This window comes from Nuphar pumila, chromosome 16 (genome assembly GCF_984573655.1).
Source record: "Nuphar pumila chromosome 16, dmNupPumi1.hap1.1, whole genome shotgun sequence".
NCBI lineage: Eukaryota > Viridiplantae > Streptophyta > Magnoliopsida > Nymphaeales > Nymphaeaceae > Nuphar > Nuphar pumila.
In genome coordinates, this window is record NC_143264.1 from 67,996,396 (window position 1) to 68,140,574 (window position 144,179).

General features: G+C 37.2%; 2 protein-coding genes across 5 annotated transcripts; one reads left to right on the forward strand and one right to left on the reverse strand.

The window, feature by feature from the left end:
• Positions 1–50,206: 50,206 nt before the first annotated feature.
• On the forward strand, positions 50,207–67,917 carry LOC149813421 (amino acid transporter AVT1C-like). Of its 3 annotated transcripts, XM_089991903.1 has the most exons (14): positions 50,405–50,592; positions 51,927–52,018; positions 52,320–52,530; positions 52,967–53,286; positions 53,729–53,943; positions 55,086–55,109; positions 59,104–59,284; positions 60,391–60,610; positions 60,744–60,879; positions 60,987–61,006; positions 65,103–65,248; positions 66,003–66,046; positions 66,140–66,202; positions 67,673–67,917. In XM_089991903.1, the coding sequence occupies exons 3-14, from the start codon at positions 52,349–52,351 to the stop codon at positions 67,766–67,768; spliced, it is 1,647 nt and encodes a 548-aa protein (XP_089848029.1). In that variant the 5' UTR covers positions 50,405–50,592; positions 51,927–52,018; positions 52,320–52,348; the 3' UTR covers positions 67,769–67,917. The 3 variants fall into 3 exon arrangements, with proteins under 3 accessions (XP_089848027.1, XP_089848029.1, XP_089848028.1); XM_089991901.1 differs by lacking the exons at positions 50,405–50,592; positions 65,103–65,248; positions 66,003–66,046; positions 66,140–66,202; positions 67,673–67,917 and adding an exon at positions 50,207–50,253 and having other exon boundaries at positions 60,987–63,599; XM_089991902.1 differs by lacking the exons at positions 65,103–65,248; positions 66,003–66,046; positions 66,140–66,202; positions 67,673–67,917 and having other exon boundaries at positions 51,957–52,018; positions 60,987–63,599.
• A 2,358-nt stretch (positions 67,918–70,275) lies between these two features.
• Positions 70,276–114,703, reverse strand: LOC149813422 (thioredoxin-like 3-2, chloroplastic). Of its 2 annotated transcripts, none has more exons than XM_089992087.1 (5): positions 114,051–114,703; positions 113,759–113,833; positions 113,486–113,552; positions 70,637–70,654; positions 70,276–70,559 (listed from the first exon to the last, which is right to left on the reverse strand). In XM_089992087.1, exons 1-5 carry the CDS (start codon positions 114,410–114,412, stop codon positions 70,461–70,463), a joined length of 621 nt encoding a protein of 206 aa, XP_089848213.1. In that variant the 5' UTR covers positions 114,413–114,703; the 3' UTR covers positions 70,276–70,460. The 2 variants fall into 2 exon arrangements, with proteins under 2 accessions (XP_089848213.1, XP_089848212.1); XM_089992086.1 differs by having other exon boundaries at positions 70,637–70,657.
• Positions 114,704–144,179: the final 29,476 nt, after the last annotated feature.

The window sequence follows — 144,179 nt, forward strand, 5'->3', positions numbered from 1 at the left end:
AAAATGTTCTTGAAACATGTATCTTCTATGGGATTAAGATATGTTTGATAAGATATATGGCTGGATGAGTAACTAAAGTATATAACTCATTCCAAGAATATAGATGCAAAAAAAATACTTCAATAGTGGGATGTAAAATCCTGTATCATGATTAGTTTTATATAGTAAAGTGGGAGATATTGGTCATACATAACCATAGTGGCCTTGTTTCACGAAGAGTTTCTTGGGTTGAGGAGAGTGGTGGGCCCACTCTCTCTCCAACTTATGAAACTGCCCGTTAATAGGAATCATCCAGATGAAGCATGTTTGAACGTGCTTAATCTAAATAAGCTCAAAGCAGTGAAATTGTTACTGATTTTCTCTCTTTAGAGAGAAAATTGGAAAGTCCCACGTACACTGGGTAACGGCTACCCAGGAGGGTGAAACCACCAACGCCTATCTTTCCCTTAAATAAGGGAGACAACTTACTCAGGCATTACGACTAACCTGTGGAAGCATATCCCCTCCTGAAGAAGGTTGTTTACAACTTCATCTTCACCTTCGTTCTTCTCACTTTCATCTGCACCTATTCGGAACATCGATCCTTCAACATCAAACATGAAGAAGCAAAACCTCAGAAGAAAACAAAGAAATCAGAGTCAGCGACATGAAATCTCCCTTACCTTGAGAGTGCTCACAAGCCTTGCCCAATCCTCTGCACTAAGAGCTACGTCTACACAACACTAGAAAGAAAATTAGGGTTTTGCAAAGAGAGACACGACCAGCGGTACCGAGCTCGGCCATATAAAAAAGAGAGGCATTGTCTTTAGATCCACCATTCTTGTTAGTCTTCCCTATGTGGAAGAAAACCCGAGAGAGACGACGTTACTGGTGTCGACGATGTCTCGACCACATGATGGGCAACAACATTGACGAGATCAAGCGAAATGGGGGTGTGGGTGGAAAACCCTAGTTCGACTATTCTAGAAGGGTCCTAATACCCAGTCCAGCTCGATTCGAGCCTTATCAAGCTCGACAGGTCATTCAGGCTAGGCTCGTTAGCTCGTCCAAGCTTTAGACTCCTATACAGGCTTGGCTCATTTTGCGGAATAGACGAGCCCGAGCCGGGCCTTAACTGAGTCGAGCCTGAGCCGGCTCAGTTCGTTGTGCATCCCTATAAGTGAGTCAGGTAAGCTCAATCCAAACCGAGAGAAGCCTAACCAATTAGACCCGACCCAACCAAGTTTTAATGCAAAGCCTACTAAAATCAAGTTGGTGGATGCCCAGAGTTGATCCCATTTAAAATGCGGGCAGGTTTTGAATATGAAGAATTGATACTCAAATGAGTTTGTACTTGACCTATTGTTATACCTGACCCAAATGGTTCTTTATAATAAACACCCATACTAACTCATACCAGACCCCGACTTGCACTAATAGCTTATCTTTTTGTCTTTTTGTGTGAACTTATGTATACACCAACATAGGATAGTCTGGACTTATTTAAAAGTAAAGAAAACAACTAAATTTATAACCTAACCTATAAAGTATAAGCATAAATGTGCTCATGATTTTTTATGGTTGCTTAATGAAAATAATCTCATATTTTTTTCTTTTTGGATAGTCGGGGAAACCCACCTCACTCACTCACGAGTGCATTGTTGAAAGACCCAGCCCCCCACCACCCTAACCAAGGACTATACCCAGCTTTGGCCTTGCAACAAGGGACATGCCTTCATGAGTTTCGAACTCGTGATATCCCTTGAGCTTGAGCATTGTAGTGGCATTTGAAAAAATAATCTCAATATTTATGTTCAGCACAACTTGCTCTTAAATTCATGAAGCCAACTTGTACTCTATCCTTTTCTCTACTCAAATTGTTTATACCCTTATCCAAATTACTTGAACTGAATGAACAGATAAGAAACCCTGAACTTACACTAATCTTATACATTCCAACTTTTATGATGTTGCTTACTAAATCCCATTACCCTTAACACAAGTTACTCTTTTTTTTAATAAGTTTGCTAGACAAGTTCAACCATTTTAATCCAATTAATACCCTGGTTGACCACCTTCCTAGTTTGTGCTTGAATTACACCAAACATGAATGATCTTAACTTGGTTAAATCAGAAAGAATGTCAACCCAAACTGCTATATAGTTGACTCAATGTAGATCAAAACCAAACCCAACCTACCAGAAGTTTGACTTGATATCTAGCTGACCAGATACATACCGAAACTTGATGACTCATATGGTATAAAACAATTAGCATCTCAAAGCTTAATCCAATTCATATTGATTCTAATTCATATCTAAATTTTAAGCAGAATGCAAAATTAAGTCTGATAAAGCCTGAGTTGGACCAACACCAATGCACTTACCCCTTGAATTTGGTTTCAGTCATCCCCCATCTTCACTCTTTTGAGATATTGATACAACCAGTTTTGATCAAAGATGACCTCATAGGCGGATTCAACATTTGATCTTATGAAAAATATAATTTTTTAAATCTCAAAATTTTATATTTTCTCAACCATTGATAATTGAATTACCAAAAAATCTTGCAAACAAATGAGATTCCGGTGATTCAAATGTTGGGCTAGCTATAAGGATGCAGGTGAACATGAAATACATCAAGCAAAAGAAATGCTTGGACGTAATAGAATAAGAAAGGAAAGAAAGGCTAATTCATAAATAGAGCAACATTTTCTAGTGTTAGAAATTATGAGGTTACTAATATGATGAAGTTGATGAAATACAAAATGCACCCCAAGATAAGGAAAGGCTTCTATGAATTCGGTGAGTAGTAATAGTAAAGTTAGATGAACTAGTTAAAAAAAAGGTATTGCATATTTTTTTGCTCGAAGAACAACTTCTGGCTCTCAACTTGACATTCGTTATACTATGACTTCAAAGAAACAAGTAGAAGAAGCATATTTATGTGTTACTCGTTTTATCTATGACAATGCAATTGCTTTTTATGTTGCAAATTCAATTTCCTTTCAAGCTACAGTAGATGTTATATCTAATATTGGACCATGTTATAAAATATCATTTTTTCATGACTTACGTTGTCGTTTATTGCAATTAAGTGTGACAAAGGTTTAAAGCTTTTGTGATCAGTTCAAGCAAGATTGGAAGCAATTTGGGTGCACACTTATGGCTAATGTGTGGACCTTCATGGTACTTGAAGGTCACTTATTAATTTTTTAGTTTATTGTCCTAAATGAACTACATTTCTTGAATATGTGCATGCAACATAGATAGTTAAGACCGTTGAAAATTTATTTGTGATATTTAAAAAATTAATTAGTTCGAAAAAGTTGAGCTTAAAAATATTGTACATTGTATCACAGACAGTTGGAAAGATGTTGGAACATTATTACAAAATATTTTTTTGTCTCCTTGTGTTGCTCATTGTATTGAACTAATGTTGCATGATATTGAAAATATAGAGGAGGTTGATTTGCTATTGAAAGATGCAAATCAATTGACAAAATTTATTTACGATCACACATAAGTTTTAACCAAGATGAGGAAGCATATAAAGAACAAAAATTCAATCCCGCTGGTTAAGGCGTGGTTTGCTACTTATTTTCTCACATTACATAGTATTCTTGAATAAAGGGAAGGGTTGATGCAAATGTTTAATTCTCTTGAATGGCTAAAGTCAAAATACTCTACTACACCAATTGGAGAAGAATTGTCAGCTATGTTTTTGACTAATTCATTTTGAGATAAGTGCAAAGAGATCATAAATATTTGTGAGCCTCTTGTATGTGTGTTGCACTTGGCTGATAGTGAACAATGGCCATCCATGGGTTGTATTTATGATGCTATTTTGAGGGCTACGACAAAAATTGTGTGTATTGCATTGAGAAAAAAATTGCAAGTATTGTAAAGAGAATAGTTGAAAGGTAGAAGTTACAACTTCATTCTCCCCTTTATGGGGCAGGATTCCATTTGAATCTTAGTAAGTTTTATGATAAAAGATATGAATTGCCTATAGAAGTGAGATATGGACTTCTTGATTGCATTGAGGATTGGCACCGTATTGTCAATTACATGATAAGATCAGTAGAAAGCTATACATGTATGAGGGGGCGAAGTCAGATTTTGGAAGAGAAATAACAAAGTGCAACCGATATAAAATGTCTTAATATATTTTATTTTAACAATCATTCATCACAATATTTTAATTTTTTTGACATAAATGTATTTTTGTGTACAGTTGAATGATGGACACAGTTTAGTAAGGGGATAGATTCTTTAATACCTCTTCAACAATTTGCAATTTGAATATTGAGCCGAACACGTAGCTCTTCTGGTTGTGAAAGAAATTAGAATGTATTTGAGCGTATACATATAAAGAAAAAGAATAGACTTGAACATTGGTGACTCAATGATCGTGTGCTCGTCTACTAAAATTTAAAGCTCAAAGAAAGGTATTTTTTTTAATGATTTTTCGATAATCAATTATAATTATTGAAGTATTATGTTAAGATATTATTTTTTTTGTAAAAAGCAATGACAATGAAAGGTAGAAGGGATAGATTTCACTTGGATCCCATAAGTATGAAAGTTATGGATTTGACTTAAGAATGGGTTGTTAATGAGTGTTTACCAAGGAAGATGTCACTTGACATGAGTTGGTCGATGGTGATGGTGTTGATGAAGTTCATGTTATATAATATGTTATATGTTATATAATATATAATGATCATTGATTGTTTTTTTTTTTATCTTTAAATTGTGTATGTTTATTTTGTAGAATTGTGTGTTGATGATGAAACTTTTCTAGAGCCAAGTACTATTGAGGAGGCGAATAGTTATGAAGACCCATCTAATGTTTATGTACCAAGTTCTGATGATGTCCAAGACAATGATAATATGTAGTGAAATGTAGGGGTGGTGGATCTAGACACAAATTGGTTTGACATGAATGCAATATATGAGTTTTAAATTTGTATTGAAGAACTTTTAGGTTATGCAATTTGATATTCTATGTTTTGGATCACATGGACATTTAGTGGATGCAAAAGTGAAAAACATGCTTTATTTGTAATCTTTTAATTATGTTGAACTTTGTGATTATTGAAAGAATATCAGGGATGCAAACTAGTTTGTTTGAAGTGATGAATGACTGATGCTTGACATAATTGTCAACTTGTAAAAATCTGTATTTTATAGTTGATTTTTGTGAGACCTTTTTTTTAGCGTGTGGAGTGTCTTCTAAACTTGTTATTGTGATGTGCTCTAACTTTATGTTATTGTGTTTTGCTGCTCTAGACTTTGTTTATTTTATGTTATTGTCATGTGCTCCAGACTTATTCTGATGTGCTATGAACTTGTGCTATTGTTTACTTTACATGCTATAATTAAATTGTTTTTTTTTGTATTTTTTTTTGAGTTATATTGATTTTTGTATTTTTTATTTTAAATTTATTTTCATACTTTTTCTTATTATTAATAAAATTTTTAATATTTTTATGAGATTTTTTATTAAGAAATTAAATTTTAAATAGACCGATACCAAACGATATAGGTCTGATACGATACGACACGACCTGATACAGGCATTTTATGAAAAAATGATGCAAGTCCGATTCCAATACTGACAACATTGATCTTCACTAAATGGACAATGTAGATCACATACATGTCTGATTTGATCTAAACACCTTGCATCAATGAAATCCTAAAAAGGGGTATGAAGATATGAATGACAATTGGGGAACAAATGAAAGTGGACTTCTAATCCCTCTACCATATGAAATATATCCAATTCTAATTTGAAACCAAACTACCCAAGTTTTGCAATATCTTCTTGATGGATGGAATCCAAAGACACTCTTGACCAATGTTGTCAGTATCGGTATTGGCCATCGGTGGGCCACAGATTTTGGTGTATCGACTGATACTCAACTGGATCATTCTGTATCAGCCCAAAAAATAATAATAAATTATAATGTATCAATCAAAACCTGCCATATGTTAAAACCATTAAAATAAAATTTTAAAAATATTAAATTTTTTTTGTATTTTTTTATAATTATTAAAAAATAGCTGATTCAGGCCTGCAGCGTATGGAATTATTCTGTTGATACTATATATAGGGGTGGCAATTGGGTCGGGTTGGCGGGTTGGCGTGTCAGCATACCTCAACCCGAACCCGAACCGTTTAATAAACGGGTAACCCGACACGACCCGCCAACCCATTTAATAAATGGGTTCGGTCGGGTAAACGGGTTTTCAGGTTGGCAGGTCGGGTTGGCGGGTTGACGGGTCGGGCAGATGGGTTGGCGGGTTGACCCACCCGCCTAACCCGTTTATTAAACGGGTCAGCCGGGTTGGCGGGTTGGCATACCCCCAACCCGAACCCGACCTGTTTAATAAACGGGTTACGCGGGTCGACCCATTTATTAAACGGGTTGGCATAAGCCCAACCCGAACCTGCCTATGAGGCGGGCGGGTCGGGTTGGCGGATCGTGTCATAAATTGCCACCCCTAACTATATATGCATTTCAGCCGATACACAGACATACTGATAACATTCCTCTTGACAGTAATAACATCATTTGGGTCACCTATAATATATGGCCCAATGCACCCAATCCAGAAAGGCACTGAAGTTGCTCCCTTGCTACATTGCTTGCGTTCTATTCAAGTGGATATGCATGAATGAAGAAGGGGTTGGGTACGGGTGATATTGAATGGTGATTTTCAATATCCACCACACATCTTTTACGGAGGAGGCATATCCGTTTAACCAAAATGCCCTTGAGGGGAGCATAAAAGACACCCCATGGTGGTGTTCTTATACCACAGTGTGACAAATATTGCGAGATTTATGAAAAATCTTGCGATAATATCGCGAGAAATTGCCTGAAAGTTTAAAACGGCAATTTCTCCCAAGATTTTCAAAATATCGTGAGATTTATGAAAAAACATAAATACCATGATTTAAACGCGATATTTATGTTTTAAATGCTATTTATCACGAAAAAAATCTTATGTTTTTATTTTTAAATAATTTTTATTAATATTTTCTTATAAAAATTACTTTTTTTATTGCAGAGATTTTGCCAAAAAAAATGCGAGATTTATGGAAATTTTTCAATTTCTCACGAGTTTTTGAAAAACGAAAAATTGCCGATAAAAACTTTTGTTTGTCACTATGGTATACAATAATGAGGGTGGAAATCACCATTGTTGGTGATTTTCAATATCACCTGATCTCAACCCTGAAATCCCCCCCCCCCCACCCCCCACCCCAAAAAAACAAACAAACTGAGAGCTTTGCATGCAAAGGGCTCATTACAAAATTTCTGTGGGACCCACAAAAGCATTATTGATGGGCCCACTTTCACAGATATACATTGGAAGACGTGGGTGCAATAGCCCAAGGGTGAGGAGACATGAGATTGGGTGTGGGCCCACCCAAAAAGTTGTGGGAATGGGCTGTGGTGCGGCCTCGACCTTCCGTACTTGGTTGTTTGGCAATTCAATCCCCCATTTTCCACTTCACAACCAGTGGTCTGAGTCTGCATCGCACGTGGTATCATCATCATATAGACATGGGTCCGTGCTAAAATGAAATGTTCTAACTGAGTTTTTCTGTCATTCCGGTATTTTTTTGCTGTTCTGGCCCCATAAATGTTATAAACATGGTCTGTGTTTTTCATGAAAAAAATGATATTTAGAAAACTTGAAAATTTACATAGATTTTGCACAGTTGATTTTTTCGAACGTTATAAAAACTCAACCCTGTGTTGGAATCAAACACTTCAGTAGATGATCCCTATAAAATCAAGTACATAGATCAGTCTGTATTTAAAAATAAAATGAAAAAACACTGAAAACTCATTTAGCATATTTCAATAAATATATATATATATATATATATATATATATATATATATATATAGAGAGAGAGAGAACATTCACCATTCAACATTACCAAAATACATCCAACAGAATATTGGATGGGGGAGACAAAAAAGAAACATAATAGCAAAACAACCACAATCTAGATGGTGATTGTGCATAGATCAGAGTACAAGCCAATCAGCCCCTCCCCCCTACTATGTAACTTAAGAGCCAGATACACATCAGACATGACCCGTTGCCGAAGCCTTCCGAAATCGAATTTGATGCCCCTGAAAAAGATGTCGTTTCTTTCGGTCCATATGACCCACCATGCTGAAAGCAACCAAACCCGCCACACTAATCTCCATTTTTTTTTGTGTCGTACAATCCTGGGACCAAGCAAGAGGTCCCGAATAACGGAGCACGGACGAGTTTGAACAGGTGGCGCACCCCAAATTTGAAAAAATAAGTCTAGAACGACCGGGCAGAGCCAAAATAGGTGAGTCATGTCCTCTACAGCCTTCTCGCAAAGAACGCACATGCTTGAAAATTGAATCCCCCGTTTCCTGACATTAATTTGGGTTTGAACACGATCTAGAGCCACAAGCCACGCCAAAGCTTTTGCCCTTGGAGCTGACCCCTTACCCCACATACAATCACTGGGAAACCAGTCCATCCCGGAGAGAGAGAGAAAGAGAGAGAGAGAGGTTTTTTTGACCAAATATGATCTCATGGATGTGTTCAACATGGTCAAAATAGTTGGAAATGACCCTTGGGTCATAGTTTGGAGGTTTGAAATTTAGTACATTGTAGGCCGGTAATTTTTCCTCGCAAATTCTGATATAAACATTAAAAAAACAAGATCCAAAGGGAGGCTTCTATTAAACTTAATATCTAGATCACATCTAGAGGGTTAGATATGCAAAAAACAAGAACAAAAAAAAAACATTAACATTTTTAACTAGGGGTTCCTTACCCACGAGGGATATATATATGTGTGTGTGTGCGTGTGTGTGAAATGTGTTCATCAAGACTAGTTTCATTAAGATGATGTGTTTATCATTGTTTATTTATTTGAAAACATATAATAAGCTAGGCGTTTTTTATTCTCAGATATGTATTTTAGTGTGTTAAAAAAAATCTCTCATATTTCTCTAAAACTCAATGATAAAAATACTGTACTTTTTTCTTTAAATCAATTGGATCTAAAGCATGTTTTTAAAAAATAAATAATGATAAACACACATGTTAAAGTAAAAATATTTGCAAATATGATCCTTTAAGGTGACCTGTTGGAGCTATTTTTTTTTCTTTTGAGTTTTCTGTGAATCGAGCTTTACAAAATATGACATAGTTTGTTCAGTTGAAAACATGTTATGGAGCACTTGATTGTGAGGTGTAAATATGTTTCATAAGAGCTTCTCACAATTAAAAAAAAGTGATGCTTTATGTTTAGAACACTGGCTAAAGTAGGATCCCTATCAGACCCAAGGGGTTTGGCGTAGTGGGTTGAGGCCTAGACTAAATTCAAATTTCATGGGAGTCACCCCTGTGTAACCGAAGCTTGGCGACTCCTCGGGGTCGAGGGGTAAGCCCTCAAAGTTTTATGCTGACTGGACAACGACCATAAGTACAGCAGGCTGAGTCAGCACGGCTAGGTCTTTGTGCCGGGGGCGGTTTCTCTAAGTAAAAATAAAAAATAAAGTAGGATCCTTATCAAACTATATATGGGGCTAGACACCCATGTAAAAAAGAACCTACTTCAAAAGATATGTCTAAGGATGTAAACGGGTTGGATTCAGGTCAGGTATGACCAATACCAGATCTGACTGATCGGATATTGATTAAATGAATTAGGTTTCAAATTCAGACGGTGAAAAGTTCATACCAAATATGATATTTTACATGTCATCAGATTTGAATATCCATCAAATCCAGACAACGTTTGGATTCGGTAGCAAAAAAACGAAACCATATCCGCATGCAATTATAATAAAATATGGTTAGGTTATGAATTACCAAATCCGAGTAAACGGGTTGGAGCAGATATTGGATAAAATCCTACCTGTTAACATCCGTATATGTCCCGGACAGAACATAGAAATATCAACTTGGAATTAAAATATAGGAGGCAAAAGATGTGGACCCCGTTCATGAGATGTATGTGGGGTCCACACCGGCAACAATTATTCTCCGTACTGACCCATGGTCCATTTTCCACATCACAAAGGCAAAGAAATTAGGCAAGAATCCTATGCATCATGTGATTGCATGCATGCATGAAGTCTGTATAAGAAATATGCGCCATGGTTTTGGTCGTTAACTTAATCTCAATTATTGATTAGGGGGGACCAACCGGGTGCTCTGCTTGATTGGTAGGAGCTGTCAGTGCACGTCTCCTTGTGGTGGGACATTGCAGGTTCGAACTGCAGTGGTATCCTTGAATAACTGGTGTGGTCTACCTAACCCAGCTTGCCTTTAAAAAAAAAAATTATTGATTAAGGGAAGCACCTGCTTTATGAGTTATGTTAAAGAAAAGGTGAAACCAGCGAGTGGGTGGTTAGCCATATGAGTAAGGGGTGTAAACGGGTTGGGTTTATCCGGACTCAACTCAGACCAAATCCTATAGGGTCCGGGTATGGTGATAAATGAAAAGATCCGATTAAGACCTGGGTTCGAACCTGAAAGCCCAATTAATACATGGATCCGAGTTCCGATTAAGACCCACAAATTTTCAATGTAAAAATGATAAAAAATATTATTTTGCAGGGTATGGTCTGGGTCTGGTTCATATAGTTTTTATTGGGTCCGGGTATGGTTTCTCTTATAGTAGATCTGATTAGACCTGGGCCTGAACTTGATACCATACCCAAAAATTAGGTCCAAGTCTGGTTTCACCTGGGTCCGAACCAAACCAGACCCGTTGACAGCCGATTACCGATACTTAAGTGAATTATTCTGAATTGGTAAAAAAAGTAATTAAAAAAATATTATCTGTCAATCAAAATGTAACTTGTTAAAGCTATTAAAATAATATTTAAAAATAATTTTAAGTATTTTTTATATTTATTAATAAATAGCCGATTCAGGAGTGAAGCATATAGAATTTCTGCCACTACGATACTGACAACATTGGCCAGTGCACACTCTAACCTGATCCCATCTCAAGATGTGGCCCTTGCAGGGAATGGGGGAAAATTATAAACATGTCGCTTCATGACTTACTGAGTCAGTATTTATCTGATGTGCTTGGTTCCTCTATCTATATAGGGATGTAAACGGGTCTGATTCTGATTCGGATGTAGCATGTACCAAATTCAATCAATCGGATTTGGATTCAGATTCAAATTTGGATGGTAAATCTCTCAAACCGGATCAGAATCCAATTGCTACAATAAAAAGCAAAATCCGACCCAAATTCTGATTTACTTATCAAAGTCTAAGCTAACGTCCCAATGTATAAATAACAATGCATTGGTTTACAACATTTCTAAGGTGAGGTGAAGATACGTGATGCAAGTTTTTTGAAAACCGATCTTGTGCTTCTAATGGAGTTACATAGACCCCTGCCAGTTATACAACCATACCATTTGGGGGTTCGAACTTGCAACTTTCCAACACAAGGTGACCTGCACTAACTGCTCCTGCCAGACAAGCGGAGCCCCCAATGGTATTTTTTTATTGCATTATAACGATACGAACACGCTTTATACCTTGTGAAATGTTCGGATTTGCATGTGAAACCCAATCCGATCAATTTAATACTGAATCTGACCCGATTATATATAATCGGATCTGCAATATTTTACCAAACCTGAGTAAACCGATTTGGATAGGTAGGATATCAAACCCAAACCCGAACTGTTGACACCACTAGATCTCTATATTGGAAAGCACAATAGACAAATGTATACCATTTGTATAATTGTACAGCTCTATGACTATGATGGCTAATCACATCCATCTCCCTCAAAAGCTTTTCTAACCTAAGATGAGGTGTTTGATGCCAGGGTAAATTTTTCTTTGAGGAGAAAATATAAAAAGTTGCAGCGGTATTTTTTATCTTCATTTTTTTTAGGATAAACACCCCCAAAACGGTGGGAAAAGTAAAGGAACTTTTGACGTGTTTGATGTCACACATGGGCCCATAAAAAAGCCAAAGGTTTCTTATTGATTAAGAAATTTTTGGCGCTATTAAATGGCCTCTATAAATTTATATTGGTAGTATAAGGTTTGGAAAATGAAATGAGCAGCTCGCCTATCAGCTCGATTAGATAACTCAGTTCACTTTCATGAAATAGGCTCAGGAAAATGAGCCACACGCAGCTTGCGAAGACTAAATGAACCCAACATGTGATGACTTGTGGAGTCCGATTCATTGTTTTTGCCCTTGCAGGAAGGAGGGTTCGGGGGCTCCTCCCGGCGCGGGTCAGTTGGATGTCAAGACTTCATAAATGTGTTGCCCTCTCAACCACAGAAGCTGAATATATTGCTATTTCTGAGGCCGAAAAGAAGATGGTGTGGTTGAAGAATTTTTTGAAGGAAATTGGAAAAGAACAGGACAAAAGTGTTCTCTTCAGTGACAGTTAGAGTATTTTGTGCCTTGCAAAGAATCTAGTATTTCATTCAAGGACAAAGCACATTCAATTAAAGTATCATTACATTCGAGAGAAGATAAATGATGAGACATTGTCATTAGAGAAGATCATTGGTGCCAAGAATCCAACGAATATGTTGATAAAGGGTGTGATTACTGAGAAACTGAAGTTGTGCATTGCCTTAGTTTGACTCCTTCATTGAGCATGAGGGAGGGATGTCGTTCCAAAGATTCAGAAAAGAGTTTGGGAAGAAAGACAGTTGGAGAATTTTTGTATCAGTCTCCAAGTGGGAGATTGATGAGTTGTGGAGCCTGATTCATTGATTTTGCCCTTGCTAGAAGGGAGGTCCGGGGGCTCCCCCTGACACGGGTCCCGCTGCACGATCAACGGGCGGGGGTCAAGGGGGGCCGTCTTTGGCGGGGGGTTATAGCACCCCCCTCTCCAAAAGATTTTTTTTTTTGGACTTATGTTTGGGACCCGGTTTCCAGTGAATCAAACCCAATTTGGTTAGGGTTAGGGCTGTCACCCTTGCCTTGTTTATATTCTAGTTTTTCTTTCCCCATTTTGTAACTGTTGGAAAAGAGTAATGAGATTTCTCTCTAGGCGGCCATGGTTTTTTACTTTCTCTCGGATTTGAGGAGAGGTTTTTCCACGTAAATTTGTGTTCTTCTTGTGTTTTGTTTTGATCATTCTTGTTCTTTATTTTCTCTTGGTTGTTTCATGCTCGTGGTTTTCCTAACAACATGAACAACGGGTGCTCTGCTTAGCTTGATTCGTATAAGCTCATTAATTAGGTGTAACAATATATTGTATGTACCAACTGGGCTTCGCTTGTCTGGTAGGAGCAGCTACAATATATCGTATGTACCAACTGGGCTTCGCTTGTCCGGTAGGAGCAGTCGGTGCACTTCACCTTGTGTTGGGATGTTGCAAGTTCAAAACTTAATGGTATAGTTGTATAACCGGTAAGGGTCTACTTAATGCCAGCTTGCCTTTCAAAAATATATATATATATATATATATATATATATATATATATATATATATATATATATATATATAATCACTAGAATATGAGAACAAGAAATGTGTGAACTAATGTGTAAACCACTATTTTAATAGATTTTTTTCTCTTGAATCTAACTGTACGGATGTGATTTACATGCTTGAATTTATAAGAACTCACTCTTGAATCATCCAATTTTGATGCATAAACATGATTTTTTTTAGAGTTTTAAAATTAATGGTTCATAATCTTCATCAAAATTCATTTTTTTTTATTGAAAATACATGATCCAATGGTTTATTCCTAGCAAATTCACCATGCCAAGCACATCCACACAATTGGATTTGCAAAAAAAGTGTTTAAAATGCCCATACTTCTAGTTCTCATATTCTAGTTATTATATATATCCTATGTGTTGTATTTGTTGTGCACTTGTCCAGAGAATTTCATTAGGGGCGTTCAGCTCTTAGGGCACGTTTGGAAGCAAGAAAAACTCTTATAAGGAAAGAAAATTTTACTTATAGGTTTTGATATTATATTTTTTCTAAAATATTTTTTTTTACTTAAAATAGAATAGAAAATCTTAAAAACATGAGAGAGAGAGAGAGGAAGAGGAGGTGGTAGTAGAGCTTCTCTGGGTGATGGTGATGGTGAAAAATCATGGGTGGTGGTAGTGGTAGTAGTGGAGCTATTCGGCATTGTTTTTCGGGATGTAGGTGATGGATGATGGTGATTGATGGTGGGGAGGGCAGTTTTTCGATGGATAGCCGATGATGGGTGGTGGTGGTGAAAAATCATTGTGAGGGTGATCGTGGGTGGTAGTGGTGAGATGGATGGTGGTGATGGACCATGAAAAATCATGGTGGGGAGGGTGATTTTTTGAGAAGTCGGTGATGGTGAGATGCTAGGCGGTCGATGGTGAAATGCTAAGCGGTGGAGAGTGAACCTTATCATTTTCTCTTGATAAGAAACATTCTTCTACCTCTCTTCTGCAGGAATGTTTTCTATCAAAAAGTGTACATTAACAAAAAAAATTGGTTTGGAAGGGTGGGAAAAAATCATACCAATATTTTATTTTGTATCACTTTTCCTACAAATTTTTTACTTCCAAACGTGCCCTTAAGACGCATTTGAATGCCTCGGAGTTCAGATACGAGGATTTGAGTTGGCGTTGGGCTTCCTGATGCAGCGCAGGCTTCACGCCAAGATCCAAGCACATTCAAATGTGGGATTTTAAATCCCTCAAATAAAGGGACAGAAGCGGGGTTGGACGAGTTTGGCTTGCCAAAACTCAGGCAACCATATCTGGGAAATGTTCAAATATTTGGAAACTTGGCAATTTCAAAGTTGATGTCTAGTGATAACGACCAGCTATATAACTACTTGTTCCAACTTGAAAAGGTGGATTAGTAGCGTGGCCAACCATGATTGACTCATCCCTTAAGCCATTCCCCGATGTCTGCCACGTCAATCACATGCCAACATTTTGAGTGGAGCCTGCATTTTGTTGCCCAGATTGCAATCCATGAACAAAACAACAATTTTTTAACATCACTAATATGTCAAAAAATTTGAGAGACAATTACTGTGATGGAGAATCAGATGAAATGTAATTGCACACTTTGTGTGCTGCTGCGTCTGATCACCCTTCATCATTCATTGGGAAGATGAATGATGAGCAGGTGCAGCAGCATACTAAAAGTGTGCAATAACATTGCACCTTATATCTTCCCTCTTAATGATGTGAGTTACTGGTAAAAAAAAAACGTTGTCATGTGGGGGGGTAGAGTGAGAGGAAATGTGTTGGATTTTTGTGAGACCGAGTGCTTTGTTAGATGCTCAGTCCCATCATCACTGGATCATGCTGCGATTTTGAACATCAAAAAGACAAAGGTCACATGCTGAGTAGGCGTTTTACACTACTCATCGTAAAACATGCTTTGTCTGATCCAATTTCTTTCTTTAATCATTGTACATGAATATGTTTGGAAGTGGAAAAATTATGTCTGAGAGATGCGCCAAACGCAAACCTCTCATCATCTACTTCCAAACGAGAGAAATAATTTGATACCATTTTTCCAATGGTGCAGATAAAAAAATTTCTTACATCATCGCATGCATTTCATATGATAACCCTACACTTACAAATGGGACCTTAGTAAATGTATTCACAATTTCCCTTCCTAATATATCCACACCTACTCACTTGCCCACCCTGACCTGAAATTCCTCACTAAGTGGGCCTGACCCGAATGTTGTGCCCTTCTTCCGTGCCCCCTCTCACCCACTCACCCATCCTCTCTCTAACAATATCAAGAGGATGGGTTTTCAGTTTCCCAGTTGGTGTGTGCTTTGTCGACAGGCTGAAGAAACTACACAACATCTTTTCTGGTCGTGTGAAGTGTTTCAAGAATTGTTTTCTAAAACTTGGAGGGCTCCATCTGTTGTTGTGCGAGAAGGTTGTTTTGCGTTAGATCTTATCCTCGGCCCTGTTATAAGTAGACGCGAAAAGAAGTGGAGGACTATTTGGAGAGTTTGGTTGTTTACAGTGTGGTGGTTCATATGGATGGCCAGAAATGATGCTACTTTTCGGGATGTCCTGTTCAACCTTAACCGTTTGACCCATAGGGTCTTGGCTGATGTGTATGTTATCTTACGCATATATCTCAAAGACCTGCCTCTGCCACAAACCGATCCTCATATAGATGTTTGTGGTCCTCTATGAGTGTTCTGTTTTGTGTTATTGGTGTTCTCATGTTATGCTGTTGTGTTTGTGCTTGTGGGTTTCAACGCTTTGTTGAGTTTCACTTTTAAGTAACGTTCGGCTCTCTCTCTCTCTCTCTATATATATATATATATATATATATATATATATATGTGTGTGTGTGTGTGTGCACACGTGCTCACCCTAACTTGGATTTTCAGCTTCTGCCCCAGTTTAGGTGGTCTATCTTGCGTTCGTTCCTAGAGAATATAGAAAAATAGGTTTAAGGATCAATAAAAAAATATGGAATACTATTCCATTGATTGAAACAATGGTTATTCATGATTTGATTCCATATTGCGTCAATAATGGGAAGCATACAAACTTGAGTCTTTAGACTGAATTGGAATTGGATGAGCATATTTGGTCAGATCCGGATCGTGATCAGCTCAAACCTGACATATTTTACCTTTATCACTTAAAAACAAATGGTCTTTGCGTGCTTTCACCATATCCAGTACTATATAGTATGTCTTTGAAAACCTGATCCCAAAAATTGATATAAGATCTGGTTTGGATCTAGAACCAGAAAAGATCCATTCTTCAAAGTTAGATCCAATATCAGGTCTAGACTAACCCAACCTGTTTGCAACCCTGGTTTTCAGTGACTTATCCATGACCGACCCACTTCTGCATATCTGCATTGAGAGAAGGCTCGAAATGACCAAAACGGTTATCGGCTGGTTAGGATTTTTGGTCCATTTCCTACTGATCCGAAGTCTTACAAATGACTCAAAGATATATATATGGTTCGGACCCAGATCCCTCAATATCGCCCAACAATGCTGGAGTTCATATCTCACAATAGATCATATGATTGCGTTGGAATAAAATAACTGCTGGCCGAGGACTGATTGGATATGGATAAGTTTGGGGTTAGCTCTAGCCTGTACCAACATATATGATTCATTCCATTTAAAATTTATCCATCTTGCAATGAACGGCAACCCAAATACCTTGTAAAAATTCAGAGTGATGTGAGTTTTAAAAGTTTTTGCGCTAGTAAAGATGTTATTTTTTTTAATTAAAAATATGAGAAAATCTCTTTACTGGCATCATATTAACGCCACTAAAAAGATTTTTATTAGAACAAATTTAGTGCCAATAAATATAATGTTTACTGACACTGTCATTTTGCACCAGTAAAGGCTATACCTAACTACTATGGTTCACTGACTTATGGACAATGCCAGTAAATGTAAAAAAATTTGTGGTGCTTTTGCAAATCGTAAACGCTGCTCATCTAGTGCATCAACGGCTCTGAAAAAAAGCATTAGAAGACACAGATTCCATCTATGGTATTTGAGATGAACGGCATCAGAGCATGCTTTTGTCTGCCATTCATCCATGTGATGAACGACAACACCAATCTGTTTGGTTTTGTTTCAGCCGTTGATTTTGAGGCTATAGATGCCGTTCATCTAAAATACGAATGGCACTAAAAAATCTGACCCATCCAAATAATGGCCTATCCATCTATGATGTTTTGGCTGCCGTTCATGACATGGATGAACGGCATCCGAAACATCTCTGACGGTTTACCTGATGCGCTCTCAAATTTGTACATGAGAGAGCACACGGCACGATTTGGCACAAAAAGGACGATATTGAGGATACTTTTGCCAGTAACTCACGGAAGAGCTGCAGGTGGCAGTAAGACAACCTTTAAACTTGTTTTTCAAATTCCATTAGGATGATATGCCAAAACATAAATTTTTTGTCTTCTGTGTGAGTGGCGATTGGTGCAAGCAGTGTCCCATCCAAAGAACGTTAGCGATAAAGTCACGGAGTACAGTAGTGATGTTGAAACGTAAAAAAAAAAACATGACACTACAAACGCAAGACGTACATCTCATAATGTACAAGTCCTATAAAAATTATCCTATACTTTCTACTTTCACAAGTCCAGTAGAAACTAATGCCATACTTTCACATAATTGCCTTGCCTTGCCTGCTTTTTGAACCCTGACGAGTTAACCGTTCTCCCTCGTGAGGCCTGGCCTGCTAGCTGGAAACGGTCTTCGTTATTCTTTCAATGGTTGACTCGGTCACTCGGTTTGAGTTAAGGCTCTGTTTGGGAGAGGGTAGCTGCGGGTAGGAAGTGTGAAATATTTCATGAATTAGTAAAGTCCCCACTTTGATTCTTTGGAATTTGGAATTTCACTTGCTTCTTTGGGAGGGCTCCTAAATTGCAATTTCCTGCATTAGGTTGTTTGGATGACACATTTGAAAAGTCAAAACAGCTTTGAGTAGCTGTTGCCATCTATGATTACGGGTGGGCAACAGGCCCGGCAGCCCAACCGGCCATGTGCCATGATTTTAGACTTGGGCTCATTAGGTATTGGGCCAAAAATCGATGGGCCTAAGTTATTTAATAAGTTTTTTTAATAATATAAATTTAAAAAAAATTAATTATTACAACTCGGATAACTATTATTATTTACCAAATTATTTGCACGAGAATTTGTTATTTGTTAATTATTACTATTTACCTATTTAGTTGAATAAAAACTTGGTATTCTTTGTTTAACCCATAATTTCAGTCATGCATTTATGCATTTTAAGATTAGGCCGGGCCAGGTTCACATTGGCACGAGCTAACGAGACAGGCCATGGGCTTTTCTTCAAATACGAGCCCATTAAGAACAAGGACAAAACCCGAACGGTTAGTAAACGTGCTGGGCCATTATTGTCCAAGCTGGCCCGATCAACGACCCGGTCCATTAGCAGGCGAGGGCCGGGCCGGCTCGATGCCCACCCCTATCTATGACAGAAGATTTGAATGGGCATGCAGCCGGAGTAGTTGTCTTTTAACTTTGGTAATGACCACCTCCTCATGAAAGCATTTGAGGAAACGGTAACGCCAATTACCATGTGTCCTATGATACCTTCCTCCCTTTGGCAGCTTTAGATTCCCCAGCCTTCTCTCCGGCAGCCTATGACGGCCGGAAGACTCCCAAATAGAGCCTAAGACTCAAACGTTTTCATAATTTTGAATTAAAACCGGAATAGGCAAATACTGGGTTTAGACTCTATATAAACCTGTACACTTTGAGTGTTGGAACCGGCTCACATAAAATTTTTGCCCGTGACACTGAGTGTTCATCTTTCCATAAGAGCTGGTGCCCATTGTGTGAGTGAATGTTGTCATATATCATATTGGGACTTAGAATAGATTTTCAAAACCATTTATAGAATCGGTCGATTTAGTCTTTGAATCTAATCAAGCTGGATGGACCAATTTTTAACCAACAGATGACACATGCCAATAAAAATATTAAAAAATATTTTTGAACACTTCCCTTAAAAATATTAAAAAACGAAGCACAATGATTTTACAAATAGATGTTTTGATGATACAATATGAATTAGCCCATGCACAATGATTCTAACAAGTTGAGTTGCCCACTATTTCTTAGTCTCTTAGACCTAAATTTTCATTAGGTAATGTGAATATTTTCTTTTCCTATGTCTTAATTCATATGCCATGCAATGTGATGAGATGAGGGTACGGATCAAACCCCGCTGGTGCACGAGGGTGGGGCCTTGTATGACAAAGTGAGCGTGGGTCCCACTTGGGGCTTTGCTTGCTTCAGCGAAAGTGTCCTTTTCACTATGTCCTAATTTTGATGCCATGGAATCTTTGAGTTTGAGAATGGGAGGGGGGGGTAAACAACTAAGCAAGTGTGACATAAATAATAGATATTCTTTCTATCTAATTTACAGTAAAAAGGGAGACGTGGCTGGTTCATATACAGAGTTGTCCTTCTTATTCTCATCTGATTACTAAACTCGAAATTTCTTTTCACTTTAGGCTTTTTGGACAAAACTCTTGCAAGTTTCACCTTCCATCTTACCTGATCACATGTGCATATATCCGGTTAGCTAATTGGATCCAGATTTGGTGTTATCATTTTCCCAACCATTTCTGAATCAGTCTTTTTTTTTAATGAATTGTGATTCCGATTAAGTTAAATTCCGCAATGCCTAGATCTAAACCAGTCTGACCCATTTGCATCACAACCAGCCCGACCCATTTGCATAACAAATGGTGAATCGGTTATGAGGTTCAGAGTGTAGAGCAGGATCGGTATGATGTAAAAAGTTTTGTAAATTCTCTCTCTCTCTCTCTCTCTCTCATAATTTACGTTTCATTAAACTCTATCTCCGTTTCTCTTGTTCCACATTCTACCACTGTCTTTAATGTCTTTGTTCACGTCGTCGAGACATAGTAGAGCGCCAATGCAAGATTTTGTGAGCTTGAGTGAAACATGTAGGTTCATGGTCAAGATGCAAGTCAGCAACATAAACAAGAGGAAGAGGGTTGGGTAGCAAGATAGGTCTTGAGTTTCAAAGACCAATTTGAGATCGGGTGACCATAGGGTGAGAGCGAAGTAACGGGTTGGCCTTAGGTACGAGAGAATATGAGATGGGAGTAGAGGTGCAGGTAATAAGGATGGATCCATGGGATCTGAATTCAAAGGGCCCAAATCTGCAGAAGGGATTGGATATGAGTCTAGAGTGAAGTCAATTGAAGGGGTGTAGTGTTGGGTTTCCCTTCTTATTCACTTACGCAACCAAATTTCAAGCATGTCGCTTAATCTTGTCGAGGATGTCTTTCGTATTCGCTGAACAACAATTTGTAGTAGTCCTCATCAGCTGAATGATGATTCAGTTGTTCAAAAGTTTGTGGATCAACGATTTTTAGTTATCGCTTGGAGCTGCGTAAGTCGACTTCGTATTCACTGCATAGCGATTTGTGGTTATCGCTGAAGAGCGATTTGTGCTGTCAGCAGGACAACGATTTGTGAGCATCGCTAAATAGCGATTTGTGGCTTCTGCAGGAAGTCGATTTGTGAGCATCGTTGGATAGCGATTTGTGGCTTCTGCAAGAAGTCAATTTGTGAGCATCGCTAGATAGCGTTTTGTGGCTTCTGCAGAAAGTCAATTTATGAGCATCATTGAATAGCGATTTATGACTTCTGCAGGAAGTCGATTTGTGAGCATCGCTGAATAGCGATTTGTGGCGTCTGCAGAAAGTTAGTTCATGACATCACCGCTTGGCGATTTGTGGTTATCGCATCATGGTGATTTACGGGTATTGCTGGAATGGCAATCGGCGCTTCTAGTGCTTCGTAAGTCGTGAAAGACGTTTAGTCTTTTCGCATTTATTGCGGATCTCGTCATTTAAGCGAGAATATGTGTGACTTTTCAGTGAGAGCTTTGCATAGCACAAAAGGCAGAAAGTATGAGAAACACTTTTAGGGCACCAAAGAGGTGCAGTGAGAGCAAGAGCAAGAAGTGCTACTACACTTCTTTCAGGACAACTTCGTCAAGCTGGTTCTTTAGATCCTTTGTTTCTTGTTCTTCAGTGAGGAATATCCTCTTGTTCATTTGTTACACCTCGTGTGTTTGTAAGGTTTATGCCTTTTATAATATTTGTTTGAAAGATAGTGGAAGGTACTGACCTATCGGTCGCCGTGGACGTACCTTAGTTAAGAGGGAACCACGTAAATCATTGTGTGTTGTTTCTGTTTCTGTTGTTGGTCTGATCTATCTTTCTTCCACCATCATTGTCGTATTGTTTCCTTCGTTTCACACTTGTGGGGAAGACTCGATCCATCCGTTTGTTTTTGCATAGTTTTTTTTCTATCCCCAACATCTAGTATCAGAGCTTTGGTTCATGTATTTGTGTGTGAAGTCATGGAGAACAATGTCGTTGGGTGCATGATCAGTTTGAACGGTACAAACTGAATGACATAAAAAACTAAGATGGAAGACCTCTTAGTTTGCAAAGATTTGGATGGACACATTGAGGGTATCAGCGGCAAACCAGAAGAGATGAAAGATGACGAACTGAGAAAACTAGATCAAAAGGCGGTCGGTTTCATTCGACAATAGATTGATGACAATGTTTTTCATCACGTATCCATAGAAACTTCGGTGCATGGTCTTTGGACCAAACTAGAAAGCCTTTACGACATAAAGACGACAGTGAACAAGGCTTTTCTATTTCTAAAGCTTGTAAACCTAGAGTATAAAGAGGGTAGATCTATCACAGAACATTTGAACGACATCAAAAACATTGTGAATCAGTTGACCACAATGAAGATCGGTTTTGATGATGAGCTACAAGCTTTGTTGCTCCTTAGTTTCCTTCATGAGAGTTGGAAAACATTGATGGCTACTATTAGTAACTCTGCACCTGATGGAACGGTAACTATGAGCCAAGTTACCAGCAGCCTGCTGAATGAAGAAACCAGGAGAAGGCTATTAGGTACAACTTCTACCTCTGAGGCGCTAGTGATCGAAAACAGGGGGAGAGGCAGGAGTAAGAGCAAGACTCTGCACTTTCATGGCAAATCTAGAAGCCACGCACACTCGAGCTCTAAGAGAGACGTCAAGTGTGATTATTGCCACAAGAAGGGGCATATGAAGAGGGAATATAGGCAGCTCAAGTTCAAGGAGCAGAGCAAAGAAAAGAGCTCAGAGGAAAAACAGGGTGCCACAGCTGCTGTCACAGAAGAAGAGCTTTTGGTTATCTATGATGGCACCAACATAAATTTGATCGGTCAGGAGACTGACTGGGTGATTGACTCTGGAGCTTTGTTTCATGTTACCTCACAGGCTGATTTCAGGAATGTCCGAATGGGAAATAAAAATGTGTCAAAGATTGCTGGTATAGGCAACATTTGCTTGGAAACAAGCATTGACTGCAAGTTGTTGCTGAAAGACGTGAGGCATGTACCAGACATCCGACTGAATCTAATCTCTGCCGAAAAGTTGGATGATGAGGGATACAACAACACCTTCAGTGATGAAAGGTGAAAGTTAACCAAGGGTTCATTGGTGGAAGCAAGAGGGACAATGGCATGTTCTCTTTATACTTTGCAAGTGAAGGTCTGCAAGAATGTTGTGAATGTTGTGGAGACTAGCTCGTTCATAGAGTTATGACATAAAAGGCTCGGGCATATGAGCGAGAAGGGGCTGCAAGTTTTGGCAAAGAAAGAGCTCCTGGCAGGTGCCATAGGTACATCTTTGAAACCATGTGTTCATTGTTTCCATGATAAACAAAATAGAGTCTCTTTCCAAAGAAGCATTGCATCTAGAAAACCTCACATTCTAGATCTTGTACATTCTGATGTATGTGGACCTTTGAAGGTCAAGACACTTGGTGGTGCATTGTACTTTATGACTTTCATTGATGATCATTCAAGGAAAGTCTGGGCTTATACTCTGAGAACTAAAGTCCAAGTTCTACAGGTATTCAAGCATTTTCAGGTCATGGCTGAAAGACAAACTGGCAGGTTGTTGAAGTGTATTCGCTCGGATAATGGCAGCGAATACCTTGGGCCATTTGATCAATAATGCATAAATCATAGCATCAAGCATGAAAAAACTGTGAGGATTACACCTCAACAGAATGGGGTTGCTGAGAGGATGAATCACACCATTCTTGAGAGAGTCAGATGTTTATTGTCTCACTCTAAATTGCCGAGATCTTTTTGGGGTGAGGCAATAAGGACAACAATTGATTTGATCAACTTGTCTCCTTCTATTCTCTTGAAGGGAGATGTCCTAGAGAAAGTTTAGACTGAAAAAGAACCTTCCTATGAACACTTAAGAGTGTTCAATTGCAGAGCATTTGTTCACATTCTGAAGGAAAAGAGGTCCAAACTTGATCCAAAGGCTAAGCAATGCATATTTCTTAGCTATGGACATGAAGAATTTGGCCAGAGGCTATATAACCCAGTCGATAAGAAGGTAGTCAGAAGTCGAGATGTTGTCTTCTTGAAAGATCAGACCATTAAAGACATTGGTGAGTCTGAGCCATCAGATTCCAGTAAAGGTGATCTTGTTGACATAGATCCCCTTGATGCGCCAATTGTTCAGGATCCTGTGGAGGAGATGCTACCTCCTCAGGATGATGCAAAGGGAGGAAGTGTTGAGACAAAAATTGAGGAGGAGTCAGCGCCCCAAGAGCCACTTTCTTAGACTCCGATAAGAAGGTCTACCAGAAAGAAACATTCATCCAGGAAATACTCATCAAATGAGTATGCGATGATTACAGATCAAGGTGAGCCAGAGACTTTTTAAGAAGTTTTTGAGGATGAAAACAAGTCTGAGTGGCTTAAGGCAATGAATAAGGAAATGGACTCATTGCATGAGAATCATACCTTCGATCTGGTAAAGACACCTAAAGGGAAGAATGTGTTAAAGAACAAGTGCGTCTTCAAGTAGAAGACTGATGGCAACAACTCTCAACCTAGATACAAGGTACGGCTTGTAGTGAAAGGTTTTGCTCAAAAGAAGGGAGTTGATTTTGATGAAATCTTCTCACCTGTTGTGAAGATGCCCTCCATCGAAACTGTGTTTGGTATAGCTGCAAGCATGAATTTGAAAGTTGAACAGCTCGATCTGAAAACCACATTTCTGCATGGTGACTTGGAAGAAGAAATTTATATGGAGCAACCTGAAGGCTTCATTGACAAGGGTAAAGGGCATCTTGTTTGCAAGATGAAGAAGAGCTTGTATAGATTGAAGCAAGTACCAAGGCAGTGGTACAAGAAGTTTGATTCCTTCATGACTGAGCATGGATATTCAAGAACCTCTGCAGACCATTGTGTATTTGTGAAGAAATTTTCAGATGATAATTTTACCATTCTCTTGCTTTATGTGGATGATATGTTGATTGTGGGCCAAGACATCAACAGGATAAACAAGTTGAAGCTAAAGCTGAGTGAGACCTTTGTCATGAAGGATTTAGGTCCAGCAAAGCAGATTCTTGGGATGAGAATCGTTCGAGACAGATCACATGGGCTGATCTGGTTATCGCAAGAGAAGTACATCAGAAAGGTTCTTGAGATGTTTAATATGAACAAAGCAAAGCCTGCCAATTGTCCACTTGCAAGCCATTTCAAACTTAACTCAAGTCAATGTCCTGCAAATAATGAAGAAGGAATCGAGATACAGAAAATTCCCTATGCTTCGACAGTAGGTTCGTTGATGTATGCTATGGTCTGTACCCGACCAGACATAGCTCATGTTGTTGGAGTTGTTAGTCGATTTCTGTCAAATTCAGGGAAGGAACACAAGGCAGTAGTGAAATGGATTCTGAGGTACCTCCAGAGCACTTTGAAGTTGAGTCTGTGCTTCGAAAAGGGTGGACCTATTGTTAAAGGGTTCACAGATTCTGATATGGCTGGTGATGTAGACAATAGAAAGTCTACTTTTGGGTATCTGATTACTTTTGCAGGGGGAGCAGTTGCATGGCAGTTGAAATTATAGAAATGTGTAGCTCTCTCTTCTATAAAAACTGAGTTCATCGTCATTACTGAAGCCAGTAAGGAATTATTGTGGATGAAGAAATTCTTGCAAGAGTTGGGCCTGGAGCAAGGTGAGTATGTTCTTCAATATGATAGCCAGAGTGCAATTCACTTGAGTAAGAATTCCTCCTTTTATTCAAGATCAGAACATATTGATGTTCAATATCACTGGATTCGGGATGTCGTGAATGAAAAATCACTGCAACTGGAGAAAGTGCATACTAATGACAATACATCAGATATGCTCACCAAGTCATTGCCCAAGGACAAGCACGAGAAGTGTCGATTCCTAGCAGGAATGGAAGAAGCCTCCTCATAAGTCAGGAAGGGGGAGAATTGTTGGGTTTCCCTCCTTATTCATTTCCATAGCAGAACTCCAAACACGCCCCTGGTTTGTCGAGGATGTCTTTCATATTCGCTGAACAACGATTTATAGTGATCCTCATCAGCTGAATAATGATTCAACTGTTCAGAAGTTTGTGGATCAGCGATTTGTGGTTATCGCTTAGAGCTGCGTAAGTCAATGTCATATTTGCTGCATAGCAATTTATGGTTATTGTTGGAGAGCAATTTGTGTTGTCAATAGGACAACGATTTGTGAGCATCGCTGAATAGCGATTTCTGAGCATCGCTGGATAGCGATTTGTGAGCATCGCTGAATAGCGATTTGTGGCTTTTGCAGGAAGTCAATTCGTGACATCACCGCCTAACGATTTGTGGTTATTGCTGGATAGCGATTTGTGACATCGCAACATGGTAATTTGCGGGTATTGCTGGAATGGCAATCGACGCTTTTGACGCTTCGTAAGTCATGAAAGACGTTTAGTCTTTTCGTATTTATTGCAGGTCTCATCATCTATTTGAGGGATGGATGAACGAGAATATGTGTGACTTTTCAGTGAGAGCTTTGCAGAGCGCAAAAAGGCAAAAAGTGTGAGAAACACTTTTAAGGCACCAAAGGGGTGCGGTGAGAGCAAGAGCAAGAAGTGCTGCTACACTTCTTTCAAGACAGGTTCGTCAAGCAGGTTCTTTAGATTTTTTGTTCCTTGTTCTTCAGTGAGGTATATCCTCTTGTTCATTTGTTACACCTCGTGTGTTTGTAAGGCATATGCCTTTTGTAATCTTTGTTTGAAAGATAGTGGAAGGTGTTGACCTATCGATCATCGTGGACGTACCTCAGTTGAGAGGGTACCACGTAAATCATTGTGTGTTGTTTCCGTTTTCGCTGTTGGTCTGATATATCTTTCTTCTGTCATTGTCGTAGTGTTTCCTTCGATTCACACTTGTGGGGAAGACTCGATCCGTTTGTTTGTTTCTACATAGTCTTTTTTCTATCCCCAACAGTGTAGGGCAAGAAAATAGGGATAGATATCGTGTTAACTAGAGGTGTGGATGAAGGTTCTAACTCATGAAGGTGTAGGGAATGTTTAAACGAAAAATCACTTTCTTGATTAATAACAATTTTCTCTAATGAATCTAGGCAAAAATGTCCTTTGTGTTGTCCACACAAAGGTAACCCACAATAAAAAATCTTAAGAAGCTTATGATTGAAAATAATGCAGTAAAGGATGTGATAAGGGGATTTGTGGTGAGTAACTTCTCTTAAAGAGTTCTAGTGAATATAAAAGTCATGGGTCTCCGCTTTCTTTGTATCATTTTTTGCAAAGAGAGAGAGACAGCAAAAAGCATGCCACCGCCGAGAGAGAATCAAGTTGGTTTCTCTCCCTTTTAGAAAAAAAAATGGTAACCATACGATTGTCAATGACTATAGTGTCAAGGAGGGGCAAGGACAAGGAGTCGTTCTTGTCCCTGCCACCCTTGTTGAGGAGGCACAGAGGGGGGTTCCCTTTGTTCTCATAACTGGCAACCAGCAGGTTGTCGATGGCAATGAAAAAAAAATGGCAACTGCGAGGATTGTTGGCTCAGCACAAAAAATAAATAAAGGAGAGGAGGGACATAGATCAATCCTCTTGACGCCTTCAATAAGGGGGGACGTAGAGGAGATCGTTCCCTCTGCCCTCATCTCTAGCAATTGCGTTGCCCACAGCTAGCTGTTGTAAAAAAAAAATAAATAAAATGTCAAGGGTAGACAACTGTCGGCAATTATCGTTTGTCGATGGTGCCGCCGCGTTCCTAATGGGAGTGTTATCATTGCAAAATTTTATTTTTGCAAGTTAAACCGACCTTTGAAAATAACTTATCTCCGTTTTAAAATGCAGGATAATTTTGAAAAATGAGACTTGCATGTCGGTACAAGGTTCAACCGTTCCTAGCACCATAACCAGGGTAATTGAATCAAGGATCAATTTGGTGCTTCGCTTTGCTTAACTTGTCTAAATTGATGTTCTAGTCCTAAATGCACAAAGAATCAGGCATGTGCTATGAATTTCAGAAAATGCAGATTGAAAATATGATGTTTGCTTCAAATATTGGAAAATACTTGAAAAAGGGATGATTGAAAATCGTGAATCATATTTGAGAAGTCTTTTTTAAGAAAAGAAAATCGATTTCTGAAGAAAAAGAGATCTTTTTGAGAAAATTAATTTTTTTGAAGTGGATTTGTGAAATAACTCAGCATGGATGGGTGTGTGGCCCTATAAAATCCGTTTCATGATGCAATCTAACCTAGATGATGCATGAATGCAATTTGCAAAAATATTTTTTGAAGCATTTGAGAAAAATATTTGAAAAAAAGTTTTTTGTGCCTTATAGAATTTAGATGAAATACATTCTCTACATATCCCTGACTATGACCACGAATATGTATTGAATACATCTGATTTAGTTCTAAAAGGAAAAGATACTTGAAAAACTTTTGAAAATATGTTATGATTTCTGAAAATGCCTAAGAGTGTAGGTTATTTTGTTCGTATTCTGATTATGGCCACAAATACGAAACCCATCGAGTTTATCAACTCCTTAGAAGCTAGTGCACATGCCATTCGTGTGGACCATGGTGGATTTGAATATGCATAAATCATCATCCATCACACATTAACATTATTACAAAATAAACTATATGTAATGCAACTTTATTCTAAGCAGGAAATTACTTTTTTACAAATTACATCAATAATAAATTGAAACAAAAAAAAAGAAAATAAATAAAATACAGTCTTGAATATCTCTGTAAAACTAGCAAACTCGTTAGTGAAGATATATCAGCTTTTCTGAATTTATCCAATAATATCTAAAAATTACTAGATTTATCCAGATATAAGCCTTTTCTATATTTTCCTAAAATAAACATAATAAAAATGATAAAAAATTAAATAAATAATAAAAATAAACAACTTTGAAATTTAAAATTTTGAGAAAAATAATCAAAATGCTCCTAAAAACAAGACTATGGTCTTGAAATCAGGGTTTTCAGAAAAGATTGTTTTAAAACTTTTAATTCAGAGATCAAACAAATTCAAATCAATACCAAATAGGTTGTGAAACACCATAGCATAATTATGAACATGATCAAACCCTAAAAATACAAAACTTTTTATGAAAAATTTAGAATATTATAAAAATATCAATTTTTACCCGTGTTTCAGTCGAATCGGAACTCTGCGGGCATCCTGTTTTTATGATTTAACTAAATAACCTACCAAATAAATTCAAAAATGAAAAAAAATTGATAATTCTTATGATAACCCTAACATTAAATTGGAATTGAAAAACAAAAAATTTAAGATTATTTTAATACAAAAATTAAATAAAACCAACAAACATGTGATTTTACCCACGGGCACGTACCTGTTACAGTGTTAGACTCAAATTGGGTATCAAACCACCATAAAAATTTATATAAAGGTACTAGATTGATAAACAAAAATATTTCTTTTAACAGATCAGAAAAAAAATCTCTGGTTAGAGAGATAGCAGACAACGTTCTGGCAATATACGCTTGATTCCAGCGAATGTATAATGGCTCCAGAAAATACAGTTTTGATTTTGGATTAATTAAAAATAGCAGACGACATTCAAAAATTACAGAATTCATAATGATAAAACTAGACATGCTGATGAGTCCATGACTTTTTACGAATCATCGATCAGATCTTCAGTTAAAGAAATATGATCTACACAAGTTGAACTAGGGCTTAAACGATACATAATGGTTACTGTGAAATAGATTCTGATTTTTGATAGACAAAAAATATCAAACCACCATAGAAAAATCTAAAAATTTCACAAGATATACTAGACATCCTAACAAACCCACTGTTTTTTACAGATTTTTGATTGAATCTTCGATGAGAGAGATATCACCTCGACAAGCCATACCTGATTCTATATAACGTTCTCACGGTATAGGAACCAGGTTTCGATTTCTGATTTTCTTAACGGGGTTATAGAACTCAAAATAATCCAAATTTTTTATTAAAATTCACTGACACACGCATGGTTCAATCCTAAAAAAAATAGAATTTATTGACAGAAAAATAAACATGAAATAAAATCGTTCTCGCATGCTCGGAATCAAGAACACATATATCAATAAAGCACATGAATAAACCTAATTTAAGCATGTAAAAACTATTAAAAAATATAAAATAATGTAACGAATCATGATTTGATGATTGAACACATAAAATAAACATTAATATGATAAAATATAAAAAAAATCAAAGAAAACATGGTTGGAATTTGATTTAGCCATTAAAAGAGGGATTCAATCCATTGAACGATCGAATCTCGATCTTTTGTGAGTGTTTAACATAATAAACGAAAAATAAATATTATTAATAGATAACAAACGTGTAAGAAACCATCAAACATCAAATGATCATCATCTTGAGGCCCTCACATGATTTTTTTGAAATAAAAATAAGGGAGAAGCATGCTAAAAGAGGCGACAATAACAACAATATATAAAATAAATAAATAAATAAATAAATAAAGAGAAGAAGATGACTCACCTTGGGGGACACAACAATGGAGGAAGGAGGAAGGCTTGAGGGAGAGAGGGCCACAAATTTTAGAGAGAGAGAGAGAGGGTGAGAGAACATGTGGAGGTTGACCCCCTATGGCTTCTATTTATAGAGTTTCATTAGGTTAGATTTTTAAGAGTTTTATTTTCCCAAAACTCTTCCTAATAAACTCAATTAAGGGGGGGGGGGGGGGTTGGTAAAGTGTTCTAACCTAATACGACACTAATTAACTAACTTAACTGAGTCCTAACTAGCATAAAAACAAATCCAAATGTGGCGCCACCTATTATGGGCCCACTTTTTATTTTAAAAACTCTAATTTCAAGGTTTTAAAAATGATGTTTTAAAAAGCGAAAACAAAGGTTAGTTTTTAAAATCGATTTTGATCTTTTTGAAATTCTAATTTAATTAGGACACTAATCGAACTTGAACTAACCTAAAAACATTTTCAAATGTGGCGCCACTTGCTGTGGGTTTCACTTGTTTTTCATAAAACGATTTTGAAAATAAAGGGGTTAAAAACACATTTTTCAAAAAGGGTTTAAAGCAAATGGTGAAAATCAAAATTCTAAATTCTCTAGAGTCCTAAACGAATTAGAAATCTCTCGAATGTGGCGTCAGGTATGTGGGCCCCGCATATGAGTTTTTGAACAGGTTGAAATAAAGGTTAAAAAAAGTTTTTAAAACAGATAGGAATAAAAGCAAAGGATAAAATTTGAGAAAATTAGTCTTAAACCAACTGAAACTCTTGACTAGAGTTCTAAAATTTTGAAACTCTTAAATTTTGGTTTTTGAAAGACAAACGCAGAGATTTTGAAAGATCTTATCAGAGGTTAGTAAAAATGAATAAAAGACGAAACCAGGGTTAGAGCCCTAATCAAGTGGACTCTAGATAGAGTTCTAGAATTTTGAAACTCTTAAAATTGAATCTATTTTCAAAAAATAAGTGAAATAAAAGTAAAAGGATGAGATCAGAGTAAAGTTTTGAACCGAATGAAACTCTTGGACAAAGTCCTAAAATTTTAAAACTCTACAATAAAGTCCTAAAATTTTAAATTTTGATTTTTTAAAAGATAAATAAAGAAGTTTTTGAAAGATTTTCTTAAAAATAAAGTTAGGGTTAGAGTCATGATCCAACTGAAACTCTGGAACAGAGTCCTAATTCGACTAAAACTCTAGTATTTTGACTTTTTTTAGAAGATTTTGAAAGATTTTTTTGAAAATAGGTAAAAACAGAAGTGAAATGTAGAGTCCTGATCCGACTGAAACTCTGTGATAGAGTTCTAGTTCGAATGAAACTCTAAAATTTTAGTTTCTTTTGAAAGTTTTTATAGGATCTTATTGAAAATAGGTAAAAATAGAAATGAAAGATAGAATCTTAATCCGACTGAAACTCTATGATAGAGTCCTAGTCTGACTAAAACTCTAAGATTTTTGCCAAAATGAAGGGAATGGACAATGGACAAGGCTACTTCTGGTTTAAAATCAAAATAAAATTTTGAAAAGGGTTTAAAAGGTAAAAAGACAGAGTCCTAGTTCAAGTAAAACTCTGAAATTTTAGAATTTTGAATGAAGGAAGTGATCCAAAAGCGACACCACCTAGATGAGTCTCATATGAGAGTTGAGATCAATTAAAAATTGAGTTTGAAATGAATCCAAGTCACTTTTCTAAGAAAAATATTTTAAAATAGAGAAATATAAGATCTTGGGGATTTGCAAATGGTAAATATTGATCTAAAACCCAGCTTTTTGAAATTGATTTCAAAAGAAAAGCTTTAAAATTGAATCTGGAGTTGAGATTTTGGAAAACTAGATTACTGGATCTCAAGAATGTTATGCAATGCAATGAAATGACATGAAATGATATGAAATGATATGAAATGATGCAAAATGGTATGAAATGAGATGCAAAATTCAAACCCTGGATGAGAGCTTTGAAGTCCTGGACCCCTGGCAGAGATAAAGAGTTGAATATTTCAATTCGAAGGAAAAAATTGATGATTGAAATTGAGCCCAAAATGAAGATTAAATTTTGAAATATTTAAATTTGGGGCAAAATTCGGGTTCTGAATAGCCTTGGCTCAGATGTCGACCAACTGGTTCCTTGAAGGATTTAAAGAGCGGGCCTCAGTTCCAGAAGAAAAGGGTTTGTGAATGAAGGTAGAAAATTTAGGGTGTTTACAGATGTCCCTCTTTGCTACTAAGTCAGTTGAAAGTCAAACTTAGTGGCAAAAAAAATACACCAAGTTTGAGCTATAAAAATGCCTAGTTAGAGGAATCTGACTGGGTATGAAAGAATTTGCTTTGGTAATGATGATAAATATGACATGGAGAATAGAGAAGAAAATTCACCTCTTCGAAATGAGGCTCAGGCTTAGCCCTTAACCTGAATGAGATGAAAGATACCTCACAGAGGAGGATTAAGTGTTACCCTTAACCTGAACGGGCAGGGATAAAATACCTCACGAAGTGAGACTCAAGTGTAACCCTTAACCTGAATGGGTATGGATAACAGAATCATCGAATGAAGAAACTATGATAGAACCTTCGGATTTTGCATAATAAATCTGAGAGGGGTTTGTAAAAGGAAGAAAATGGGATTTCGTAAAGCTTGAAAAGGGGTTGATCTTCAGTGTCTCATTGTTGAGACTGAATGACTTTTAAAACAATAACCTTTCGCAAAAACAATTTAGGTTTAACCCTCACTCTGAATGAGAAAACAAAATTCTTGAAAGGAGAAACTACGATGGAACCTTCGGATTTTGCATAATAAATCCGAGAGGGGTTTGCAAAAGGAAGAAAATGGGGTCCTTAAAGCTTGAAAAGAGGTTGATCTTGGGCATCTCATTGCTGAGATTGAATGACTTTTAAAACTGATGACCTTTTGTAGAAAAATATAAATGGTGGCTCGACCTTGAACCAAGAATAAACTGTCTATGATGGGACAACCGGACTGCCTATGGTGGGACAACGAGGAACACAGGAAAGTGTGTGAATCTAAGAGCCCAGGCACTCAGATCAAAATAAGAAGGGAAGGATCTTGAAAACTCATGTTATCAAGTCCTAAAGAGAGATAACAACGCTTGGGTATATCAAAATGGACATCAAGCTCTCACTTCATGTTGAGATAACTTAAAAATATTTTCAATAAGATAAAAATTATAGTTGATTCAAGATAATTGAAATGTAAGCACATTTGTTTGAAAGATATTTCATCTTCTACCTACAGGATTACCTCCAACTAAGCTAACTCCGTAGAATCTAGAATCAAAATCAAATTTATTGTTGTTGAGTTTCTTCAAGGAAGCTATCCATTTTCTTGATATGAAAAGAAAAGAAATATGCTCTCAGTACCATAAAAGTGATTAATGAAAGGATGTTGATAAAAGAATTGCACATGAATAAAGATGATTCTTGGTAATTTTAGCAGTTTGATATATGGGGTTTATCCATGATGATCTTTTTGCACTCTTTTGAGATATAGAGGTTGAGCTTTCTTGGGGTTTGGCAGAAGTTTCATCACATCAGCTTTCAACTCGACAATGTTCTAATTTTTCTTAGAAGGATACATCACATACTTCTTCAACTCGGAGATGATTTGAGTCTTCTTTAGTCCAAAAAATTATGATATTGTCTCTTTGATTGAAATCTCTTGATGATCTTTTACACTCTTTTGAGACACGAAAAGTGGGCTTTTTTGAGACACGAAAAGTGGACTCTCTTAGGATTTGACGAGAATTTCATCGCATCAACCTTCAACTTGGCGATGTTTTGATTTTCCCTGGAAGGGCACATCACATACTCCTTCAACTTGGAGATGGTTCGAGTCTTATTTAGTCCCAAGAATTATATTGATAAAATTGTCTCATTAGATTGAAAATCTCTTTATGATAACAGTGATCAAATATCTTTTAGGGATTGGCGTGAGGTTTATTGCATCAGCATTCAACTTGATGATGATTTAAACTTTTCCTGAAAGGCACATCATGAACTCCTTCAACTTGGAGATGATCCGAGTCTCCTTTGGCCCCGGGGGTCTAACTCATCTATGAGTCTTCATCTTGACGATGATTGAGAGATCACTTTTGCAGATAGTTGATTATAGCTTGATTGATTGGAGAGATATTGAAATTGAGTGGATTCTTTTTCGTTCAAGATATTTCCACTGTTTTATTACCAGAAGAATAGTCTTTAAAAATGTGTCATAGCTATGATCAATATCAATTCACTTATGGCTTCTCCACATCATTGAATTTTTCCTTTGCCGGTCATATCGAGGATTTTTCTTCATCCTTTTGGTTGACCAACAGAAAAGAACTAATTTTTTTTTTGCAAGAGTTTTGTCATTTTAGAAAGAATACTGAAGGTAATTTGAGATAATTCTTTTGTGCAATAAAATTTTTGAGATCAACAACTATTTTTAATAGCAAATTGGCAAAATATTCTTGAAATCCTTGGTGAAAGAAATTACTTAACATCTGATTGATACATCCGTGACTAAATTCTCCTCTCCTTTCCCCAAAAGAGAGACTCAAGCTTGACCCCTACCTGAACGGGTAATATGAAATACTCCTCTCCTCTCCGAAGAGGAGGTGTTTGCAAAATAAACTTTCGAAGAGAAATGAAGTTTTCATCAAAACTCCTTAACTCTAGGCTTCTCTTATGGAAAGGTGACCGATTGGGTAGGGTTGATGAATTGTCATAGAGGAGCGATTCCAAAAAAACATATTGGGGGGGCACAAGGAGAACGAGCTTCTGTCGAAGCTCTCCCCAGAAATAGGGTTCTTTGTGTGATAATAAAAAATTATCTTAGAAATTGTTAACGAAACACGAGTCCCTTCAAACTCTTCCTAAAAAGGGGTTCATCGAACCAACAACAATTGCATGCAAAAAGAATGAGCTTCGTCAAACTCTCCCTATAAGAAATGGTTTCTCGCAAGAAAAATGATTGATAATTGATTTGGGCCAATTAGGAACGAGTTTGACACAAAGGTCGAATCTTGGATGACCATGATTGGCAGATGTGACCCGAAGGTCGGAAAAGTGATTGACTTCGATAGAATTGATAACCTGAAGGTTTGCTTGATAAAAATTGGTGACCCAAAGATCAATTTAACAAAATAGCGACCCAGAGATCTGATTGCTAAAAATTGGTGACCCAAAGGTCAGTTTGGTAAACTTGAATGACTTGTGGTTCTAATAAAGATTAACTAGCTCGCAGGTCTAAAAATTGGCATTGAGCTTGAATCCTGATGCGAGACTAGTGTTTGGATTGAATTTTGGAAGGGCGACCAGTACAGACACCGACTTTTAAAGAAGCACCAGCACGAACACTGGGTTTTGAAAAAGTACCAACACGAACACTGGATTTTGAAAAATTACCAGCATGAACACTAGATTTTAAAAAAGTACCAGCACAAACACTGAATTTTGAAAAAGCACCAGCACGAACACTGGATTTTGAAAAAGTACCAGCATGAACAGTAGATTTTGAAAAAGTACCAGCACAAACACTGAATTTTGAAAAAGTACCAGCACGAACACTGAATTTTGAAAAAGTACAAGCACGAACACTGGATTTTAAAAAAGTACCAACACGAGCACTGGACTTTGAAAAAGTATCAGCACGTGCATTGGATATAGAAAAAGTACCAGCACGAACACTGGATTTTGAAAAAGTACCAGCACGAACACTGGATTTTAAAAAAGTACCTGCATGAGCACTAGATTTTAAAAAAGTACCAGCACTGAATTTTGAAAAAGTACCAGCATAAATATTGAATTTTGAAAAAGTACCAGCATGAGCACTGGATTTAGTGAAAGGACCAACACAAAGATAGATTTTGTAAAAGGACCAATGCAAAGCTGGATTTTATAAAAGGACCAACACAAAGCTGGGTTTGGAAGAAAAGTTCAAGTTGAAACTCTAGTCTTCAAAAGGAACTAGACAAATTAGATTTGAAAAAAGATTCGAGTCAGAGCTCGGATCTTCTAGACCAATTCTTGAATTTGAATAAAGAAAATTAGAGTCAGAACTCGAATCTTTAGAGGAAAACTAGACGAATTGGATTTGAAAGAAAATTTGAGTCAGAACTCGGATTTTCTAGACCAATTCTGGAATTTAAAAAAAGAAAATTTGAGTCAGAACTCGAATCTTTAAAGAAAAACTAGACGAATTGGATTTAGAAGAAAATTTGAGTCAGAACCCAATTTTTCTAGACCAATTCTGGAATTTAAAAGAAGGAAATTTGAGTCAGAACTTGAATCTTTAAAGGAAAACTAGACAAATTAGATTTGGAAGAAAATTCGAGTCGGAACCCAAATTTTCTAGACCAATTCTGAAATTTGAAAGAAGGAAATTTGAGTTAGAACTCGAATTTTTAAAGAAAAACTAGACGAATTGGATTGAAAAAAAAATTTGAGTCGAAACCCGGATTTTCTAGACCAATTCTTGAATTTGAAGGAAGAAAATTCGAGTTAGAACTCAAATCTTTAAAGAAAAACTAGACAAATTGGATTTGGAAGAAAATTTGAGTCGGAACTCAGATTTTCTAGACCAATTCTTAAATTTGAAAGAAGAAAAGAAAATTTGAGTCGAAACTCAAATCCCGAAGAAAAATTAGACCAATAAGGATTTAAGAAAAAAAAATTTGAGTCGGAACTCGAATCCCGAAGGCAAAAAAAAAAATCAAGTCGAAATTCAAAACTTCGAAGGAAAACTAAAGCAATGTGGACTGAGTTCAGAAACATTGACCAGTAAAACCAGATTTAAAGAGTTCGACCAGTAAAAACTAGATTTAGGAAAAGGCTCAACCTGAAGGTTGATTTCGGCAAGATTGGCGAAAATAGTTTTGATAAAAGACTTGACTTGAAGGTCGAATTTGAAAAAGACTGATGTTTTGAAAGTGCTTGTTGATTGTGATGGGAGATTTTTAATCTTCACCCTCACGATGACTTGGACAACTGCCGAGGTCTCAGGATTTATCCCTTATCCTGAATGGATATAAATTTGATGCAAATGAATGCAAACAAATGCAAAATGTAAATGAATGCAAATAGATGCAAACGAATGCAAATGAACGATGAAAGATTTTGTTTTATCCTGTCTGCATACAAGATGTTTTGAAGTAGAGACAAATTTTCAAAAAAATGCCCCAGTGTAACTGGGGTGTAAAATATTGGACGAAAGGATAAATAATTGATATTTGAAGAACGCTCTCTGAAGATAACAAGAGAAAGATTGGCAATGCACTTCTTGATTGATTTGAGAGGCACTCTGAATAAGGTCACTCCTCGCAAGCAAACATTTTGCAAAAAAGGAGAAGTACAAAGGATGGTGCCAAGTTATGAAGAAAATTGACAATTTTATTGATGCATTAGAGAAGAGGAATAACAAATCGCTAAAAAAACTGGGACTACATTTTCCCTTTAGAATGACAAAAGCAAAATGAAAGAAGTGATATGGCATTGGCATCATCCTTCCTCTTCGCGTTCAGAAAGGATGTCGGTAGGATAACTGATTGATTCTCTAATTTGCCTCAAGAAGTCCTTTGTTGATGCAATCTTGCACGATGTTCTTGAAATCCAAGCAATGTGCTATGTCATGCCCCAATACTCAGTGATACTCGCAGAATTGATCTTTCCATTTTCTCATAGTGACAAAAGGATCAATGACCTTTGAAAGTCTAACCATGTCTTTTGCGATCATGTATGCGAGAATACTCTTGAGTGTTTGATCTAATAGGGTAAACTTGCGATCATGGCTCCAACCTTTATGCTTTACCTTTTGTTGAGTGCTTGATTTCTGTTGAGGCTTGGCTAGGATAGTTGACTCATCTTCTTTTCTGTTCTCAATGAAGAGATTCTTGTCAATGCAGTCTTGAATGATATTCTTCAGGATGAAACATTGTTGGGTATCATGTCCTACTGCCTGATGGAATTTATAAAACTGATTCAGAAATCTTTCCATGATCGTAGGAGGATATGTGTCTTTAGGCAAACAAATCATATCTCTCACGAGTATGTGTTCTAGAACACTCTCGAGTGTCTAGTCCAGAGAGGTGAACTTTCGATCAGTAATCCAGTCCTTGCACTTTGTTTTTTCCTAATCTTTTTCTTTATGCTGGGGGGTAGATTGAAGAGGTTTATCATTGTTGAAGAACTTTTCTTTTTGGCCTTCAAATCCCTATAAATTGTTATCACTATTACTCTTGTTGCCTTTGTTATTATTGGTCAAAAGAGTGAAGTGAGTCTTCTTCTTGGTGGGAGCCTTTCTAGGACTGTCTTGAGCTTGCTGAGACATCATTTTAATCATCATTTTCTTATACAACTGATATGTGGCATGATCAATGTCATCCATATCAGTCTGACTCTGTCCTCTAGCAGATATTGGAGAATTCATCCTTTCTTGCCCACTGCTGATATCATTGATGCACTGATATGAAGTCTTCTTGATGGATCTGGTCGAAACTATTCAACAATGTCGATACTCTTTGCAGAATGAGGTGGATGATTAGAGTTGAAGAATGATTTGAGATAAAATGAGGGAAGATGATTGGAAAAGATCAGGTCAACAATTTGAAGGATATCCCATTACCAGGGTTTGGGTCATCGCTGAAATTATGACAATTATGTTGTCATTCTTAATGATAGAAGTGAGCAACTAAGATATGCCTTGTTACCTAGGTGAGGTCGTCAAACCATAATAGAGTGAAAAATTATTGAAAAAAAATAATTTTATTGATAATAAACTTGACAAAGAGAAGGTGGACAAATAATCTACCACCACTCAAGATAATCGGAGGACACTCGAGGACCAGAAAAAATAGTGAGGGAGACAAAAGAATCTCAGTTATGCTTGGTAGAATAGTATATTCTAGACCATTGAGCAGACTTTAGATCGAACTTTGGCACAATGCCTGACAATAATCGAGCCTTAATGCGCTTCTGCCTCTGCAAGAACCGCCTGATGCATCGTTTTGGCTAGTAATAGACAGAAAAGAATGGTTCAAGTAACTTGAATTGCTTGACATGTGCATAAGTATATCAAGGAGGTGACTCCTAGCGGTTGAAGTGGTCCCACATGATTTCTTCTTCATGGAAGTTCCCAATCAAGAATCTATATCGAGAAGTAGGTAGTGGCTTCTTACTAATATATCTGAATGAATTAGCTCGAGTTGGCATATGTCAGAAGAACCAAGACTGTAATGCATAGATGCATACTTCCACTAAGATCAAATCTTTCAGTGTAAAACAGGTCAATCCACGCTATAAAAAGGCGAGTGCGACCATGGCGATTGAGAGATGATTGGTTTGCCAACTTTTTCATCTTCAAAAAAGTTGTACTATTTTGTTATCGATGTAGTTCTGCCCATCCTGGAAGAAGGCTAGTCCTACTGTGCACAAGACTATTGCATGTTGTATCTTTTCTCGCGTTGCTTGGGATAAAGAGTCAACTTCTTCAAAAGTTTTATATTGTTGGCATAGCTCAAACAAGTCAACACACTAAGTCTCATAGACTTCTATCAACAGCCAAGATCTGTGTCCAGTCATCCAGGCTAGAGCATCTTGAGGGTTGAGCCCTTTGACATTAATAAAAAATTGTTGCTCTAACAGGTCCTCCGACTAACCAGATGACTCGGGTAAACCCATAATCTCTGAGAATTCATCCAGTAGTAGAGTCATCTCTTTCCACGGAAACCAGTAGGTGCATGTGTGCGGATTCCACCGCTCTGCTAATACTTGAATCAAATTGTTGTTGATGATCTACTCTCCCACTGATGATGTCAGTTCCAATCCGCAGTCGCTCAGATGGTCCGGAAACATACAGAAGAAGTTCTTGAGCCAATAATAATACCATTGGGGAATGAAAGGTTCACTGTTCAGAATCTGATGATCAGAAAGACCTTGTCGTTCCTCATAAGAGATATAACCCTCAGGAAAGATCAAATCAAGTTGGTTGGATGCCATCATGATAGACTAGAAAATAGAGAAGAAGTAAGGACAAGACTCGAGGGGTGTACACGATTTCTTTTAAAAAAACTTGCAGGCAAGATCAAAACGAGGTTGAAAATTTGAGATCTAGATGAACGGAAGGATGAAAATCGCCTGGAGTTTTGAGGAAAATAGAGAATTTAGAGAAATCGTCCAGGGTTTTATGAAATCCTGGTAAAGGGAACGTAAGAAAATCCATGGAAAGTAAAACGATTTTGAAAATCATCGAGGATTTTCAAAAAATGTTATTGGAGAAATAAAATATATAAATTGAATAAAAGAAAATAACTAAGATACATTCAATCACATCATGCACAAACAAGTATACGCATACAACATTTTCTAAAAAGCTGACTCTAAATGCATTAAGTTTGAAATAGTTGTAGGACTCTAACCCTAACTCTAAGGCTCATATCATCTGTGTCCAATCATGCTATGCTAATATACTCGAGTCAAGGCTCAATGTACGTAGCATAAAAAGAATTTCTCTGCTTCTAAGCTCATGTTTTCCAACATCCTTGAGCGTCTGCTGATATACTTTGGACTATGACCCTCGGTATGTGGGAGGGGGAGATCAACCCAAATAGGTGGCCTAGTTGTGAGGCTTCATCCTGAACTATGGTTCTAGAAGAAAGCCCAACAACGTGGTGGCCAGGTAAAAGTAGGTGGGGTTGTTCATGCTAGAAAACAGAAGGCTCTAATGACCTAAAGAAGTATAATTTTGAAAAAATTATAAGAAGCAAACATTGTTTTCAATCAAATCTTAGATTGAAGAGGATTGTATTTGACCTAAGTCTAAGTGAGCATGAACAATGTATCCTCAATCGGTCCTACCAAACCATGCCTAAGTCTACATACTTCCATGTCAGTTGGGTTTGATTCTAGACTCCTAAGTTCACATGAAATAAAGCTGACATTGTAGAACACAATTTTGATAAGTTGAATAGAATAAAACTCAAGATTGATCAGGCGAAGATAGGTCCCATCATGGTCGCCAAACCTGTTATCATTGCAAAATTTTACTTTTACAAGTCAAACTGACCTTTGAAAAATATTTTGAAAATAATTCACCTCCACTTTAAAATGCAGGATAATTTTAAAGAATGAGACTCGCCTATCAGTACGGGATTCAACCGTTCTTGGCGCCATAACTAGGGGTAATTGAACCAAGGATCAATCCAGTGCTTTGCTTTGCTCAACTTGTCTAAATCGATGTTGCAGTCCTAAATGCACAAAGAATCGGGCATGTGCTATGAATTTTAGAAAATGCAGATTGAAAATATGATGTTTGCTTCAAACATTTGTGAAGTCTTTTTTAAGAAAGGAAAATCGATTTCTGAAGAAAAAGAGATCTTTTTGAGAAAATTGATTTTTTTGAAGTGAATTTATGAAATAACTCAGCATGGATGGGCACGTGGCCCTATAAAATCCTTTTCATGATGTAATCTAACCTAGATGATGCATGAATACAATTTGCAAAAATATTTTCTAAAGAATTTGAGGAAAATCTTTGAAAAAAAGATTTTTTTGCCTTATAGAATTTAGATGAAATACATTCTCTACATATCCTTGACTATGGCCACAAATATGTATTAAATACATCTCATTTAATTCTAAAAAGAGAAGATACTTAGAAAACTTTTGAAAATATGCTATAATTTTTTAAAATGCCAAAGACTGTAGGCTATTTGTCGCTTAGAAAAAAAATGATAAATTTGGGTTTTGTTCGTATTCTGACTATAGTCACAAATATGAAACTCGCCGAGTTTATCAACTCCTTAGAAGCTAGTGCACATGCCATTCATGTGGATCATGGTGGATTTGAATATGCATGAATCATCATTCATCTCACATTAACATTATTACAAAATAAACTATATGTAATGCAACCCTATTCTAAGCAGAAAATTAAATTCTTATTTCAATATTTTTTTATAATTTATATCAATAATAAATTAAAAAGAAAATACAGTCTTGAATGTCCCTGTAAAACTAGAAAACTCGTTAGTGAAAATATGTCAACTTTTTTGGATTTATCTAATAATATATGGAAATTACTGGATTTATTTGGATATAAGTCTTTTCCGTGCTTCTCTGAGCTAAATATAATAAAATATGATGCAAAATTAAATAAATAATAAAAATAAATAACTTTAAAATTTAAATTTTTTGGAAAAATGACTAAAGTGCCCCTGAAAACAAGACTATATCCTTGAAATCAGGGTTTTCAGAAAAGATTTTTGTAAAACTTTTAATTCAGGGATCAAACGAATTTAAATCAACATCAAATGGGGTGTGGAGCACCCTAGCATGATTATAAACATGATTAAACCCTAAAAATATAAAAGTTTTCATGAAAATTTTAGAATATCATAAAAATATTAATTTTTACCCGTGTTTTAGTCGAATCGGGACTCCACGGGCACCCTATTTTTATGATTTAACTAAATAACCTACCAAATAAATTCAAAAATTAATAAAAATCAACATTTATGCTTCTGATAACCCTAAAATTAAACTAAAATTGAAAAACAAAATTTTTTAGATTATTTTAATATGAAAATTAAATAAAACCTAAAAACATGTGATTTTGCTCGCGAGCACGTACCTATTACAATGTCAGCCTTGAATCGGGTATCAAACCACCGTAGAAATTTATAAATATTTACAAAGAGGTACTAGACATATAACCAAAAATATTTTATTTTATAGATCAGAAAAAGCATCTCTGGTTAGAGAGATCGTTCCAGCAATATACGCTTGATTTTGGCGAATATGTAACGGCTCCAGAAAATATAGCTCTGGTTTTAGCTCAATTAAAAATAGCAGATAGTGTTTAAAAATTATAGAAATCATACTAATAAAATTAGACATACTATTGAGTCTGTAACTTTTTATGGATCATTGATCGAATCTCCGGTTAGGGAAATACAATCTACGCAAGTTGAACTAGGGCTTAAACGATACATAACGGTTACTGTGAAATAGATTCTGATTTTTGATAGAGTAAAAATAAAAAATTACCATATAAAAATTTAAAAATTTCACAAGATATACGAGACATCGTAACAAATCCTTTGCTTTTTACGGTTCATCGATCAGATCTTCGATGAGAGAGATATCACCTCAACAAGCCATACCTGATTTTGTATAACGTTTTCACGGTATAGAAACTAGGTTTCGATTTCTGATTTTCTCAGCAAAGTTACAGAACTCAAAATAATCCAATTTTTTTATTGAAAGTTACTGACACATGCATGGTTCAACCCTTCAAAATTTAGAATTTATTGATAGGAAAATGAATATGAAATAACATTGTTCTCGCATGCCCGGAATCAAGAACGCATATTATCAATAAAGCACATGAATAAACCTAATTTAAGCATATAAAAACCATTAAAAATGTAAAATAATGTAAGGAATCACGATTTGTTGCTTGAACACATAAAATAAATATTAACATGATAAAAAAAATCAGAGAAAACATTGTTGAAAATTGATTTAGTCATTAAAAGAGGGATTCGATCCATTGAACAGTTGAATCTCGATCTTTTTCAGGCATTTAACATAATATATGAAAAAAAGATATTATTAATAGTTAAAAAACATGTAAGGAACCATCAAACATTACTTGATCATCATCTTGAGGCCCTCATATGATTTTTTTAAAATAAAAATAAGGGAGAAGCATGCTAAAAGAGGCGACAATAACAAAAATATATAAAATAAATAAAAAAAGAGAGAAGAAGATGACTCACCTTAGGGGCCGCAACAATGAAGGAAGGAGGAAGGCTTGCGGGAGAGAGGGCCACAAATTTGAGAGAGGGTGAGAGAACATGTGGAGGTTGATCCGCTATGGCCTCTATTTATAGAGTTTCATTAGGTTAGATTTTTGAGAGTTTTATTTTCTCAAAACTCTTCCTAATTAACTCAATTAAGGGGAGGGGGGGATTTTGGTAGAGTGTTCTAACCTAATATGACACTAATTAACTAACTTAATGGAGTTTTAACTAGCATAAAAACAAATCTAAATGTGGCGCCACCTATTGTGGGCCCACTTTTGATTTTAAAAGCTCTAATTTCAAGGTTTTAAAAATGATGTTTTAAAAAGCGAAAACAAAGGTTAGTTTTAAAAATCGATTTTGATCTTTTTGAAATTCTAATTCAATTAGGACACTAATCAAACTTGAACTAACCTAAAAATATTTTCAAATGTGGCGCTACTTGCTGTGGGCTTCACTTGTTTTTCAGAAAATGATTTTGAAAATAAAGGGTTTAAAAACAAGATTTTCAAAAAGGGTTTAAAACAAATGGTGAAAATCAAAATTCTAAATCCTCTAGAGTCTTAAATAAATTAGAAATCTCTCGAATGTGGCACCAGGTATGTGGGTCCCACATATGAGTTTTTGAACAGGTTGAAATAAAGGTTAAAAAAAGTTTTTAAAACAGATAGGAATAAAAGCAAAGGATAAAATTTGAGAAAATTAGTGTCCTAAACCAAGTGAAACTCTTGACTAGAGTCCTAAAACTTTGAAGCTCTTAAATTTTGGTTTTTAAAAGACAAACATAGAGATTTTGAAAGATCTTATCAGAGGTTAGTAAAAATAAACAAAAGACGAAACCAACGTTAGAATCCTAATCAACTGGAACTCTATATAGAGTCCTAGAATTTTGAAACTCTTAGTATTGAATTTGTTTTAAAAAAATAAGTGAAATAAAAGTAAAAAGATGAGATTAGAGTAGAGTTCTGAACCGACTGGAACTCTGGGACAGAGTCCTAAAATTTTGAAACTTTACAATAAAGTCCTAAAATTTTAAAATTTAATTTTTTAAAGGATAAATGAAGAAGTTTTTGAAAGATTTTCTTAAAAATAAAGTCAGGGTTAGAGTCCTAGTCCAACTTAAACTCTGGAACAATCATGATTCGACTAAAACTCTAGCATTTTGACTTCTTTCGAAAGATTTTCTTGAAAATAGGTAAAAACAAAAGTGAAATGTTGAGTCCTGATCCGACTGAAACTCTGTGATAGAGTCCTAGTCCAACTGAAACTCTAAAATTTTGGTTTCTTTTGAAAGACTTTAAAGGACCTTATTAAAAACAGGTGAAAATACAAACGAAAGATAGAGTCTTAATCTAACTGAAACTCTATGATTGAGTCCTAGTCTGACTGAAACTCTGAGATTTTGGCCAAAATGAAGGGAATGAACAGTGGACAAGGGTACTTCTGGTTTAAAATCAAAATAAAATTTTGAAAAGGGTTTAAAAGGTAAAAAGATAGAGTATTAGTTCAACTAAAACTCCGAAATTTTAGAATTTTGAATGAAGTGATCCAGAAGCGACACCACCTAGATGAGTCTCATATGAGAGTTGATATCAGTTAAAAATTGAGTTTAAAATGAATCCAGCTCACTTTTCTAAGAAAAATATTTTGAATTAGAGAAATATAAGATCCTGGGGATTGACAAATGGTAAATATTGATCTAAAACTTAGGTTTTTGAAATTGATTTCAAAAGAAAAGCTTTAAAATCGAATCTGGATTTGAGATTTTGGAAAACTAGAGTGCTAGATCTCGAGAATGTCATGCAATGCAATGAAATGAAAAGAAATGATATAAAATGGTATGAAATGAGATGCAAAATGCAAACCCTGGATGAGAGATTTGAAGTCCCGAACCCCTGGCAAAAACAAAGAATTGAACATTTCTATTCGAAGGCAAAAGTTGATGATTGAAATTGAGCCCAAAATGAAAATTTAATTTTGAAATATTTGAATTTGGGGCAAAATTCGGGTTCTGAATAGCCCTGACTCAGATGTTGACCAACTGTAATCGTGACTATGCAAACAACACAGTCACTGTGCACAGCACAACAAAGATGTGACTGTGCACAACAGTGACAACACAGTCACTGTGACAGTGCACAACACAGTCCCTGTGACAGTGCACAACACAGTCACTGTGCACAGCACAACAGTGATTGTGCACAACACAATCACTATGACTAGCATTGTGCACTTTGCACAACAGTCTATATATATATATATATATATATATAAAATCATTTCTTTTAGTTTTTTTACCCTAAAATAGACGATTATAGACTCGGTCAACAATGATCGAGTCCAAAAGGAGGATGGACTCGGCCTCGATTCGTTGACCGAGTCTGACTCCTCGTTGACCGAGTCTGGGTCGTGTCCTAAGCCAAACCCGTGTCGACTCGGGTGCAGCGCCTCCCTAGCCGAGTCCGTGTGACATAGCACACCACTTTTTGGATTCCATTATAGCCTTACTCCATATATTATATTCAATTGTGGTAAGTGCTTGAAAATTCAGTGCATCTTCAAATTGCCAGGATAGGGCATCGACTGCTGATTCAGAGAGCGGGCCCCAGTGGCAAGAAGAAAGGGTTTATGAACGGAGGTGGAAAATTTGGGGTGTTTATAGAGAGGCAAGGGGGTTGCCATGTCTCAATCACTGGCAATCGTGTGGTTGCCGAAGGCTATTGTAAGAGAGAAAGGGGGGAGAGGACAGAGAGTTCCTACTCTCTGTATCAACCGCAAGAGGTTGAACTAGACTTGGTCTGCATAGCATGGTAGATCGCTCGATCTGGGTATGACCTAGACCGAGCCAGGCCAATATTAAACCAGACTGACTCAATCTGGGCATGCCCCAGACTGAGTCAGAGTGTGTCGGCCAGCTGACTCAGTTTGGTTATGGTCTAGACCGAGTTAGCTAGAAGAAAACTCAAATAAAATAAACATATATACCATACTGACTTGTTCTGGACAGATCAAGTTGAGTATGTTTTGGAAGACCGACTCGGGATAGCTTTTGGACAGACCAACTCGGTTTAGACCATGTCGACCATGTTTTTAGAAAAAGAAAGAATAAAATATAAAATATAAAATATAAATAATAAAAATAATAAAAATTTACATGTATATATATATACATTGAATGGGCAAAAATCAAGACGGTGAATATCTCGGCTTTTTAATACAAGTCGGATCTGGAATTGGATTCAAATTAGATCCGAACTCATATCGGATCTCAAGTATATATAGTAGATCCAAAGCAAATTGGATCCAGTTGAGTTTAGTTTAAACCCAAGTTATTTTCATCATTGACACCACACTTATACCAAACCTATTATGAGCAAGGTTTGAATCGATTGTACCAGATCCAGGATCCAGTTGGGTTTATGTTTGAAAACTTAACTAATCCATATTAGAGTAAGATTGGATCTGAATCTGAAACTCAACTAATATATCCAGTTAAACTAAATCTGGACTAGAGTATTAGGTGTGGTGTAAAGACAAAACGAATTTGGAAAAAGTTCTATGAACCCAGGGATGGTCGAAAAGTAAAAAAACCATTTTGCCTTTGATATGCCTGAATAGTAGATTAGACATAACTTTTCACCTCGATATCATATTCAAATGATTTTTGGATCTTTCGATTCTTCTTTTCGAGTTAGATCCATTAGCAGAGGATATGATGACAAACTTTGAGAAAATAGAGTCAGATTTTGACATGAAAGCCTAAGGGTATTTTCATAAATTTTCATAAAGATGAGACTCTAACAGATGATGCAACTTTTTTTTTCTATTTCAGATCATAATTTGTGAGAAGACTAAGGTTATTCCTTAGAATTTAAATGTTCTAGGTAAGTAAACATTTGCAAATTCTTCCTTTGTTAAATAAAATATATAATGGTTGGTTTAGGCATCTTGCAATGCGATTCCATATGTTATAAGTATGCTAGTGTTATCTTTTTTTTGAATAGAATAACTGAATAGCATGCATAAGAATCCAAAATTTTGATGTTCAATATGATACTTAGAAATATTAACGCATATTACATGTTCTTTGATTTATGACGTGATTTCAATTATAAATGTATCTTACATGGAGAAAATCATGACATTGATGTATATAAAATGTTGCTAAATGTTGATGTTTAACTTTGATAAATAAGAGTAGAGTTTCAGAGTTTTAAGATAGGACTTATCCTGAGAAGGTCACGCTTAAACCTTAGAAGTGAGCATTGTAAGTGTCGTGACATAATAAGTTGATTCAGTGGTGGGTTGTTATCCTTAGATATGTAACATCTGTGTAAATGTTAAAAGTAGTTAGTGAGCATACATTGATTATTGTATAATGCACTAACATCAATAAGTGAAAGTTGAAAGAATAATGTGCATAGGATATCAATACACAGCATGATAAAGAACTCTACTAGGTGAGACATAGTCTACGGCATTGTTTGAGGTATGTGTACCTTATTCATACCTCAAGATTTACTTAGGAATTTCTAGGTAATCGAGGTTAAAAATATTGTCCAATAAACACATGTAGGATGTAGCATGAACTACAAACTTTGGGGGCAGACATAGCTCCTCGAAAACCTTGGGGGCAAGTATAGCTCCTCGTGCACCTTGGGGGCAGGTATAACCTCTCGAGCTTTTTGGTTAGCTTGATGAGTATTTTGAGGCTCTCAGCTTGCAACCGACAAGCAATTGCAGTAATTGTGAGTCCATAGTTTGGGTATGTTTGGACTATGTTGTTGTGAGTGGTTAATATGTTTAACCAACAGTGTAGACTCTGAGTTGTCTACATGAGTTAATGTCCAATGAAGCTATTTTCAGAATAACCAATTAGAGTAGAATGTGAACGTCTACTTTGAGAATGAGAATAGAGAAACAATAAAGAAAGATAAAATTCATAAATAATGTGTGAACTTAGCAAACTAAAGTAAGATTATGAGTTTAAAGTTCACTAGAGTTGTAACGGTCGTGTCTAATTTATAAATAAAAATTTATTGAGTTGTAGACTCTCTCTCTCTTGGTTATAACTGCAGGTTAAGGGACTGCTGCAAAGGATTTGTCGTGTACTTAGACTCAGTTACTTGAAGTATTTTTCATCTTGCATTTTCTTTTTATTCTGAATATGTAATTTGGATACTTTTTGAGTTGGTAATTATTATTGTTGATGGACATATCAACCTTATAATCATTATATATAAAAAAAAATTTCTGATATGATTTTGAAGTTATTTTTGATAATTTTTTTTTGAAAACTAACATGATACCAGGTTTAGATCTGAGTTCAATCAGACCCACTGTAAGCAAATCCATACCTGGATCCTATAAGGATTACATCGACCGGACCTACTAAATTTATATTTTTTATATTGAAAGATTGTGAATCTTAATGAAAGCTCACAAACCATATCCAGCTCCATATATTAATTGGAAGCTTTGAGTTCCACTTGGATTCTATTCGAACCTCCTTATTTATCACCAAAACCTGACTCCATAGAGTTTGGTAGGGCTAGGGTCCGAGTCCAACTCCACCCATTGACACCCTTAATAAAGATTAACGACCGTCTCCACGCGAGGTAAGAAACCACTTTTTGGTTCGAAAAGAAGGCCAAGATGTTGTGAGAAACCGTCAAACTAAAATAAAATGATTGGAGACTTGCTTTTCAAACGTCGTCTTGAAATGACTTCTTTATATGTAATAAAGAGAGAGCAAGATTTTAGTTTGTAGAAGAAGGGGACCGGGTCCATTGGGAATCCCGTCTGTCGGAAATCTCTCTTTTCCCAAAAGTATGAAGAGAGATGTGGAGGAGATTCAAAGTCTCTCTCTCTCTCTCGGAGATTCAGAGGAAAGTGAAAAAGGTAAAACCCGTATCCGAAGATCCCCATCTCTCTCTCTTTCTCTCTCTCTCTGTTGCGAGACAGATTCCAGATTAGGGTAGAAAGGACAGAAAGGGAGTCCGAAAGGTGTACTACTATACTTACGTCCCACGTCATCGCTAATCATCCCCATTAAACAATTAACGTGTTTTGTATTTGTTTTCCTTGTCGATTTGCGAATTGTTTCCCTCCGCTCCTTTTTCATTTATTGCTTGTTCTTTTGTTAATAAATGTGATGCGTAGCTACGAGAGGACGCTCCAATCTCATCCCTCAGAGTGAGCGAAATAAAGACGCTATTCTCTTCTTCTCCTTCTCTTCCTTCCTCTAGATTTTACGTCTCTTTTGTTCCCTGCGGAAGAGCGAGCCATCGAATCGAAGGATTAACAAGAAAAAACAGAGAAAAACACGAGTTTGAAGTGAATTCGGTAAATCCCGATATTTTTCTTGTTTCCGCTTATGGTTCTTGAGTTTCTGTGAGATTTGGTCCACATATTGTCCCCAAGGGCGTGGAGAGTTTCTTTGGGTTGGATGAGTTGTTTTTGCATAGGAAGCATTCCGCGTTTTGATCTTGCAGATGCTACTTTCTAGCGTACTTTTGTTGATTCGTACGTCTTCCTTTGCTTAAGAAAAAAAAAAAACAAAATCGAAGATGGATGAGTTGTTTTTTGCAAAGACTTGATCTTCTTTGTGCGTTCTGTCGAGAATCACAGCGCATTTTGCTCTCGAAGTTGCTACTTTCTAGTCACTTTTACAGATTCCTTCCTTTGCTTAAAAAACAAAAACAGAATCGAAGATCTCTCTCTCTCTCTCTCTCATGCGGATCTTTTTTTGGCATCAAATTGCGAAAAATCGAAAATTTTCTAGAAATCTGAAGATTTCTTCTTCAGAATCCCGTCTTGAAGTCCTTTCTGCGATTGATTCTGTTTTGAAGGCTTTTCGAGGTGTTGATGGACGTTGTCGCCTGACGCGTTTTCTTTCTTTTCTTTTTTTTCCTTTTCTGAATCGGATCTAATGTTAATTTGAATTTGGTAGATCCTAGCTCTTGACTGTTACATTAAGAACTCTTTTGGAGTTGCCGGAAATTTTAAAGTCCGTGTCGCTGAGAATAATGAATTTATTTTGGTATTCATAGATCGTTCTTTAGAGGCAGTGAGTTTTGAATGCTGAAAATTCGACAGTGACTGGAATTTAGTGGATTCAATTATCTGATTTTATAGCTTTTCTTATGCTTTTTTGAAAGTTTTTTTTATTGTTAATAAACTTGCAACTGCATCAGCAGCTACTGCTTTTTGATACTTCGCTGAAATTCTATATTTGAGTTTTCAACATTTTCTGTTGAAGCAGGGAGGCATTGTTTATCTTTCAAAACACATAAATCTGGCTTTGTCAGACAGTTCTTCTTTCGTACTTGACATGATCCAATCCTAAGAATCTCAATCTCTTTTCTATTTTTCCTTCTTTTATTCCATTTGGAAGACCTTTCTAACAAGATATTTGAGAAGGTAAATAGGCGGTTGAAGGATTCTTATGATATGGTTGCTGTTGTCCTTAAGGATTTTGCTGTTATTGTTACTTTCGTTTGTCATGTTTGAACTAAAATTTCAACTGCTTTGTCGGGCAAATTTTATGCTAAATTTTGGTAAGCCCTTGGATGTTTTTCCCTTTAGAGGTTATCAAGGTATTCAGTTGCCTTTGAGATCATTGATGCTAGAAATATCCAGGGTACTCATAAGCTGCTTCTGTTTCTCTAACCTTGTAGATCTGATTCATGGTTGCTGTGTTCCACCAGAGAGGCTGAATCATAACTTCTGCTTGTGGGTAGTGTTCTGATACTGCTGCTATTGGATTCTGGTAATCCTTACTATATTTGTTAAATTGTTTTTGCAGATATTATTTTTTGTTATCCATCATTTCTCCACTTTAGTTTTATCCACAGTCTACCTCTTCCTTTTGCCATATTTTGAGATTAGGGAAGAAAATCTGCTGGGCGGGTTGATATGCAATTCACTTTTCTCTGAAGCTACTGCTGCTTTCATTATCGATGTTTACATGTGTTCCACCTTTGAGCATTGAAAGATAGAGTTCTGGTGCTTGAAAAGTATTAATTCCACTATGAAGACATAGGCCTTGATAGCCATTGCCTTTTTTCCAGACTTCAGCAGAAGGCTTATCGGGGGAAACATGAAGAAGTCATGTTCAGACCAGAGGTTTTACAGTGAGAGTGATGATGAGGAAAGTGTTGCTGAGAAGGTTGATGAAAGTGGAGATGGAGATGAATCAGATTCTTTGGATTCTTCTCCACCTGATAGCCCCCAGAGGACACTACCTAATTCATATAATACACCATGGCCACAAAGTTACAGGTATAATCTTTTCTAATTTGAAATGGTGTTATGTGAAATGAAATTCTTTTGCACGGAAGATATTGAGGGCTGCAATTCCTGTCACACCCAACATTATTTTGGTGCTTGAGTGTTTGGGGAAAAAGTTTTCTATTTTGGACATACAAACTGATGCTTCACAGCTCAGACTCCCCTGGCTGGTTTTAGTGGTCACTTAGTTCATATTAACAATCCACACCAAAAGTGGACCGATATAGAATGTGAGGACACTGTCTTCTTTGTTTTAATTTTTCATTTGAATCCTAACCTGATGGGACAGAGACAAAGATGTTTGAGATTGATTTAGCTGATTCCTGCATTTAGATGAACCAATTATATATATATAGTTGTTTTTGTTTAAATTCAAAATGTGTAAGAATTTTGAAACTAGTATTCTTTGTATGATCACACTGGGCAGGCAATCCATCGATATGTACAGTTCCGTAGCTTCTCCAAATATCGGGTTTTTGGGCACTCCAAATTTAGCCCGATTGAGCAGCGCTTATTTATCAAGTTCACTTCAAAGAATGCATACTCCTGAAATACTTGTTTCATTGGTTAAGCCATTACTGCCAACGAGATCTGAACATCAGCAAGAGCAAGATTCTCATGCTCTCATACCTCCAGCACCTACACGGGTTTCATCAAAGAAGGCAATACATGATAAGAAAGAAACAAAGATATCACATGAGATGCCAGTCAATCCTGAGTGCACTTATGGCCAGGCAGTACTCAATGGTACTCATCATTCTAATGCTATTTTAAATAAATGGTTGACTAGTGCAGTCCACACAAATCGATTTTAAACCAGTGATAAATGGGTTTTACTAATTCCGGAAACAACCAAGTTATTCAAGATAAATGATTTGCAGTTTTAACCACCATAATTTGATTTCACAATTCTACTTTTTTTTTTGTTTTTCTTGAAAATATAATCATCTTTTCTTCTGGCCAATGATATTCAATTACACCACTGAACCGACTGATTATTATGGACATCAACAGTAGGTTCCTTTCCTACATGTTTTCTAATTCACTGAACGATCCTGTAGCTGCCACCAAAATGTTTGAAATTAATGTTTCATGAGATGCATGCCATCCTCTGGGTGGTGTGAGGACCAATGATCAGTTACTCATGATCTGGGATTGATATATCTTCATTGTGCTATTTTATGTGCAGGAATAAATGTTCTGTGTGGGGTAGGAATACTTTCTACCCCATATGCAATCAAGGAAGGAGGGTGGCTTGGGCTCTTGGTGTTGGTTCTGTTTGGGATTCTTTCATATTATACAGGGATCCTTCTCCGCTACTGCTTAGACAGTGAACCTGGGCTTCAGACTTACCCTGATATCGGCCAGGCTGCGTTCGGTACCGCTGGTCGCTTTTTCATCTCTGTGAGTCTTTTCTCTTTTCTTATGGGAAAATATGCTGTTATTTTTAAGACTGTAGCCTGATGCTTGCAAGCTTCAACTGTTATAAGTGACAGTTTGGAGTTCCCTGATGGTGACACTCAGAGATGAGCATAACTTGGTGGTAGATAAACATTAGTTTCTTTTGTTATGCAAACTTTTATTTCAAATAATTGCAGCGGCAGGTGGAAAGATGAATGGATGATCCATGCACTGGCACTTCTGCAGTATTTACAGATAGTTATAAGGATATGCCAGTGAAAATCAGTGACACTGATCAGGGACATTAGTTATACATTTTGCATTTTACAGTTATTAAACATCAAATCAGGCTATTTCCCCTTGGTGGCTTACGGTACCAAAATTGCTAGTTTCAAATCCCATTGCATGTAGCCCAAATTAACAACTCCATCTTTTTTCACATTAAGTAATCCTCCGTAGTCTAACACACACATACTCTCTCATACACACGCACACACACCCATACATGATACACATGATGTGTTTGTTTGTTCATGCTGCTGCACGCTTGCATCTAGTGATCATTTTTATGTAGTTGACGTTAACATATTTACCACATTTTTTGGACCTCAAAGAATTCTCCATGTAGATTTTTCTGACATCTGGAACTTTAAAATAGTCAGATGACTTGCTGGAACTTGACCTCTTCCTTTTACTAGAATATACTCTTAGCACTTAAATCATTTTTTCATGTTTAATTGCAACTCTCCGAAGAACCCACCAATATCCATTTCAGAACATTAAACCTATCCTTGGCCCTCTTACTTTCTAACTCAGTGAGGGACCGATAGTTGTTTATCTTGTATGCCACCAGATGATATGGAATGTGGTACATGCAGTAGTGGTGGCACTCATTGATCAGCATGTTGGAGAGTAAGGGGACCATCACAGACCTGATTGCCTCCCACGTTTAGTGCATTCCCTTGTAGTTGGGATTTCACTTTTTTTTTCTTTCCACTGCTGTAACTGTTGCATGGTTTCTCCGATGTTAGTAAAGTACCATATGGACACTATGCACATTTTCTTTTATTTATTTGTTGCAAAGTTTTCTTTCATGCATTTTATAATTGATCCCATAAGCTAATGTGTCTTCTTTTTGTATGCAGATAATCTTGTATGCAGAATTGTACGTAAGTATAACTTCACCCTTCATAATATTAAACACCTAACACTGTGTCTGGTTCATGGAATTCTGTCGCATTGAAAATTTTGTTTTCTGAATTACCTGGAAATGTGGAATCATTGAACCATGAAAAACTAAGGAAAGAGCATTCATAGGCACTATAATGCACATTACTCTTTTTCTTGGAACCGTGATACTGCGGATTGAAACAATTTTTCGATTTGATTCCACGGGCTTTTTTCAATTCTATGAACCAAATGCACCATAAATATCTAAATATCAAACTCTTGTCTTGACCAAGAGTTGTAGATGGGCCAGACATGGATCAGATCCAAATCCGTTTTGTCAGGTCTGCTCAAAGTGGGTTGACCAAGTCTCACCTTGAGGGATTAGGCCTTCTCCTTCATTATTTATTTGTGCATAGATAGACACACACATGTATGATGTGTGCGTTGCTGAACCAGAATTGGATCTAAGTTGAGGTCATAAATACTTCAACTTGGTCTCCTTGTCCAAGTGGGTTTCAGATACTAGATAAAACTTTGCAGATGCAGTGGAGCATGGGGTCCGTTTTTGTTGGCATCTGAGACTCATTTCAGCCTTGAATTGCGCTATAATTTGGTCAGAACTCACTTGCCATTGTTGAAGGCTCTTCATAGGGCCCTACCATTCAAACTGACCTCTGGAGGCTTGGGGTGACACACCATCAAGATTGGTTGGCTAGCTCCTACAAGCCATTTGAATATGGATGCACATTCTCTGCATCTACCAATTTTCATGCAGTAGACTCCTCCCTGAGTCCTTCCTCTCGCACCCTAGGACATTGTGAACTCTTGGCCCATGAATGGGCATTTTCCTGTCTGCTTTGGTCGCTTGTAACACAATTCAAGCTCTGAGGCTGCAAGGCTGCATTCAAATTCCTCAAACCATAAATCTGAGGATGGATCTCTGGGTGGATAGGAGCAATTTGAGCAGGGGATAGAGATTTCCAATACAAAACCAAGGATTCTTGTCCCATCGGGCCAGTAGTATGAGAATCTTGAGATCGATCCTTGGATTTTCAATCCAAAGTGCATTCAGGGTGCATTCGGTGTCACATAGGTGCAGGTGCTGGTGCAAAGAGTATCACATGGCAATTTCAAAAAGCTTGGGTGCAATGGTACACATATATATGTATATATATGATTTATTCATACACACACATACATGTGTGTAATATATGTATTTATATAATGCATTTGCAATTATACAATATAATTTTTTTTAAACTTGGACTATTTTGGATCTATGTCACATACCTGCAGGTGCAGGTGCAGATGTAGCACAGCCGCACAGGTGCTTTGGGGGTGTAAAATCTCCATGATGCATAGTGTGCATTCAGATGCAGTTTAACATTGAAAAAATATGTTCTTCAATATGATCATCTCTTGTCTTGCAAAATTTTAAACAGTTGGAGAATGCCAAGTTCTATGATCAGGTGGAAATGTTGGACCTCTGTGGCAAAAAACCCAAACGTTTGTAGAACCAAGTGCGGTTCATGAGCTTGGTTAGGTTTCATTATATGTTACTTGGACACTGACACGGGAAGAAGTGTCAGATACGACGGGTCTTAAAAAACTAGATACTTGGACACAACAATATATATATATATATATATATATATATATATATATATATATATATAGAGAGAGAGAGAGAGAGAGAGAGAGAGAGAGTTATGCACACAAAGCCATAAAATATACATTTGTAATTTGATCCTTGATAACTTACAATTTTATGAACATGTAAGATTGTAAGTACTAAAAGTCAAAAACAAATCATCAAGAATAATGGGAGTGTCAACGCGTTATGGATACTTCCCAAGCGAGTATCTTCCACACCGTAGAATAGTCAATACTTCTTTGTTTAACACAAAAGTGTCTATAAAGCTGGACACCCCTGTCCTTTATGCAAGAAACCGGACACTCGTATGGACACTCCTTGGACACAGCGTGACCAAAAACAATTTAAGGTGTTGGACACTTGACATGCGTGTACAAATTTTTGGACACTTCTAATCTTAAAAATGGCGTGTCGGTGTTGGGAAGTGTCTGACACCAACACTTCAGCTTAGGTGAAGGGTCTGTGTAACATAGGTTTCATTTGATGCTCTGTCACATAGGTGCGGGTGCAGATGTGGATACGGGTGTGGGTGCGGAGGGTGCAACACAAAATTTTCAAAAGACATGGGTGTGGGGGTGCAGATATGTGTGTGTGTGTGTGTGTGTGTGTGTGTATATATAATATAGATAAAACTAGACTTGGTTTGGTTATGAACCCATTTTCGAACAGAATTGGATCTGTGTGGTTAACTTTACCTGACATAGGAAGCCGTGTCCAAGTGTTGCACCCATATCGGTGCAGATGCAACACGGGCGTGTTGCCCTTTTAGAAGTGTCCATGTTACATAGTTGATGCTTAATACATGGTTAAAGTTAAAAAAAAGAAGGGTGTGATTGTAGCAAAAGGTAATGCAAGAATCACAACGTTATCTTACCTTCACCGTGATATGGATTCCAAGTTCTTATGGTGGAATTGTTTCCCAGTTCACACATCACTTAGAAAGAGAGATGAAGAAAAGGGCCAAAAAAAAAATTAAAAGGAAGAAGAAAAGGTAAAATTCCTTGGTTTTATTGGAAGTGGGTCGGGTGAATATGAGACTCTTTAGAAACTGTCACAGGGACACATTATACATGGTCCATGTCTAGGGGAGTGACACAACAAGTGGGCATGCCATAATATTTTTAATAATATGTTGAATAGTAAATGTATTATATATATTAAAATATCAAAATTGTGTTTTTTATAATTTAAATATTAAAAAAATCTGTCCTTACTTTCTAGTTTCAAAAAAATTGTGTGTATTTGTGTCTTGTGTCCATATCGAATCCCTGTATGTGTTATGTGCATGTGACAGTTAAGCAATCTGCCAATCTCTGCATTGTCTTCTAAAAGGAATGGTTATCATATTTTGAAGTAATCAGCCTGTTACATCATTGTCTTAGTTAAGTTTTGGCTGGAACATTGAAATAAGGTGATTGCAAGGACAGAATGCCAATTACCTCTGTCAATGGATCATGCCTGACCTTATCTGTCATTCTGGGACCTATACCTGGATCAGTCAAGTCACATTTGGCAGGAGAACCCCCAGCATCAAGACCGGGCATTTGTGTGGTCCAAGATGAGTAGTCTGACTCTTTGAGGCATATATGCAATTAGGTGCTTCCCTCTATGCTTTCAATCTATGTTACTTGGACACTGACACGGGTGTCGGTGTCGAACACAGCGGGCCTTTAAAAAACTAAATACTTGGACACGACAATATATATATATATATATATATATATATATATATATATATATATATATATAGAGAGAGAGAGAGAGAGAGAGAGAGAGAGAGATAGTTGTGCAAACAAAGCCATAAAATATAAAATGCACATTCCTTTCCCATTTGTAATTTGATCCTTGATAAGTTACTGTTTTATGAACATGTAAGATTGTAAGTATAAAAAGTCTAAAACAAGTCATCAAGACTAATGGGAGTGTCAACGCATGATGGATACTTCCCAATAAGTATCTTCCACACCCTAGTGTCTATAAAGCTGGACACCATTGTCCTTTATGCAAGAAACTGGACACTTGTATGGACACTCCTTGGACACGGCGTGTACAAAAACAATTTAAGGTGTCAGACACCCGACACGCATGTCCAATTTTTTGGACACTTCTAATTTTAAAAACGATGTGTCAGTGCTGTTGTCAGGAAGTGTCTGACACCGATACCTCAACTTAGGTGAAGTGTCCATGTAACATAGTGTTCAATTGTATCACATAGGGACGGCCTTCGATCATGCCCAATATGATGGAGCCACCTAGTTTTGCTTAACATTTTTAGTGACTATTCACTATCACTTTGTTGCTGCTTTTTAATGCTGGTTTCATTGGTTTGTTGCTGACAGGCTTGTTGCGTGGAGTACATAATTCTTGAGAGCGATAACCTAAGTTCGCTCTTCCCAAATGCACATTTGAGTCTAGGTGGTTTTCAGCTCGACGGCCACCACCTGTTCGCTGTCATGACCTGCCTTGCCGTCCTCCCCACCGTTTGGCTTCGAGATCTGAGCCTACTTAGCTACATCTCAGGTTTGCACTCCATGCCTGCTTGTTGGTGTTGAATTATTGTAGAAAGACTTGGACTAGGATTCCATTGCTGGAGGCCGGTTTTTCCATGACTGTGGCCCAACCAAACCTAGGCAGGCCATTGGATTGAGCCAACTTGTGCCTTTGGAGTGAGCACATTGTGTTTATAGGAAGTCTTGACATGTTCCCATTTTCCTCTTTTTTGTTTTCCCGATCAAGTATATAAACCAGTATTCTATCGAATGATCATCAGAAGTGGATGCATACAATTATTCATGGGATGAATTTCCAAAGTAGGCCTAACTCTTGCCCATATTCGAAAAGTAGGATGGTTGCATAGAAAACTAAATTGGTGGGTGTTATGGGAGAGTAGAATCTGGAAGGAAAAACTCCTTTTGTGATTAGCTGTGCACATATAGGAGATAAGTTAAGAGATCAGTGGATCCCAGTTGTATCGATCGGGATCCACTGATCTCCTCACCTGTCCTCTATGTGTGCACAGATCATCACATGGCAGCATTCCATGGGCCCCACAGAAACAGAAGGTAGGACCTTCTTGAAATGCTGTGATTGGCTGTGCGCACATAGAAGATCAGTTAAGAGATCAGTGAATCTCAATTGGTTGCTTACATATTCCAACTAACTTTTTCTAGGAAAACACACTTGCAATTTGGTTGTTAGAGTTTGAAAAAGGTGAGACAACTATATGCGGCCAGATATGCTGTCAGCTCTTTTTGGCAAATCTCTGAATCACTTTGGCTTGAAATACATGCATTGGCCAGTCTGAGTTTTTAAGGACAAACCTTTTTGTCCCATATTGATTAACTGCTTTTCATGAAGCAGAATCATCTCTATAGCTTTATGGATGCAGCGGGTCAAAAATTGTTCCTCTACTGGTTTTGGTATAATGTTGGCTAAGTCCTGCATTCCAAAGAATTTAAGTGATATATTCACTGCAAGTCTGGTTTCTATGCAACTGAATGAAACTAAAAATAGACGAAGTAGATGCTACATGTAATGGAAGTTATTTTCTCAAAAACATTCAAGTTTGTTGTTGGCATGACTTTTAGTTCATTTTGCTAAACGAGGTCTTTGATGTTTTGTTTCAGCTGGGGGAGTTATTGCGTCAATATTGGTTGCCCTTTGCTTGTTTTGGGTTGGTTTGGTTGATCAAGTTGGTTTTCAATATAAAGGGACCGCTCTGAGCCTCACTAACTTCCCTGTTGTAATTGGACTTTATGGATACTGCTATTCCGGGCATGCTGTCTTCCCAAATATTTATTCTTCAATGAAGAAACCCAGTCAGTATCCAGCTTTTCTTCTGACAAGGTGTCATATTTGTATTGCTTCAGCCTCTCAATTTCATCTATATTTTTTAGCCTTTATCTTGTTCTTGTTCTGTTACTGGATATTATTCTCTCCACTCTTATGTGAAATTAAAACATTTAACTTGTACTTGCAGCTTTGCAATTTGTACATTTTTATATGCTGTAGTTGCTTTCATGGGTTACACCATGTTTGGGGAATCAATTGACTCACAGTTCACATTGAACATGCCCCAAAATTTTGTTGCATCCAAGATAGCAGTTTGGACAACGGTATGCAATTGTAAAGTAGTTACTTTTTTCTCTACATCTATGAACATGTTTAGAACTGTTTGTTCTGTTTTAGCAAGTCATCAATTTGCTCATGTTTCTTTTTGCAGGTGGTGAACCCATTCACAAAATATCCACACAACTTATCTTGAGTAGGATTTTACCTGATTAGGATGTTTAATGTAACCGTGTGCATTCAGCATTATTTATTCTGTTATTCTTATTAGTCAACATGTTATGGTGAGGGTTATCTAAGAAATCTTATTGAGTTTGAATTTGTGTTCAGTTATACAACAAAGTATTCAACTTGAGATTGATAATATCCAACTATTTTTCTTCAACCATATCTCCTCTTACCTTATCCGGCATAGAAAAATATGAGAGAACCTATAGCGCACCTCTGTTTTTGAAATCAATGAATAAAAAACTGCATTGCAACAGTTAAGATGATTTTCCTACTTTCTGAATAAACCTTGTCCAAGAAAGATGTTGAAAATCTTGAATTGGGTAAATTTAGATATTTTATTTGAATTGCACAATCAGTTTCATGTGGAAAATTTGGTCTCAAATAGCATTTTTCAGTGCATAGTGGCACACCTATCTTGAGGGTTCAACTAAAGTCTGCTGTGCATGCTGAGCCGGTAATAAGCTTGCCTAATCAATGCTAATTGGTTCTTGCTACACCTTTCCAGACATTAGACTTATGGTTGATTAGTGAGAATAGAAATCCAAAATATTGGAGTTTGTCTTTGCTTTATTTGCAAGTGTTAACATTGTAAACAGAAGTGTTCCATGTAGAATTTGGTGTAGTTAGTACATGCTACACTGCATTTTCCCCATGCTTGGTCACACATTATCAGTGGCTTGGTTGTTAATTTCTGAATCAGCATTTAGTGGCAGGTCAGCTTGGTTTCACCAGGGTCCAAGGTTTGTTCGTGGATTGTCACAAAAAATATGCTTGCTGAAGGATGTCTGGCAACAGAGCACAAATTTTTGTTATCTCTGCCTTGTTACATTTACTTATCTGCAACATCACATGATGCTTTTTTAGGTCATGCAAAATTTGTCATTTTATTGGCTTGCTGCCAATTTCTGTTAGAAATCAACCTGAGTAACCCTAGTTTGTGCTTGTGAAATCAGAACAGTACCAACAGAGAGTAGTTTCAGAAGGAACATTTCTCTTTGCAGAAGGTCAAAATGGTATACATGATGATAACTAATCTTTCGTGGGAATGACCAATGAACATGATTAGGTGTGCTCCGGGCATTATAAGCCTTAGAAAACTATGAGTGGAATTTAAGTACCAAATGGTCTTCTTTTTTGTCTTTTACCCTCTTATTATGTTATAAGAAGGGTTCATTATACTTAGTTTCAAATTGAATTTTAAATTTTTTATTAGGGGTTCCTATTTTGCAACCAAAAGAAAGGCAAAGTGCATGGGGGATATTGTTGTCAGCTTGTTCTATCTGTAATGAAAGTAGAAAAAGAATACAAGTGTGCCTCTTATGGGTATACAAGAGCACAAGAACATACACAATCAAGACCACTTATGGGTCAATACAAAAACACAAGTACACAAGCCACTTAGGGGCTAAAAACACAAGTAGAAATATAGGATTTATTGATAACAAATATGCTTGAGAAAGCATAGAGTGAATAGGGACAAGAGGTCCCTTTATATACAACACAAAGGGCCAAGGGAACTCCCAATAGAGTCGTTGGGAGCTCCCAACGGTTAGAAATGTGACCATTGGGAGCATCCCAACGACTCTATGGTCTAATGACCTATGTAGTCAAAAGCGCTACACAGTGCCTAGTTGGTAGACCCCTAACAAGACTAGTCGAGGACTATGCAGGACTAGTCGGTACCCCAATTAAAATATAAAAAGATATACAAAATATGCATACAAATATGTTTAATTCTTTTACTAATAAGAAGTTTTCATCACACAAGTACAAAATTACACATGATTTCACAAAATATATTAATATACATAACCAGAATATACATATACACACACACATATATATATTTATATATTATATATTGAATTATTCATATCGCCGACCCCAATTGTTTGGGATGAAGGCGTTGTTGTTGTTGTATTGAATTATTCATAACATATTCAGTATAATCAACAAAATTTGCTTTCAGCCTTTTACAGAAGCACAATAACACATACATATATAAATAACATATTACATAATCCATACTACTAAATATTCTTTCAGGCTTTTATAGAAAAATTCATCAGAAACAAAGTAACACAACATATATAAAAAACATAATCAATTTAAATTAACTGTGTATGCTTTCAATGTTTGGCAGAAAAAATCCCAAAAGCAAACACACACATATACATGTATATATAAAATAACTAAGCATGTTTTCATCATTTCACAGAAAAAATCACACAAACACACACATATATATAATTATATATACAAAAAATAACAAAATATATAATAATAATAAATGACTAAACTGCCCTCTTGCGTAGGTGGGGGCAGCTTAGTCGCCGACTGGGCACCTTAGTCGGCAAAATTGGTACCTTTTAAGGTACCTACCTAGAAATTGCAAAGCCCAGGCATTTTACTTATGCCTAGACCGACTAGGCGGACTAGTTGGTGCCTAGTTGGGGCTTTTGACTACATAGCTAATGACCATAGAGCCCCTAGCCTATATCAAAAAGACAAAAAAAAATAAAAAAGAAAGAAAATATAAAATGTCCCTAGAGGCCAGAACCTAATATAATTAGGGAAAATACCAAAATGCCCCTAGAGGGCATTACCTATTACAATACAGAAAAATATAGTAGATATACTCATATACATAATAAACACACACACACACACACACATATATATATATATGTGTGTGTGTGTGTGTGTGTGTGTTTATACAACTTTAACACTATCTGCATGAGGTTGACCTTTCTAGTTCTCCCATTTATTTCTACAGATGATCTGAGTCACTCCTTTCTATTATAAGATACAAATTGCTCATTTCTTCCTACACAATCTGAGCAAAGTTCAGGATATCCTATGCATGGTTCCTTGTCCAATATCCTATAAAGCTATGTCACATGGGTGCGGGTGTGGATGTGGGTGGGGGTACGGGTGCGACACGGGTGCGGTGCAATTTAAAAAATTTTGGACACGGGGACTCGGCTATATATATGTATATATATATATATTTAAATATATATATATATATATATTTAAAAATATATATATATATATATATTTAAATATATATATATATATATAAGACTCGATCAAAGTTGTGTCCATTAGGGGACACGACTATATATATATATATATAATCAATTTTTTTTTTAGTTTTTTGCCCACCGAGTCCAAAATGTGGACGGACTCGGCCCCGGTGTATTGACCGAGTCCGACACTTGGTTGACCGTGTCCGAAGCCGCACCCGTGTCGGGGCGTGTCAATGCAGGTGCGTCGACCCCCTAGCCGAGTCCGTGTGACATAGCTATAAAGTTAATAATGGGTGTCATATCTAGCCCTATCACCTTCTTAGCTTTCTTTATTAGATAATGTAGCTGCCCATATTTTTGGCCATTTTCCTTTGACTTTCCAAGCATTTCCTGTGGAGTCTGTTTGATCATGATGAGACCTGCATATGCATACCTATATCATTTTTGTGTTATCTCATAGTTCCATTATTTCTTCTTCTCTCTCTCAATGCTGCTATAACAGCACACACTGCAAAAGTCCAACTTATTCCCTCTCATCTTTTTGTATCTTTCTCAGTAAAACGACGGTTGTCTCATGAGACTAATATTTGGTAACTTATTGAGTATATTAACAGTTCATAGATTATTGTATTCCCAGTTACTTTATGAAAGAGGCATAAGATAAGACAAATCATAGAATTCACATTATTTCAATGACCATTGCTCAGATTAGAAAAGCTAGTCTATCTCTTCCATTGAAATTGCCACATTACTTCTCTTTCTAGAGTATATCTTGGACTAAGTACATTGCAGTCTGCATGTGCATGTGCAAATGTGTGTATATCGGGAAAGAGAGTGTGCCGAATTTGGTATATGCTTACTGTATAAAGTCAGTCATTCTTATTATCCCTGAATGTTCATAGATTTTCTCATGTTTCTGCACAATGATTGTTGCATTCATGCAAAGTTCATGCTCTCAAATGGGGTGGACTAGTCTCCTTGTCTTATTTTCCTTAACCAGAATGCACATATGCATTGACAATGTCTCCAGTCGCTCTGAGTTTGGAAGAGTTGATACCATCAAACCATCTGAAGTCTCACATGTATGCAATCCTCATTAGAACTGTGCTTGTCATCTCCACCTTGGTTGTGGCTCTCACTGTTCCGTTTTTTGGTAAGTTTGATTTCTTTAACTGCTTGAGTTAACTGTGCAAAAATCTGAGTTATATACTTTTTCTAGACTAGTTCTTATCTCATTTCTGGAAACAGTATTGGATAAGAAGTTTTCTTTCTCTTATCCTTTTTTTTGTGAAAAAATATGAAAAGAGTATTTTTTTCCATCTTAGGGTGATGCTTTCCAGATGATTAATTAATTAATTGATATGCTACACATCTAAAATGGAATCAGCTGTTTGTGGAGATAATTGTCTCCATTTTGCAAATGTTGGTTAGAATTTGAAGTTGCCAAGTTTAGAGATGAGCTGAACAATTTACTAACTAATTTACTTAGTGTTCACTGGCATCAAGTTATGTTTTCATAAGCTTCTAAAATGTTTCTGTAAATAGTTGAAAAGCAATAAAAGTGATATGTGCTTTATGAGCATTTCATCTTTTCTTTCTCAAATAATGATCACACTATCTTTAGTCATGGTTTTTAATTGATCAAGTGCCTATTTTTTTCGCCTAAACTTTATTGTCCTAATGATTGATACACCATTTATGGCTTTCTTGCTGGAATCATTAATGTTCTTGTATTGCTGAACTGCAGTATAGAAAATAGTTTCACATCTAACATCTACCTACAGTTCTATTTAGCTAATTCTTTTTGCATCCAGAGTATTTATCTTAGAGCTAAAAATTTGATTAGCTAAAGTTCAATATTTTATAAATGTGGAAGATATTCATGATCATTTGGTTTTATGCCACAGGTCTTGTGATGGCTCTGATTGGATCCCTCCTAACAATGCTCGTTGTAAGTTACAGTGTTGTTCTATGTTCATTGTTGTATTTAGTTAGATTTATTATTTTACGGAAACTAATTTAAGGATGCAATCTGTTTTCACAGACCTTGATTTTTCCATGTGCCTGCTTTCTAAGCATCCTTTGGGGAAAGATCACCTGGGTACAGGTATATGTTCCTTCTTATGGTTGTCTTGGAAAATTTTACCAAGATATATCTGATCGTAGTTGAGAAGGGACTTGTATTTCGACTGCATTAGTTAGTCTCTATTGAAAAAGTTGTGTTTTTAACTTCATATCTTTTATAGGTCCATATATTAGAATTATGCTATAAAAAAAAAGATACTAGAACTACTATATGGGTAATACTCAGTGTTGATAAATTTCTTATTTGGTTTCAAGGAGGTTCTTGTATCCTGGACAAAAAGTTCCTGTAGATCCTTTTCCTCTGTACACTGTAACCTTGTGTAGTTAGACAAATGGCTAGTTTTGTTGTTGTGCAGGATTATTCAACTTCATGTAATGGGCACTTAATCCCAGAAATTGACAGATAGGTAGGTGAAAAACATTCACATCTTGCTTTCCATTGATCAGTGGAGATCATACCATTTTTTTTTAGTTCAAAGTATGGATCATTAACATGATATAAATGCACCAACATGTACAACAGAATAGTCCTGTGGGAAACCCCTCAAAATCAGAAAAAATGCACAAGGAAAAAACAAAGATAATTGCAATATTTAGGAGATCTTTTGCCATAACCTGAGGTTTAACCATTTGTTGTAGGCAATCAATGCCAATTCTCCTTTTCTGTCCCCTCTGAATTTCTAACTATCCAGAATTATTAATATTAGAACTTAAAAGTGCCAAAGAGTATGGCTTATTTTGTCCCATGTGTTTTATAGGCGATGAATTCAAGTTAGGGTAAGAATCTTCACAGGTTTCTTTCTTCTAATTATGTGGGATAATATGCAGCTGCATAATGTCCAAGTTTCTCCATGGACACAATAAGTAGAAACCACTTCCCTGAGTATATGGACCAATCCATCAGTACATGTCTTTAGAGTTTTTGCTTCTCATTTGTCATGATTATTCTGATGGAATTAGGAGTTTTTATGATGATGATGCATGCTTATATTAATGGAGTTAATAATCCAAAATCCTTTTCGCTTCTTAACTTCAACTTTTCTTTATTACACCTCATCAAGTTTTATTGAATATCTATATGCCTACTGAAATCAATCGCTTTAGTTCATAGCCAAAACATGTAGCAGCATGAACGCTACAATTAATTCATACTTGAATTACAATACCGATTCTTTTTAGAAATGGTTTAGTTGGAAATACTTGAAGTTTTCTGAAAAAAACGTATTCTGCCTCTATAACCACAACATCAATTCTCTGGATGTTTATCCCATGAAAAAGTAAATGGAGAACCCAACTAGACAGTGAAGTATACATCATAGGAGTCACATCCAATATATATGCATTATTGGGTTATCCATTTATTTTTTCAAATATATATGCATTATAGTCACATACAACATCCAATATATAAGAACTGAAGTTCTTATTCCCTCTCCTTACTAATCCTCTTTTTATTTGGAAATCAATCTGAACATATTTATTTAACTTGCAGGGTTGTTTATGCACTTTGATTATCACAATTGGGATTGCTTGCTCTATCTCGGGTACATACTCTGCTGTGTCCAAAATCATAGAAAGTCTGGGTTGATCTCTCTCTCTCTCTCTCTTGAACGTGTGCATGTGCACACATCTGTAATAATATATTGGCACTCTCAACTTATTTTTTATATGTTTCGTAGAAAAGACCATTCATTTGGGCCTAATTTTTTGTCCAACAAATTAGATGTAGATTTCTTTTTACCTGTACAAAGGCTGTTCATCTGCCTATAAGTTTTGTGTATGTACTCCTAAAGATATCTCTTATTTACCATTCAAGATTTTCCTCTCATTACATTGCATTCCCCTCACCCCCCTTCTTGTCTGCTTATAGCTATGCCAAGGTTAGATCCTAATTTCTAGGGGAAATTGATAGAACGAGTTTTTCCTCTTCTACTTTCTATTTGAGTTATACTTGTATACTGAAGATATAAATATGAATTAGTATAGTGGCCATCAGCGGTTTTCATTATATTTTACAAGTGAGACGTAACAAATTGTCTAGGTTTAGAGTTCATGATTCAGTTATGGTTTGACCAGACTTAACAGGATATGAAGCGGGAAGCTGGATATGATTGTGAAGCAGCTGTGAAATCATGTGGGAACTAAAAAAGAAAATGCATAGGAAGTGATACGAAGCCAAAGACAAAGTGAATAGGAAATGACATGAAAACTAGTAGAAACATGGAGAAGTAGGAAGCAACATAGAAACAAGGTGCAACTAGAATATGTTTACAGGAGTGTGAATTAAGTATTTTTATTGCTTTTTTTGTGTGAATCTGGCCCTTCAGATGCGGTCAGCACGGTCCGCTTGCTAGACTGTTGGATTGTGTATTTTCAACGAAAAAATATGATTTTTTGATGCTTGAATATTTATGAGAATTCCGAGCTCTTGATTTTTAAGTCCTAAAAGATCATGCTTATGCATCGTTCCCATAAAACCAAGCATGTGGATCACATCCGTACAACGAGATTTAAGAAAAAACAAAAAAACCCACTAAAATCTCGCTGGTAAACATATTCTAGTGACTCTTCAATAATATGAAAAACATAAGAAGCGAGGAGGCAGTGAGCGGATAGTGCAGGAAAACGCTTAGGAATCGGGAAGCACACTATTACATAGGAAGTGCACTTTGCACTAAATCTGAAAATATCTAAAAAACAGATGTACCGGGTGTTAATAGCAAACTGTCATATACCATTTCAATCCATTATAAATGACCCATATATGGATCGTTTATGCATATATTAGTAAAGGTGAAAATGGATCCGGTTTGGTCAGACCTCTGATTCAAATATGACACTTCTTTTAAGACACCGATCATTCAATCCGAGAGGATATTAAGATCAGATTCAGATTTACACATTTGGATCATTTTTGGATTGGGATTGGATTCAGATTAATGTTTTATATTGAATCTGTTTTCAAATTCAGATCTAATCCAATACATTTGCACATTTTACATGTAAAAACATTGATTTCCAGTTTCTTTTGCTGGGCCTGGTATCTTAATATATGTCCAGATCCAGATTCAATGTAACGTGTGATCTTATTGGGATTCAGATTTGGATCAGGCAGGATCCAAACTGTGTCAGATCCTTTTGCAGCCCTACACATTCGGGAAGGTATATTCTTGTATGAGATGATCATCAAGATCAAGTCAACCCTCAGGTTTCAGCCTACAACTATTAATCCACCCTGACCTGACTAATTTGAGCCCTTAGTTCTGTTATACTGTTATCATATTTCATGTTTGAGTTTTCTAAGGAAGTATGCCATATACAAGGGGGGACCCAAACCAACGATTTCCCATATCCCGTGCATCAAAGAGGATTGTTTCGCTGACTGCGCCAGTGAAACCTCCGTCGAGGAGGTAGAGGCACAATGGAAGCGGGACACTTTGACTCGAGGAGCAGCGAATCAACGAGACTCATGGACGCGGAAGTCTTTGTGGTCTCATTATTAGTGCATCCCAAATCTAAGGAAAACATGGTTTTGCATACCTAAGCCAGAAAAGGACGAATTTACAAATCCAAATCCATTAAATTTACGCAAAACTTGAAACAAAGTTGAATATGATAAAAGCTACATTGCACCAATCTGGCGTTAGGTTAATCAAGAATATGATAAACCATAGTTGCCAAAGATGGCTACAGGAATTGATCTGGGGTAACTGTATTGGTATGCAAAAGCCTCAACGTGCCACTTTAGTCAAAATTTTCAAAGCATCACCCCCTTGTGCAAGCCAAAGCAAGGCAACTTCCTGGGAGCGAGGGGTAAGCCCCTGGAGTTTTACTCTACCAGGACAGCGACCGTAAGTACGGCAAGCCAAGCCAAAGCGACTTTGGCAACTAAACACAAATGAGGTACCTAAGAACCAATGATTGAGGAAGCTCGACCATAAATGAGGTACCTATGTGCAAAAAATCTTGAGATATGGATTCCACACGAAATCTGGCTGCAGTTGCAAATTGCATTATCAGGATTAGCAAGATGAAATAGAAGCCAAGAAATAAGAACAATCTCATTTAAACAGAAAAAATGAGAACCATGAAGGATAGCAAATTCGAAGCAATTTTACCTTCAAAATAAATCTCTAGAAGAAGACAGCATAGCACAAACTATTGAAACACATGGCCCGGATATTATATGATGAATATATTTTACAACCTGGTTTTCTGGAAACGTGGACCATAAATGGTCACTTTTATGGCACATGCTGCAGATATTAAATACTTAGCAGTTAGCACACATTCTCAATCATCTCATGTACATCCTGCACTACCATCCAAGCTTTGTGGCCACCGATCACCTCCGTTTGTTTGCTGCCATCCTTCCACAGCTAGATTTTGCATTTGTCAAATTAGAGGAAATAAAAATTTCTAAAATGAGAGATCAACTGGCTAGAGATAAACTCACCTGAATAGTCGGCATTTTCTGCTTGATTTTGTTCACATCCATGTACCAAACAACATATGCACAACATACAAAAGTTGGAAAAAGTTACGGCCATAATTAATAAAAATGTTAGAATGAACTTGCAAAAAGTTATTTAACTGACAAGAATTCTCCAGCGCAAAAGAATCAAAATAGTGTTTACACATCATTTAAAGGCAAAAGATTTCAATTAAGACAGATGGAAGATCTTATTTATGAAAACAGTGTTAAAGCCTAACGTTAAGATAGAGAAGGAAAAGAGTAATAAGAAACAAAGGTAATCAATCAAAGTACTTACACAACATGAGAAGCATGACAAAATAAAGGAGCAATACCGAATTAAGTTATAGCAATTATCAAAGCACATTTCACCTCAATAAGTCCAGTAATCTCATAAAATATAGTTTAGGTACTAGATTATAATACTGTCTTATGGTACCATCAACACTCAACGACTCATCCTTTGACAAGTATTCATTGAGCCTAATCACTAGGAAGTGGAAAAAAGGCTCTTTTGCCAACCTTGCAGCACAAGAAGTTGCTTGTCAGTTTTAATCACAACTTGCCAAAGCAAGAACTACAAAATAAGAAGTGATTAGGGCTCAAATAAATAAGTAATTATAATGAATCAAATGCTACAAACAGATCATATCACATCATCAAAAGCAAATATGAGCAGTAACTAAAGTAGATGAAAAACAGGAAGTTGTAAATCAAAAGAACACAAAGCAAAAGTATGCTGGAAATTATATATAGAAGGTGATACATGTAATGAAACAAAAAGAATACAAAGAGTGCCTAAGGGCTACAAGAATGCACAAATATAAAGGACCACTTATGGGCCAAATATATAATCTCCCAAAGGAGATACACAAGAGCAAACAAAGGGCCACTTATGGGCCTAATACAATCTCACAAAGGAGATACACAAAAACAAACACTTGGAGAGCAACAAAGTAAACAAATATATGCTTGTATTAACACAAATATGTTTAGTAAAACATAACTATTACAATGGGGAAGATCCGCTTATATAGACAAAAGAATAGGACAAAGGGGCTAGTCCAACTAGCCATTGGACTAGCCCCAACGGTTAGTTGGGCTGTCCCAACAGCTACTTAATATAAAAAATAAAAATATAAAAAATAGAACTACAAGTCTGCCTCTACTAGGAAGTCCCTATTACAAAATAGAAAATAACAAAAATACCCCTGATGGGTATTTCATATTACATACATGTATGCATATATATAAATATAACAACAAAGTACATTAACACTCCCCCTCAAAGTTAAGATGTAAATACCGAAAGTTTGTCAAGGAGAAAGTGAAATATAGGTGATAGAAGGGCCTTGGTGAAGAAGTTAGCTAGCTGATGTTTGGAGGTGATGCAGGGAAAGATGATATTCTTTAAAAATTCTTCAGGTACATAGTGACAGTCCATTTCGATATGTTTAGTCCTTTCATGAAATGTATAGTTGCGGATATGTATATGATACTCTTATTGTCACAGCATAATCTGAAGGGTGTCTGCAAATGAACCCTTATATCTTCAAGTAATCTTCGTAATCAAACAATTTTTGATGTTGTGGTAGTCATCACACGGTACTCAACTTCAGTAGATGATAACAATACTTTTTGTTGCTTCTTGCACTTTCAACACACCAGAGAATTACCTAAAAACACACAAAAACCAGTAGTTGGGCATCTATCATTTGAATCTTCTCCCCAATCCGAGTCAGAATAAACAATTAACTCAAGAGAAGATGAAGAAGATAATAAAAGACCCCTATAAGTAGAATTCTCTAAATATTGAATGATCCTTATTACAACACTCATGTGAATTGTGGTGAGAAAATGTTGGAACTGGCTTGCAGTATAGACTGCATGCGCAATATCAGGTCGGGTAATAGTTAAGTAAGTCAAAACACCAATCATTTGGTGATAGGGAGTGAGATCTTCCAAAGGTGATCCATCTCTTTCTTCGTCTTGACATTGATAACTTTTGGAGTATCCACAATTTTCTCATCAGTAATCTTGGACAGGACAATAATATCATTAGCAAACTTGGTTTGAGTCAATAAATATCCTTTAGGAGAATAAGCTACTTTAATTCCTAGAAAAAATCTAAGAAATCCAAGATCAGTCATTTCAAAATGTTTTTTGAGAATAAATTTAATATGATTAAGTCTATGTTTATCTCCATCTATGATGATCATGTCATTGACATAAAGAAATAGAATGAATATTCTTGCATCAGATTTTTTAATGAACATAGCAGTGTCAGTATAACATGATTTAAATCCAAGTGCAATCATAACAGAGCTAAATTTATCATACTAGACCTTAGGTGCATTTTTTAACCATATAAAGCTTTCTTTAAATGAAGTATTTTTCTAGAAGGAATCTCATATCCAGGAGGTGAATCCATGTTAACTTCTTCTTTTAATTCTCCATTTAAAAATGCATTCTTTACATCCATTTGATATATAGACCAACCCTTCACGGCAGCTACAACTATGAGAGTTCTAACGGACTAGCTACAGGTGCAAAAGTTTCATTATAATCTATACCATATTATTGAGATTATCCTTTTGCTATTAATCTAGCTTTATATCTTTTTAAAGTCTCATCACTCGTGGTTTTAACTTCATAAACTCACCTACAACCTATGGTTTTCTTTTCTTTAGGCAAATATTTTATTTTTCAAGTTTTTGATTTTCCAAGTGCTTCTAATTTATCGTTCATGGCTCCTATCTATTCCGGGTATTTCTTTGCTTGATTATAGGTAGCTTGTTCAAAGTAAGACATGATTTTGGCTAGGAAGGCTCTATAGAGAAGAGGGAATTAATCATATGAAACGAATATATATGTAGGTTTGAAAACTCTATCATATCTTCTAAGTTCACCTAATTATTGTAATTCTAAGCTAGAATAATTTTCTAAGGCACTGGTTTGTCTATCATTGTCATGTCTACTATATAGAATTACTAAAGGCTTAGTTTGGTCAAGGTTTTCACCATCCTGGATATTAAGTGGAGGTTCTTCATTAATAACATCACTAATCATGCAATCCTTATTGTTCTTATGCAATCATTCAAGTAAAAATGAATATTCGGTATTTTTCTTAGGCACACCTTGATAAAAAAAGCTTTCCCTTTCTAAAAAATAAATATTTCTAGAAACATAGAGCTTGTTTCTGTAATGAAATAAGCGGAAGAAACCAAGAATGCTAAAGCATTCACTATGTCCCACACGGACAAATGCAACAAGCACAAGAGAGAAAATCCACTAAGGGATATACAAAGGGCCTTATAAAAAGGCTACACACATGAAAAATAATATCACTATTATTGAAGAGGAGCTCTCAAGAGCAATACCACATACATGGGGGGTTCCCCCTATTTATAAGAAGAGGAGACCAAAGGGGCTCCCAATAGAGTCGTTGGGAGCCCCCAACGGTCACATATGTGACCGTTGGGGGCCCCAACGACTCCATTGTGGGGCCCCTTTTCGGTATCCAAAAAATACAAAAATAAAAATAAAAAGAAAAATAAAAAATAGTGAAATACGAGAAACAAAATAAGTACCCCTATGGGGTACTTTGTGAAATGACCATAATACCCCTATCGGGTATTATGGTATTATTACATATGTTTTAACACCCCCCCTCAAACTTTACAGGGGAATGACCGAAAGTTTGCCAAGGAGGAACAAGAAGCGAGGAGCAGGCAGGGCTTTGGTGAAGAAATCAGCAAGTTGATATTCTGAAGTGACATATGGCAGTGTTATTGTCCCACGAAGATATTCATCACGTACATAATGACAATCCATTTCAATATGTTTCGTCCTCTCATGGAAAGTGTGGTTGCTGGCAATGTAGATAGCACTTTTGTTGTCGCAACAAAGCTTCGAAGCCCCGGTAATTTTGACTCCCATATCTTGAAGAAGACTTCGAAGCCACACCAGCTCCATTGTAGTGGTTGCCATAGCCCTGTATTCTGCTTCAGTAGAAGACAATGAGACTTTCTGCTGTTTCTTGCACCTCCAAGCAATTAGCGAATCTCCTAGGAATACACAAAAGCCAGTAGTTGAGATTCGATCATTTGGGTTTCCTCCCCAGTCAGCATCAGTATAAGCTAGTAAATCTAAGGAAGAGATTGAGGATAGGAATAGCCCTTTAGTCAAAGTATTTTTAATATATCGAATGATCCGGAGCACAGCACTCATATGCACAGATGTAGGAGCATGCTGAAATTGGCTTGCAGAGTGCACAGCATGAGCAATATCGGGCCTGGTGATAGTCAGATAGGTGAGGGAGCCTATGAGTTGCCTGTAGGGCGTAGGATCGTCCAGCAGAACTCCATCCTCCAATCGTAGTTTAGCATTGATAACCTCGGGAGTCTCCACCTTTTTATCATCTGAAATCCCAGATTTGGAGCATATGTCTGCAGCAAGCTTCATCTGTGACAGTATATACCCTCGAGGAGAGTATGCAACTTCTATGCCAAGAAAGTACCTGAGAAAACCCAGATCAGACATATCAAAATTATGTTTTAACATATTTTTAACTTTAAGAATACCGCTTTCATCATTGCCAGTGATGATCATATCATCAACATAAAGCAGAAGGATGATGATACTATTACCTGCATTTTTAACAAAAAGAGCAGTGTCAGTATAACATGAGCGAAATCCCAATTGTAACATGATAGCACTAAATCTATCATACCAAGCCTTAGGGGCTTGTTTAAGACCATATAAGGCTTTTAATAACCGAAGGGTTTGACCTTGGTTAACACTGATTCCCGGCGGAGGATCCATATATACTTCTTCATTCAACTGACCATTAAGAAAGGCATTTTTAACATCTAATTGGAATATAGGCCATTTCTTAGATGATGCTACCGCAATTAAAGTTCTAACGCTTGTCATGCGAGCCACGGGAGCAAAAGTCTCCTCATAATCGATGCCATATTCTTGTGAGTATCCCTTAGCAACTAATCTAGCTTTATAGCGCTCTAGGGAACCATCACTTTTTGTTTTGACTTTGTAGACCCATCGACATCCTATAGCTTTCTTATTTGGAGGAAGGTGAACTATTTCCCAAGTTTTAGCTTTATTTAAAGCATCTAGTTCAACTTTCATTGCTTTAACCCAATGAGGTATACTTTTTGCTTGATTATAATGGGAGGGTTCATAGTAAGAATGCAAGGTTATTAGACAAGCTCTATATTTAGGTGAAAGAGTTTCATATGAGACAAACCTATTAGGTGGAATTGATTCTCTAGAAGAACGCCTAAGGGAGGTTTCTTCTAGGGGTTCATTAAGGCGCAAGAATTTTTCTAAAGCACTAATAGGTTGGGCTTCCTCACGCCGAGTGTATACTTGGAGATTGTCACCATTAGTTGGTGATACATCATCATCATGAGAATCATGAGTATTTTCTAAAATTTCCGGATGACTCAAAGAGTCATCATTTGAATCTTCTAAAAGATCATTGATAAACATATAATCAATTTCATTTGATTTTTCCAATATGTCAAATCCATTTTCATCTTCTAAAAAGGTTACATCTTTGGAGACAAATAACTTATTGTTTTTATGATCAAAGCATCTATAGCCTTTTTGATTTTCACCATATCCTAAAAATACACATTCTATTGCTTTAGGTGACAATTTATCTCTTTTATGTAAAAGAACAAAGCATTTACACCCAAAAATCCGAAGACGATTGTAGTCGGGTGTCATATTAAAAAGTTTTTCATAAGGAGAGATATTATTCAATTTTGAAGATGGCATCCTATTGATTAAATAGGTGGAGGTTAACACGGCTTCGGCCCAAAAATTTTTAGGAATATTTTTAGAAATGAGTAAGGATCTAGTGGTTTCCAAAATATGCCTATGTTTTCTTTCCGCTAGACCGTTTTGTTGAGGAGTTCTTGGGCAAGATTTTTGATGACAAATGCCATGTTGTTTTAGATATGCTTGAAAATCATTTGATAAGTATTCTCCACCCGAATCGGATCTAAGAATGGATATTTGACTTTGAAATTGATTTTGAATTTTTGTATGGAATTCTTTAAAGAAGTTAAAAACTTCCGATTTAAAGTTAAGAAAATAAATCCATACATATCTAGTATAATCATCAATAAAAGTAACATAATATGAATAACCACCTTTAGATAGAACCGGAGATGGCCCCCAAACATCGGAATGCACCAATTCAAAAGGTCTTGTTGTCACAAAGGATCTAATAGGAAAAGGAGTAGACTTCATTTTGCCAAAAATGCAATCTTTGCAATTGATATCTTTTTCTTTACAAAACTTGTGTCCAAAAGGAAAAAGATACATTTTAGAGTAACTTGGATGTCCAAGCCTTTTATGCCAAGTTTCAATATTTTTGTCTTGGACATAAGTACAAAATGAGGTATTTGGAAGTATTAAATTATCCATAAAATAAAGGTCTCCCTTCCTATGGCTTTGCCCAATCCGCTTCCCGGACCGGAGATCCTGCACAAAGCACCCTTGGGATGAGAAAGATATTTCACATCTATGGTCGGCTATTTGAGAAACGGAAAAGAGGTTAAGATTTAATTTTGGAACTATTCTAACTTTTGGAACAAGGAAATTTTGAACATTTTTAGAATCAAGAGTTCCAACACCATTTATTTTGAGAAAAGTTCCATCGGCCGTAGAGACACAAGACATTTTTGAATTGGTGTGCACATTGGTTAATGCATTTTCATGAGGGGTCATGTGAAAAGAAGCTCCGGAATCTAAAATCCAAGAGTACGTACCGGGAGGTGATGATGAGGCAATGGCGGCACCGGAGGTGGAAGAAGTGACCTTTAAGATTTGTTGAAGAGCCAAGGAGATTTGTCCAAGAGTGTCTTTGAGATCCCCGTTCTTGCCGTCATCTTCTTTGGTGGTGGATTCTTCAACGGAAGCCACCTTTGGCTTGAATGCCCCATTTAGCTTTGGGCAAACGGGTTTAATATGTCCCGGCTCATAACAATGGTGACATATAATCATTTTTCTTCCACCACTCCCTTGCTTACCAAAATGAGGTGGTTTGTATGTTTTAACATGATTGCCGGGTTTAGATACGGCAAGGACTTCCTCTATGCTTTTACCCATGCTATGCCTAGTCTCTTCTTGAGTAATCTCGGCAATAGCTTCTTCTAAGGGAGGAAACATGGATCTATGGAGAAGTGAGGATCTCACTTGTTCAAATTCGGGACGAAGCCCAAATAAAAATTGAAACAATCTATCTTGTTCCATTTGTTTTTGTCTTAGAACCACATCCTCCATAGATACCCATTTAGGCTCTAAAAGAGCCAATTCATCCCACAAAGGATTTAGAGCACTATAGTAATCTTGTATGCTCATGTCGCCTTGTTTTGTGGTTCTTACTTTTTCTTGCAAGAAATAAGCTCTTGCAAGATCCTTTTGGGTAAACATACCCTTCATAAAAAACCAAGCTTCATTTGCCCGACGGAATTTTGCAATATTTGCACATACCTTAAGTTCGACATTATTCATAATGCAAGGATTTTTGCATGGTTGCTCTCCCAATCTTCCATTTGATGATTATAATCTTCAATGGCCTTGAGACGAGCATCGCCTTCAAGTGCTTTCTCTTGATCTCCTTCCATCTTTGTGAGCTTAAGTTGGGGTTCCGGAACGGTTCCCATTACATAACCCCAAAGCTTCTTGCCTTTGAGATTATTCTCCATTGCGGATGCCCACATCATGTAATTTTTTCCATTGAGTTTGAATGATAGATCGATCTTGACTTCCATTGCTACACAAGGAAGATGTGAGAAAGAAAGGAAGTAGAGAGAGACAAGATTTTACCTTTAGAAGATCAACCTGGCTCTGATACCATGTAATGAAATAAGCGGAAGAAACCAAGAATGATAAAGCATTCACTATGTCCCACACGGACAAATGCAACAAGCACAAGAGAGAAAATCCACTAAGGGATATACAAAGGGCCTTATAAAAAGGCTACACACATGAAAAATAATATCACTATTATTGAAGAGGAGCTCTCAAGAGCAATACCACATACATGGGGGGTTCCCCCTATTTATAAGAAGAGGAGACCAAAGGGGCTCCCAATAGAGTCGTTGGGAGCCCCCAACGGTCACATATGTGACCGTTGGGGGCCCCAACGACTCCATTGTGGGGCCCCTTTTCGGTATCCAAAAAATACAAAAATAAAAATAAAAAGAAAAATAAAAAATAGTGAAATACGAGAAACAAAATAAGTACCCCTATGGGGTACTTTGTGAAATGACCATAATACCCCTATCGGGTATTATGGTATTATTACATATGTTTTAACAGTTTCTTTCAAAATCATAACATCTAAAGCCTTTTTGGTTTTCTCCGTACCCAAGAAATACACAAAGTATGGCTTTTGGAGAAAGTTTGTCATTTTTGTTGGTAAGGACAAAGTATTTATATCCAAAAGTCCTCAATCCAGAATAATTGAGAGGTATTTCAAAGCAAGAGGAGAAATATTTTGAAGTTTAGTGGAAGGAATTCGATTGATAAGATATATGACGGTTGTGAAATTGTCTATGAAGAGACAATACGCATACAAGCATAAATACTTTATAAAAGAAGTGCACAAAGACACTCTCACAACACGTGAACAAAATACGCAAAAAACGTAAAAGTAGCAAACATGCAATAATGCATGTATTTCATAAAAAGGAGCAAATGCTTGAGACTCTCAAGCTTGAAGAATTACAAGAGGGAACACCCCTATTTATACAAAGCAAAAGAGTGCAAAGGGGGGGCTCCCAAAGGAGTCGTTGGGGAGCCCCCAACGGTCACATTTGTGACCATTGGGGGGCCCCCAACGACTCTATTGGGGGACCCCAATGCAACTTTATGAAATACGAAAAAGAGGAAAAAAAATAAAGAAATACAAAATACAAAAATAAATTACAACATATTCCCAAATGGAATATGCGCAAGATTACAAGAATACCCTTTTCGGGTAAGAAAATAAACAATGTATAAATATATATATTTATATATATAGAGATACATATACATATAATATATTATATGTATATGTATCTCTAAGTATATAAGTATATATATTTATACTTACAACAAGGTTTTGGAGATACATTTTAACACCCCCCCTCAAACTTACGGTGCGATAACCGCAAGTTTGTCAAGAAGGAAATGAAATCTGGGCAAACATAGTGCTTTTGTGAAGAAGTCTGCAAGTTGATACTCAAACGTCACGTATGGTAGATCAATGACCTTCAAATATTCTTCTCTGACATAATGGCAGTCCATTTCTATATGCTTTGTTTGCTCGTGAAAGATGTGATTCTTGGCAATATAAATTGCACTTTTATTGTCACAGCATAGCTTTGTTGGTTCTCTGATAAACACTCCCATATCTTCCAAAAGGCGTCGAATCCATACAATTTCCATGGTGGTAGATGCCATGGCTCTATATTCGACTTCAGTGGATGAAAGAGAGACCTTCTGTTGTTTTTTGCATCGCCATGAGATCAAAGACTCACCTAAGAAAACACAAAAGCCAGTGGTGGAGTGATGGTTACTAGGGTCACCTCCCCAATCTGAGTCAGTATAAGCAAGTAATTTTAATTCAGAAGAAGAAGATAAAAATACTCCCTTATTCATTGTTCCCTTCAAATATCTGATGATGTGAAGCACAACACTCATATGAACGATTGTAGGAGCGTGCTGAAACTGACTGGCGATGTGTATAGCATGTGACAAATCAGGTCGAGTAATGCTAAGATACATTAAAGAACCTACCAACTGCTTGTAAGGAGTAGGATCGATTAGAGGAACACCGTTGTCAATCTTCATTTTTGCTCCCACAACTTCAGGAGTTTCGCATACTTTGTCATTAGAAATTCCTGATCTGTCAATAATCTCATAAGCAAGTTTAGATTGAGATAGAAAATAACCACGTTGCGAATAGGCAACCTCAATTCCAAGAAAATATGTCAGAAAACCCAAGTCTGACATCTCAAATTTTGAAGTCAAGACGGACTTAATACCCTTGACTCCTTGAACATCATCACCTGTAATTAACATGTCATCAACATAGAGTAATAATATCACAATCCCTGCATTAGATTTTCTAGTAAATAGAGCAGTATCAGTATAACATGAGGAGAAACCATTTTCCAGCATTACATTGGTAAATCTGTCGTACCAGGCTTTGGGGGCCTGTTTCAAACCATAGAGGGCCTTTCGAAGACGTAAAACTTTATCTTTAGGAATCTTCATGCCTGGTGGAGCATCCATATACACTTCTTCGTTAAGATCACTATTTAAAAAAGCATTTTTCACATCCATTTGAAAAATGTTCCAATTTTTAATAAATGCAATAGTAATAAGACATCTAACTGTAACCATTCGGGCTACAGGAGCAAAAGTTTCTTCATAATCAATTTCATACTCTTGCCCATACCCTTTTGCAACTAAGCGAGCTTTATACCTTTTCAGAGATCCGTCGCTTTTAGTTTTAACCTTAAAAACCCATCGACAACCTATAGTTTTCTTTTCTATGGGTAGAGTTTGAAAATCCCAAGTTTCAGCCTTTTTAAGAGCATTAAGTTCATTTTGCATAGCTTCTTGCCATTCTATACATTTTTTAGTTTCTTCAAAATTCCTTGGCTCAAAATAAGAGTGAATGGCACTAAGACAAGCCCTATACCAGGGTGAGAAAGAATCAAAAGAAACAAAACGAGTTGGAGGTCTCCTATTCCTTTCAGATCTTCGGTGATCGAGGGTAGGAACAAGCTCACTATATTGGTCCATAGCACTTCTAAAGGTGTCTTGATTTCTACGAGAGTAGGTTATTGGATCACTTGAAATTCTACTTTCTTGTTCATTAAGTGAGTTATGTTCACCAACATCACCATCATTTTCCTCATCATGATTTGATGATACATCATCATCACTAGATATATCATCATTACTAGACAATAAGTCAAATAGGAAGGAGTAATCAAAGTTTTCTTGTTGAAAAACATTTTTTTTAAAGTCACTTTCATTTTCTAAAAAAGTTACATTTCTAGAGACATATAACTTATCAACTCGAAGATCATAACAACGAAACCCTTTTTGAGTTTCGGAATATCTAAGAAAAGCGCAAGGGATAGCTTTGGGAGAGAATTTGTCATTCTTATCCGTAAGTATAAAACACTTGTACCCAAAAACTCGTAACCTACTATAATCAGGTTCAAGCTTATATAAAATCTCAAAAGGGGATATTTTTCCTAATATTCTAGATGGTAAGCAATTTATCAGATAAACAGAAGCAAGAGCTGCTTCTGCCCAAAAGTTTTTAGGAATGTTTTGAGAAATAAGAAGGGTCCTAGTGGTCTCAATGACGTGCCTATGTTTTCTTTCGGCCAACCCATTCTGTTGAGGAGTTTTAGGACAAGATCTTTGATGGACAATTCTATGATCCTCAAGATATACTTTAAATTGATTGGAGAGATATTCCCCTCCAGAATCACTTCTAAATATCTTTATATTACTATTGAATTGATTCTTGATCATTGAATGAAAGGTTTTAAAACACGAAAAAACTTCATATTTGAACTTAAGAAAATAGATCCACGAATATCTGGAAAAATCATCCACAAAAATGACATAATAAGAAAAGCCTCCTTTTGAAGCAACAGGTGCGGGTCCCCAAACATCCGAATGAATAATTTCGAAAGTTTTAGAAGAGAACATAGTTCTTTGCTCAAAAGGTAAACTTTGCATTTTTCCGAGAATACAATCATTACAAGAAAAAGAACTTTTACATAAGTCTTTTGCAAAATGTAAATAAGACAACTTGGTGATATTAGGATGGCCAAGTCTCTTGTGCCATACATTTATATCTTTGTTTTGGGCCACATTACAAAAAGATTTTGAAACTTGAAGAGATTCCATATAGTATAAGTCTCCTTTTCTAAAGCCTTCCCCAATCAATTTCTTGGACCGACGATCCTGTATTAAACATTTATCACAAGAGAATTTAATATCGCAACCATGATCCGAGAGTTGAGAAACAGAGAGAAGGTTTAAGTTTAGTTTAGGTATAAATCTAATTTTTGGAATAAAAAAATCTTGAGTTTCAAAATTACTTATTCCTTTAATTTCAAGAGAGATTCCATCCGCATTGGAAACAAAAGAGGGAGAAACATTTTTTGAGTAATCGGAAAGTGAAAACATGTTTGGAGACATATGAAAAGATGCATCGGCGTCCAAAAGCCAAGAGACTTTACCTGAAAAAGATGAAGTAGACACGGCGGTACCGGAGGTAGCTCCCTTGAGGAGAGGTTGAAGGGCTTCCACTATTTGATTTAAAGAGAGTGACCCACTTGATGATGCCTCCTCCTTTTGTGGTACACCGGTGGTAGCCATTGCGAGAAGCTTTTTCCATTTGGGACATATGGGTTTGATATGTCCGAGTTCTTTACAAAAATGACAAATAATTTTGCTATAGTCCCTTTTTCCTCTTTGCCCACCATTTTCACCTTGATTTTGTGGTTTAAAATGAGGGGGACGATAGGTTTTAACATTGTTCCCGGGTCTTGATACGACATTGACCTCATTGTTTTCTTCATGATTATAAGGAACCACAAGAACACTTGATCCTTGTTTACATAAACTCATACGAGTCTCCTCACCACTTAATATGGTGAGTACATCTTCAAGAGAGGGAGGAGTAAATGAGGATAGAAGAAAAGACCTTATTTGCTCAAATTCGGGCCTTAGCCCATTCAAAAAATTGAAGAATCAATCTTCTTCAAGTTGCTTGTGACGGAGTTCAATTGCCTCTTCACTCCATTTTGGTTCAAGCATGGCAAGCTCATCCCAAATTGAGGAAAGATCGGCAAAATATTCCCTAATAGTTATTTCACCTTGAGTAAGAGAGAGAGCCTTCTTTTGAAGATAATACTTATGAGATAGATCCCTCGATGTGTACATTTTCTCAAGATAATGCCAAGCTTCCGATGCCTTTTTTAACTTAATAATGTTGGCATTAATCTTAGTTTCAACGGATGAAAAGAACCAAGAAAGAATCTTGAAATTCTTCATTTCCCATTCATCGTGCTTCTTAGAATACTCTTCAAGAGCTTTAACCTTTTCTTCTCCTTCAAGAATCTTGATTTCACTTCCGTTTACCACAGTTATTTTGGGTTTCGGTTCCGGAATTGTGACTTGCACATAACCTCATAGCCCCTTTCCTTTTATGTGAGCCTCCATGTTTCCGGCCCAAATATGATACTTGGACTCATTTAATTTGAAGCCAAGAGTAAAATGAGACTCTTTTTCGCCCATTATGAAGTAAAGAGAAAGGGAGAAATGGTGTACCAACACAATATTTCAAATGCTAGCTTGTGCAAGATTCTTCTAAAATATTTGAGAAGCAAGATCCACCACTCCAACCTCCAAAGATCTGAAGGCACACTTTTCGAGGCACTTGAAAAGAAGAGAATCTCACAATCCTCCATCATCAACCAAGCTCTGATACCATGTGAAATTGTCTATGAAGAGACAATACGCATACAAGCATAAATACTTTATAAAAGAAGTGCACGAAGACACTCTCATAACACTTGAACAAAATACGCAAAAAGCGTAAAAGTAACAAACATGCAATAATGCATGTATTTCATAAAAAGGAGCAAATGCTTGAGACTCTCAAGCTTGAAGAATTACAAGGGGGAACACCCCTATTTATACAAAGCAAAAGAGTGCAAAGGGGGGCTCCCAAAGGAGTCGTTGGGGAGCCCCCCAATGCACCTTTATGAAATACGAAAAATAAAAAAATAAAGAAATAAAGAAATACAAAATACAAAAATAAATTACAACATATTCCCAAATGGAATATGCGCAAGATTACAAGAATACCCTTTTCGGGTAAGAAAATAAACTATGTATAAATATATATATTTATATATGTAGAGATACATATACATATAATATATTATATGTATCTCTAAGTATATAAGTATATATATTTATACTTACAACAAGGTTTTGGAGATACATTTTAACCAGTTAACGAAGCTTCGGCCCAAAACTATTTTGGAACATGATTTGAAATTAGGAGTGTCCTAGTGGTTTTGATAATGTGCCTATGTTTTCTTTCGGCCAAACCATTTTGTTGGGGTGTGTAGGCACAACATATTTTATGTATAATCCCATTTGATTCAAGATATTCTTTGAAATCTTTTGATATAAACTCTCCACTTGAGTCAGAGTGAAAAATAGATATATTGCTTTTAAATTGATTTTTGACAAAATTCTAAAAAGTTTTGAATTTCCGAAAACTTCATAATTGTGGCTAAGAAAGTAAATCCAAGAGAATTGAGAATAATCATCCACAAATATCACATAGTACCTAAGTCACACGGACTCGGCTAAGGAGGCGCCGCACCCGAGTCGATACAGGAGCGGCTTCGAACTCGGTCAATGCAGAGTCGGACTCGGTCAATGAGTCGAGGCCGAATCCATCCACATTTTGGACTCGGTCAACTTTGACCGAGTCCAAAAATGTCCGTTTTGATTTTTAAAATATGTTTTGGATCCGAGTCGGATCGGGTCTGGACCCGACCCAGATCCAAATTTCATCTGCAGTCGAACCCTAAAAAGGGTTTATCGACAGGGGGAGGGGCTTACCCTCTCGATTTTGCCTCTCCCCCTCAGCCCCTGCAGCTTTCTCCTACACCCACGCCAGCGATCCAGACTCCGGCGACGGTACGCACAGGTGCCAGCCACCGTCTCCCCCTTCGTCAACACTTAACAGGTATGTCGACCTTCCTTGCACCCTCTGCTCGCAGAAGAGGGGCTCGACCCCTCTTTGTGCCTCCTATTCACAAAGGAGGGGCTTGGCCCCTCCTCGTTTCGCTTATGTCAGGCACCCCCCCTGCACCCTCTACTCGCAGAAGAGGGGCTCGGTCCCTCCCTGTGCCTCCAATTCACTGAGGAGGGGCTCAACCCCTCCTCGTTTCCCTTTTATCGCAGGGGTAAGAAGTAGGAGTGGGGGAAGGAGGGGGCTCGGCTGACAGGCCGAGCCTTGCCCCGCCGGACAGAAGGAAAATGAGGAGGGGCTCGGCCCCTCCTCGTTTCCCCTGTTGCCTTTGGCTTTTTGGCAAGGGCGAAGCCCCTGCCATTGATAAGGTTCAGCAGGGGCTTGCCCTGCCTCTCCTTTTTGCGTCAAATAGGGGGTAGGCCCCCTATCTCGAACCTGGTTTGCAGAGGAGGGTCTGGTTTGAACAGAGGGAACGAACCTGGAACTCCTATTACTATTATTTTGAAGTGCTTATTAACTTTATTTTATTTACTTATTTTCTTTTCAGTTTTCACTTTTCAGATATAATGGCGAGTTCTAGCGGTAGTGTCAATACATTTGGTTCAAGTTCTAACCCTGAATTAGAAGTTTTTCAACCACTTTGGAGGCTTGTGACAAAAGGGGTAAAAGCTAGTAGTGGTGGTGGTGGGAATGTGCAGTTTCATTGTAATCTATGTAAGACTGTTTTCACAGGTTCTTATATGCGTGTGAAAGCACATCTTTTGCATATTCGTGGTCAAGAAATTAGGGCATGTTCTGGGGTTGACAAAGACATGTTAAAGCAATTAAAAAAAGAAGAGGAAGCTGAAAAGAAGAAAATTGCAGCAATGAGAAGCAATTCGATTAATTTGTCTTTTCCTATTGCTAGTGATGTATAAGAAGAACTTTTAAAGAAAAAAAAGATGGAAAACAATAAAACAATACAAGCGTCATTCAAAAACATGGCAAGAGCAGAAATTGATAAAAAGATTGGTCGATTATTTTACTCAAGCTCAATTCCTTTTAATGTAGCTAGAAGTCCATACTGGAAAGATATGATTACATCTTTGGCTAATTGTAATTTGAGCGGTTATGTGCCTCCTAGTTTAGAAAAACTAAGAACAGACATTCTTGCAGAGGAAAAAAATAGAATTGAAGACTTGTTAGAGACCCAAAAATTTGCATGGAGACACGACATGGAGTGTTGATTGTTTCTTATGGGTGGACTGATATACAAAGGCGACCACTGATAAACTTCATTGCTTACTCACTTAATGGGCCAATCTTTTTGAAGACTGTTGATGCATCTGGAGAGTATAAAGATGCTGAATATTTAAAGAGATTATTTGTTGAAGTGATAAAAGAAGTGAAGTACACAATATGGACCAACAAAATGGGTTGGCTGAACGAAAACATAGGCATATTATTGAAACCACACGTACTTTGCTCATTTCCCAAAATATTCCGAAAAAACTTTGGGCGGAGGCCGCTCTTACTTCTGTCTATCTCATAAATAGACTTCCATCTAAAAACTTGAACAAAATTTCCCCATTTGAAAAATTATACGAAAAAAAACCTGATTATAGCAGGTTAAGGGTTTTTGGATGTAAATGTTTTGTCCTTACTGATAAAAATGACAAACTCTCCCCTAAGGCCATTCCTTGTGCCTTTCTTGGTTATTCTGAAACTCATAAAGGCTTTCGCTGTTATGATGTTAAGAGTGATAAACTATATGTTTCCAGAAATGTAAGCTTTTTGGAAAATATTAGTGGTTTCGAAAAATTTGAAACTAATGACGAGAATATAGACTATTCTTTTCTATTTGATTTACTAACTGAAGATGATGATACTAGTGATGATGAAACAAATCAAAATGACTTAAATGAAACTCATTCTGATCAACATATGGATGAAGAACCACATAGAGATCCTATAACCTACTCTCATAGAGATAGGAGTACTTTTAGAAGTGCCCTCGAAAGGTATGATAGTGAGTCTACCCCTTCAAGTGAAGGAAATCTTCGTAGGACCGAAAGATCAAGAAGACCCCCTTCTAGGTTCATCTCATATGAGTCCTTCTCACCAAAATATAGAGCCTGTCTAAGCGCCATTCACTCTTACATTGAACCTAGGGATTTCGAGGAAGCACGTAAATGTCCGGAATGGATAGCCGCTATGAATAATGAACTTGAAGCCCTAAAGAAAGCAAAGACATGAGAGTTTCAAGACCTCCCTAAAAACAAGAAAGCAATAGGGTGTAGATGGGTGTTTAAAGTCAAAACTAAGAGTGATGGGTCCCTTGAGAGATATAAGGCCCGCTTAGTTGCAAAAGGATATGGTCAAAAATATGGGATTGATTATGAGGAGACTTTTGCCCCGGTTGCTCGGATGGTCACCGTCCGATGTCTTATAACCGTTGCCCCGATCAATAAATGGAACATCTATCAGATGGATGTTAAGAATGCTTTTCTAAACGGAGATCTAACCGAAGAAGTATATATGGATGTTCCTCTTGGAATGGAGTCTCCTAAAGGAAAAGTGTTTCGTCTTCGGAAAGCACTTTATGGTTTAAAACAAGCTCCCAAGGCTTGGTATGATAGGTTTAACTCTGTCATGTTAGAAAATGGTTTTTTATCCTGCTTTACTGATACTGCTTTGTTTGTTAGAAAATCTCATGCAGGGATTGTTATTTTGCTACTTTATGTAGATGACATGCTTATAACTGAGAGCGACTCTAAGGGGATTAAAAGCATAAAATCCATTTTAAAGGATAAGTTTGAAATGTTTGACTTAGGCTTCTTAACTTATTTTTTGGGTATTGAGGTAGCATACTCTCTTAGAGGATATTTTTTGTCTCAAACTAAGCTTGCATCTGAGATTATTGACAGGTCAGGTATTACAGATGATAAAATTTGTGAAACTCCTGCTATAGTAGGAACTAAAATGAAGATTGATGATGGTGTTCCTCTCTCAGATCCTACTCCTTACAGGCAACTAGTAGGATCGTTGATGTACCTAAGTATCACCAGACCAGATATCTCACATGCGGTGCATACGGCAAGTCAGTTTCAGAATGCACCAACTTCTATTCACATGAGTGCTATCTTACGTGTCGTAAGATACCTAAAGCACACTATTAATAAGGGAGTTTTTCTGTCTTCCTCTTCTGAGTTAAGATTGATTGCTTATACTGACTCTGATTGGAGAGGTGACCCAAATAACCGTCACTCCACCACTGGTTTTTGTGTTTTCTTAGGAGACTCATTAATTTCATGGAGATGCAAGAAGCAGCAAAAGGTATCTCTATCATCAACTGAAGCGGAATATCGTGCCATGGCAACCACTACCATGGAAATTGTTTGGATTCATCAGTTGTTGGAAGACATGGGGATCACTATTGAAGGGCCTACCAAGCTTTGCTGTGACAACAAAAGTGCGATTTATATTGCTAAAAATCACACTTTTCATGAGCGGACCAAACATATAGAGATGGATTGTCACTACGTTCGGGAGACATACCTCAAAGGGATCATTGACCTTCCATATGTCACGTCCGAATATCAATTGGCGGACTTCTTCACTAAAGCCTTGTGTGCTCCGCGTTTCAACTTTCTTCTTAGCAAACTCTCGGTCATCCTGCCCTAAGTTTGAGGGGGGGTGTTAAATTATATATTTAACCATTCATTGTAATATATATATTATATATATAAGGTAATACATATACATATATTAATATATATGTATATGTATCTACTTATTATATATATAAAATATATATTTCTATTTGTTTAGCCATAGGGGTATTTTAGTCTTTTCTTGTATTTTACGCACATTCAATTTATGAATGTGATTGTAATTTATTTCAGTTTCCTTTTTCTTTTTATTTCTTATTTTTCTTATATGATCTTTTTTCTCCCATCATCATTGGGAGGTTTTCCATAATAAAGCTTGAAAAAATGAGGTTGTTTGTAAGTATAGGTGGCCCTGGGTCTAGATACGACCAAAACATTATCTTTAGGTTCTTTGGATTCAGACATGGATTTTAACCTTGTCTCCTCCATACAAACTTCGGCCAACACCTTATGCAAGGGACAAGATTTATTTCCTATGAATGATATTTACCCGAACTTGTTCGAATTTGGGTCTAAGGCTTCTCATAAATTAAACAAGTTGCTCCTCATAAATTTGCCTTTTTCTTTGAAAGGCATCATTAGGAGTCTCCCATATTGGCTCTACTTTGGCCATTTGATCCCAAACCTTTTGGGAGCACTATAGTACTCTCTAAACGTCTTGTCACCTTGTTTGCAATTATTAATACGATCTCTTAGATCCCATTTATGAGCAACATCTTTTTGGGTATAGGTTTGCTTGACAAACTCCCATACTTCATCTGCCCTTTCAAACTCAAGCATGTTGGAGCATGGTTCTTCATGCATGCTACCCATAAAAAGAGAGACCTTTGCATGGCCCACCTCCCATTCTTTGTAGGCTTTTTTATAGTCTATCAATGCTTTTTCTCTCTCATTTCCTTTTAAAGTTTCTTCTTTTGCAACTCCATCTTCTCTTATAGTAGTTTTTGTGAGAATAGGTTTAGGTTCTGGAGCAGAACCATAATATATTGCCACAATTTCTTGCCCAATAGGATTCTTTTAACCATTGTGGCCCACATGTTATAGTTGTTCACATCAAATTTGATGGGAACAACGGTGACAATCTCTTTGTCAGCCATTGGAGAGAGAAAGGAGAATAGAAGATAGAGGCTGATGGAGATTCCACCAAGAGGCTTCAACACGAGCTCTCTAAGGGCTACAAGAATAAACAAATACAAAAGGACCACTTATGGGCCAAATACAATCTCTCAACGAAGATACACAAGCACAAACAAAGGGCCACTTATGGGCCTAATACAATCTCACAAAGGAGATGCACAAACAAAAACACTTGGAGAGCAACAAAGTAAAAAATATATGCTTGTATTATCACAAATATGCTCAGTAAAGCATAACTATTACAATGGGGAAGATCCTCTTATATAGACAAAAAGAGAAGACCAAAGAAGAAGAAGACAACAGAAGAGGACAAAGGAGCTAGTCCCAAGGTTGTTCGTATCGTGTCGTATTATACGATACGGTACAATATATATCGTTACTTTTGGGGTTTACAATACGATGCACACTCGTATATAGTGATACGAGTATGTATTGTACCTGTATTGGGTGTATCACACAATACACTGTTGTATCGCGTCGTATCGTACAATACAGGGCGTACCGTACAATACGGGTTTGGTGCACTTAAAAATGACCCGAAACTTCATTTTTTTGTTTGGGTTTAAAACACCTCTTGAGGGTCGAGTTCTCCATATGTCTAGAGGTTGTTAGAAGGGAACCCAAATACCCTAGGTTCTGTGAGATCGATTTGGGGAACGATTCGTATGCAAGGGAGAGGTCTTTTGCAATTTTATTAAATAAGAACATATTTCTATCATTTTTTCACTTAACAAAATGGGTTAAGGTAAAAAATCCCTATTCTTTGCTTCTTATTGAGTGTTTTGGGGGGAAGATGGCATCAGAGGATTCAGGATAGCAATGGGGCACTCAAGTAATGAGTGAAAACTGATTAAGAATCAAGTGCAACTATTGCCAAAGTTCTTTTTCGGGTGGTATCTCTCGGTTGAAGCATTATTTAGCCGGGATACATCATAATACGCAAGCATGCACGTCAAGAAAATTGTCGGATACCGTAAAATGGTAATGCTAACAATTACTTGATGATTTGAGAGGAAAAAAACCAAAAAAAGAGATGAATGAGACATAAATGGGGTATGCGGAGCCCTGAGAGTAGTGTTATAAAAAACGCACGCCTCGCCTTGAGGTGTGGCCCTCTGTGCCTCAAGGCGCATTTTTTTTTTTTTACAACAAGATTTCTAAGACATGATCAACAAGACTTTTGTAGGTTAATCTCATATATTTTCCAATTATTTCAGTTATGTAATCAGTTTCTTAGTATATTACTATATTTTAACTTTTGTTGGTTAATCTCGTATATTTTTCAGTTATGTAATTAGTTTCTTAATATATTTTAACTTTTATTGGTTAATCTCATATATTTTTCAGTTATGTAATCAGTTTTTTAGTTACTTTTATATGTTAATCTCATATTTTTTAGAATAATCTCATATATTTTAACTTTTGTAGGTTAATCTCATATATTTTCCAGTTATTTTAGTTATGTAATCAGTTTCTTAGTATATTTTAACTTTTGTTGGTTAATCTCATATATTTTCTAGTTATGTAATTAGTTTTCAGTTACTTTTATATGTTAATCTCATATTTTTTAGAATAATCTCATATATTTTAACTTTTGTAGGTTAATCTCATATATTTTCCAGTTATTTCAGTTATGTAATCAGTTTCTTAATATATTTTAACTTTTTTTTGGTGAATCTCATATATTTTTCAGTTATGTAATCAGTTTTAGGTTACTTTTATATGTTAATCTCATATTTTTTAGTACTTATTTGAGATTTTCTATTTCTTATTAGTTGTTATTTCATCAATAAAGCATTTATTTATTTATATTTTTTTATAATTTTTTTAAAGTTTTCAAAAAAAATATTTGAGGCTTACGCTTTACACCTCGGTTTTTGGTGGAGCGCTTCGCTACGCTTCAACGCTTTTCACAACACTGCCTGAGAGAATGTGTATTACGAAGATGAGTTCCCTACTTCTGATCCTACAACCCATAACATAAGATCAGAAGTAGGAAGTCCTGCAATGAAGAGAAAAGGTGTGACTGGTGCCATTAGTAGTGGCGCGGCTGCCACCGCAGACACAAAAAGAAGAGGAGAAAGAAAAGGAGGAGAAGGAAGTTCTTCGAGAGGAGGACTAGGAGGTAGAGCTAGAAGCTTTATTAGGAACTTTTTCCCTCCTAAGACTGCTCCTGTGGCGCAGCCCGACATTCGTAATGTTATGACTCCTCAGCATTTAGTCGAACAGGCGAATGTCACGGTTGGGAGATGGTTTTATGATACCTGCATTTCTTTCAATACAACAAATTTCTTTCATTTTCATGTCATGGTAGATGTCATAACCAGTATCGAGCCTAGATATAAAATGCCTTCATATCATGCTTTGAGAGGAAAAGTTTTAGATGCTAATATGAAAAAAGTGAAGGTATATTGTGACAAGATGAGACAGTCATAGAGAGAGACTAGGTGTAGCATCATGGCAAATGGGTGGACAAACAAAAATTTGAGGACCTTGATAAAATTTTGTCCATTCCTCTAAAAAATCATGTTTTTGAAATCAATTAATTTGTCTGATACACCCAAGATAACAAATGTATTGTTGAGGGCTTTTGATCAGGTTGTGGAAGAGGTTCAACCTCAAAACATTGTATAGTTAAATTACTGATAATACAACAAAATATAGGGCAACAGGTAAAGAATTTGCAGAAAATTTTGGGGCATTCTTTTGACATTGTAAAGTCTAGTAAAAAATAGAGTTGTACTAAAAAATTTGTTTTCATCAGATAAGTGAAATGCATATCCCCATAAACAAAAAAGAAAGACCATAGAAATTGTACATATTGTATTCAGAAGTGAATTCTGGGATTCATGTGTCAAGTTGTTGAGAATTACTATACCTTTAGTAAAGGTGTTTCGATTGGTTGATAGTGAAGACAAACAAACTATGGGTTATCTCTATGAAGCCATGGATAAGGCAAAAGAGGCTATTAGAGATAACTTGAAGGGGAAGAAAAAATTATATATACCTATATGGAACATCATTGATCATAGGTGGACTGGGCAACTTCATCTACCTCTTCATGTTGTAACATATTATTTAAATCATGTATTTAGATACTCCCCTATATTTAAAATAGACAAGAAAGTCAACACGGGACTTTTGGATTACATCGAAAAGTTGAACTCTAATTATAACATTCAAGATCAAATTTATAAGGAAAGGAAAACTTATGATAATGCATTATATGATATGAGGAGACCTGTAGTAGTGCGAAAACGTGTCACGATGCGTTCAGGTAATTTATTTTGTCTATTTCAATTTTAATTTAAAATTGTTAGTTAATTATGATGTTTTGTATGATTGTATCTGTTATTGCCTTATTGATTTCTTATTTTCTTGTTTTTTTTTTGTGGGTAAGGTTTGGAAGTGATGTTCCAAATTTGGGAGCTTTTGTCATTCACATTTTTAGCCAAACATGTAGTGCAAGTGGATGGTGGATAAATTGAATTGTTTTTTGGCAAATCCATACCAAAAGAAGAAATAAATTGGAGCACAAAATGCTTAATGACCTCATCTACGTTCGCTATAACTTACGACTGAGACAGAGGTATATAAAATTATAAAGTTTATTTGTCATTTTCATTCAAAACCCAACTAATTTAATTTTTTTCATGTCGTCTTTTTAGGCAAATCGAAAAGTAATCAGCAAGGAAGCACAAAGAGCAATTCGATTCCATCAGTTTGAAACATTTTGATGAATTGGATGCATGGGTTGAAGAAGCAAAGACTCTTTTGAATGAAGAGGACATTCAGTGGATTAACATGGAAGGAGCATAAGAAGTAGATGATGAAGACTCCATATATCTTAGAGACGATGTGGATGTCGAAGGAGGAAAAGAAGAAGAAGAAGATAATGATGATGAAAATGATTATGATTATTGATGTATCATGTTTTATTAAAAAACTTGGTTATTTAATACTTAATTATTCATAAACTTGGTGATTTTGTTTTTGTTTATGTAATATAAAAGTATGAGTCATGTGGTATGTTCTTAATTGCAAGATATTTAATATTTTGCATTGTTCTTGTGAGATATGCATGGAATATTGTCTATGATTCTATATTAGTTGATGTTTGATGATGTCTTATGTGGCTCATAGAGACATAAATGCTTCATATGTGATTTTACAATTGTATTTTGTGTAATTCATCATTATTTCATGTGATATGTTTTTTTTTAGAATTTTTACTATTTTTTTATTTTTCTTGATTTTTTGAAATTTTTATTAAAAATTTACGATACGATACAGTGTTACTATTGGCCCGACCGATACGGGTAACAATACACTACTTAGAACCTTGGCTAGTCCAACTAGCCCCAACGGCTAGAAATCTAGGCATTGGGGGGACTAGCCCAACAAAAAAAATATAAAAAATAGAATTACAAGTCTGTCCCTACTAGGCAGTGATAAAACTGCCCTTCGACTGGCAGGACTTGTTGTTAGGGAAATCGAGAAAGGTATGGGAAGGGAGGAAGAGGGGAACTTGTGCTTTCTGAGAATCAGCAGCCTCTTTTTATATAGTCGGCTGCGGCAAACCTTCATTATATTAAATAGGGTCACAACCCTTTTTATAAAGACAAAAAATGCCCTGTATAAGAAAAACAAATTACAACATTATAAAACATGAAATGGATATGGATCCAATAAGGGATCCATGTCCATTCATATTCTAATATCCTCCCTCAAGTTGTGCATGGGAGTAAACCATGTGCAACTTGTTCTTCAGATACCAAAAACGGTTCCTTGTGAGACCTTTTGTGAACACATCAGCAACTTGGTCTTCTGAAGACACATAAACTGGCTCAATTTCTTTGTCTGATGAAATGTTGGTCAATCTCAATATGCTTGGTCCAACTGTGATGAACATGATTGATTGCAATTTGTATGACACTTTTATTATCACACATAAGATTCGAACTTGAGACATTCTCTTCCATTTCTTTAAGTAGATGCCTAATCCAGGTCACTTCAGTTGTGGCAGCTGTCATAGATCTATACTTAGCTTCTGTGCTAGATCTTGCCACAGCCTTCTGTTTTTTGCTGCTCTATGAGACAAGATTCTTTTCAATAAAAACACAGTATTTTGAAACAAATCTCCTTTCATTTGGGTTCCCTACCCAGTCTGCATCTGTGTAAGCCAATATATCATGTTTTGGTGTCCCACATGAAGACTGAACATATGTGAGTCCATCACCCACCGTGCCTTTTAGATCACGAAGAATACGTTTGACGGCATCCATGTGACCAGTTTTCGGTTCATGCATGAACTGAGATACTTGATTTACAGAATATACGATGTCTGGTCTAGTAAAAGTGAGGTACTGTAACATGCCCACTATATTGCAATACTTGCTTGCATCAGGATACAACTCACCATCACAAATGATGAGCTTTTGATTGATAACACTGGGTGTAGGCAGAGGTTTGCAATCTCTCATTCCTGCTTTGGCCAGAAGATCAAGAGTGTAATTTTTCCATCCTATCTGTCCACCTCTACACCAAGAAAATATCTCAGTTCCCCAAGATCTTTCATCTTGAACCGCATACTTAGTAGCACTTTAATTCGCTGAATGTGGTCAGGGGCATTACCACTGATCACAATATCATCAACATATATAAGTAAGAAAACCACACTGGTACCATCCTTGTATATGAATAGAGAATGATCTAGTTGGGAACGGATGAAACCGTGGTTCTGAATTTCTAAGGAGAAGCTTTCAAACCATGATCTGGAGGCTTGCTTTAAGCTATACAATGCTCTGGTTAGTTTGCATACATATTTCTTTGGGTCTCCCTCTGCATAACCTTGAGGATGCTCCATGTAAACTTCTTCTTTTAAGTCCTCATGCATAAATGCATTTTTAACATCAAGTTAACTAAGAGTCCACCCATGTTCAATTGCCAGGCCAAGAATAATACAAATAGTTCTCATTTTCACCACTGGGTTGAATGTCTCCTCGTAATCTCGATCGTATTCTTGAGTAAAACCTTTGGCAACAAGGCGTGCTTTATACCGTTCAATGCTACAATCTGGTTTATATTTAATCTTATAAACCCATTTTGAGCCAACATTTTTATATGGGGGATGCCCAACTATCTCCCATGTTTGACATTCATGAAGTGCCTCGATTTCCTCATTCATCGCTTCAATCTATTTGTTAGAATGAATAGCTTGACAGAAACCTAGTTCTTCGTGTTTTTCAATCTTGGATAGAAAAACCTGAAAATCCATTGAAAATTTATCATAACTCACCCACTTTTCAATAGGATGTCTTATCCCGCCAGATCTTCTTGGTGCCTCTCTGTTATTGGACAATGCCACGTGTTCTTCAGCAGGCACATCTGTTTGCTCTTTGAACCTCTTGGTATAGACATTCCCTTTGTATCTCAAACATTCTATTCTCGATGCCTTATCTGAAGTTGTCTCATCACATATGCTTTCAGAAGCCATATTAGTGTGTTCCGCAACATGTGAAATAAGTTCAACATTGAGCCATGGATCATACCAATTATCAGTAGTGCCAATATGTTCACGATTGTGATCTGCTTCATTCCCCAGAAAACTATTTTCATCAAAAACAATGTTTCTGAAAATTCTGATTCTTTTGCTTGCAGGATCATAGCACCTGTAACCCTTGTGTTCATATGCATAACCAATAAATTGGCATATAGAGGCTTTGTCCTGAAATTTAGTTCTCAAGGAGTTATCAATATGTACATAACATAGGCATCCAAAAACTCGTAGCTCATCATAATCTGGATGTACACCATGGAGAACATAATAGGGAGACTGATTTTCAAGAATGGGATAGGAAGGCGATTTATCACATGAGTGGCAGTATGAAAAGCTTATGTCCAAAGGCTAATAGGGACGTTAGAACCATGCATCATGCTCATTGCACTTTCCACAATGTGTCTGTGTTTGTGTTCAACAATTTCATTTTGTTGTGGAGTGTACGAGCAAAAAACTCTACAATGTATCCCATTGAGAAAATCTAAAAATTCTTTGGAGAGATACTTACCACCTCCATTATATTGGAGAATTTGAATATTTTGAGAGAATTGGGTTTTAACGTAGGCCTGAAAATGACGAAAAGTAAGACAAACCTCTTATTTGTGTTTCATGAAGAATATCCAGGAAAAATGAGAAAAATTGTCAATAAAGGATACATAATATTTACTTCCAGAAGAGGAAACATTGGGGGCTGGGCCCAAACATCAGAACATATTATCTCAAAAGGCATGAAGGCTCTTTTATTTATTTGATGAAAAAGAAGTACATGACTTTTGCAGACATGACAACTGAAACACATTTTATTCTTCAACGAGGGTGAAACAGACTCTGGAAGGAAACCATTGGACACTAATTTTTCAATAAAAACTTGACTACAATGACCAAGACGGGAATGCCAAAGTTCTGGCTTATTACATTGGGATATACTCAAAACACTTCTAGAGACGTGATCAGACTTGGGGGGCTTCAGAACAGTGGAGGTTGGATCTTCATTGAAGACATACATGTTTCCATGTCGCTCCCCTTTAGCGAACATCTTCTTCGTTTGAAGATCCTTGACAAAGACAGAAGTAGGAGTGAATTCAACAGATGAATTGGTAGAATCAACAAGCTTAGAAACAAAAACAATGTTTTTCTTTATATTTGGTGCATGGACAACATTAGATAAAGAAATGAATGAGGATTCAGACAAAGGGATGAGGACGTTGCCTACATTTGAAATGGGGTGGTGAGTCCCATCTCCAGTTACAATATTAAATTTACCAAAATAGGGGATTAAAGTAGAAAACTTACCTGCATTGCCAGTGACATGAGTTGCTGCCCCAGAGTCAACATACCATATTCCATCATCATTCTGTTTCAGGTTCAGGCTAGCCATAGCAGACAAGAGAAGATCCTTAGCATCATCACAAACCCGAAAGATACCCGCAGATCCTGATGTAGCAACATTTCTATTGTTTTGTATTCTATTGCGGTTTTGAGGATTTTGGGGATTAAACCAGCAATTGGCTTTGATGTGCCCACGTTTGTTGCACTGATAGCAAATGAGAACACTCTTGTTGTTCTGACTTCCTGCAAATAAATTGGATGATCCACTGGGAGTGGGGATTAATCCTCGTCCTCCTTGCCCACCCCTCCCTCTTCCTCGTCCTCCACCAAAATAATTGTTCGCACGTCCGCGCCCTAAACCAAAGCATGTAGCAAGGACTTCATGAGAATTAGATTGTCCACTTGCTTCACCTGTTAAACCCTTCAACGTGGCCTCATATTATAACATCTTGGCTCGCAGATCTTCAAAGCTAGGGAGCTCAGGTAGACATAACTGTGAAAATCTCTACAAAAAGAGATTGTGTGTAACACCACAATACAAGAAATACAAAGAGTGCACAAAGGCACAAAGGAGAACACTCACAAGTGCACGGATACACATGCACAAAAGCATGAAACGAAATGAACTTCAATTCATAAGTTCCCAAGAGGGGCTTTACAAAAGCATTGATATTGCATATGCTCTCACAAAAAAAAATATGTTTACAAGGGCCACTAAGGCCTATTTATAATGCAAAAAGAAGCCACATGGTGCAACTCAATATGACTGTTGGAGCTGCACCCAACGGTCACACCAACGGTCACATTTGTGACTGTTGGGGCAGCTCCAACAGCTATATGGAGCTGTCCCTTTCACAACAGTCAAAAAGAAAAAAGTGTAAAAAGAAAAAGGTGTAAAAGGCAAAAGTAAATAAAAAAAGAAAAAGTAAAAATATGCCCATTAGGGTGGCTGACACCTATTGAGTAAAAAGACTGAAATACCCCTGATGGGTATTTCAGTTTACAGTTAAAAGAGACATAATATTTTAACACTCCCCCTCAAACTTAGGGTGTCATGACCGAAAGTTTGCCAAGAAGTTAAATCTTGAAGAACACATCGCCTTGGTGAAGAAGTCTGCCAGTTGATATTCTGATGTAACATAAGGAAGGTCAATGGTTTTTCTTAAATATTCTTCACGAACATAGTGGAAGTCCATCTCGATATGCTTCGTGCGCTCATGAAATATGTGATTTTTGGCAATGTAGATTGCACTTTTATTATCACAACATAATTTTGTGGGCCCTTGAACTTGAATATTCATATCTTCCAACAAGTTGCGAATCCAAACAATCTCTATGGTAGTAGATGCCATGGCTCTATACTCAGCTTCGGTGGATGAAAGCGATACTTTTTGCTGCTTCTTGCATCTCCAAGAGATTAATGATTCACCTAAAAAAATACAGAAACCAGTGGTGGAGTGACGGTTATTTGTGTCACCTCCCCAATCAGAGTCAGTATAAGCAATTAAACTTAATTCAGATGTAGAAGATAAAAATACTCCCTTGTTTACTGTACCCTTTATGTATCTGATGATGCGAAGGATGGCGCTCATATGGACTGTAGTAGGTGCATGTTGAAATTGACTAGCAACATGTACTGCATGAGAAGTATCAGGCCTGGTAATGCTGAGATACGTTAGGGATCCAACCAGTTGCCGGTAAGGTGTGGGTGAAAAGAAGAAGTCATTTGTATATGTCTGACCCGATCCATTTATATAATAGATCGGGTCCAGACCCAATAAGTGTAGAATGTATATTAACTCTTTTTTAAGGGTATTTTCGTATCCTAGTTTTATACACTAATTGTATTAATAGAATGAGAGGGCAGTCACGATCGACTGACCCCCTTTTCTCTTGATATCTCTTTCTCTTTCTCCCTCTCCCTCTCTCTCTTCTCTCTCTGCAGATGACAGGACCATGCAGAGAATAACGAGCGTTATTTCTCACATGGTATCAGAGCTATCATCTGGGAACGTAAGGCATCAGGTGCGTGAATCTGTGTGGTTGGCCTAAACGAGGCTGGTTGATCTCGGTCTGGATCTGCGTGGGCTGCATCGTTTCCTGTCCATCAACGTAAATCTGGGAACGAAAGGCATCAGCGTGAATCTGGGAACGTAAGGCAGGGTGAATCTGGAACGTAAGGCACAGGTTACCTCTTTTCTATTTCTGAAAAACTCGACTGAGGCATCAACGTGAATCAGGGAACGTAAGGCACAGGTGAGTGGATCTGTGTGGATCTAAAAGAGGCTGGTTGACGTCGGTTCCACGATAACAGGTTTCCTCTTTCCTATTTCTAAAACTCTTTCCTCTTTCCTATTTCTGAAACCCTTTTCCTTTGAGATTCTACCATCGTGATTCTGTTTTTCATTTCAGATTTATGTGTTTTTCTTTTCTGTTAATCTGATTTTCTTTTGTTAATCCCTGCTGTTTTCTGTTTTCGTTGGCTTGAAAAGAAGTGTCTGCAAATCACTGTTGCTCTCTTTGTCGACATCTGTCAGCCGAGTATTCTCCTTTTTGTTAATCTGATTTCCCTTTGTTAATCCTTGCTGTTTTCTGTCTTCGTTGGCTCTGAAAAGAAGTGTCTGCTGTTTGTTTATCCCTGCTGTTTTCTGTTTTCTGTTGCTCTCTCTGTTGACATCTGTCAGCCGAGTATTCTCACTGGTCGAGTGCTCAAAGCAGTGTTTTGTTTTGTTTTTTTTATATACCTAAGTGTCAGTTCAATCAAATGGATTTTACTCATGGGAATTCATGCCTGTCCTCAAGTTTCCTCGGCCAACTAGTCTCTGAAAAACTGAATAACTGTAACTTCTTAACCTGGAAAAGACAGATCATCCCGTTTATAAAGAGTCAGGACCTCTCTGGCCATCTGGATGGATCGATTCCACCACCTCCAGAATTCCTTTCGCAAGAAAAAGCCGATGATAAAGGAGAACAATCTGTTGTTCTTCACAAGAATCCAGAATATGTTGCTTGGATGAAGAGGGATCAATCGTTAGTGGCGTATATTACCTCAACTCTTTCACAGGAGGTCCTTATTGCTCTTCCTGATGATTATTTGGCAAAGGAACTGTGGGATATGTTAGTTCAAACATATTCACAAATCTCTGAGGAAAGAATTATGTTTCTTAAGCGAGAATTTCAGATGCTGAAGAAAGATTCCATGTCTATTATGGAATATCTGAATAAAATGAAAGGCATCACAGATCAGTTGGCTGTTGTTGGGTGTCTTGTCAGTGAAAAAGATAAAGTACAACAAACCTTGAGTGGATTGGGGCCAGATTATCATGTTATGACGACAACCTTACTATGTTTACCAGAACTTCCAAAGTTTGAAGATCTTCGTTGCAAAACTGTTGCAATATGAGATGAATCTGAAAGGTTCCTCTGAAGCCTTTCATGGGAATTCCGGAACACAAGATGTGTTGGCTATGGGAATGAGTTATGGTCGAGGTAGAGGAAGTTCTTTTCGAGGAAAAGGAGGACAAGGGAGAAATAACTATGGAGGTCGTGGCATACTTCCAACACCCAATGTTCAGGGACAAAGACCCATTCCCACCTGTTTCCTATGCAACAAGAAAGGGCACATTAAAGCGAACTGTTGGTTTAATCCTCAAAACAAAGTGAAAGCTCCACAAGCAGAGGCTAGAAAGGATGGAGAAGTAAAAGAGTTGTTGTTGGCAGCCTTGGCAGGATTGAATATGAAACAAAATGACAAAGGAACTTGGTATGTCGACTCTGGAGTAGCTACTCATGTTACAGGTGATGTAGGTAAACTCTTGACTATTACACCTTATGTTGGAAAGAATAGCATTGTCACAGGAGATGGATCACATCATGCCATCTCACATACTGGAAATGCCATTATACACATGTCAAAGTCCTCTCTTAAACTTCCAAGTGTCATCCATGCTCCTAATATTCAAAAGAACATTGTTTCTGTCTCAAAGCTTGTTGATGATGCAAATGCTTCAGTTGAATTTACTCCCTCTTCTGTTTATGTCAAGGATCTTCGCATGAGGAGGACATTCGATGAAGGAAAACGATGGGGCAACATGTACATCTTCCAAGAAGATCCTTCCTTCATTCATCCCAACTATTCATCCTTGAAGCCTCACCAAGTCTTTGATTCTGATTTTTTATTTAATGTTTCTGAAAGTAATAAGCCAAGACTTTGGCATAGTCGTCTTGGCCATTGTGGTCGCCATTTTATTGAAAAACTTGTCATGAATAATCTTATTCCTAAGTCCAGTCTGAGTTCAGAAGTCGTTGATACAAAATGTTCTAGCTATCATCTATGTAAGAGTCATGTCTTACCTTTTGCTTCCATTAATAAAAGAGCTTCAAGGCCATTTGAGGTCATTTGTTCAGATGTCTGGGGTTCTGCTCCAATTACTTCTTTTTCTGGCAGTAAATACTATCTTATTTTCGTTGATAGTTATTCACGTTATACTTGGATATTCTTTATGAAGCACAAATCAGAAGTTTTTGGATTGTTCCAGAAATTCCACTCTTTCGTTCAAAATCATTTCTCTACCAACATTCTTAATTTCCAGTGTGATGGAGGAGGTGAATTCTCCTCGAGTGATTTTGTTAATTTTCTTCAACATAATGGGATAAAGAGAAGAGTGTCTTGCCCTCATACACCTCAACAAAATGGGATTGCTGAGAGGAAGCATCGACATATTGTTGAGACTGCAATGAGCATGATGCACGGGAGCAATCTCCCTACATCATTATGGACTGAGGCCTTCCACTCCACAGTTCATGTGATAAATCGTTTGCCCATGAATATCTTAGAAAATAAGTCACCATACTTCTCTCTTTTTGGCATACAACCTGATTATCATGAATTACGTGTGTTTGGGTTTGTTTGTTATGTGCACATTGATAGCTCACTCAGGCACAAGTTCCAAGATAAAGCTTTGAAATGCAGGTTTATAGGATATGCCGAAGATTACAAAGGGTACAGGTGTTATGATCCCCTGAGTAAGCGTGTCAAAATATCAAGGAATGTTATTTTCGATGAAATGAACTTTGCTGATCAGGATAATAATTCAACTATGGTGGATACTGATAACTCAAGCTCCAGCATTGAGGTATACTACCCATGGTTAAATTCAGAACTCTTCTCCAATGGTACAGTAGAATGTCCAGAAAATTGCAGTCAGAATGAGCCACATGAGGATTCAGCCAATGAGACCCAAACGGAGGAAACTGTCACATGTGACTTGAAGCCAACAAGGTATAAGGGTATTGTATACACTCGGCGAGAGAAAGAACCCTCATTCATTCCTTGTATGAACACGGATCCTTCTGGATCATCTGTTTCGCAGCAAATGGATATCAGAAGATCTTCACGGATTCGACATCCGCTTGACAGGTGGGTAAGTTATAAAAAAATTTCATTGGACTTTCAGCTATTCTTGACATCCATATGTAAAGAGGATGAGCCCCTTATGTTCTATCAAGCTGCGAGCTCTAGAAGATGGGTAGAAGTAATGAATGAAGAAATGGAGGCCTTACATGAATGTGGCACATGGGAGATTGTGCCTAGACCACTGAACAGAAATGTCGTTGGGTCAAAATGGGTGTACAAAATAAAATATAAACCAGATGGGAGCATCGAAAGGTACAAAGCTCGACTTGTAGCCAAGGGATTCACACAAGAGGAAGGCCAAGACTTTGATGAAACCTTTAGTCCTGTAGTTAAGATGGGGACCATTCGTATTGTGTTGAGTCTAGCCATTAAACATGGATGGACATTGAGCCAGCTGGATGTAAAAAATGCCTTTCTACACGGGGATTTAAAAGAAGAGGTCTACATGGAACAACCTACTGGATATGCAGAACGAGACGCCAAAAAATATGTATGCAAATTAAAGAGAGCACTCTATGGTTTGAAACAAGCTTCTCGTTCCTGGTTCGACAGTTTTTCTCTAGAAATACAACGGCATGGCTTCTCTCGGTCTCTTTTGGATCACTCATTATTTATTCACAATGAACAAGGAGTCACTACTCTTCTGTTGATATATGTCGATGACATCATCATCACAGAGAACTGTAAAAGTCACATTGAGCAGGTGAAGAAGTTATTAAATCAGAGATTTAAGATGAAAGATTTGGGAGAGCTGCGATATTTTCTTGGGGTAGAAGTTGATAACAGAAATGATACCCTTATCCTTACTCAACACAAATATACGTTGGACATTCTTGGCAGAGCAGGCATGACAGATTGTAAGTCGTTAACCACTCCAAGTGTCATTCATCAGAAATTGAGGTCACAGGAAGGGGATATATATGAAGATCCCACTAAGTATCGCAGCTTAGTGGGCATGTTGCAATACCTGACATAGTCTATTCGGTTAATCAAGTATCCCAGTTTATGCATGAACCTCGTATGTCACATATGGAGGCAGTCAAACGTATACTTCGTTACCTGAAGGGTACAGTTGGTGATGGGTTGGTATACAAGAAAAGAGAATTAGATCCAGGCGGGGGCCATGAGGGCCATGAGATCGTCACTTATGCTGATGCTGATTGGGCAGGTGATCCAGACGAACGACGATCAGTATCCGGTTATTGCAGCTTCATTGGGCCAAACTTGGTATCCTGGAGCAGTAGAAAACAAAAGGCTGTTGCTAGATCAAGCACCGAGGCTGAATACAGATCGATGGCCACTGCCACGGCCGAGGGCACATGGATTAGACATCTCCTGACAGAAATGGGAGAACCGATTGCTCGGTCACTGTTGTTGTGTGACAATCAAAGTGCCATCAACATGTCATTCAATCCCATCCACCATAGTCGAGCAAAGCACATTGAAATAGATCAACATTTTATTAGGAAAAAGGTTGAAGACAAGGAGATTGAGCCTATGTATGTGCCAAGTGAAGAACAGGTTGCTGACATCCTCACTAAAGGCTTGACAAAGGATAGATTTTGGTTTCTGAAGAACAAGTTGTTCATGGTCCAACACCATGCACAACTTGAGGGAGGGTGAAAAGAAGAAGTCATTTGTATATGTCTGACCCGATCCATTTATATAATGGATCGGGTCCAGACCCAATAAGTGTACAATGTATATTAACTCTTTTTAAAGGGTATTTTCGTACCCTAGTTTTATACACTAATTGTATTAATAGAATGAGAGGGCAGTCACGATCGACTGACCCCCTTTTCTCTTGATATCTCTTTCTCTTTCTCCCTCTCCCTCTCTCTCTTCTCTCTTTGCAGATGACAGGACCATGCAGAGAATAACGAGCGTTATTTCTCACAGTGGGATCTTTTAAGAGAATCCCATCATCAATCTTCATCTTCGAACCTACTATTTCAGGAGTTTCGCAGACCTTGTCATCTGTGATTCTTGATCTATCAAGAATCTCACAAGCAAGTTTAGTTTGAGACAAAAAATAGCCTCTCTGAGAATAGGCAACCTCAATTCCCAAAAAATATATCAGAAATCCTAAGTCTGACATTTCAAATTTTGAAGTCAAAATAGATTTAATGCTCTTGATTCCTTTGATATCATCACCTGTTATTAACATATCATCAACATATAACAATAATATAACAATCCCTGCATCAGATTTCTTAACAAACAATGCAGTGTCAGTATAGCACGGAGTGAAACCATTTTCAGTCATTACATTGTTAAACCTATCGTGCCAAGCCTTGGGTGCTTGTTTCAGTCCATAAAGAGCTTTACGAAGACGAAGAACTTTATTTTTAGGGATTTTTATACCAGGTGGAGCATCCATGTAAACTTCTTCATTAAGATCTCCATTTAAAAAGGCATTTTTGACATCCATTTGGTAAATATTCCATTTTCGAATTGAAGCAATGGTGGTAAGACATCTGACAGTAACCATACGAGCTACTGGAGCAAATGTCTCTTCATAGTCAATCCCATATTCTTGACTGTACCCTTTAGCTATAAGACGAGCCTTATACCTTTCAAGAGAACCATCACTCTTAGTCTTGACCTTGAACACCCATCGACATCCTAGAGTTTTCTTGCCATTGGGAAGAGATTGAAATTCCCAAGTGTTAGCTTTCTTAAGAGCTTTGAGTTCACTCTTCATGGCTTCTCTCCATTCAGTACATTGTTTGGCTTCTCCAAAAAATTTTGGTTCAAAATAAGAGTGAATGACACTCAAACAAGCTCGATATTTAGGAGAGAAAGAATCAAAAGATACGAATCTAGAGGGAGTCCTTCTAGTTCTTTCAGTTCTCCTAGGATGAGAATCATGAGTGAAAATAGTCTCACTAGGTTCACTATATAGTTCAATAGCACTCCTAAAGGTGCTTCTATCTCTATGAGAATAAGTGATGGGTTCTCTAGATACATTTTCTTCTTGCGGGGTAGAAGGGTTATAGTTATTGTTGATCACAACCATTTCATTTTCACTATTATATGTTGATTCATCATCACTAGAGATATCATCATCCTTAGATAAAAGGTCAAAAAGAAAAAAGTAATCGGCATTTTCTAAATTAGATTCATTTTTTTCAAAACCACTATCATTTTCCAAAAAAGTTACATTCTTTGAAACATATAATTTATCATTCTTAGAGTCATAACATCGAAAACCTTTTTGAGTTTCCGAATAGCCAAGGAAAGCACAAGGAATGGCTTTTGGTGAGAGTTTATCATTTTTATCGGTAAGAACAAAGCACTTACAACCAAAAACTCTCAACCTATTATAATCGGGTTCTTTTTCATATAGAATCTCAAAGGGAGAAATTTTATTTAAATTTTTTGATGGAAGTCGGTTGATAAGATAGACGGAAGCAAGAGCCGCTTCGGCCCAAAAAATTTTAGGAATATTTTGGGAAATGAGAAGGGTTCTAGTGGTTTCAATGATATGCCTATGCTTTCTTTTGGCCAAAGCATTTTGTTTTGGGGTCTTAGGACACGATCTTTGATGGACAATGCCACAATCCTCAAGATATTTCTTAAACTCATTAGAGAGATATTCACCTCCGGAATCGGTCCTAAATATCTTTAAATTACTATTAAATTGATTTTTGATCATCATATGATATGTTTTAAAACATGAAAAAACTTCATGTTTATGTTTGAGAAAATATACCTAATAATATCGTGAGAAATCATCCACAAAAATCACATAGTAAGCAAAACCACCTTTGGATATGACAGGTGCCGGTCCCCAAACATCCGAGTGAATAATTTCAAAAGGTTTAGTACTAAACATAGTTCTTGGTTTAAAAGGTATACTTCTTATTTTTCCAAGAATACAATCATTACAAGAGAAAGTATTTTTACAAAGATCTTTAACAAAATATAGATAGGATAACTTGGTAATGTTGGGATGACCAAGTCTCTTATGCCAAACATTTATGTCTTTATGTTGGGCCACATTACAAAAGGTGTTTTTAGGAATTTGAAGAAAGTCCACGTAGTACAAGTCTCCTTTCCTAGAGCCTTCCCCAATCAATCTCCCGGATCAGTGATCCTGTATTAAACATTTATTAGATGAGAATTGAATGTTACACCCAAGGTCCGTGAGTTGAGAAACGGAAAGCAAGTTTAAATTTAATTTTGGTATAAGTCTAATTTTTGGAATAAAGAAGTTTTGGGTTTTAAAATTTCCAATTCCCTTAATTTTGAGAGAAGTACCATCCGCGGTCGAAACAAAAGAAGGTGATACATTTTTAGAATACTCGGAAAGAGATGAAATGTTTGGGGTCATATGAAATGATGCACCCGAATCTAAGAGCCAAGAAGTTTTACCTGGAGGAGAAGAGGTGGATACGGCGGCACCGGAAATAGCTCCCTTTAGAAGAGGTTGAAGAGTCTCCACAATTTGATTGAGAGATAGAGCTTCTTTTGAAGATTCCTCTTTGGATGGTTGAGATGTAGTTGCCATTGCTAGAAGTTTCTTCTATTTTGGGCAAACCGGTTTGATATGACCCGGTTCTTTGCAAAAGTGACACGAGATTTTGCTATAATCTCTTGTTCCTCCTTGATTACCTTGGTTTTGATTCTTAAAATGAGGGGGTCTATATGTTCTTAAATTGTTACCGGGTCTAGAAACGACATTAACACCATCATATTCTTCTTGATTTGTGGACATTGCAAGCACACTAGGATTTTGCTTGCTAATGCTCATACGGGTTTCCTCTCCACTTAATTTAGTTAAGACATCTTCAAGAGAGGGAGAGGTAAAAGAGGATAGGAGAGAAGATCTTATTTGCTCAAACTCGGGCCTTAGCCTATTCAAAAAATTGAAGAATCGGTCTTCTTCTAATTGCTTATGACGAAGCTCTATGGCTTCTCCACTCCACTTGGGTTCAAGCATGGCAAACTCATCCCAAATTGAAGAGAGTTCCGCAAAATACTCTTATAGACATATCACCTTAAACAAGAGTTAACGCTCTCTTTTGAAGATAATACTTATGGGACAAGTCCCTAGAAGTATACATCTTCTCAAGATACTCCCACGCTTGAGAAGCCTTTTTAAACTTTATAATGCTGACATTAATCCTTGTCTCAACGGAAGAGAAAATCCAAGACAAGATCTTGAAATTCTTCATTTCCCATTCCTCATGTTTCCTATTATATTCCTCAAGAGCATTAGTTCTTTCATCTCCCTCAAGGATTTTGATTTCCCCTTCTTTAACCAAAGTAATTTTAGGCTCTGGTTCCGGAATCGAGCCTTAAATGTAACCCCAAAGCCCTTTCCCTTTGATGTGAGCTTCCATATTTCCGGCCCACACGTGATAATTTGAGCCATTTAGCTTGAAACCAAGAGAAAAATGAGAGTCTTTCTCACCCATTAGAGAGGAAAGAAGAAAGAAAAGAATACGTACCACAATAAGATTTTAAATCTTTCTTGTTGTAGTAATCTTCTAAAATATTGAATAAAGAAGAGTCTCCACTCCAATCACCAAAAAGTTGAAGGCACGTTTTCCGAGGCACTTGATATTGAGAAGAATCACACCAATTTCTTTCTCCAAACAACCTTGCTCTGATACCATGTGAAAATCTCTACAAAAAGAGATTGTGTGTAACACCACAATACAAGAAATACAAAAAGTGCACAAAGGAGAACACTCACAAGTGCACGGATACACATGCACAAAAGCATGAAACGAAATGAACTTCAATTCATAAGTTCCCAAGAGGGGCTTTACAAAAGCACTGATATTGCATATGCTCTCACAAAAAAAGATATGTTTACAAGGGCCACTAAGGCCTATTTATAATGCAAAAAGAAGCCACAGGGTGCAGCTCAATGACTGTTGGAGCTGCACCCAACGGTCACATTTGTGACTGTTGGGGCAGCTCCAACAACTATATGGAGTTGTCCCTTTCACAAGGGTTAAAAAGAAAAAAGTGTAAAAAGAAAAAGGTGTAAAAGGCAAAAGTAAATAAAAAAAGAAAAAGTAAAAATGTGCCCATTAGGGTGGCTGACACCTATTGAGTAAAAAGACTGAAATACCCCTGATGGGTATTTCAGTTTACAGTTAAAAGAGACATAATATTTTAACAATAACAAGGTCACAAACACATAATATTCTTGTCCCAATGCATTCAATATTTGTTGCACCATGTCTCGATCTGATACCTTACACCCCACGATCAGTGATACTCTTGACTTTGTTTAGGAATTCCATAATATTCATAGTCCCCTTTTTGAGTAATTGGAATTCACGCTTAAGGTACATGATTCTAGCTTCTGAAATCTGTGAGTATGTATGAACCAATCTTTCCCACAGCTCCTTGGCAGAGCAATCATCAGAAATGGCAATAAGAACTTCCTGGGATAAGGTGGAGGTAATATATGCAACTAGAGCTTGGTCACGTTTCATCCAAGAAACAAATTCAGGGTTTCGAGTGAGTTTAGTTGAGATATCTTTACTTGCATCTTTAATTTCCTGCACAATAAATTCTGACGGGGCTGGGACAGATCCATCCAAGTGTCCAAAGAGGTCCTGACTTTTAATAAAGGGTATTATCTGTCTTTTCCAGGTCAAGAAGTTTTTGTTATTGAGTTTCTCTGAAATGAGTTGACCCAAAAAGCTAGAAGAAAGAGCAAATTGGGAGAAAGAAGGGTCCATGACCGAATTGAGGCTCAAAGAGTTTTTTTTTTTTTTATCAGGCAAACTACAGGCTAACAATGTTGTCAACAGAATCCAAATATTCAAAATTGAAGGTTGATAATGTTGTCAGCAGAATCCAAATACTCAAATAATATGTTGATGTGATGTAAAACAAGAGCCATATGCTGAAACGAAGGTGTAACGTGATCCAGGAAAGATACCCACAACAAAATACGCAGATCAGAGTCCAAGGAATCAACCAAAAATATATTGATTTTCTGATTTTAAGGACAATGACCCAGAAAAATAATGATTTAACAGCAACCCAGAAAGTAATACGAATGAAAGAAAGCTATAACAGCAACCCAAAAAGTAATATGAATGAAAGAAAGCTATAACAGCAACCCAGAAAGTAATATGAATGAAAGAAAGAATAGAGTTGTATCACGTTTTAACAGCAACCCAGAAGTATAAATAATGTAACACCAGAAGTTAAGAAATAACAACGAGATCGAGAAACACAAAAGAGGCGTTAAGAGAGAAGAAGGAGGCGTTAAGAGAGAAGAAGGAAAAGAAACAGACAAGGGTTTGAGAGAAAAGAATATCAGAGGAAGAAAAGAAGAAATAATACGAGGACGGTAGAAGAAGGATTTGGATTTTGAAGCAAACCTCTTTGACGCACTTTCTGGAAGAGTCTGATGACGCCGTTAGGCTCTCGACTCTGATACCATGATAAAACTGCCCTTCGACTGGCAAGACTTGTTGTTGGGGAAATCGAGAAAGGTATGGGAAGGGAGGAAGAGGGAAACTCGTGCTTTCTGAGAATCAGCAACCTCTTTTTATACAGTCGGCTGCGGTAAACCTTTATTATATTAAATAGGGTTACAACCCTTTTTTACAAAGACAAAAATGCCCTGTATAAGAAAAACAAATTACAACATTATAAAACACGAAATGGATATGGATCCAATAAGGGATCCATGTCGATTCATATTCTAATAGGCAGTCCCTATTACAAAATAGGAAATGATCGAAATACCCCTGATGGGTATTTCATATATATATATATATAACAACAAAGTATTCAAATACCCCTGATGGGTATTTCATATATATATATATATATATATATATAACAACAAAGTACGTTAACAATACAAAGCTCAAAGAAAACAACTGGGAAGCATTCAAGTTGGACAATTATACATCATAATAAATAGTAGATTGTGATGCTTGATGTACTAGTTTGGTGACTTATAAAATTCATAATGTTTTATTTTTATATCATATTTTTTGGTATCATAATATTTTGAATCTAATCTGCAAACTTGTCCATGACGGGGGAACCGTGACAACAGCTGGGCTGGGCACACGTCAAATATATGTATGTATGTCTGTATGTATGTATGTATAAGCATCAAATAGAAAAGAGTAATTTTATTCGTGTCTAAAAAGTAAAAACACAAGCATCTTGATGATTCTTAATGGCAAGATGGTTAGGGATTTATTTGAATCATCAAATAAAGAATTATGAAATAACAACTATCATTTGCATTCAGCCTCATGCACTGAATTACTAATTTAGTCCCAACCTATGTCACACGGACTCGGCTCCAAGGTCGCCGCACCCGCGTCGACACGCACCGACACGGGTGCGGACACGGGTGCGGCTCGGACTCGGTCAACCCGACCCTGGGTGTGGTCAACGCACCCAGGGTCATTTTGGTCCATTTTTTGGAATTTTTTTTTTTTTGAATTTTTTTTTTTAAAAATTTTCTGGGCTACAGCTGTAAGGAAAAAAATCCATCACAACTAAAAAACCTGTACACTTTCAAGTTTTAAGTACAGAATGGGCACAACTCAAGTTTTTGTGGTTTTTTCCTGTATGAAGAAAGTGAATTATTACAGTGTATGAAGAAAGTGCCCAAAAGTGAATTATTCCTGTATGAAGAAAGTGTACAGAATGCCTTCACAACTCATCACCTGTCCCCTAATGGGCACAACTTTGACCGAGTCTTATTTATATATATATATATATATATATATATATATATATATTTTTTTTTTTTTTTAATATATATATAGCCGAGTCCCCGTGTCCAAAATTTTTGAAATTGCGCACCCGTGTCGCACCCGCACCCGCACCCGCACCCGCACCCGCACCCGCACCCGCACCTGCACCCATGTGACATAGGTCCCAACTCTCTTTGTAGTTCCATGTTGAAACATGCTTTACCCTCTCTTGTTATAGTTCTGTGATCAAGAACTTTTTTCAACCTCTCCTCATAATTCGAAGTTCAAAGTTCAAACATATATGTACCGATGTGTGCATGTGTGTGTATGATATATGATTTTGTCCAATACATTGAACCTATGTCTAACATACTGACACCTGCTTATCTGGTAGGAGCAGTTAGTGCACGTCACTTTCTGTTGGGACGTTGCAAGTTTGAATCCCAATGGTATCGTAGTATAACTGGTAGGGGTCTGACTAACCCCAACTTGCCTATAAAAAAAACTGTGCAAACATGCAGAGAGAGAGAGAGAGAAAGCTCTTCCCTTTCTAGTGCAGCAAGGCTGAAAATTATGAAAGGCATCATCCGTGCCAATACAACACTAATCATGCTGTTCGCTGACAATGCTGGATTTATTCTGGATTCTGGAAAGGCCCTAAACTGCTTACAGTGCTTAATCCTCTTAAAATGAGGGGACAATGTTTTCCTCTTCTCTGCTGCAATTCTAGCACAGGCGAGACTTAGAGCTAGAATGGTTGCACTCTCTAGTATAGCAACCATGATAAGTTTTCAGCATTACTAGAGCAGGATTCATGCCAACAAACAAAGAAAGCAACATTAATACATACATACATACATACAGGCTGAGAGGACATGACCATCTCCCTCTCTGAGCTTGACATATATGGCCACATGAGCGTGCACACACACACGCTCTTTACTCACAAACAGCTATGAAGAAGCCAGTGCAATGCAAATATTGTTCAATGTCTCTAGTTATGTAGACTCCCATTTACACATTTGCGTCTCGTGGTAGGGATGTTACAATAAAAGTGTTATATCTAGGATCCTACTCTCACAAGAGGTAGTCATGTATTACGATTTTCCATGACCTTTAAATGGAAAGAATAGAAAAGAACATAGTTAAAATATCCACAAACAAGCAGAATAAGAGTTCACGCATGGATTCTATGCTGAACTTACCACGACCCCTGCTCGACTAACCAGCCTTTGCGGAACGGCATTAACATCAACATAGTGGAAACGGACCCTACAGAAAATATAAAACAAGCAATTATCCATCTCAAAACAAAATCTTCTCAGCTTGCAGATAATAAGGTACACTTGAAGACTGTAAAACCACATAGCAATTGAGCTGAAGTTTTGGTAAATTCCATTCAAAATTAAGAATTGCACTTCAATGAGTTACGAAAAACAGAAAGAAAACAATCACACAATAACAAGAGCAGCACTAACCTTGGATAGTATGCTGGTGCCATTTTTTCCAACTTTGGTTTCAAATATATAAATTTTCTACACCAGCTAGCCACCCTACAAGTTCAAAGGAACCACATAACGTGCTTTGTTTTTACATGTTCAGGATTACCATCATCACCAAACGAAGAAAACAACAGCAATCTTAAAGAACATAGGCAACTTCTGAACACCCAGACTAGATATCTAAAAGACCCATATGAATTCCAGCATAGAGACTCCTAATTTTCCAAAAGACTTGAAAAGGAGAGAACAAAGATAGCCTGAGACGAACCAGACCACGATCACCGATTCTTGAAGCCGCTGCGCTTCGGCGATAACCAGATTGAAGTGTTCTTCGCTGTCGATTCTCTCCAGTGCCATGGAAGACGGCAAGTCGAGATCCTGGGTGATGCCCTCCACATTCCAAGCTTCCATCATCAATATCCCGCTCACCCCCAAGAATTTCTTGCCAAAGAAAGAGGACCCCATTCTCACTGAAACAATTGATGGGTTTCTGCCACCGTGAACAGAAAATCGGTCGACCCACCTCGAATTCTCTGTTGTCGACGGATCGACGGCTCCAAAAGCCGAATTTTTTTGTGGGTGCAGAAGATTCGTGGATAGAAACTTGTGGGTGATCGCATCCATGGGCATTGCTGAAGGGAAGCCCAAGAAAAAGGAACGTGATCCGATGATACTGAACAATCACAAAGGAAGCGATTCTGATAGGGAGATTGAGATTAAACCAAAATGTTGACTAAGTTAATAGGAACAAAAAAAATTCCCCCCTTTTCTTTGAGGGGAGTGTTGCACTGATTCAGTGGCTGATTTGGAAGGTGGAAGAGAGGGAAGGAGAAGAGGGGTCCGCGAATGGCGAGAGCGATCCTAGGTGGGAAAGAAAATCCAGGGAATTACCAAACTTTTCCTACATCTCCAAGACTTTGTTTCTTTTCCGCGAAATCGTTTGTATCATCGTTCCCATGCGATGCACGAGAGAGAGTTTAGATGGTTCAGGCGTTGGGTCGGGTTTGACCCGGACACAGCCCGTACCAAACGTTAAAGGTCAGAGTTTGGTGACAAAGAAGAAAGTCCAATTAGAAACCAGGTGATCCGAAGGGTCCAATTAATATATGAATCCGGGTATGATTTGTGAAATTTCATACCAGACCGGCAACCTGAGTTTCGATTAAGGCCTATGTTTTTTAATATTAAAAAGATAAAAAAAAAAACATTATTTTATCAAGTATGGATCGGGTCTGGTTCATGTAATCCTTATAGGACCCAGGTATGGTTTCTCTTTTATGGCAGACCCAATCAAACCAAGGTCTGAACTTGGTATCCGCACCTCAAAATAAGATTCCGGTTATGACTTACCTAGGTCTGAACCAGATTGCCCTCATTGCTACCCCTACGTATGAACTGATCCCGACCCATATCAGGTATGGTAGGGTCAGAGTTTGGTAACAAAGGGTTTGATTAGCGATTCTAATTCGATCCATGAGGTATGGTTATTGAACAGCCTAGGAATAATTTATGAAATTTTATGCTAAATCCAAATCCAACACGAGTTCTGATTAAGATCCACTTTTCAACAAAAAAATAATTATAATGTATGGTGAAATTGACATGTTTTTTGAAATACTCTACAATTTTTGCTAGTTTTCTCATGTCCAAAATCACAAATATTTAGTTTTAAAAGAATTTTTTTATTCGTTCCTAAATATATGTGAATTCTCTAAAATATGTGACTATTTTTTATAGAATAGTCTATGTTGTCAGATCTGTATCTCTCTGAGCCGACATCAAAAACTTGCATTTTATAGTCATTGGAATGTTGAGATACAAGCATGTAACTTTTCTATTTTGAGTTAGAATTGAAAATACCTTTAGGGTTTCTGTTTCTGAATTTCAAAACCGGAATAGAAACATGCTCTGTAGACTAGAATAGGTGTGGCTGTGTTTGTTTTGTCTATTCTGTGCTATTTTTCTAGTCACCTGCACTAAAAATCGAGAAAAAAAAGAGACAAATCAAAATGTTAGCTTTCCAATGCCACCAAGATCACTTTGATCTGACGAGCAGTTGAGGAGAAACATTTTCTAGAAAGATTGTTTGGTTGTTTCAATCTATAGAGCATACTTTTATTTTGGTTTTAGAACTTAAAAATGGAAACTTTAGAGAGCTTTTCAGTTCTAAATCAAACTAGGAAAATTATAGGCTTGAGTCCTAGCTTTTCAACAACTATAAAAATGCAGGTTTTGGGATTGGATCGGAGAGATATAGATATAAGAATAGTCATTGTTCTGTAGAAAATATATATGTGATTTTTCTATTATACATGCAATTTTACTATTAAATATACGCAATTTTCATTTTATATATGTGATTTTCGTTCTATATGTGCAAATTTCCTCCAAAACATGTGATTTTCTCCAAAATATGCTATTTTCTCCTAAATATATGTGGAGTTCCTCTTATACATGCAATTTTTTCCTAAATATATACAGATTTTCTCTTATATATGGGATTTTCCTCTTACACAATTTTCTCTTAAATACATATGATTTTCTCATCCTTGCATATATTTTATGCAAACTTTATCATCCTCGCATACATTTTATGCGGACTTTCTTATCCTTTCCTATATTGAATATAAAATCTTTCAGAGGACGTTTCTTTCTAACCACTCATTAGATCAAAATGATCTTAGTGGCGTTGGAAAGCTAACATCTCAATCTATCTTTTTTATTTTTGTTGTTTTTTCAAATTTACTGCTAAGATGGCTAGAAAATATCATAGAATAAACAAAAAATATGTAGCTTCATCTCTTGTTTTAGGAACGTTGTCGGGGCTATATCTCAGTGCCCGTTTATCATTTTTTAGCAAAACAAGTATTATTGAAAAGGTATTTCTGTCTAATTTTTTTCTTGTATTTTTTTTGAAATCTTTCATTTTATGGGTTGAAATGTCCTCTGAAAATAGATTGTTTTGTTGTTCCAGTCTGCGAAGTATGTTTCTATTTCAATTTTGGAACTCAAAAACAAAAATATTAGAGGGATTTTCGGTTCTAACTTGAAATATAAAAGTTATAGTCTTATGTCTTAGCTTTTCAACGACTATAAAAACATAAGTTTTTAACATCAGATCGAAGAGATACAGATATTAGAAGAAAGACCATTCTGCAAAAAACAGTCACATATTTGGGAGGAAGTTCGCATGTGTGAAGGCTAAAAAGGTCTTTTTAGATTCAGATATTTGCAATTTTGAACATGAGAAGAATATCGAAAATTATAAAGCATTAATGAAAATGTGTCAAATTAGTCATACAATACTGTCATTTTTTACTTTTTCAATGTAAAAATTTTAAAAAATATTATTTTATCGATGATTAACTAGGTCTGGTTTATGTAATCTTTATCGGATTCGAGTATGATTTTTCTTATAAAAGATTTGAATTAGATACTCGCACCTCCTAGTCGGACCCAGATCTGGTATGAAATTTTATAAATCATAGTATGATAATCAGATCACACGGGTCTAACCTAGATGATTGATCAAACCCCTTGGTTACCAAACCTGAATATCAAATCGGGTGATACCCCAAACCATTGTCAGTTTTGTCACCCCCACTCAAGAGACAAAGTTTGCATGCTTCCTTCCCTTTACTTAAAAATGTGCCTATGGCTATAAAAAAAGGTTGAAATAATTTCATTTATGTGCCAACATTTTGCCCTTAATTTCAAATATGAGCTTAACATTTCTAAAATTTTAAATATTTGCCAAACTTTTTCTGAAAATAGTGGGATAGGAGCCTCAGGTCAATATCTATCATCTTGTATGAATCCTTTCTAGTTTCTTGAATTGTCTTTTGAAAATTGAAAAATACTTATTCATCCTTAAAAAAAACAATAAACAACTTTGTCTCCCAATGATAAAGGTCACAATTGTAATTTGATTTCAGAAACATGAGGCCAATATTTGAAAATAAGGGCAAAAGGTTGGCCCCTAAATGACAATTTTCCAAACAAAGGGCCAACAACATTACCTAGAGTTTGGGGTGTCAACGGGTCTGCTTGACCTGAACCCAACTTGGACCAATTCCTTATAGAGTTCGAGTATGGTTATAAATAACAAGACCCAATTAAGACTTAGGTTCAAACCTAAAAGTCTGATTAATATATGGATCTGGGTATAGTTTATGAAATTTTATATCAGACTCGGGCCCGACCTGAGTTTTGATTAAGACCCGTAATTTTTCAATGTAAAAATAATAAAAAAATATTATTTTATCGGGTATGGTCTGAGTCTCATTCATGTAGTTTTTATCGGATTCAGGTATGATTTCTCTTATAGCAGACCTGATTAGACTTAGGTCTGAACCCAAGTCTGGTTCCACCTAGGTTCGAACCAAACCCGACTCGTTAACACCTCTATCTAGTGTCACAGACTAAATTTCAAGGCCAAAATTTTTGCCTTTCAAGCCAAGGAATGCTCGTGTGGCACTAGGCCTCGTGGCCTAGTCAGTCTCACATCACATGTTTTGCTCACACGTAATCTTCTTACACAGTGAAACTTCAACTTAATAAACTTTTCTTTCAAGAAATTTTTTCAAACATGGACATTGCGCATCCAATAGCCACTTACATGTATACCCGTCCCATACTGACTAGCACCTCCAATCGAAGGGCCAAACGTGCCTAGACGCTCACACAGGCAAGTTTGTGCTAGCATAGGTTGAAACATGCCTTCACAACACTATCAACTTAACCGACATCCAACGTGGGTCATGAGAAGCATGGCACATCCCTTAGCCTTTACCAACGTGTGCCAAGCCTCCAAGTATCATTCAAAGCAATCTTTCCTTAATTTGGGTCACCCGAAGCCAACAATGCACGGATGCCTTAGCTTCGCGTGCCATGGAGCGGATAGCGACCTTATAGGTACTCCCCCAGCAGAATCTCGCTACTAAAGGGATAAGGTCTTTCAATCCTCAGTCCGAAGACCAGTTGATAATTACATGCCATAGCGAACAACACCACCCAAACTCGTTCGTCGGTGCCGTGCACTCACTTTCACGACCCCGTGCCACCATGCATAGTTAGGACCACACTGGCACACCAAGGGTCGCCTACCCGTGCACCAAACCCTTTACCTACGTTCTATTGGGGATTTGCACTACACACAGACACCCCCATGCACTCTTAGTGTTGTCCATACAATATAGGGGATGCCTGTACCAAGTTGATGCCAAGACGTGCCAAACAGCTTAAACATGAGGTCTCTTATATAGGTGTTTTGAGAGCTGAGCCCCTATCAATAGGAAGAACTCTAAAAATACTTGGGGAATTATAAATTTTTCAACTTCGAAATTCTTCGAATCCGCCTTCACCTATGCGTTCTCTACAGTCCATTTACAAGACGAATCTTCGATCTTGCCCCCAAACAACTCCAAATACATGCTAGATTATCGCCTCAAAGGATCATGCACGCAGTCGTGTGCATGCCACACATGCTGCTGCATGTGACACACCTATGCCGTGCTCACTATAGTCGCATGCCCGTGCGTGTTGCAGCACGCTACCGCATGCCATCGCACGCACCACATTTCACATGCCGCACCGTGCTGCACGCGGCACGTATGACAGTGACCCGTGCCAAGCGTGACGCCACTACTGTGCATGCACACCAAGCTGTGCATGCCTACTAATGCACCCAGTAGGTCGTGCACAACCTTTGCACATATGGACAGACCCACTTTGGGCCTGCTTGCTACGGGGCTGGTCTGGCTGCCCCATGCACTCTGCGACCAGTGAATTCATCACTCGTAGGGCAATATTACCGCACTTTTCACACATTCGAGCATCCGTTGCCGCATCTGCGCTGCACCATGACTATGTACATGCCGTGCCTCTTTCATAGCTCAGTGCCAAACGTAGGCAGAGGACACACTTCGTGGCATGCATACACCTCTTCCGTACCAGACCCCACATCAAGTCCCATACCACTTGCAAGGCACTCCAAGACTTCATGTGCAACACCTAGAGTGCTTGTTCTTGAAAAAAATGCCCATTATATTTTGATATTAACGTGATAAAACAAATTTGTTAATGTTTCTACATTTCATTTCATTATGATATTTATTCATATGAGGGATTGAGGGTTACTGTTTATATATACCTGCATTTTCTTGAGTCTTGTTTTTCAAAAAATCAAGAAAATTTAATTTAATGAGATATTTTCGTCACATACATGTTTTTGAGAATGATATTTGTGATATAAGTCTAATGGTGGTATGAAAAGTCCATCTCTTGGGTATTCATAAAATTGGAGAAATTGAGCTCGAGAACTATTAAGCCAAGTTGGAAGCAATAGGACTTCAACTCGAGAACTATTAAGCCAAGTTCAAGCTGACTCGTCTAAAGAACAAGCTCAAGTTGATTCATTTACTGAAAAATTACATTATTTTAAAGTAGGAAGAAGTAGACATTGAACATCAAACCTATTGTTTTTGAGCCAAACACTTTGAATATATATATATATATATATATATAACATATTTGGTCCCATTTCTAGTTCTGATTCATAGTTTTGAAGTGTTTTATGATAGATCTCAAGTGTTAGATGTGTTTAGCATGCTCAATTTATTGAGAATCGACTCTTGGATCATGTTCTTTTGATTAAAAAATATGGTTTTATGAGCCAGGAAAAACTGGTACCTTCATGGCACCTGTATACAGCTCAGATTTCGGTGATCCAGAAGCCGTTTCCAATAAACAAAACCTATAAATCACATCTATGGTATTAGATGCGAGAAAAAATGCCAAAAATGATGATTTTTGAGGGGGAAGAATGAGGTGGGTGGAAGGAGCATATATATATATATATATATATACACACACATCGTTCAACCAAAGAAAGGTCCAAAATGTATAACTGATGATAATCAACGGCATTCCTTCTTTAACAATCATGTTTTTTATCGATCAAATTTACGTATTGGAATTTTATCATTCATTTAGTGAACGACATATTTTGGTTTATGAATTTTTTATGCTTAAACATGGTTTTGAAAGCGCTAAAAACCAATGACCGCAATACTTTTGTAGTGCAAGGTTTTAAATACATTGTGAGACATCAATTTTTCATGCTTTGAAAAACATGTCTATATGTGGTAAAGTCTTATTGTAAAATACATTTCTTACTAAATAAATTATAAAGAATAAATATATGATGTCCGATCAATGAGACACTCAAGCATTTAGATAAGGGAACCTGATTTTTTATTGTTATAGATTTTGGACCTTCTTTTGGTTGGACTTTTCTCTCTCTCTCTCTCTCTCTCTCTCTCTATATATATATATATATATATATATATATATATATATATATATAAAGAGAGGTAAAGAGAAAAAAATGCCTTTTAACTTTGTGGTAAGCAGTGCGTTTCTGGACATTGAGGACTCATAGTTGGAGATTATATTTTAAGATTCATGAGAAAACTAGTACATGTTATGCTTTTCATAATTTGCCATCATGTTTTGTCCATGAAAAGGGCTTCAATGTACACACACGAGAGAGAGAGAAAAGGCACAACCGTGTCATTTATACATACCGTGTATAAACTAAACAAAATATTTCTGATATTCATTGTAAGGATATACAACAGAGTAGAAACATATCATCCACCTCTACAAACCATACTTTCTATTTCTAACCTTTGCCTCTAGAAGGAGGTTACTGCTTACACATCCATATGATCTCTCATCACTGCCTTGGTTTAGACTCTTTCTTAGGTTTACAAGCCAAGTATTCAAAAGGGTGAGAGTTTACATATCGACTCGGCGCCGAAGGAGGTGGCCGAAAACCTTTCGGCAAGCAGTCCTTGAGTTCGGGACCCTCAGAAACCTGCTTGTTCTTGTTGGTTCTAGGCGCTCGGTTAGCGACATCACCTGACTGTATGATGAACGTTTGCATACCACCCGGCGTGAGTTTCCGGTATGCCGCCGCCACTTCTGGCGGGAAGAAGAGAAGTAGTAGGATCATGAAGGCCATGGTGGTAATGCTAGAAGGGGCTGGGCTCATTTAAATTCAAAGAGCGAAGAGTGTATATTGATTCATAATGGTGCATAGAGATGCATGCCATATATAAGATCTAGAAAGGAAAAAAAAGGAGGGAGTAGAGCTAATAAATGAGCTCGTGACTCCAGCAATGCAATATGGATGGAGAGAGAGAGAGAGAGAGAGAGAGAGAGAGAGAGAGAGAGAGAGTCCAGCTCACCTCTGGCTAGAAAACTTAGAGATGGCGTGACCCTGGGCATTGACATGAGGGGCATTTGACCACATTGTGGGGATGCTCGTGCACCTTCATTTACTTCTTCGCAAGGGTCAGACCCTGGAGACCATCAAAACCTGTGGGCATTAACTACAATGTGGCAGACAAGTGCAAGACCTTCCCTTGTTTGTGCCAATGGATCCACTTGCATTGCAAGTGTTGGGGCTTTCATTCATTAGTTTGTATAGGATGATCACAGACTCCGTGTTGGCATCTGCACCGTATGGCTCAGGCACAGCATCATTGTCATTATTTGTTGTCACAAAGATACGGGTACAACCCGACACATGAGTTAAATTTTTTTTTTGAAAGATATTATACGAGGATACGGATTTTTAGAATTTTTTAACCAATAGAAACTGTTTTTGATATTTTAATATATAAATTTACATTTTCACTGGAATACTATTAAAAAGTTTAAAAATATGTCAAAATATTAAAATAATGTTTGTATGTGTTAAGGTCAAGTCAGCGTATCATAGCGTGTCCAAGTTGTGTCACCCATGACATGCACTCTAAATGGCATGCCATTGTGACAGTTTTAGCAGTTCTAAGTTTAGACAACAGGTACACTAGCTGTTAAGAGAGTCATGTTTCCCATTCTTGATTCGTTGCCGTGTCAAAGGGGCATGCCATGTTCGGCCTTGTATCTAGGGACACGACACCTGACATGTCTATGGCACGTGTAGAAAATGTTTTATTATTTGTAATAATTGTTTATATATGTATATATATCAAAATGTCAAAAAGTAATTTGAATCAATAAAATAATGAAAAAATCAGTGTCCTCTGTCCTTACTTTGAAAATGTTTGTGAATTTGCCTCTTGAACTTATGGAGTGACGGACACGGTACGTGTCTGTATCTTTAAAATTGTTGGCAGAGAGAAGGAGAAAGGAGCATCAACATAGTTTAATCAACCAACTTCGAGGCCTTTAGTGAGGTCAACGAGTATCTATCTTTGTCGGTTTTAACTAGCAGTAAACCTTATGTGGCCCAATGAGATTGGGCCACCTTTCCAATTTGGACCAAAACTGCAATGTCTTGTTGGTAGCTGTGCATCTGTATCACATCTACAGGTTTATCATTCTCACCAGTTCCCCTTATGCTGTAATCTACTTGGCAGCATATTATTTACCATCTCTCCATCTCTACTTTCAGATGCTGCCACGTAGCAGAAGCATTACACCAAAACCTCACTAATGCACTCTCCCAACCACCTAGTTTTCCAGCTAGGAAGCTGACCTTTAATTTACTATGAAAAAGATATGGGCTTCTCTAAATAAACATGAGAGGGAGAGATAGGGCATATGACTGAAAGGGATCCACAAAGTTTGACCACTTAAGGGTATATCCCCTAACGATTCCAGCACTTGTGATGTTTTGTGCTATATATTGCACGTCAAAGCTGATAGAGTGTACAATGTGGGTATTGGTCGATAGAAACAATTTACATCCAGTTTTGCATGGTTTGGATATTAAGGTGTCTTTGAGTGATAAACTGAAATACTTTCTCCTAAGCAATGCAGCTCTCATGTATTATATTTAGGAGCCATTACGGGAAATGTTTTATTTCCAACACACTCAAAAAAGTCACAAAAGAGTTACATCTTTTAGGCACTCTGTGACCACTGTCAAAAAAAAAAATGAAAAAAGAAAAGCTTTATTCAATAGTTTTGGACCTTCATTAATACCAAATATTTAAGAACACGCACACACACACATAAAAAAATGTTTTTGTTAGGATCCATTTTCATTAACTCCAGTAAAAGACATGACTGCAGGTGTTTTCTGTCGAATCTGAACCTCTAGATGTGTTTGCTATTGTTTATTTACTGAAAAACATGTGTTCACTACATGAAAAACCGTTTTGCTGGCACACAAATAGCGCCAGCAAAAACCTTTGCTGGTACAAAAATGTATCAGGAAAGGCATCACCGTTAATGCCATTTTCTGGCACAACTTTACACCGTCAAAAAAAAAAAATAGTTTTTAATGCTGGCGCAGTTCTGTGCCAGAAAAGATCTTTCACAAAATTAAAAAGATAAAAATTCTTTACTGGCACAAATTTGCGCTAGTAAAGATTAACTGTTACTAGCACAGTTTAAAACTGTGCCAGTAAAAACTTTTACTTGTTTACTTTATAAATTACATATTTTCTATTCTTAACCAACACTAATATCAGGACAACATGCAGATATCTTCCCCTTAAAAGAAACAACAGTAACACATTATTCACGATAGAGAAGTTATAGAGTAAAAGAGAATGTCAAATAAAATCTATAAGAAAGTAAGAACATACTTTTGAGATGCAACCTGAAAATAGTGCAAACGGAAAGTCATCCCTCTGGTTGATCAATTGAAGTTTCATCATAGGAGATGCAATTCTAGTGGAAGACAATTATGCAAAGCAGTAAATTTTATCTGTTCCAAAAGTGATGGACTGTTGGCATACCATGCAACTTCTCTTGCACTCAGTAACTTAATTCTACAACAATAGGATTTCATCATAATTTATAGCACACTAGTACAATTTTTTTATAGCTGGTATTAAAATCTCCAAATATTCTTTTACACAAGAGCTTATCATCTTTCAAATCTACCTGTGTCGTGGGCCTTTCTTTTTTCCATGTTCTCCTTATTTACAATATGAAATTAGCTTTTAGAAAAGGAGATGAAATGAGTAACTCTCAAAGTAAACAGGTCCAAAGATGTAGAAAAAAAAGAGGTTCACAAAATGTTAAAAACAACTATGAGTGCCGTTTTATGCTTGATACAAAAGATGGAGGAGAAAGAGGGTCAATTATTCATTCAACCGGACATGACCATGCTTTTGAAGGAATTCCACATGGTTTTTCAAGAACCAAAGGAACTACCCTTAAGAGAATACAAGACCATCACATCGTGTTAAGCAACCATTCCAAGCCAATAAGTGTACGCCCTTATAAATATGCCGTCACTAAAAAAGAAGTCATGAAAGAAATGGTAAAAGAAATGTTAGAAAATGAGATCATTAGGCCAAGTGCTAGCCCTTTTTCATCTTCGGTCTTGTTAGTCAAAAGGAAAGATAAAACGTGGAGATTTTATATTGATTACCGAGCTCTAAACAACATCACGGTTAAGGATAAACACCCTATGCTGGTTATTGAAGAGTTACTTAATGAGTTACATAGAGCAAGATATTTTTCTAAATTGAATTTAAGGGCGGGCTATCACTTTCAAAGAACCATGAATGACATCTTTAGACCATTCTTGAGAAAACATATATTGGTCTTCTTTGATAACATCTTCATCTATAGTAGAAGTTGGGAAGAATACTTACAACATGTAAGGGAAGCATTGAATATCCTTAAAGAGAATACATTATTTGCAAACCGATCCAAGTGCAAATTTGGTCTACAACAAGTAATGTATCTTGAATACATTGTCTCAAATGAGGGAGTTATGCCGGATCCCGAGAAAATAAGAACCATGCAAGAGTGGCTCGTGCCAAAAACTATAAAAATGATGAGAGGGTTTTTAGGATTAACCGGGTATTATAGACGCTTCATCAAAAAATATGAAACCATTGCCGCACCTCTTACTCACTTATTGAGAAAAAATGACTTTGAATGGAATGAAAAAGCCAAAGAAGCATTCAAAGCACTTAAGGAGGCCATGGTAACACTACAAGAAAAATGTTAATTAGCGACGAAAATTTGCGACGAATTTTTTCCGTCGCAAATTTGCGATAGATTAGCTAGAAAAAACTTTCATCCTGAATTCGTCGCTAAGTAGCGACGAATTAGTGATGCAAAAATGTTATCGCTAATCCGTCACTACTTAGCGACGGAATAGCGACTCCAATTTTTCGTCGCTACTTGTGAATAGAAGAAAAACAAATTAGTGACGGATTTAGCGAGAGAATTTTTCCCTCGCTAATCCGTCGCTAAAAAAATTCCCTCGTTAAATTCGTCGCTAATTTTTTATTTAAACCGCCCATCAAGAGCGCGAAATTTTCCCTCTCTTTCCATTCGAAATTTAAAATGACCGAGCGATTTAAAACGACTTATGAAGGAATGATATCGAAGGACGGCGACGAGGCAGAGCGGACAATTGCTGGAGGACGGTGATGCCAAAGAGCGCGCCAGTTCACGGAGGACGGCGACGAGGCAGAGTGGTCGGTTGCTGGAGGACGACAACGCCGAAGAGCGCATCGGTTCACGAAGGACGACGACGAGGCAGACCGTTCGGTTGCTGGAGGACGACGACGCCGGAGACCGTGCAGGTTCACAAAGGACGACGACGAGGCAGAGCGTTCGGTTGCTGGAAAACGGCAACGCCGGAGAGCGCGTCGGTTCACAAAGGACGACAACGAGGCAGAGCGTCCAGTTGTTGGAGGACGCCGACGCCAAAGAGTGCACTGATTCACGGAGGACGGCGATGCCGAAGAGCACACCGATTCATGGAGGACGACATTGCAGATATCGAAGGACGGGCAGTCCCTTTGCAATGTCTGTTGGGTGCGGTACAAGTCCGACTTATTGCTGCCGGAATATCGCTCGACAGAGAGCATTTTTTTTTATTTTTTTTAAAAATTTAACGACGGATTAGCGACGGATAATGTTTGTCGCTAATCTATTGCAAATTAACGATGAAAGTAACGACAAATAATTTTGGCACTAATTAGTGAACAAAAATTTATGATGGACGATATCCATCGCTAATCCGTCGTCAATCAGTCGCTAAAGCGACGGATATCGTTCATCGCTAATCCACGGTTTTCTTGTAGTGTAAATGCTCCGATGTTGTCACTACCCAATTTTTCAAAAGAATTTGTGATTGAGACCAATGCAAGTGACTATGGAATGAGGGCCATTCTTTTGCAAAACCAACACCCAATAGCCTTTATGGTTTAGGCTATTCCAAAGAGAGTACATACCATAAGTGCTTATGACAGGGAGATGTTGGCTATTGTATTAGCTATTGAAAAGTGGAGACTGTATATCCTTAGAACAAAGTTTAGAGTATGAACGGATCATCACAACCCCAAGTTCCTACTAGAGCAAAGAGTCACCACAGTTAGCCAACAAAGGTGGATTGTCAAGCTGCAAAGTTTTGACTTTGAAATTGAATACAAGAAGGGAACATGTAACAAGGTGGCAAATGCTTTATCTCAAATAGAGGAAGAGATGCATAATGAACACAAAAACCCCTTTGAGGACAAAGGGTAGGCCAAGCATGGTGGGCTGATGCAAACCGCAATGAAGCACTCGGGAAGTGTAAGCCGACGCAACCACGCAGGGCGCAGCCACACAAAAAAGGTAGTTGGCCGAGTAGCGTGGGCAGTGATAGTGAGCAGCTAGGCCAGCGCAAACAATGACAGCAGGTCAGCTTCAACCAGCACAACGGGTTAGCTCAGTGCATAGTCAGCTTGGCATATGACAGAGCAACCAAGATCTCCACTTCAGCATGTCCAGGTTCAATGCATGGGAGCGTCCATGGGCGAGACCATAGGTGCAAGTGGGCTTGGCAGTTGGGGGAAATGGGTGATTTCTAACGGATTGGGAAGATTCACTTTGGCTGGTCTCTGGTTTTGTAATGCCTATAAATAGGTGAGCTCAGCTCATATCTTATATCTTTGAGCATCTTTTGGAATCTTGAAATTGACTTCGGTCTTTTGGGAAGGGTTATTTCCTCTTTTGTGTCTATGGGCATTAGGATATCCTTTTGGAGATATTGGAGGTGCTATGATTGTGCTAGCTCCTTTCGGCCAACGCTGGCTAGCTTAAGGCTAATCGACTTGGATTTCGAGCCCAAATCGGGTGATTTGCCTTGATCGTGCTCATCACACATCCGACGAGTTTGCGAATCCTTTGCATCATCAAGCTGCTATGAAGAAGTCAAGAACGCAGTGCTGACCACATAGAACTGGTGAGTACTTGACATTTTCACAGTCTTTATTGTTTCTTATACGGTGCATACACTTACTCCTGCAATCCTTCATGTGCCGCCTTTGCTTGGACTGAGTGCCGACGGCTACTGCACTCCATCGGCTGTTGCTGCTTCTGCAGCGAGACCTTTTCATAATTCCACTAAGCGAAAGGAGGCTTTTCGCTTATCACGGAGACTGCAGCTTAGTGAGCGAGGATTGATCATCTTCCACACTTCAGTGCGCAGCCTAAGTGGATAAGTCCACAGGCCAGGATCGAGCATTAATTCTGTCAGCATAGCTTGATCGCAATCTGCTCATGCGCAAGCTACCTAGCGTCGCATCTTGCGGTTGCACAACACACTACCGCAGCATCCTTCGTGCGCAGGTATCTTCACCGCCACATGGCGTGTGATCCTTGCAGCCGTGCACCTGATCGAACGTAGCACTGCTTCCTGCAGTGCACTCTTGTGTGCCTGAACACTTGTGCATTCCTGTGCACCTCAGACACTGCGCCTTTTGTGCAACGCCAACTTGCAGTGAATAGTCATACTCTATAGAGCGCAGCGCACTCTTGTGCGTCACACTGCATAGCCGCACAGACTCTACTCCAGACTACCGCAACAACACTGTTCCACTGCTGAGCGTAGGGCCGAGAAACCTCCCCGGTGACACTTTGAATATAGTTCTTGTAACTGCCGTGTGACAGACTTCAGTATCTGGCTGGTTGCGTAGCCGAGGCAGGCTGTGGGCTTTACTTTTGAGCTTAGTTGTGAAAAGCTCATTTATCTTTTGATTATATCTTGTAAGCTAGCCTAAGGCTAGAAAAAACCTCTATTGAGCCTTATAATAGTGTAGTAAACAAAATAGGGGAAAACCACTAGCACACACTACACAAGTGGTGCCTCAAACAAGAGCTAGGAAACGAAAAGAGCAAAGGCAATTAGCTAAAGAAGACCAAACTTCCGTGCATTTAAACTTAGGTCAATTGCCTTCAATTATGGATCCTAAATCTAAGGTCCCACTACAACCTTCATGTATTTTTCTTTTTTGAACAAAGGCACATTGCAACGGTCTGCTTTAGGCATAAGACAACACTATTGTTACCACTTTAAGAGGGGTGCCTGACAGTGAGATTAGTCTGAACTTATCAATCTCATTAGCACCCGGTTCCTTGTGTACAAGTACAAAAAATAACTCCCCTACCTACCAGGTAGACATGAATCCTTATAGAAATCAACAAAGACCTGGGTAAACTTTGTCCTTAATGCCGGACGTGGCTTTGAAGAACTCAATGGAGAACCCATCAACACATGGCACTTTGTTGTTTAAATTGCTTGTTTTATTTCATCCACCAAAAACGTTTCATTCAAAGATGCTGACGCTCTCTCATCAAACAAACTCATACTCGCTTCTTTCAAATCAAATAAATTTTGAACCAGCGATGTTGCAAAAATATTTTGAAAGTATCTTGTGGCCTCTCCAATGATTTCCTCACTCTCATATGTGCATTCCCCAATTGAGAGTGAGAGGTAAAAGTTTTCCCTTCAATGCATATAGACAAAAAAAACTGTCTTTTTGTGCCTGTTTTTCATCCAAAGAACTTTTGGATCTTTGTTTTCATCTTATTTATTGCCTTGATATCCGCTCAATCAAGAGATTTTTTCTTGCCCCTTATACCTCCTCAAAGCCAACCTCCCTGGATAACATTTCTATTTGCAATGTTTTAAGCTCCTCCTTCCCAGCTTCAGTCTGCTAAAACCGTGCAGCCCCCGGCTCTCCTTTGGACCACTCAATGAGCTTGCTCCGTACAAAGTTCATTCTTTTGATAAATCTAAGAGCTGCCCAGGGAGCTTCTTGCGGATGGACCCACCATCGTTGAATACTTTTAATAAGTTTTTTTTATCCCACAATCACCATGACTCCAACCTGAATTTACTATTGTTTGGTCATTGGACCCCACTCGAGGGTTGTGGGGGCATGATCCGATATGAAAATAGGCCCCATTTTTGCTCCATCGTCATTCTGTCCCTCCTACCACCCCTTCAAACAATGAACCTATCAAGTTTTCTCAAGCAAGGGTCGTGCCTTCTAATATTGGACCAAGTGAATAGCCTTGCCGAGATGTGTAAATCCACCAAATCTCACTTATCAGTAAAGTCTGCAAACCTGTCAACTAACGGAAGCCTGCGATGTTGTCACAGGTTGTCTCTGATCTCCCCTGACCTCCACTCCATTCTCATCTTCTTGAAAATTGCTGACCATGTCAAACCTCATAGCTTTGTCACGGTCTAAATAATAAGAATTACCAGTGCTTGGATCGTCCAATAGCTCTGTTGTTTTGGGTACAAAGATATAAATTTCATTTTAATGCTAAAACAATGCACCTTCGGACTGAATGTTGTTGAAATGTGGTGTTGGAGTTGCCAACTCCATTACAGATGTCGGTTTTGGCAACAACATGACTATCAAAAAAACATATGGTCGGTGTTGGCCAAACGACAAAGCACTTCTTCCAAACAGAAAAAGATGTTGGAGAAACTGCAACACACCACTAATTTAAGGCTCTCAAACAACACCATAGTATATTTTCAAAATCTATCTAATGCCAGCTCTAAATGCTAGCTCCCGCGCAATCTACACCTAATAACTTTTTTTCAGGTACAAAGATTTGAAACTCATTTTTAGCTTAAAATCATGCATCATTTGCCCGACCTCCCATATCTTGTTGAATATCAGTGTGTGCTTCTTGCGGCAACTTGATTGAAACAATTGGCCAGCACCTTTGCGAGAATCTTGTAAACTGATCCAATAATGAGATGGGTCTGAAATCCCTAATATCCTTCGCACTAGGGGTGGCAAAACCTGATACGACCCGCCAACCTGCCGGCTGACCCGCCCACCAACCTGTTTACCCAACCCGACCCGCCCACCAACCCGTTTACCCGACCCAACCCATTTATTAAACGGGTTGGTGGGTCGTGTCGGGTTACCCGTTTAATAAACGGGTCGGGTTCGTGTTTGCCACAGCCAACCCGTTTATTAAACGGGTCGGGTTGAGGTTGAGGTATGCTGACCCACCAACCCACCAGGTCGACCCGCCAACCTGACCCGATTGCCACCCCTACTTCGCACCCACCTGCATGCTTAGGGATGAGGATCGGATCTGACATTCCAAAAGCATTTAATATTACACCATTGTCCTGGAACTCGCTAAAAGTTTGCACTAAATCATCCTGTAAGGACAGCAAAAACCCTTTACAGAAGTCCACCGGAAAGCCATCTGACCTCGGTGCCTTAAGATTAGGAAAAGATTGAACTGACCTAATCTCCTACACCCAAAAGGTTCCTGCAAAACCTTTTTCTTACATGGTGACTTTTGTTAAACAACCAGTCAGCCAAGCCTTGAAAGGACGATGACAGATGAGAAAACCTGCTTTAGCTCATACGATTTTAGTGAGTGCAGGATTCGATAATATTAAAACATTCTGAGTATTATCCAATAAACAGTAGTTACTGAAAATCGTTGGATACTCTTACAAACTAGGAAAGGTGAGTCCTCTTTACCATATAACTAATGATTACATTAGAAAAGGTGGTTAGGGGTTGTAGCTACATTAAAGGAACCGGCCAGCTACATTAGAGGAGCCGATCATAGCACATAACTACTAGGGGCTACAAACCGGCCAGCTACATTAGAGGAGCCACTTGACGATAACTCCAAGAGGATTTGTTGGCGTTTCTTGGAGTATCAAATATAGAAAGCATACCAGAAGACACCATGGCGTGCGAGTGCGGGTGTTCGGTGTTCTCCTCGGCCGGTTGACGCTCATGATGAGCCCAGGCTTTAGATCGACGATGAGTAGGACCCTATACCAGATAAACCTTATGTGATATTTGAGATAAGCTAATTGCTATGAATCTCTCATCATTTTCATGGCAGCCTACCCCCTTATATAATGAAAGAAAGAGGTAGTTACGTGAATGTGGTATCTCCACATTCATGTAACTCCCACCCACTAACACTCTGTTATGTAGCCTATTAATGGTGTCAAACCGGGTCACCCAATGGTTCAACCCAAATTCATTATGTCCAATATTGTCCCACTTGATCCATTGACACCAAAAGTACACTAAATCGAAGTTTATACCATTATCTTGATTTAATTCTTTATGTGGGTTCACATGCTACCCTTTATTACAAGAATGAATCATATGAGTCATGGAGATGAACACTCATTTATGAAATATCATATTTTCATGTACTATACTATAATTCACATCAGTGCTTTAGCATATTGAAATTACCTTTATGAATAGGTTGGTCTCTTACCTATTTTATTGGTCATTTAAATATTGTTATTCTGCTATTCTCTCTAACTTATATGAGAAATCCTTTATGCAAAATCAACAATATACAAAGTCATAGAGAATCAAATACATATACACAAATGTGATCACATAATGTATTGCCATATATCAGAATAAATAAAAAAACTCATCTCCTTTACATGTTGGGAATATAATCCCGGTGCTAGCCTTTTAGTAAGGGGATCCATAGTCATTTTCTTCATTCCAATTGTATCAATACATACCAGATGATTCTCAGTACTTTCTTTAACAACAAAGTATTTTAACTCCATGTATTGACACGAGGTTGAGCTCTTGTTGTTATTTGAAAATGACACAGTTGCTTCATTATCACAAAAGATCTTTAGTGGTCTCTCAATAGAGTCCACAATACCAAGACCCATAATGAAGTTTTTTATCCAAATGACCTGAGATAAAATCTCATATAAAATCAATAAATTTTGTCCCAATGGATTTCAAAAATTCCCTCATTGTCCTGCAGTGAGAAATGACACCTCAAATATTCTTAGTCACTCGTGATTGTAAAAGCAACAAGCTAAGATATTCGAACACTCTCACTTCTCATGAGCATCATTTCAAGCGCTCTTACTTCTCATAGACAACCTTCAAAACAACTGTTCTACTCTCCGTATGAGTGGAAGATAAATCACTTTATACGAGATTTATATTGAAAAGGTAAATATGAGACCCCTTATTATTCACCTTTTCTGAGACAAGCATAGTTGACCCATTATCGTTCCACTTTGGTGAAAACGACAATACTGATAGTTGCTTCGTCTCTTCAATTCTCAAGAAATTGACTTCAGTTGGTGAAACTAGCAGATCATGTAACCAGAAGCAATTCAGCATTGTACGTTTGTGTACGAACATGCTTCATGGGTTGGAATACACATCTACTATAACACCCTGTGTGAATTTAGAACACAACGGCCTACCTTTGGGTAGAATCAATATTTCATAAACTCTCACATAATCATAATAATGAATCTTAATACGGTTTAAAAAAATTTTAATCAACACAACTCAGATCACTTTGGTGATTACATGAATCGGTCAATCAAGATCTTTTACCGAAAATATATTTGTATTATGGAGAATGCTCATGTACACATTTTAATGCATGCGTATTCATGACAAAATACAAGTTCATGCTTCAACTAATATGCATAAACTAATTATCATGAATTTAGTCATAATTCATACTTAAAACATCATGCATAACTTAACCAACGTATAACATATAAATTAATATGCATAAGTCATGCTTTCCATACAATAAACACTTTATAAAGCATAAACAATGACAAAAGCATGCTCATATAGGTAAAACCCAGGGTCTTCAACTAGGAACCCGTCTAAAAACATACTAAATCGATCATCTGAGGGTTGGAACCGGTTCTGAATTTTATGAACTGGTGCCAAGTATGAACAAAAGTTCATAAAACCCTATAAATGTATGCCAAAATCCCTGTATCTTCATATATTTATAAAAACAGGGTATTAGCATCTCGGAACCGGTGAAAAACTGAAAAGAACCGGTCAAAAATGACTCCAAACCGGTCCCAAAAAAGGTGGTATCAGTTCTTGATCCGATTCAAGCCAAATAGTGTTTGGACCCTTCAAAAGCATGTGTCCAACCCGATTCAAACAGGATCTGGGTCTGACCTAGTCCAAAATGTACCTGGGTTGGATCCGATTTGAACTGAACCTGGTCTGAACTTGACTCGGGTCTGACCCAATCTAAAATGGATCAGGTTTGACCCAGTCTGAACTGGATCCGGGTCTGACCAGATCCAAAGAGGATCTAGGTCTAACTCGATTTAAATGAGATTCGGGTCTAACTCGATCCAAAACTGGATCTGAGTCCTCCAGATTAGATCTAGACCCGAATACCTAATGGGTACGGATCATAACCTAATCCAAATAGTTCTGGATCTGACCTGATCCAAATCGGATCCAAGTCTGACCCGATTCAAAACAGGATTTGGGCCTTCCATATTAGATCCAAACCTGAATACCTGATAAGTCTGAATCTTGACCTGAACCCACAATTAAATTAGTCCAGATCCACTAGATCAGACCCAGACCCAGATTCTTTGTGGGTTTGAGTCCGATCTTGTAACAAATCAACAGACCCAGTCTAAGGGAGGGCAGACCCAATCCACCCAAGATGGGTCGGATCAGGTCCGCCATAAGGTCAGAATACCCGGTCCGACCCGGGCTACCCAGAATGACCGTGATGCCATAAACAGTGACCCACATCACCTGAGGGTGGTGCATGTCTCCCCATAATGATGTGTTGAGGCACCAACGCTCCTGCCGGTTGGCCGCTGGCAATGGCGAGCTCGCATCCCCCTCTAAAACTCCAGCGATAGCATACCAGTGACATTGACCCATCCGACGATGGCAGCCAGTGCTCAGAGGAGCTCTAATGCCCTTGGCGATGTAAAACACCCCAGGGGCGCTGGCAAAGCAGCCGACGATGGGCACCCAAATGATGGCAACCGAATGGTCGGCCATATCAGGGACGAACAACAAAACTGGGACAACCCATTTAGAGTTACCCTTCTCTGAGCATGCGGTGACTGCGGTCAGTGAAACGGCGATGTCGTCGATGAAATGGCGATACAACAGAGCAACCAACGGCGTCGGCAAGGCTGTCAGCGATCCACGACTCTCTCACCTCCCCGACGAAGGTCACCGTCTGAAACCCCAGCTCGACGGTTGAAGAAAAAATAGGGGTTGAAGAATGGGGGTTTTCAACCCTGGTTGTCGCAGATTGCCGACAATCCGACAAAACATCCCCACCCCCCGACGACGATCCACGGTGACCCCGACGACGACAAATCCCCCTGCAGCCCGGCAACCACAGGTAAAAATGGCGATCCACTATTTTTTTTGTGTGGATATGATGCCAAAAAATGTTGTTGCCCCACGACGACAATCTGCTGGGAAAAAAATATTTGCCTCATGGCGATATCATCTAGCGACCTACGTAGACGGGCTGTCGGAAAACATTGTTGCCCTACGACGACAGTTTCAATCTGTAGCAAATGCCTCATGATGACAAACTGCCGAAAAAATAGTCACCTCATGGTGACTGACATCGTTGACCTATGACTTATGTCGCCCCACGACGACAGTTGCAGTGAACACCAGCAGGCTCGCACAGCTGCGTGACGTACGTGCAACGGAAGCATGGTGGGCCCATAACCCAATGTTGGCATTTTCTACAGAATCAAACACAGAAAGCGTACCCAAAAATGCCATGACGTACGAGTGCGGGTGTTTGGTGTTCTCAACCAATCGATGCCCACGATAAGCCCAGGCCTTAGGTCGACGGTGAGTAGGACCCTATACCACGCAAACCTTATGTAGTATTTGGGGTAGGCTAATTGCTATGAATCTGTCATCATTTTCATGTCCACCTACCCCTCTTATATAATGGGGAAAGAGGTAGTTACGTGAATGTGATCGTAACTCCCACCCACTAACACCCCATTATGTGGCCCACTAAGTGTTCCACTAATCGTGTCAAACCGGGTCACCCAATGGGTTGGACCCAAATCGGTTATGTCCAACAAGATTATCATTTGAAGTTATCGGTTCTTGAGAGAAGCATGCTTGTCTTATCAGCCTCCACTTGCAACAACTGGGTTTGAGAAGAAGGATTTGAAGTGTTCGGTGATTGTTGGGACAATTCCACGATCCCAATACTATGTGCCCTAAATACACACGAAGGGTAGGTAATTGGGTCGCCTTCTTTTTGATGTGGAGTGGTGAAAGAAACGAATATTGTCATCTCCCCATCTCAGCCATGTAATCCTTGAGTGCTGCCTCCATCGCAACTCCTGTATTCTCTATTCTTTTAAGAGTGAAACAAGCTGCTTTTCTCTTTCTCTCTCTTAAGATCATCCGAGATGGAAGCATCATAACCCAAATGATGCAGCTCATCGTCCTAGGATTGAATGGAATTGAATTTTGAAGCCTTGTATTTTGCAAGCCAGGTGAGGAGCTTCTTCGGGTACGCTTTGTGCAACTCGTTATCTTGTGTTATCTACTGAATCTTTTAGCTGTTATCTACTGTTAACGATACTCCATCGTTATCTTGAAGCCTTGTTTTTTGAAGCCAAGATAATGATGGAGTATCTTCTTCGGGTTGGTAGATAACCAAAAACAAGTGAGTAGGACCCTATACCACGCTCTTCCAAAAGATTAAGATTCAAAGATTGGTGGATGAGAGAGGACGAGTTGCACTCTCTCATTCCCCACTGGTTGACCACTCACGTTGAAGGCAGATGGGCTGCCTACCATTGTTATCTTGTGTTAACCATATATATGACCCTATCGTTATCTTCTGTTAACGATCCATCGTTTACATTTTGTTACCTACATTTTAGGGACTAACTTATCTATTAGAGCAAGATAAGTTGTTATATGCTGATAACAAATTAATGTTACCTACATTTTAGGAAGCGAAGTCGACTAACATAAAGTTAACATTTTGTATTTATGTTCTCTATCCTTTTGTAATGCATATTCAAAAATTTTCAATCAGAAATTCTATTTTGATCTTCTTTCGTGGTATCAAAGCAAGGACGTCTGACTAGTGACTCTTGTTTTCCATCGTGGTAGACGCTCTATTTTGCTGACCGAAAATCAACTCCGTGCGCAACATCTTCAAGTTGTTCTTAATGGTTTCTAATAACATCAACATCGGTGCCGGTTCATCTGAGAACACTCAAGAATCGACAGTCAATCCATTTTTTTTCCATCACTCGAATAACCTGGGGATATCTCTAGTGTCTTAACAACTTATTGGAGACAACTACTCAATCTAGAGTAGAGCCATGATTATGACACTAAGTGCCAAGAATAAATTGGGTTTCATCGATGAATCAATTACGAAAACTGAATCATCATCACCAAATGTTGCTATGTGGAAACGGTGCAACAATATAGTGTTATCCTGGTTACTCAACTTCATTCACAAAGATCTAGCAGCCAACATAATCTATGCTCAAACCACAACTGAGGTTTGGGTGGAGCTTTGTGAGAGGTTCTTTCAATCGAACACTCCTAGAATATATCAATTCCAACAAGAGATAATCAATATCAAGCAAGGATAATCTTCAGTAATAGTGTATTTCACCAAACTGAAGGGGTTATAGGATGAAATGTCCACATACATTGAGATTTTACATTGCATATATGAGGCCACGAAGGTCATTCAAGAACTCCAACAATGAGAGTGGCTCATTCAATTTTTAATGGGCCTTAATGACAACTTTAGTGCCATATGGAGTCAATTACTCTTCATGATTGTAATGCCCCAATTTTTGTATCTCGAAAATCATAATTTTTTTCAAATGCTTTTAAAATACTTTTATAAAATTACAGCGAAAAAAATCAAATGAGACAAAAACTTTGGTGCGTTACTTCTCATTTACATTCATAACCATACAAGCATTTAAATTAAAAATCAAACATTCATAAATTGAATTAAAAGTTCATACATGTCCAAATTAAATATAAATGTTCATTTAACAAATTAAAATTAAAATATCAGAGTCTTTGAGCTACTAAAATTGCTCTCAATCCAAAATACTTGAAGGTTTGAGAAAGGTATGGCTCAGTCCCCGTCGCAACCTCCCATCATCGCATATGAGCTCACTCACTTCTTGAAAAATATTAAAAACCATATGGTTAAACAAAACTTGTTTCAATAGGTTGAAACTATACAGAACACATAAATTAGAACATGTGAACATAAATTATATCAAATTTTCATACATTTGATAAGAATAACTACAACAAAGTTAGACATTCATTTCTAATATCTCATGCAAGCATACATTTATGAAACTGACTTTCAATCAAACATCCACTGAGGCATAAATAATTAAATATGTATAAGCAGTTAATAAATGCATGTACTCACTAATATAAAAGTCGATTTTCATGCATGAGTCAATTCTTATCTTTAATTATCTTTTCTTTTTTATATGATGCATGTCATACCTATCTAATCCACAATCATTTAAGTTACAACTTTTCAGAACTCTGTGGGTACCAACACAGGAAGAAGTCCTAGGTTAGAGCCACAACATAGGCGGTGTTTTAATCAAGGGTGTCTTTATCCTAACCGGGCACAATTCGCCAGTGCCGGATGAGGGACGCAAAGAGCGAAAGAAGTTTTCACACTATCATCCCAATGCATCAAACTTTACTCATGAGATTCTGTATCTTCACGCTAATCTAATGTAGAGAGTTCCCCTATCTTCGTGGTTGGAGAGGGGCAAAATTCCGTGCTCAAATCAATACCCATGAAGCCAGACTAGTACCACTCACTTTCTCTTAGTGAGTATCAATATTTAATGTTACATGTTTAATCATTTAAGTAATTGTTTTACATGAAACATTTATTTAACTGTTTCATTTCATGAATTTGGCCACTTCAGTGCCTAATGATGCATTTTTGAAACATTTAGTTCGAGATCATAGCATATGCTTCATTCTTTTCAAAATCATGGGTGAATGCCTAAGCAATAAAATAAAATTTCTTAAATAATAGATGCATTCATTCATTCACATCGTCATTATCATTGTCATGTATATGGCAGCCATATGTGTGGAATTGCAGCATGTTCAATAATACTTAACAGTAGCATCGATACACGTAATGGACACTCTGGTCCATCCATTCGAAGGCCACAAGGGCACGCTTGTGCCTTAGCACATGGATCAGATTGTGTCACGCAAGTGGATACTTTAATTCCCTGCAACAAACTCATATTATGACAATCCATAACAGCTAAACATTCATTTGTAATAGCATGCACACATACGCATAGATTCCGCAACAAAGAACTAGTCGGGTCCTAAACCAGTTCTAAACTCACGAAAACCCAATTATGTTCGACTATTACAAAGACTATACAATTTTTTCCAATCGACTCTTAGAGCTAAATTTTTTACAGTTTGTACAAAATTTTGTCAGCTTTTCGATGTCGCAAACCGTTCATAAAAATTCATCCTTATGAGGGAGTTACAAACATTTTGGTGTAGATATATACTTTTTTGTTCTGACTGTTATAGAATAGTGCTTAGTCCATGAATGAGGCCCAAAATTTCACAATAACTGCAAAATTTTGTTAGCTTTTTAATGTAATAAACCGCTCATTAAAACTCTTCTGAACGAGAAAGATACGAGCAATTTATCGGTCAGGTGTCAGGCTAAAAATATGTATTAACGGGTATATGCATTCGGATGGGGCCAAAACAGGCAACCTAAATTCATATTTCTGAATTTTCTTACATGAATACTTTTCCAAAATTCATAAAAAATACATCTAAATTAACTCTAACTATTCTATCATAGTTAAGTCATATTTTTGCAGCTGTTAGGCCAGAAAACAAACCCGTCTTTTCGAACCCTATTTCCTCAGAAATATATTCGATAAAATTTTCTATTAAGCATGTAAAATACATAAATTTTCTATGAAATAGAATTAAAAAATCATGCTATAATTTCAGAGTATTCACAAGCACATACACTAAAATCTTCAATTAAATTTTGCGTGAAAACAATTAGATATATCATGGTTTTTGCTAAAATTACTGAATTTATTTTTGAGAAAACTGATAACATCAAACACGTATTTTCCTATGATGACAACCATGAAAATCATTTTAATTTTTACAGTACATTCATATGAACATGATCTACTAATTCTAACCAAAATTTACAGAAAAAACAATTAAGTTATATATGTATTTTAAAATTTTTATGAATTTTATTTTTAAGAAATCAATTTTTAGAGGGGTTTTCTTTTGAAAATCCCTTTCTTCCTTATATTTTGACAACCCTAAGCCAAACCCATGTGTGGGAGGCATGGTTTAGGGTCTATCCTTATAAAAAATTAAAGTAATTTGTGCATACAAATTCTGATTTACGTGTAGATCATAGGACCCCTTACCTTTTTGGAAAAAATCGGCTCCCACGCATGTAGCTCGCTCTTCTAGCACAAACCGGTCATCTAACATGAGCAATGGCCTCACCCATGACTTTCCTTCGCTCCTCACACAGACGTAGTTATCTTCTTTGTTGGGCCAAGGGAGAGCATACGTATGGAAGAAGATGGAAAAAAAGAGAGAATGCAAGAGAGCAAGAAAAAACAAGGGGGAAAAGGGGGAGAAATTTCAAAGGAGGCAAATAGGAGGTGGGGGGTGGGTGAGGGGGGGGGGGGGGGGGGGAGGGGCATGAGGCCCTCCTCTATTCTTATAGAGTTTAGGAAAGGGTCAACGGCTAGAGTAAATCCCAGCCCTTGATCTAAATCTAGGCTACTTTTCAAATCCCAATTCCTTTTTTCTTCTCTTTTTCCTTTTTTTTTCTAACAATTTCTTCTTCTTTTTTGTATTTCCTACTTAGCTACTTAGGGTTTGTAATATATATTATATATCATAGTATGTACAATATATATTATATTATATGGGGTTGACCCCTTTCTAAATCAAGCTTTCAAACTTGCTTTCTTAGCAAGCAAGTTTGACTATATATATTTTTTTGTTTTATTATTATTATTTTTCTTTTCCTTTTCTCTTTCTTTTCTTTTTTTCGTGGTCCAGCCATCCCTCTCCTAGAATACTCTAGGAGGGGACGCCCCTCTCTAAAGGGAGTCAAAACTTGCTAAAAGGCAAGTTTTGACTTACTTGCCTTGCTGTGGAATTTGGCAAGTTTGATTTTAAAAACTTGAATTTAAAGTTTCTTTTTTATTTTTTTGTTATTTTAAAACTTTAAATTGGAGTGCCACATAGGATGAGACATCCCACTCATGAACTCCTACTAAATTATAAATTTTAGTTTAGTTATAAATTTCATTCAACTAAATTAATTCCTAATTAATTCACATTAAATTTAAATGAAATTCTATAAAAATTCAAATATGAGATTAAATAAAATGAAATTAGATGAGATTTGAATTAGGCTTAATTTCAATTACATGTCACCTATTAAAATTAAAAAATCCATAAACTTTGATTATTTATTTTAAATATTCTTTATGAGGTTAATTCAAATTCTTCAGAAATAATTTATAAAGAATTGAAACTTAATAAGGTCAATGAAACCCTTGGGCGTGTAGGGGTATTTCCTTGTACTTAGAAATATTTTTGAAGTCCTACATGCCCTATCTCAAATGCCTAGCTTAATATAATTTTTTTTACTTTGATTTATTATTCTATGAGGAAAATACGAAAGTTCAAGGAAATTCCTTGAAAAAATATGGGTATTACAATGACACCCTTACCAAATACATCCAAGGCCTATTTATTAATCATTCAAGAAGAACGAGAACATGACCTTTATCTCACACCAGCCCATGAACCAGTTGTCACAACAATCGATCAAAGCAATCAACCTATCAAAGTCAACGCATCGAAGATAGCTCAGACGCGCAGCAGACCAAAATGTGAACACTGTGAGCATCTAGGCCACATCAAGGCAAAATGTTATTATTTTCATGTTATTCTTCCAATGCTCGGTTCAATAGCCAGGCTAATGCCAATGCATTTCACTCCACAACCGAACCTGAAAAGCCAATTTTCAGTCATTCCCTTCCCAAACTTACTCAAGAACAATATGATAAGATCATGACCATTGTCAATCTAGGTAACAAAAACACTCCATCTATGGGCAACCTTGTAAGTAATATACGCAAACCATCAGTTTGTTTATTTGCATCTCAATAGTAGATTATAGATTCAAGGGGCACAAATCACATCACAAATTCAATATCCAATCTTTCATCATCCGTGCCGATTTCTTTTCCACCCATCGGCCTCCATGATGGAACGTCTGCCCCTGTCACTCACATTGGCAACGTCATATTGACATCCACAATTACCTTACATAATGTCTTATATGTTCCTCATTTCAAATTCAACCTCATCTCGGTTAGTAAATTAATCTGTGATTTGAAATATAACATTATATTTAAAGAAAATCATTGTGTTTTTTAGGACCTGCACTCGAAGATAAATATTGTAATGAGTAGGCTGCAAGAGAATTTTTACATCCTTGAGAATAGTGGTAACCATGTCTTGAATGCTTCATCTTCTTCCATTTAGCACCTTAGACTTGAACATTTATCAAATTCTCGACTTCAAGTTCTTATTGATTCCAATAAAGTTAGTGAAAATTTTCTCATGAACATTGTTCCATTTGTCATAAGGCCAAACAAACCTGATTGTCGTTTCCCTATGAGACTATATTATCTTCCAAACCATTCAAATTACTACATTACGATATATGGGGTGCATATCAAACTCCATCTATGTCAGGAGCTCATTTCTTCTTAACCATAGTAGATGATTACAGTAGATGCACATGGGTGTATCTCATGAGGTTTAAGTTTGAGACATTCAATATCATCAAAAATCTTATTGTGTTGATTCAAAATCAATTTCAAACCAATGTTTTGGGCATTAAATCAGATAATAGAACCATTTTTTTTTTCAAATGACATGCAAGTCTATCTTAAAAAAAATGGAATAAACCATCAGCATAGTTGTGTTGCAACTCCGCAACAAAATGAAGTTGTTGAATATAAACATAGAGATTTATTGAATGTGGCTCAGGCCCTCCAATTTCAATCCAATTTACCAATCAAGTTTTGGGGGAAATGTGTTTTACTATAACATACCTTACAAATCGATTCTCCTCAAAACCCATGATGGGCAAAACTCTTTATGAGATGCTATACAACAAAGTACCCAAATATGATCATTTAAGAATATTTGGATGCTTATGTTATGCATTTAACATCAATCATACCCACAAATTTGATACACGTTCCAAATAATGCATCTTTGTAGAATATCCATATGGTCAAGTTGGTTATAAAGTTTATGATCTTAAATCTAAAAAAATATTTATCAGTAGAGATGTCAAATTTTATGAAAACGCTTTTCCTTTTCAAGATCATAAAGCTCCTTCCATCAATGATGATAATGTTATACTCATGCCAATATTTAAACCACGACTTTCCACCACAAAATCATGATCATGAGCCTCTGCCCACCATCCCGAATGACTCCAAAGATCTAGAACCATCGTCTACTCTAGAAGACCCGTCCAATCCTGCCACCGAGTAAAGCACCCAAGGAATGCCTCAAATTCGAAGATCTGATCATTCTCGCTAATTACCCTCATACCTCAAGGATTTTAAGTGTTACTGATACAATATTATGATGGACTCGATACACACCGATCCACGATCTAGGATCCAAACGGATTCAAATGCACACAGAAGCTTAAACGATAGAGAATCTGGATAGAACTCTGAGAAACGGGTTTTTGGGACTCGAATACTGTATTTCGACATAAATGATCCAAATGAAAGTTGTACACAACTTTCCAATGAATTCAGAAAAACCAGATTTGGAGTAGGAACGTCTATTCTACGGACTCAGAACCGGGACTGTTAGACAAGTCCAACACAGTCTATCGAATTCCACAGATAGGTTGTTCGATAGGATTTTTGGACCATCAAACATTGGAGTTTGTGAAAACTTACAACTAACGAAATAAAGGTCAGATCCAAACTTTTCCAAAACACTAAAGTTCGTGATTTTTTGATATTCCTACAACCCGCTATAAATTTTTGAAGTTATAAAATTGTAAGAGTTAACGAGCATGAAACCAAAAAACTCTAAGTGAAACTACAGTAACAAAAAATGATATTTTTAGAGAACAAAGACAATGATTCAATAAAATCTTCAAACATGAAAGTTATAAATTTAGATCTTAG

Bases quoted from the DNA above. Each gene is read 5' to 3' on its own strand.
- LOC149813422 (XM_089992086.1), bottom strand. From the start codon at position 114,412: ATGCCCATGGATGCGATCACCCACAAGTTTCTATCCACGAATCTTCTG. The intron at 113,553-113,758 runs GTTAGTGCTGCT...TATTTTCTGTAG, and splicing joins GCACCAGCATACTATCCAAG to GGTCCGTTTCCACTATGTTG. The intron at 70,658-113,485 runs GTAAGTTCAGCA...AACAAAATCAAG, and splicing joins TTAGTCGAGCAGGGGTCGTG to CAGAAAATGCCGACTATTCA.
- LOC149813421 (XM_089991903.1), top strand. From the start codon at position 52,349: ATGAAGAAGTCATGTTCAGACCAGAGGTTTTACAGTGAGAGTGATGAT. The intron at 52,531-52,966 runs GTATAATCTTTT...CACACTGGGCAG, and splicing joins CCATGGCCACAAAGTTACAG to GCAATCCATCGATATGTACA. The intron at 60,611-60,743 runs GTGTCATATTTG...TTGTACTTGCAG, and splicing joins CCAGCTTTTCTTCTGACAAG to CTTTGCAATTTGTACATTTT.